General features: G+C 44.2%; 1 protein-coding gene across 1 annotated transcript; it reads left to right on the forward strand.

Moving 5' to 3' along the window:
- The first annotated feature begins 20,461 nt into the window (after positions 1-20,461).
- On the forward strand, positions 20,462-108,582 carry TBX15 (T-box transcription factor 15). The gene is made up of 8 exons (XM_054269989.1): positions 20,462-20,663; positions 72,966-73,179; positions 80,895-80,996; positions 82,770-82,941; positions 83,301-83,468; positions 86,951-87,015; positions 93,852-93,949; positions 107,798-108,582. Exons 1-8 carry the CDS (start codon positions 20,462-20,464, stop codon positions 108,580-108,582), a joined length of 1,806 nt encoding a protein of 601 aa, XP_054125964.1.
- The last annotated feature ends 35,597 nt before the right edge of the window (positions 108,583-144,179 follow it).

Here is a 144,179-nt window from a genome sequence, read left to right on the forward strand (position 1 = left end):
CTACTTTCTGACATTATCCAGAGTTTCTGGTGTAGGTGGTTTCTGACTTCATTCACCCTGTTTACCTTCATGCTTCATCCCCTAAGCCACATCTTTCTCTGAGTAAAGTAAAACCTGTATGTTGAATGTTGTGAGACTGACTTTTTATTGTGACTGGAAACAGTTTGTCAAATATATTTGAAGAGTCTCTTTGTTTACTGAATGAATAACAAAGATTTCACTAAGTGCCTCTTGAGTATTTAAGCCAAGAATCAAATATGAGTGAGTTGGGGTTTGCTCTGCCCACACTTAGTCCTTCATGGCCTGCCTGGCAGATGTTCCTGCAGCAAGAATTGGAAAAAGAAATTTTCTCCTTAGGGTTGAAGGCCAAATGTAAACTGCGTGTGGCATTGTGGCATCCATTATTTTTAGACGGTCCTTAACTTTCTCTTATATCTGGTATATCTGTTTGCACACCCCCAAAGCTGAAATTGTGTGAATATTCAGGGGGAAGAAGCCCTGGATGTGAATGACTAAACCCATTTCTGTCTCAGAGCTGCTGTCTTTGCTATGCATGAACATGGGCACACAAGGAGAAAGGGCCTTGCTGCTTGGGAGAGGATTCCTGCTGTCACCATTGAGACAACTGATGCAAACTGTGACACTCCTACCGTAAGTTTACCAACATGAACCCCCCTAGAAGGAAGCTGTGAAGTAGATTAATTTACTGTGTACACTGCGTGAGTGCTGCAGGCTCTGTAGTGTCAGTGTGACCTGTTAGGAAAGTATAATTTTGGTGTTTAATAACCATTGCCAGAATGGCCCAAGGATGTGCTGGGATTCTGAAGATCTCAAATATCGTATGGGGAAAAGCTGAAAGAGTTGAGCTTGTTCAGCCTTGAGAAGAGATGTCTGTCTCATCCATGTCTGTGACTATCTGCAGGGAGGCTGTCAGGGGGATGGAGCCAGGCATCCCGTCACACCATTCTTGGTGGTGCCCAGCATTGGGATGAGAGGCAATGGACAGAAACTGATGCATAGGAAGCTCCACCTGAACACAAGAAAGAACTTCTGTACTGTTCAGGTGCACAGGAACAGATTGCCCAGAGGTGTTGTAGAGTCCCTCTCACAGAGGTATTCGAGAACTGTCTGGACACAGTCCCTTGCCATGTGCTCTGGGATGAACCTGCTTCAGCAGGGAAACTGGAGGAGCTGACCTACTCTGATCCCTGCCAACCTGACCCATTCTGTGATTTCGTAAATTAGGATGTGTTGCTGATTTGTATGTGAGTTGTTCTGGCTACCCTGAAGATTAAATGTGCTTTTTTGGGAGACTTATATCTAATGGGCTTAATTTCTACAGAGATATTGTTAAAATAAACTTTAGAGTTCCAAAATATCTGTGTAGCTTAGCAACAAAATTGAAGTGGTGAGCTTTGCTGCTGTTTTAATCCACTTTGCTTACCAGCATCACACACTGACAGGAGTAGAAACTCCACTTTTTTTCTTCTTCAAGCCAACCAAGTTCTGACCCAAAGGGCTTCACTCTACTTTCTGCCTGCCTTTGAGGAGGTGGATTAGCTTGAGTGTAAATGTTGTCTTTATGGCTTATGAGGATTTTTCAGTAGCTGACGAGTGGTTTGTCAAGTGAAATCTCTGGGTGGCCTGAGAAGATTTAATGGATGCTGCCAGATTTTGGGGAGAATGCTTTGCCTCTCTCCAGTTTAAAAAATAAAAAAAATAAAAAAAAAAAAAAAGTTTAATGTAGTTGCAGATGAGAATTTAGTAAATAGAAAAAATTGAATATTCCCTGTTTGTTTTATTGATTGTATTGCTACAGCTTCATAGAAAACCGCAAAATGTGCGTCATAAAGGCTATTTTGGTGTATTGTTTTTAATCTGATTTGAGCCTTTGTTGTCTGCCTTGCAGTTTTCTGTTCTTTTACTTCTTTCTCTGGAAAAAGAGTTTTGCTCTTTGGTTAAGCAAAGAGAACCTAAAAACATGTTTTACTTTTTATTTCTCTTTTGCTTTTGAGCAGGTTGCTTAACTTCAAGCAGGATGCTTTGCCTCAGTTTCCTCACTATAAATGAGGCATAGGAGATTTCATTACACATATATTGGGAGGCTAAACTAATATTTACCAAGCATTTTCAGCCTTCTAATTCAAGATGCCCTTGCTTGGCACTGAGGTATTTCTTCCTGTAATGCTCTTTTGGTGATACTTATGGTGCAAGTAAACAGTGAAAAGTGCTGAAGGGCAGACAGTTCAGTATAGGCTAGTAAATAATGCATTTAGTGAAAGTATCCGAGTTGTGTGCTTTGCAGAAATCTATAAGCTGTTGATTTCTACCTTGATACTCTTTGTTGTGCTGCAAAATACTTGAAAATGTCTTAATCTTTGTTTCCTCCTTGCAGTGTGAACGTAAGGGCCTCTCCAAGTATCTAATATCTAAAGAAAGGTAATTCTACTACAGGGACGGGAGACAATAATTACTGAATTTCCTGACTGGTAAACAGTTTGGGTTTGCATTTGGGGTTTTTTTAGGGAGCTGGTCCCTCCATTCTTGGCCCTCTCACTGCTGGTGAGTATCTCGAGGATGTCACACCCCTGCCTGCTCGCCGCTCCCCACCTCGAAACTTAGCGGCCATTGGAGAGAACTGGGAAGGTGCCGCAGGAGTGAAGCGGCGGTGGGGGAGCGTTTCGGGCTCTGTGTGCGGGATGGAGCCGGAGCTTCCCCGGCGTTTCGGGCTCTGTGTGCGGGATGGAGCCGGAGCTTCCCCGGCGTTTCGGGCTCCGTGTGCGGGATGGAGCCGGAGCTTCCCCGGCGTTTCGGGCTCCGTGTGCGGGATGGAGCCGGAGCTTCCCCGGCGTTTCGGGCTCCGTGTGCGGGATGGAGCCGGAGCTTCCCCGGCGTTTCGGGCTCCGTGTGCGGGATGGAGCTGGAGCTTCCCCAGCCTTTCGGGCTCCGTGAGCGGGATGGAGCTTCCCCGGCGCGGGAGGAGCCGCGGGGTCCGTGCGGGCGGGGCCGCAGTGCGCGGCTGCGGGCGCCAGGGGGCAGCGGCGGGCCGGGGGGCGCTGCGGCCGGGGCATCCAACCCCGCTCCCCGGCCCGGTCCGGTGTCCTACGCTTCCCATCCAGCCCGGTGTCCTGCGCTTCCCATCCCAGCCCGCTGTCCTGCCTTCCCCGTCCCAGCCCGCTGTCCTGCCTTCCCCATCCTGGCCCGCTGTCCTGCGCTTCCCATCCCAGCCCGCTGTCCTGCCTTCCCCATCCCAGCCCGGTGTCCTGCGCTCCCCGGGCTCTCACAGCGCCCTGGGCTTCCCCGGCCCCGCACAGCGCGCTGCTTCTTCATGGCGCGGGGCCGGGAACTGATTTTGCCTGTGTCCCGCTGCCCTGACTGTGACGAGGGAGCGGGCTCCGATCTCCGCGGGTTCAAGGAGACTTTCAAGCTAGTCCTCCCGGGAAGGGAACCCGGTTCAACCCCGTTCAGCGGGGTGGGTGCGGGAGTATCGCCGCGACACTGCGCGGCTCTGACAGGGGCTGGGCTGTGTCTCCTCGAAAGACTCTGGGCACTCACCACATCCTCCCAAAGGTTAAAAGCGAGCAGGAGGCTCGTCAAAGGGCCTTTCTGAGCCCCTTAGCCTCTTCCCCCTCCCTCTGGAGCGGTGCTTGCTTACTGCACGGAATGCAGCCTCAGCGCTGAAGGCTATCCTGACATTGTATCCCGGAGGGCTCTCTCCTCAAACAGATTTTAGAGCAGAAGCAGGGGCAGTGCCTGCTCCGCTTTCAGGGTAGTGAAGCCCTGCGGGGAAAAGGAGGCTGACTCTGTCCGTGCGTTTGCCGGCGATAATTCCCCAGCGCTTTCCCTCAGGCAAGCCGTAAACTGGGGATTATTTCAGTGGCCGAGTGGTTTAAAAGGATACATGAGGAGACTGTGCAGGGACGATCAGATCTGCTCATCGGGGGTTATTTACTGAGCGCTCCCCGCTTCCCATAACGTGGAAAATACGAGAGCTCGCCCGAGCCATCACCTCCGTAACGTGGGGAAAGAGGGAGAAGCGTGCTATCGATGCCCGGGAAAACTTTCATGATTTTGTTTTCCAGAGTCGGCAATAGGAACGACAGGGCAAAATACACCTGATGCTGCTAACTGGAGAGAGGACAGAACGAAGGCACCGGCAGATAAAAACGTCTGCCCGCCGTCTTTTGTTGCAGTACGAATTCCCCATACACGACCTTTTCCTCTTTCTTTCCTTTGTTCGTTGCCCGCTACCTCTGCTGGGGCTGCTTCCGAAATAAAAGCGGAGGCGTGGGGTTTGGAAAGGCATGTCTGGTCGAAGCCCAGCCTTGAGCCTCTCTCAGACCTGCAGTGCGGTGTCAAAGCTCGCGTTGGCCCTGCATCGCCTCGCCTCCGCAGGCTCCAAACCCCGGCGAGGCAGGAGAGTGATGGGCGAGAGGGGCGAGTCCGGAGCCCCTCGCATGTGCTGTGCCCCGTGGGCTCCCAGCCCGTGGGTGGGCAGAGTTACACGGCTCTGTTCCATCCACGGGTTACGGGGAGGGCTCAAAGCAAGGCAGTGATTGTTACGGGCAAGGCGAGCGTGTTCTGCTGAGGCAGGGAATAAGTCTGTGAGTTCCCGAGCATCCCGTCGTGTATTATTGCTCACACTTTGGGATTAGCTAAAGGCAAAACTCCAGGTTCAAGTGGAAATGCCCCGGAGACAACGTACGTGGGGCAAGCGGGGGGAAGCAGCAGTGTCGGGCTGCAGTGCTCGCTCTTTTCAAACATCTCCGCGGGGAAAATTGCAGCAATTTCCATATAACGAAAACCAAGTTAGGAGGGGACAGATAATTGAAACAATTAGTGAGTGAGTTGGCGCATTTCGAGAAACGAAGCCTTGCGCGTCCGGCACCGCTCCGTGAAGGGTGCAGCGTCGGCTGCCGTGGATAAATCCCGCTGCTCATGTTCATTCTTGTCTCGGCAAAGCCTGGCGAATCCCGCCGATCCCCTCGCGTTTTCGTCGTGTGCTGAAGCCCGGGGCAGTGCCGGGGGCGGGTAGCTCATCACTCCTGCGTCTCGGAGCCCCCATGGTGCTCACCCCGAGCGGGAAGTCTCCGCTCCCATCTTCTCCCGAGGTCCAAGGGATCAGCCCCGCCGAGTATCTTTTCAACCTCTTTTATTCCAGGCGACTGAAGCTCACATATCACCGATTTTCCTAGTGCCTCGCAAACTCTTACCTGGCGTTATTGTATCCCAAATAAATTTTCAAAACAAGCATTTGCCTCCCAAATACGGATATAATCTTCACTGGCTTTCTTGTTAATGACTTCATTGAATCGATGCGGCAAAGCTCTTTATCTTATAGTGCGATGCAGAATGAAGCGTTGTACACATATGGTTTAGTTTTTTTCCCCCCTGATTCTTGCGAGCTGGGCAGCTTTCAGCCGGGAAAGGCACACTTACACATATTTGACTCCTTGCACATTCTAATACACTGAAACGGTACGGGATGGTTTGGGAGGTATGTTTGGGCAGAGAGATTAAACTAAGTCTAGGCAAATGCGCTGTTAAAGCCGATTCCGAATAAGTCTATCCTTAAGACAGAGCTAAAAATGCCCTGGACATTTTTATTGCTGTTGCTGAAAATAGGCTAAACACGGAGCTATCAATTGCCATGGCAAACAGATCAGGAGTAAGAGTTAAGATCACGTGTGGGGGGGGAAAAAATTATATATATAAAGGGGAAAAAATCTAGAATGAAGGTACGTGTAGAGCCTTTATAGGGGACGATGCGTGCAGAGCCGGGGGTGCTTTGAGCGTGGGTCCGGTGTGCAGCGCGGACCCTGCCGGGGTGAAGGCAGAGGGCAGGCGAGGGGGGAAATTGTCTGGCAGCCTGCCCGGAGCCACCCCCAGGTACGGCCTCCTCGGAGCCCTGGTGGAGCCGGCTGCTCCCCGCTTGGGGAGGCGTTTTTGGGAACCCCGCGGCCGACGCAAATTGGCGCCGCCGGGTCCCTGCAACCTTCCCCTCTTTCCCGGCCCCTGGAAAGCAGCGGGGCTGCCTGGGCTCCCGAAACTTATCCCAGCTTGGAGCCTGCACCCAGGGGCTCGCCTGCCTCTCGCGCCGCGTGTGTCGCTGTGTGTGTGTATGTGCGTGTGTGGGAGCGTCCTCTGTGTGTGTGTGGAAGCGCTGGGCTGCCGTGTCCGTGCCTGCTTTCTGTTTGAAGGCATCTAGAAGTGTTGTCTCTGGTGTGCACAGGACCCGCTGACAAGGCAGAGAGGGTGAGTATGAGCCCCTGGTTGTGACCCCTCTTTCTGCTGTGTCTGAGATGCCAGGCCGTCCAGTCTGGAGTGTGGTCTTTATCTTCATCTGAGAAAAAGCAGTTTAGTCTGTGTTCTCCTTATTCCTCTGGATTTGACAGGGAAGTGTAGGTGCAGTTTTGTTTCGATCAAAGCAATGCCTGCAAAAACTGATCTGTACTTCCATCCAAACTCTCAGAACTGTGCCACCCCTTCCCAGGCTGAACTCAAACTTCTTTTCTAACTAGCAAAATCTGTTCGTGTCCCTGCTTGACAGTCTGTCCAGCTATCTGTCTGTCTATCTTCCTTTAGGGTTGACCTTTCTGGGAGAGGCAGCCCAGGTGGGATTGTCAGGTATGTGTCTAGTCCTGTCCAGTTTGATTGGCGTGAGTTTGCCCTCAACTCACCCTCTCCCCCGAATTCGTTCTTTTTTGAGTAATTGGACAGGGAAAGTCTCATCACCCTTCTGAGCACCTAGGGTCCCCACACAAAACCCCAGTCACAGTACTCAAAATTTTCAGAGGGTTTCTCTGAAGAAGATATACTTGTACTGATATACACGAACACACCCGTAAAAATCTTTCGATCTGCGCCAGCGTGTAAATGAGGTGTCAACTCCGATTATGTGAAAAGAGATAACACTGATCTCCTAGGCATATTTGAAATAGGTTACCAGTTTATTGTTGGTTGGTTTGTTGTTTGGGATCTTTTTCTCCTGAAATAAACATGAACTGATTTCTGAAATCGTTTTCCCCCCTGGGGTTTCCCCCTATTCTGTGATGTATCTGCCATTGTAAACGGGAGATGAGCAATTTCTAAATCTGGGATCAGGGTTAGAGGACCAGAAGAGTTATTGCCGCCAGCCTAGTTCTGTTTGTAGACACACATGTTTTGGGATATGGCGATCCGCTGACGAAAAGGTGCTCTCCGAAAGGACGAGCCTCTCGGCGTTTAGCCGGGAAACCGTGTAGGACGGGAACTACAGCTGCGGAGATCGGGATCCCGACCCGGAAAAGTTTGTTCTGTAGCTCTTTACAGTGATTATTTCTAGGAAGACTGAAGAGGTCAAGCTCTTATTTCAGCTCCGCACGGGTTTACGGCCGCAAGCCGTAAGGGACTGTGCTGTTAAGCTCCCAGGAGCCGGTGACACACCGGATTTTCACGTTTTGTGTGGTGCCGCCGAGGTGTCTTCTCTCCAGCGAGGTTTTGGGGCTTGTGCGCCGTGACGGTCTCTCGGGGAGAGGGAAATGTTTGCTAGATTTGTTTTCCAATGCCGACGTTAGAAAGAAAAGGCGGCCTTTGAAGCGTCTCTTTTAAGCCGCGCCGTGCAGACCTGGAAACCAATTCGCCGGGGATCAGTCGTGAAACCTAAAGAGGGAACGAGGAGCCTGCAAATCTTTGCAGCCGCAAAGAGAATTAATCGCATAACACCGGCTAGACGGCGTCCGCCCGGGCCGTGAGTTTAAAATCAAAAGAGGGAGTAAAAACCCGATGCGAAAACCAGAGAAGATGCAGCTACAATAAAAACGGGTCCGTAAAGCTGCCCTGCACAGGCCGAGCCGCATGCCCGGTGTCGGGGCGGAGGGGGAAGGTGTGACCCCAAGGTGTCACATCTGTCGGCGGGGCCGTGGCCGGGGTGCCCCGGGCAGGGGAGGCGGCGGGCGAGGCCGCGGCCGCCAAGCGGAGCCGGGACTCGCTCAGCTCCACGGCGGGAGCAGCAGGCACTGCGAGGGGAGGGATCGCCTGCAAACCTGCAGCCAAAGGCCCAGAGCCCCTGCCCCGGCCGTGCTCTGCTTTTTGCCTTCTGCCGACCCAGCTCGGCCTTTTTTTCCTGGTGGACAGGGGACGCCTGGCTTCTCTCGCTTTTCTGAGCAGACGGCAAAGAGCTGAGATTTCTCTTCTGCGGCTCTCTGGGTGATTCCTCCTCCCGCTTTGCTATCTTATGCTTGTCCATTAGCTTTAAAAACTTGGCGAAGGTTTCTGTTCCCGGGGCTCCAGATACATCTCCTGACACGCAAGAGTCGCAGTCGGCTTTTTCCCTTTCGCAGGAAACCGCCCTGCCAAAGGGGGTTTCTTCTCTGCTCCAAGTTCAAAGGCATAGTCATGAAGTAGTTAAGGGGGCAAAAGGGACAAACGTGGGGGAGGCGCCGGGTCAGGGGCGCAGGGTCGAAGCCATTAGAGCCTCGGCCTCTGCGGCCTTGCCCTTTGTGGCCTCAGCATTTCGCTGCGGGCACCGTCCCCAAGCATAGGATTGAGGGGCTTGAGGGACACCGCGTGGGGAAGGAAAATGCCCTGGTGCTTCTCTTTGCAAACCCTAAAGAGCTGGCACTGAGGGCCACCGAGCCCAAAAGAGTGACCCCGGCGAAGAGCAGGGCTTGAGGAGAGCGTGGTTTACCCACCCGCTCTCCTGCCTGCTTGGGACCCGCGATCACTGGGGTACCGGGGCAGGCATATCCTACTGATACACGGAATAACAATTTCTCTGCCGCTCCCGCTACCTGCTTCTCTCCGTCCACTACATCCCCTGTCAGCCCGAGGGTGTCTGCTGGGGAAATCTTCCCTCGCCGCTGCCCTCTGCTCCTTCCCTGCGAGTTATTGGGTTACACTCGGCTGCTGCGTTATTCGGGGCATGTGCTGCGTTGTTAGAAACCTCTATAAAAGAATAAAGACTTCGTGGCTGCCCGCGCCTGAAACTCGTTTACCTACACGTTATAACACAGCCCGCAGAGGCCGTTTAGAAGTGGCGGGATTTGGGCTTGTAGAAAGACGAGTCTCCCACTATTTCTATTTGATCGAGAGAATAAAGCCGTGTAAGGTGTTTCCTGTCTACTTGAGATTTTGTGCGGCACTTTAGGCAGGTTATTTCTTTGGAAAACAGCCATGGAGCCCATTGTCTTTATCTGATGCTTGAAAGATTGGGGAGGAGAGGAAGAAGAGAAATCATTGTTTAAAAACACTTTGAAGTTGTGCAACTGTTGCTGCTCCAATTTTTTTCTCCAGTTTCCAGATGCACCAGAAATCGTTACTTTGATCTCACAAAGCAGCAATTTATATTTTTTAATTTTTTTAAAAAATTGGTTGGGTAACTCAAAGCGTAATGGCAAACATGCCGGGGATGAGGTCATCGGGCCGCGCGGGGAGGCCCGGGGGGCGGGAGCGAGCGCCGGGAGCGCAGGAATGGGGCGGCGGGGAAGGACGCGGGGCTTCCTCTGCGGACGAGCCTGGTTGCCGGAATATCTGCTCAGAGCCAGTCTTACATCCCCGCTCGTTCCCAAGGGAGAAGTGTGCCGGTGCACAAGGGGCTGGCTGAGCGTGCGGTGGGAGCCTCCCTTTAACGCGCTTGCCAGGGGCTGGCGGCGGGGCGCGATGCCGCGGAGAGAGGCGCGCACACGTCGAGTTGCAAGGCGCCCAGGAGCTATTAAAAACTGCGGCTGGAGCCGCGGCGAGGGCCAGGACACGGCTTGGCAAATGGTCCCGACCCAATTTCGTCAGAGCAGGAGGGAGATCACAGAACCATTTAATATACTGAGTTGGAAGGGACCCGCAAGGATCGTCGAGGTGCAATTCCTGGCCCTGCACACGGCAGCCCCATGAATCACACCATGTGCCTGAGAACGTTGTCCAAACGCATCCTGAACTCTGTCAGGCTTGGTGCTGTGACCATTTCTCTGGGTAGACCGTTCCAGTCAGTGCCCAGCCACCCTCTCGGTGAAGAACTTTTTCCTGATATCCAACCTAAACGTTCCCTGACACAGCTTCAGGCCGTTCCCTCGGGTCTTGTCACTGGTCACCACCGAGAAGAGATGGGTGTCTGCCTCTCCGGCGTATGAGGGCCCTCTACTTTCACTGGTGCATGGCCAACCCTCTTTGAGCGTTCCTCCAAAATTAGTCACCCCACATAAAGCCAGGAGCCTCGCGTCTGTTGCGACGCTCCCAGCTCAGGGATACGATGCATAGGCTGGAGTCACCAAAGCCCGCCCGACCCGTTGCCTGAGCCCACCGGGGCGGCTCTCTCCCGTCTGCTCCCTCCGTGCCCGGAGAAGCCTGGACTGGCATCCCTGTCCCGGGGTCACGGCCGCCGCCGCCGGGCCGCGGTGATGGCGGGGACAGCGCTAAGATCGGCCGGACGGAAGGAAGCAGCAGGATGACAGCTGCCTCCCTCGGGCCTCCCCCTCCCCGACCGAGCCACCGCCACCTGCCTAATGGCCGGGCTCCTGGGAGACACCCGGGACCCGTGCGGAGGTCACGAGTTTATTTTGCTAAGGAAAATCAAGTGGGAGGAAGGATAAAGGGGAGTGTGTTTGTGCGGTGGACCCGAGAGACGCCGACCCCATCACTCTTCCTCTGGAAACGCAGGCCCGTGTTGGATCAGCGGCGTTGACTGCTGGTATTGTCTTGCGGGGCGATCCCTGCCGCCGCTGCCTGGCTTTTCCATTCCAAAGACACCGACCCGGATCAGGCTGCTGACCCTACAGACCACGCAAAGTGTGAAGTGGCTCTCTCGGGACCCCGTCGTACCCAGTGGGGATGTTCGCAAAGCTGCTCGGGTGCCCGCGCTGGAGAGAGCTCGGCCCGGGCTCTGCTTCTGCCGTGCCCGGCGGGTTCCCCTGGGATTGCGCGGGGGCGGCGCCCTCCTCCCCCAGCGCGGTGGGAACGGCTCCGCAGCAGCCGCATCCCAGCGGGATTTCGCTGTCAGGCCGCCCGGACCCACGCGAGCCCCTGGCAGCAGAAGGCCGGCCCTGATCCCGCTGCTGCCAAGGGGCGAGACGGCTCCACCGCCGGTGGCCGGCGAGAGGGTGGGACACGTCCCGCAGGGTGGCTCCCGGCTCGGGCTGGCGTGTCACCGCCCCGCTGCCCCGCGAGCGGAGGCTCCGGTGCTGCCGCCGTGCCCGCTCCGCGGCGCGGTGAGCGCTGCTCGGTGCCTCCCCCGCTGCAGGGAGTGGTGCGGGGAGACCTGCACACGCCAGCGGGAGGCGAGATGCCCTGGGGGACAGGAGACCTGCCAGCTGGCGGCCAGGCACACGGCCGCCCCTCTGCAGCCTGCGGGCAGGGAAATAAATCTGCGGTCTCCAGGGTAGGGGGCAGCCCCGCACTGCTAGAAGTGTCCCTCCCGTGGGAAATGGGGCCGGAGTGACTGACTCGAGGGTGAGGTGGTAGGATCTGTCGCGACTGTCCAAACCCTTTATTTTTAAAAGGGAAGAAATGCGGGGGTAGGAGGAAGAAGAGACAGAAATGACATGCTGACACTGAGGAGTCGCAGGGAGACATCAGCAATCGGTGCCTATAGACCACATCAAAGCACTGCAGAGCAACAATAAAATGCCTTGAAATACTTCTTAATGCAATGTTTGCATTGGGCAAGTCCACAGATGACGCCGAATTTGCCATCACAAGAGAAAAAAAGCAGCAGATGAGGTTTAACCAACATTTCTCTGAAACCCGACTATAGAGGGAAAAGAGAGGAAGGGAGAGGGAGAGATTTTTATAATCCTGAAAGGCAAGAGGAGAAACCACATCAACGCAAAGTGAGTAAAATGCGGCAGGGCAGGATTACTAAGGCACAGGGGGATCTTAACAAATAGACCAATATACCACAAAACATCTGTAAAGAAGAAAACTTCCAGTCAGGATTGCTAGGGAGGCACATTTGACTCAGAGGCTATTGCTCGGTCCTGCTATTTTAGAGGAGGCCATACTCGTTCCCCCTGGAGCTCGCGCTCCCCTGGCGATATGGGGGCACACACAACCTGAGTTTTGTCCCGACAGCTGGAGAGTTTTTCTGGGCGGGATGGTGAAGAAGGAAAACGGGGGCGAATGTGTGTGCTGGCAAGGGGAAAGCCTTCGGGTTCCGGTCAGTCTCTGCCAAGCAAGCAGTCACACTCAGATGAGCGCTTAATTGCTATTGTGTTTTTGTTTTCCGAAGGCAGGACTCCTATTCCCCGAGCGCGGCTGCAGTGTGGCGCAGGCTGGCTTTGTCTGGTTGCTGCGCGGCCGCTCTCGTCATGCTGGCCCCGCCTGATGCAGCCCAAGGCCGGGAGCACCTATTTAGCCTCCTGCCACCCACGCACGAGAGAATGGCTGGATGCAGGCTGCTGAACGCCCCTCTGCCCTGCAGCGAGGCTCTCCCTCGCTGACTGCTCATTCCAGAGGAGAGGAAGCCCCGACCTGTGCTGAACTGTCAGATCCCGCTCTCAGTTTGCCTCGTTGCCTTCCCCCTTGGTCTGTCCCCTCTGAATTTGGCTCTCCCGCCTCACCCTCTGGTCGGCCTTGCCAGGCCAGCCCCGGCATTGTCTTTCCCTGAGCCGGAGCCCGTCGTGGCTGAGCTTCCCGGGCTGTTTTCGCACAGAACCTCCCCTTGCTGCGCCCACGCCGGGCAGCCTGGGGAAGTGCTGCCGGGGCTGCCCGCCCTAGCTCCGGCTGGCCGGGGCGCTCTGCTCTTTTCCCTGCTGCGGAGATGCGCCCGCGGTGCGGCCCTGCGGACAGCCATGGCTGCTGCCCACCGCCCGCCTCAAAACATTGTTCTGCGGGAGCCTGAGGGGCGGCATTGCGGCCCTCGGGCTCCTCCTCCGAGGGTGCCACACGCCGCTCCCTGACCCGGGAGGACACCGTGCCCGCAGCGGCGGGGCCCGAGCCCAGCGCGGGGAGAGAGGCCTTGAGGCGGGGAGAGCTCCGCACACGCTGCCGGGCTCGCTGCTGCCTGGTCCTGCCTCCCCAGGGGATGGAGAGGGAAGATAATTTCACTTATAGGATCATGATAGAACGTGACCCCGACAGGAATGCGGCCGGCACCGAGACCGGAGCGGGGGGGTATCTGCAGGTTTCTGCGGCTTTGCGGGGAATTAGCGGGATGAGCCGTGGGGAGCCGAGAAAGCTGAGCTGAGGGAAGGATAAAGGTTCAGCTGGATCAGGGGGTATCCCACGGTGTTATCGCTCGTCGCCCGCCGTTCGATTCCAAGGTTTCTGTCTTCCAGGCAGGAGAAATCCCTGCGAGGTGTGGACCACAGATAACGCTGATTAAAAAAAGGGATCACAGATACCAGGAGAAGTTCCTCCCGCCAGCCCAAAATTTCGTTCTGAGAGAGCCCAGTCCCCGCCAGCTTTCTGGTTACTAGAAACTAATAAAAACAGTATTAGAAGCTAATAAAATCTCGTTTAATAATAAATCTGGGTGAATTCCGGGCGTGGAGCAAGAGCGGGAGATGTTTGAGATGCAGAAAGAGAGCACGGGTCTGGGCCCGGTGGTTCATGGCCACTTTCGAGGGGCTCGGAGCCGTGTCTGGCGTGCCTGCCTCACACAGCACTTGGGTTTCACGTGGGTGAAAATGAGCCGTGTTTGAAGTTCCCGGGTTGTGCCACGAGCGGATCTCGTGAGGAGGCCGGGGACCGCTCTCCTGCTTCTGCAGTGGTCCCTAGGGTCGATAGCGCTGTTTTCCATAGTGGGAGGATTACATCCGGCGGCCACAAATCTTTTGAATAGTCCCATTAAAGTCTGCTTCGTTTTAGGCTCGGCCCCAAACGGGATTGTTTACAGTATAACACATCATATGTGGGGTAGGGGAGCCCAGAAACGTCTCTTGGTTCAAAGAATCGTGCCTTGAAGAGGGAAAAAAATCCCCCCATATTTATTTTTTTGACCGAACACACATTGAAATGCTGTGCGCATTCCTGCTTTCCTCCCTGGAAAAGCGAGCTTAGGATCCCGTCTCGGTAACAAGGGGCCGGTTGTCCGCCTGCAGCGCCCCGTATGAGAACTATTGTACAAGGGCAAGACCTACAGCGTTTTCTGGGAACACCATTTTTTCGACGTGTATGGGGCTTGGGAACAAGAGCAGGACAAGGGACAGCGTGGCTGCGTCCTGTCCGGACCGGGGCAGGTTAAAGCTCCCTTGGCTTCTCCCTCTCCTCCTCCCTGGGCGCAGCTCAGGCTGGGACGGCTGCAAGATACCGTAGGCCCCTTGTCTCCAGATCTCTCCACTGATGGCACTCAGTCTTGTCGGTTTGGGAGCCGAAGGTTGCATTTGGGCTGGAAAAATAATCCAACAAAAAAGGAAACAAATCCCAAAACGTCACCTCCCTCGAACCATCCCAAATTATAACAGCAGCAATTAACTGCGAAGAAGCAGCTCTTCAACGTGCCTCTGTGTAAAAGCCGCTTGCTACCAACCTTAAACTGATTTCTGTTACTTTTCCGATGGAAAAGCAGTCAGGCTCTCTGCAGAGAACAGTCACATTTCAGACTAAAATCTCCCTGCCGAGACTCGCGCGTGGGCCGCCCCACGCCTGATCCCGGCCCGGCTTTCCCGGTGCTCCTCTTGGGATGATAAGGGAGGCGATAACATCCCGGTGTGCGGTCACAGGAGCGCCGAGCCACGGCAGAGCTGAGCCCCTCGGCCTCCGGGAGATGCTTGGCCTGCGACCTTCTCGGGACCAGCTCTTGTGCCCTGACTCTGACAGTGGATCTGGTATAAGTTCTTGCCCTGGAGTTTGTGAGATACAGCCTCGCTATGTGTGTGTATGTGCATGCCGGCTTTTCCCCGCTCCCCCCGAGGTCTCCTAACCCTCTAGAATTCGGAAATTCCTTCAGGGTGGTTTATGTATTGGGGAAAAACAAAATAAAACAAAACAAAACCCAAATCAGCCAACAAACAAGCAACCCAACCCAGACCTATGAACCGCTTTGAAATCTCTCTGGGTCCCGTCTCGCCTGCTAACACCCCTCCACCAGCAAGCAGGGCAGGGGCAGGAAGAAGGAGGCCCCGAGGAAACCTCAGCGACCCGGTGCGGGTGAGGCCGGGGGGCCCAGGGGGGCAGCGGAGCCCAGGACCCCATCTGCACGTTCTGCTCGGCACCAGCACCCTGTGGGAGCGCCTTCGGCTGGCTTTGCCGCCTCTCCTCGGGGCTGTGAGTGTGTGAGTGTGCAAATAAGGCTGTCAGGAAGGTGATGTGGCGGGTGGCATGGCTGATGGGACGCCTCTGTTCCGCATGGAGCCAAGCGGTGCACAGGTTATTTTTGGGGGGGGGAGGGGAGTGGGTGTGGGGGTGGTGGCCAGCCCTGCTTTCCGGTGGTCTTGCCATCCTCTGCCCTCGGAGCTGTCTCCTGCCTCTCGCCAGCCGAGAGCTGCAGCCACGAGGATTCACCTGTCAGCAGAGACCTCAGCACAGGGCAGCGAGAAAATCTGCACAAGAGGGAGGAAAAATAAATAACTTATAGAGAAGCGGGGCGGCAGGAGCGGCCGGGATTGGGTCCGGGGGCCCGTGGGTGTGAAGCCGGGCGGGCGCGCCCCCAGGCTGTGCCCGGCGGCTGCAGCGCGCACGGAGCGTGGAGCGGAGCAGCCGCCCGTGCGTGTCTGCGGGTCCCACGCCAGCAGCGAGAGCTGAAAGCGGCAGAAACTGCTGCCGACAAGCAGGCAAAGCGGGTCTGTAGTCTGCACATGAAGAGAGAGATCATCTAGTGCCCCGCTTATCGTTCCGGGTTGTTCTCAAGTTTGGCGTGGTAAATACGAAATGCATGGCTTTTAATCCTGCCTGTGTTGCCCCAAGTCAGTAGCTGAGAAGGCATAAGGGTCTCTAGCCGGGACTTTGGTCTTTGTTTGCGAGGGGAACCTGCTCTGTGTGAATTATTCACCATAATTGCCTATTTCCAAGCAGCTCCGCGGGGAGGCTCCGAAATGCAGTCAGGTCTCGCCGGTGCCTGGAGAAAAGTGACGCCCTGAGCCAGTGGAAGTTCAGGGACAATTTTAAGTTCCCGATTCTCCTCCCCACGGGGAACGCTGGGGCCGGTATGGGGCTGAATAGGGGGAGAGGCCCGGGTACAAGGGACTTTTTGTTGCCTTAAGCCCAGCAAACGTGCCGATGCGTCTCTGCTCTGCCTGGTCTCCTTCTGCCGCCCCGAAAACAGGAGAGACAAAAATAACATACGCGCCGAAACAAACAGGGGAGAAGTCCTGGTAAAATGGAGGGAAAAGTAGTGGCTGTTTTTTATAGTCCAAGTGTATAATCGGATTTTTTTTCTGTCCTGATAGAAAGCAGATAAATTTAGGAAGGGAGAGCTAAGAGAATAATTACAGGGTGAAGGTAGTTAAATTTTATTTCGAGTCCCAAAGGCAAAACCTGACATTTTATTGCAAACATCTGGAAGGCTTAAGAGACTGGCATGGTGTTTGTTTAAACACTAATAGAGATTTTTATTCTGTAAAACACAAACAAAGCCCATTTAAAAACACTTGAGACTGTAAATATTTTGCGGTGGTTCAATTCTCAAAGCCTGAGAAAACCGGGGGAAGGGGAGGGGGAACGAATCGACAGCATAATAGGGGTATAATTATGAATTAGTTAATATACGCAACAATACCGTTTGTGCAGACCATAAAAATAAATTGCAGGCGTATTTTTTTCCCCCAGTCACAGTAACTGACCCCGCGCAGCACGGGAACATCACCTCGCTCGTGTTTCCAAGCGGCGACTTGTGCTTGCTTTAAACTTGCCTCTTTCTAGAGAGCCAGCCTCGAAATCCTCGATCCGTTCAAAAATAATCGGCGCTGCGTTAAAGCCCAGCAAATCGCTCGCTCACGTTATCAGACAGCCTGGTTTTCACGTTGTTTTCGATTGCTAACTTTTTAAAAAAGAGAAATAACAACAAATCCGCGGGCTAGATCTGGGGAAACCTTCGGAAAGGTTTTTCTTGCTGTGGAGAAGGGTCTGAAAGTGGCCCAGCCCCTGCAAACAGCACATCTGGACAGCACTCCCGCCCAGCAGCCGGCTCCCCTTATTTCTCTTTTTCCCCCCAAATATTTCCATATATAAACAAATATTTTTCAGGCTCGCTCTGCGACAACTGGAAAGCAGAAGTGAATGATTTCTTTATAAACCCCGAGGCCTGGCCCTGCGACCCTTGCTCCTGCCACTTTATTCCAGGGAGCAGTTTCCTGGATTTAATGGGAGCTACCCCTGCGAGTAAGAGTCTGGAATAAAGAGCAGGCAAAGGGGCGCATTCATCTCTGGCGGCCGGGGGTCGGAGTGGGATCTGAATCCAGATTAAGGCCAGGCCTCGGGCAGACTCGAGGTTTGCGCCGCTCGCCGCGGGGAGAGGGGACCGGACCCCGGAGCCGCTGGGCTGAGGGGAGCCCCGGGCCCCGTGCGGGCGGCGCGGCCGCGTTCTGCTCGGCCAGATCGATCTCGGTGCGAAGGCTCGGCCGAGTTCCCATCCCTTGGCTCGGGGAGAGGAGGGGGTTCTCTCTGGGCGAGCTTTCCCAGCGCAGGGGGCAGCGAAGGCTGCGAGGGGGCAGCTCTCTGTGCCCCCCGCCCCCCTCATCCCTCCCCTTTCCCCCGGCACATCCAGTGGGGCCGCAGGGCCGCTGAGGGGGCCGCGCTCTCTCCCCGCTCGCACGGCGGAGCGGCGGCGCCTTTGTGTTTGCCGTGTTCGCAGCGCCCGGCGCGGACGGGCACGGGGAGAGCGAGCAGTGCTAAACCTCCCGGGCACCGGGACAGGGCCAGGCAGGAGGGAGAGGAGCAGCCGTCGGGGCCGTGAATCCATCCATCCATCCATCCATCCATCCATCCATCCATCCATCCATCCATCCCCGCGGTGGCGGGAGCGGTGTCCGGGACCGCGGGGAGCTGCTCTCCCTTTGCTCCTGGCAAAAGGCTCTGGTCCCTGGGGTTTGACAATTAGGGTCGTATTGGTGTGGAAAGCGCTCCGTGTCTCCTGTCGGTGCTGCAGGGGCTGTGCTCGGGTGCGGAGTGCTTGGACAGCTCAGCTCGCAGACCTCGGGTGGCACAGGAGAGAGCCCCAAGGTAAGAGACCCAAAAGGGGTCGGGGCTGCTTTAAACTGTCCACCCGTAAAACCACACTTGCTGCTCTGGAAAACGTATTTCTGAGTTCTTACATCAGTTCCCGAAATTCGCTTAAATCTCCCTGCCTTTCCAGCACCATTTCTTTTCACTAAACCGCTATAAATAATCCACTGTTTTCTTGGGCTCTTTTGCTGAAATCTCCCTCCAGCTTCTTTGAAAGCCTTCCTCGGTGCCTGCATCCCAGACAAGTGTTTCCGAGGCTTTCGGAAAGAGGGAAAAGAATTGTTTTGATGGGGTTTCGGGGGGGATTTTTTTTTTTTTTTTGAGACATTCCTTCGCCTGGGAAAAGACACACAGCTGGGGGACCCGCTGGAAACACGTGTGCCCTCCTCCGAGTCCCTGCTCCCGCTGTCGCCTTCCTCCAAGCCCCTGCCTCGATCGCTCCTTTCGTGTTGCTGCTCCTGCCCGGCGCGGCTCCCCGCGGGGCCGGGAGCGGGCAGAGCAGGGTAGGGAACACACGACATCCATGCCGTGTGGCAGCGCCGCTGTGCCCGCGGAGAGCGACCTGTCAGGGAGGTGTACTGGAGGGGAGGGGAAAGGAGCCACGGGGAGGGGGATGAGGGCTGCAGGGCGGGTGATGGAGACGTACAAAACCTGCTCCTCGGCCTAGATAACAGGGTTTAGCCGGGATTTCCGAAGAAACGGCTTATTTCCCGTTTTACATCTGAAATCCGTTTCCGTGCGTGGGAACCCCGGCGGGCTGCTGTCAGTCGGCGCTTTAGGCCGGGGAGAGCGGGCTGAAGGGCTCCGCCGTACCGCGCCGACGTGGGCACCAGGGATTCACTCGGAGCAAAAGGAAGTGTCTTTTCCCCCCTACGCTCCCACACATACTCCTTTCACTTGTTTGCAGCCCCGTAGAAAAAAATTCGTCTATGAAAAACCTGTCCTAAGCAGCTCTGCACCTTCGGGGAGCAGCTAAGAAGCAACGGACAAAAATAATCCCTTCCTGAAAATTTGTGTGTCTCCTTGTCTCCGCGCTTTCCCACCGCGGCTCGGTCCAGGCTAATCCCTTCTGGTACTTAATAATTATTCATATTTTATTTTGAACTTGTGTCGAACTAATCCCCGCTGTATTTTCCGTGTACAATGTTTCACTTGATTCACCTATTTTTCCGGGGTCCCACCAGCTCATGGAAGCGCACGCTTCTGTCACCTTCTCAAAAGCCGCCCTTGCTGCTTTTCACTGCGCGCCCCCCCGCGCCACGCGTGACCGAGGGGCGTGGGAGCAGCTGCGGGCCCGCCTCAGCCGGGCGGATGTCAGGGCAGAGCGAACAAGAGAGCAGAAATAAAATGCTGAATATTACCCAGGCAAGCTGCCGGGATTTGTACCTAGCGGCTTTGTTTTCGCTGTAGCTAGAGTGACAAAAAGAAGCGGGAAAGGGAAAAAAATATTTTTATCTAGATAAAAAATCCCTTCCCAAAGACAAGGCGCTCCCCACGCTCGGGTGTGTCCGGGTGTCCCTGCCAGCCCACGCCGCCCGCTCGGCCCCGCCGCTCCACGGACACGCATCGTTTTGAAGTGAAATTTCAACCCCCTCGAGACGTTGCTTCTGCTTCTGCCAAGCACCGATTCCGCCGGCAAGGGCAAGTAATACATGGCATAAACGAAGTTTTAAAAACACCCCGTCACCCGGCGCCGCTGGGCGGTAAAGCACCTCTGGGGTGCTTTGCGTGGGGATTAGCCCGCAGCGGCGTTTGGGCAGCCTGGGCGCGGCGCAGAGAAGTGCGGGAGTTGTTACCTCTCTGTGTTTAGAGTTATGGGTTTCCTACTGGCTGCCCGTTCTTCAAACAGTTAATTCTCCCGGCCGGTGTTCCAGGACTCAGATGGCCAAAATTCCTCTCCCTCAAGCCCGAGTCTCCCTCCCCTCCCTATTGGGTCGCAGCTTTTGGGTCTCTCCCGAGCTCTCCCTCCTATTGGCCGGGGACATTTTTTTTTCCCTTTTTTTTTTTTTTTCCTGACAGGCGCACGCAGCCTGCCTAACTCTTGGAGAAAAAAAAAAAATCCCAGAAGTTTGGATCAATCAGAGAGAGACAGAAGGAAAGGGGAGAAGAAAAAAAAAAAAAAAAAAAAAAAAAAAAAAAGAAATCCAGCCTGCTGCAGCCCCTCTGAGCAAGTGCTGGGATCTGGGCTGAGCACACCCTCCTGGCTCTGCCTGCGGAGTATCTGCAGCCTCATGTAGTGCCTTCAGGAGACTGAGGGCTGGTTCTTCTGGGGGTGCAGCTGGGGAGGGGTGGGGGGGGAGACAGAGGCTAGAGGCTCTGCCTCTGCTCCCCGAGCTGTGCGCTCCCAGCCGCTGGTCGCTCCTGTGCCCAAGGGTCTGGGCTGGGGGATAAGATGAGTGAGAGGCGAAGATCGGCGGTGGCCCTCAGCTCCCGAGCTCACGCTTTCTCGGTAGAAGCCTTGATCGGGACAAATAAAAAGAGGAAACTGCGAGACTGGGAGGACAAGGGGCTGGATTTGTCCATGGAAAGCCTCAGCCCCAATGGCCAGCTGGGGGACAATGAAGACCCGACTCAGTGCCTGGACCTCAACCCTGGTTAGTGCGACTCCTTTCTCTTCGGGACCCCCCCCCCTCCTGCCCCGCTCCCTCCCAGCTTCTCGCCCTCGGTCCTGTCGGGAGCTGCCCGCCGGGCAGCGCGTCCCGGAAAACATCCGAGGTTGGGAGTGCAGGAAAAAAGAAGCGGGAATTTTGCGGAGATTTCTTTCTTTTTTTTTTTTTTTTTTTTTTTTCCGTGTTGTTGTTTTTGTGGGGTTTTTTTGTTGTTTGTTTGGTTGGTTGGTTTTTTCCTTTCAGTTTACGGGAACTTTCTCTTACTCTCTGTGTCTCTTTCCCCCCCACATAGCTCCGTGATCTCTCGCGAGGGACGGCGCGTCCCCTCTGCTTCCTTTTTAACCCTCTCTCCTTCCACTCCCTCCGTGCTTGCCCATCGCGACAGTCCTTCCCGGGTGTCTCGGGACACGCGTTTCATTTTGCCCCAATTTACCGAGCCCCAAGTTGGAGTTGCCCGGTGGGCCGGGGGCAAAGAAGTGGGGTGCAAGATGCCCCCCTCTCCTCTTTTCCGAGTCATCCCCGCGTACTCCCCGCGGAAACAATGATGCCCTAAGCCGAGGTTTCGGTATAGGAGGAGGATGTGGGCATCCGGAGTCAGCGCTGCTCCGGGGCGAGGGTCGCCGGCTCTTCGGAGCGATGGAGACCCGCTGTGCGCTCCCGCAGCCCGGGATCCTTCTCCGGGACAGGATCCGCTGTGCGCTCCCGCAGCCCGGGATCCTTCTCCGGGACAGGATCCGCTGTGTGCTCCCGCAGCCCGGGATCCTTCTCCGGGACAGGACCCGCTGGGTTCCGGCCGGCGCGGCCTCGCTCCGCTCCCGGCACGGAGCGCACAAACCGCGGCGGAATCGCGGGGGGACACGGAGGGGTCCCTTCCCTCTCCGGAGGGAAACGCTCCCGGCAGGGAAAAGCAGCTCGGCGGGTAAGGGGCACTGAGAGGAGTCCGGCCCCGCTTCCCAGCCTGGCTCCTCCCGGAGCCGCGCACGGAGCCACGCCGGGCCCGCGGCCCCAGGGCCGGCGGGACGAGGTTAGGGGACAGCGAGCACAACACTTCCCTCCTGGTGTCCGTCTTTGGACTTTAAACTCTCGTTTGTTTGTTTTTATTTAAAAGGAATCCAGTAGCTCGCAGCTCTCATTTGGCTCAAGCCAAACCCTCGGTCTCCTCCTGTCCCCCCGGCCGCTCCTCTCCGGCCTAAAGCGAGGGCTCCGCAAACGCAGCCGCGGATCCGCGGCGATCCCGGGGGTGAAATCGCGCCGGGCCTCGCTCCCCGAGCTGTCCCCGCACCCTTCTCGCCGTCCCCAATCCCCGTTCCCCAGGGCCTTAACAAGGGACGGAGGGAGCGGCCCCGCTCTCACAGTTGTAGTGTGGGGAGAAAGAGAATTTTAGGTGATTTCTCTTTGATTTTAGTGCTCAGATGGGGCAAAAAGGTCAAACGGTTTCTTTGCGCAGCCCTAAGAAAAAGGGCAGAAATATCCTCCAGTCCTGCCAAGTCCATTCCGTTGCATTTGGAGCACCTTTTAAATTTCGTTTTTATTTATTTCGCGTGACGTTCCCTGAGCTATCAATTAGCATAAGCTGCCCAAAACTAAGAGTAAAAAAACCTAAACCAATAGAACAAAAACAAAAGGAGGAGAAAAAAAGAGAAAGAATTTTAGATCGAGGTACCAAAAATATTTGCTGTAAAATATAATATTTAAAGTGTTTTTGAAGGAAGCTAAAGACCATGAAGACCTCTCCCCTCTACTCCCTCAAGGAACCGCATTTCAATTTGCTTTTAACAGCAGCAGCCTTTCTCCGTGCGGGTGCTAAGGAGAAGTAGGCAATATTTGCTGCCAGCGTCGTCTCTCTCAGCGGAGGGACGGGCATAAAGGAGAGGGGACAGCAGCGATCAACCAGTCAAAAAATAGGCTACGGCTTCAAAGGCTTCCCCGTTCAAAGGAATAATTACGTGATCGTGGACAAAAAACCGCTTTGTAATAACAGAGAGTATCTGTGCATCAGTCTTATTTTTTTCTTTTTGTCCCCCCTTTTTAAACAGTTTTTCTTTTTTTAGAACAGTTTTTCATAATTTTTTAGCCTCAACGGGTTATGTTTTAATACAGTCTCAAAGTTTAATTTGCTTATTTCTCAGCGAATTCGAATTGGAAAATTGGAAAACTCTCCATGCGCCAGATTGGAGAGCGGGAGAGAATGGCTGCTGGTGCCTGAAACCTCAGAAAGTAAACGTGATGTTTTTCATAAAGCAAAGGAAATCAAGAACAGTTTGAGAAATCATTTTTAGGAGGTTGATAGACTTTAAATAAAGTCCGCGACTGTAATTTGCACAGTCACTTCATTAAACCTAATTCCTCCGCGGTGTACTTTTGCTGCTGGGTGAAAATTGATTAGCGGCTCTATAATGACCACCAAATTCCATCTTTACAAGACCTAATTAAGAACAAACTTTACACCTAACGTATTTTAAACTTGCCAAATCTCCAGCGATATAGAAAAAAGAAATTAGAAAAGGGAATTTTTATAGCGTCCCAAAGGTTCAGCGCTCAAAGCCGCTGCCCCCGAGCGGGGACGGGCTGCTCCCTCTGCTGCGGTGCTGCTGGGACGGGGGCGCTTGCGGGGAGGCCGCAAGTCGTCCAGGGGCGCTGGGAAATTATGTCCTGATTTTCGTGGGATCACCTAAATCGGTCTAACCCCATTTATCCATCTTTTCGCCTAAATTGCCTCTATTTCAGCGCGGGAGGGTCTGAAAACTATTCAGCGTGGGGAGCTAAACGCGGCCACAAATACAGTAAGGCTTTGCTCTCCTTTTCCTAGATCTTTTGCGTGCTAAGGGCGGGTATGAGGATTTCTCTCCCGAGCGCGGGACACATCCCCTGGCAGGGGTGAGGGGGAGGCGGCGGAGCGGCCCCGCTCCAGCCCCCGAGTGGGTGCGGGTCTGCGCTGGATGTGCGCAAACCGCAGTGCCTGGCAGGCAGCGCTGCTCGTTTCCCCGTGTTGGCGGAATCCCTGGGCCCTGACGGGCCATCTTACAGCCGTGCCCAAACTCTTCGCTGACGATATTGGCGAGACCGAGCCTCCCGAGAGTCCTGCCCTCCCTCCGGGGCCGCATCCTCCCGGGAGAAGCGAGGCGGCAGCCTGGGAGGTGCTGGGTCGGGCTGTGGCGTGGGCAGAGGTGAGGAAAGCAAGCGGATAGATCCCCCAGGTTTGTAAGGAACATCACCCGAGCATCCAAGTTATTTATTTATGTCTCAGCCACGAATTTTGCCGCCAGAGTTAATGTGCTTTTTTTACGAGACTAATTTAAAAGGGGGATAAACCTGGATTTTAATCATGTGCGGGTTCAACCACGAAGTTGTGAAAAGGAATTCGGGATTACAGCGGCTCTCACCTTCTCTTTCCCACTCGGGAAAAGAGGGAGCTCCGGGCCGGGGCAGGCAGGGCTCGCCGGGGGCTCCGGGAAGCCTCTCCCGCTGCTCCGCCGCCGCCCACGGCCGAGCTCCCGCATCCTCCCCCGGCACTCGGCTCCCGCCACCGACAGGCCAAAGGAGGAGGAGGAGGAGGAGAAGGGTGGCGGGACGCCCCTTCGTCCCCTTGGCAGGTTCGGTTTCAGAGGGCAGCAAAACAATGGGCTCGGATGTCTTGTGGGTATTTATAGATTTAACCTGAGCAGCGGAAAGGTCACGGGGGCCCCAGGCGTTGCCTCCCTTGATGAATATATTGTTTACCGTCCTTTAGGGCCGTGGCATTCGTCCGCCCGTCCCTTCGCCACCCCAAGGGCGCAGGGACAGACCGAGGCAGAGCCGAGCGCGCTCCTTTCCTTGTCGAAAGTTTAAGACTTTTAAAATTTTTTTTTTTTTTTTTGAGAGCGTGGGTGGGAACATGTTTCCGTGGACGTGTTTGCCTTCACAAGAATACGGCTGCTCCTTCGGGCGGTCAGGGTCTCTTCACGGCGAGACGAGCACAGGTGCTTCAGAGGCAGAACAAAACGGTGCTGCGGCTAAACAGATAGACTTTTTCGGCTTTGGGACCGTCCTTTTCCTCGCGTGGAAACACACAAGCCATTTTGTAAACGAATTTTTTCCGCCAGTGCAGTCTTTGTAGCACACGTCCATCCCACCGGTATTTTTGGTTGCATATATTAAAAATGCACCTTCCTGTTAAAAAACTCCAAAATCACCTGAAAACAAACAAACAACCCCCAAACAACAAATTAAACAAAAGAAAGCAAGGTATTTTTGAGAGTTTAGTTATTAGCTCCTTGTGTTTATCTGAATCTACACTGGCGAGCTACTGCGAGCCTCTGCAAAGACAGAAAAAACACGGCGCACATTTTAAGACCCACAATGTGTCTATGACGTGTGCTTATCCGTAAGATTAAGATCCGGGAGTTTGACAAAGCCTTCAGTGGCTGACAAGAGTAAAACCTTCAGCTCTTTTAGCGCTGTGTGTTGCTCTCCTATGTCTCCCCGGAGGTTGCATCCATGTCCGTCCCAATCCCGCTCCGCCGCGGGGCTCCTGCTCCTCCTTGCCCACGAGCAAACCCTCTCCGACGGCGGGAGTGCAGGAGCCACACAGCCCGCCCAAGCTCCGGAGAGGTAAAGAGATTTTATGAGCAGGAGAAAATGCCATTGACCCTTCTACTTCCTTTTAAAATTTTTTTTTAATTTTTTTAAATACCCTCGCTTCTGAATGCTTATATTGATGAAGTGCGTTCCTCGAGCAGTGGCTGTTAAACCCGTGAAGAGGGAGTGACTTTGTTCGGTTTCTCACTTCAGCTTTTGTTTGAGTGCTCGGTGGATGGGGTTAAGATTCCAAGAGCGGGCAGAGCAATTTTTCTCGTTTCTTTCCCTAGGTAGAGCACATTGGCATACATCGTCCCTTGCATGTTCCTTGAGGCTCGTAGACGAGTAATGCTCTGTGGCAACGAGATGTAAGACAAGAGAGTGTCAGCTTTGCCTTGCCTTGGCACTGGGTGTTATTGATGAGAAGTCTTTCTAACGAATTTGTGTGTGGCTGGGATTGTATGAATTCATTCCACCTGTTGGATCATCAGTTTGCCTCTTTAAGATGGATAGGGAGCTCAGTTCCGTTGCTCCCTTGTGTACACGATGGAAGGAAATGCAAAAATCTGCCCCTCCTAATATCTCTGTCCCCATAATCCCTCCCCTAATATCTCTAATATCCCCATACCCCAGCAGCAGAGCTAACACTCTCATCTTCCCCAGAGGAGACAATTGCAGGAGGCAGATGGAGATGTCCAGATGAGAGCCAGGAGAGCCGAGCCCTGTGGGGGCTCGGGAAAGGGCTGTCTCAGTCAAGTTCATGCACCTCTGACCTTGGAGCCTGAGGAGACAGAGAGTGAGAAGGATTTGTTCCTGTGGTAATATGTGCCTTACGGAACTGGGGAACTCCTGCTGCTGGGTCTGTGAAACTCCTCCTGCAGGGAGGCAAATTACACTGTATTAAGAAGGCAGGTAATAGAATAATAGAGGCAAACCTTAAAGAGCCTCTTAAAGAGCAGAGCACTGGGAAAACCAGCAATTTCTTCCTTTCTTTTATATGTATTTTAAAGCTGCAGCATTTTTTATGCAGGTTTATCCCATCTGCTGGTAAGGGGAAAGTTGCTGTTTCAAAAGATGTTTCTTGTCTTCGACAAGAACTTTGGGAAAATCCAAAAAGCTTCTGTTACAAGCAAAAGTCAAGTAATTCCTTACGAACCATCAATCACTTCTCCCTCCTCCCATTTGGGACCAAGCACTTATATCAAATATCAGTCCAGCTAGCCTCTCCTCAGGCAGAAGTGTCCTGTTTTATCCGTATCTGTCTTTAAGGAAAACTGATGCTTTTCTCAGATGGAAAAGCTGAAAGATGCCTTCCAAGAGCACTGCATTCAGGAAAGAGCATTTCCATTGTTTTACAGCACAGTCGGTGCCATTTGAGTCACTTCTATTCACACAGTTCCTTTTGTAATCCGTTGGATTCCTGAACCAATCTTTGCTTGCAGTCTTAGATCTTCAAAGACCAACATTTCTTTTTTTTCAGAGTATTTTTTTTCTGCCTTCTGGTCTAGATTAATAAGGTTAAAATAGTTTAAATAATGCACTAAAACCAGTCTGAGAGTACTGAAAAAAATCCCTGAATATATTAAGACACGATCAAATGGCATTTACATTGTCCTTTTCTGTAAAATAAGTAAAATCCGTTCAGGTGTGATTTAAATCACCCCAAGTGTCCATATTGAGATCTATAGTTTACCCTGGTGATGCAAAATCAAATTCAGTGAAAGAAACTTTAATTTTCTAAACTTGACAATGTTCCAGAGATCAAAAGATTTTCCCAGAGAGGCTGAACATGCTAATGCCCGTTGATGGAGTTTCGGGATTTTGTGCTAATTCTTAGCTCTCTGATATCATCTCAAACAGTGCAATTAGTTGGCAGTAATGGGATGGGACCTTCTGTTAAAATCCTGGCAGAAAAGGCATCGTGGGTATACAGACATGTGGGTAGTGCCTGTCAGCCCGGGAGCTGTGTGGCTCCTTTGGGAAGAGCAGCCGTGGGCACCTGGGTGCAGGGAAAATGCAGGCAAGTGGGATCTTCCCAGTTCTCCAGTTCCTGATCCAGAGCAGCTCTGCATAGCAGGACGTTGAAAGATTTTGCTTCCATAGCCTTTTACTCGAACTACAGTTTCCTCAGATAGAGGGTACAGTGCGGCAATGCTGAGCCTTTTTTTCCAGAGGGAAAAACCCCCAAAGGTGCAGCTTTCTGCTGCTTATTTCCAGTATTGTTGAAAATAGGACATGACTGCAACTTTTACACCTGTGAAACATCTGCTGTCTCAAAATACAACCCCCTTGCATTTCCTGTGTTAAAAGCTGTAGTGTGCTCTGGTGAGAAGTGTTAGGGAGAGATAACATCCTGGTATGGCAAAATTAAATTGAAATATCTTTGCAAGCACATTGAGAATTTTTGAAACCGAGAAGAAACGTGTGCCAATTGAAATTCTAGTAGCAATTTGCATCCTGGGGGCATCTTTTAATTGCATATTCTTCAAGTTCAGAAAACAATGAATCAGTAAATCAATCCCACAAGTGATAAAAGCACTTGTTACAGTAATATTTGCAATAATATTTCCATATACCCTTTGCCTAATTGAGCTATTGATCTGAGAGTGTTGTGAAGATGGTGAGAGGATGGTCTGAGTCAGACCCCTGTGGCTCTCCACTGTTTGCTGAGTGTGTGCAAGTGCAGCTGTCAGAGGGGAGGGATCACCTCACGAGTGGCTTGGGGCAGCACATGCTGATTCACAGCAATGGAGGCAGTCTGAGGAGGATTTTCATTTTGGAGAAAAAAAAAGTGAAGATGGTGAGGATTCACTTAGATTTAGTTTAGTAACATCTTTTAAAAATTTTGTTTTATGGAGAATCAGGAAAACTTAGGGTTTGGCCAGTCTTTAAGTATTTATTTTTGTGTCATCAAACTACCCAATGATTTTAAGTTGTGCAACCATTTTAGAAATAGATCCCAAGCCTCCTTGTTTTGATTAATTAAAAAGTAGTTTTAAAATAGGTCACAGAATGAATTGACAAATAAAGAATAAGGCATTTTTATTTATATAATACTCAAACCAAGCATTTGGACGCTCAAAATTGCTTCCCATTTTTTCTTTTTCTAGAAGCCAAAGGTCTTTGGCAAATTCTGCAGGATTTAATGAAATTTTAATTTCTTCTAAGCTGGATTTTCTTGGTTGATTATATATATAAAATTAAAAAAGGAGTTCAGTTGCAGGATAGAACTCAGTGCCTGTCATAGTGGATGGCTTCACTTCACTGCCACTGCACCTGTTCATTCTTCTCAAGGCTTTTGCTTTTTGGGAAAGAAATCTTCCAGTATTGTTAAATGGACATTTCCAACTATGTCCACATGTGTAGCTCTTGGAAAGGAGCTTGGGAAGAAATTATTGCAGACCACCTTTGAAAGAATCAATTTAGAGTTTCTAAAGAGTACTTAACCAACTGATTAAAAGCTGACACAAATAATATTAATAATCAGCACATTTATATGAATGCAGCCACAGCAAAAATTGTTTTAAAATCAGTGGGCCAGGGCACACAGAATAGTTATGAATGACTTACAGTTCTTTGACTTCACTCAGGGGCTGGATGCACTCTTGGCTAACACTGACATTTTTCCATGACCAATGAATTAACAAACCCGAGCTTCAGCTTTTAGGAGCTTCAAGAAATAGAGAACTCCCTGATCAGAAATCTCCCCCAAAACCAAGGAGAAATTTAAGACATTGAAGTGTCTTTGCTTTTAATAAGAGTGAAGAACTGTGCATCACAGACTTCTTAAAAAACTGCTCTAGTAATAGCAATATCCATAAGTAAGATATCAGAAGTGCTGCTTTCTTATGATGCCAGCATCAGTGTGGATGCCTATGCAGAGAAAATACGAGAGCATGTTGTAACATTTAGAAATGTAGGTTGCATATGATGTGTAGGGAGGCTTTAAAAATAGGTTCTTCTTGGTTTACCCCTGAAATGCCTGTAGATCAGTTCTGTAAGGCTGAGTTTAGTGAGGAAGAAGGAAGCTTGGGACTACATGGAGATTCACAGATAGATTTTTTATTTTTGACCTAATCGCCATACTGGATTTTCCTATCCTGCTCTAAGGATCCTATTGAAAGGTCAATTATTAAATGCTCATAGGTGCTATTGTAAACACATTTAATGACTTTTACAAGAATCACTTTCTTTGTTCAAGAAATTATCCTGGTTCTGCCCTGTCAGCACCCTCTTTCAGCTTTGCACTTTGCGCAGAAAAAATGCAAATGAATTTTAATTGTGCATTAGGCAGCCTGTCTCACCAGGGTGAAAAAACAGTGGAAGCAGACCTTATACCCGCTCAGACTTAATGGAAACATTCCCACTGGCTTTTTTAAAAGCAAACTTCAGCCTTCAGGTTGTGCTGGACTCTGCTGCTGCCTTAATTTGTGCAGGAATTGGGACTGGTAATACTAAATCTTTGGTTGATGCATCCTAGTGTGAAGGCTGTGTGGAAGCACTGCTAAAGGAGGGCCTGATTCTTTGCCATGCCGAGTATCTGCACTTGAAAGAATTATATGGTGCTGATTTTCAAGGGTGCAACTTCTGTGACCTTATTTTCAGTGGTGTTAAGAATGTGTAATTGCCATGGAGATCTTAACCTCTCCCTTGATTTCTGCTCTGAGACACCCTAAACAGGCTGTGATAGCAGAAAGTAGGCTACTCCTCAGTGCAACAGCTGGGATTGAAATAATTTGGGGGGATTCCTTTTTCTTCTTCTTCTTCTTCAATACCATGTCAGTCTGTAGGAGTTTAATAGTCATTACAGTGAGTTTAATACCTGGGTGATCATTCTATGCTATAGCTGGATCATGTTTGCTCTTCAGATTAAGTGCAAATGCCTGATAGAGTGAAAACAATCAGGTTGGATCTGCTGCAGGTTTCTGGATTGTGCCTGTCTTTGCAATTTCTAAGTATTCCTGCCATTTCTAAGTACTCCTGCCACAACTAAATAACATTTAGTAGTGTAATACAAGAATTCAGTGCTCCATACAAGGCAACAAGGCTGTTATTTTTACACTGAAGAGTTATTTTTTTGCTTCATAAAGCTTAATCTTTTTATGTCAGAAGATTGCAGCAAGCTATGAAAATACAGAATTCAGTCCACGGCTGTGGGTGCTTAATGGTTTTTATTTTGCTCTGGAATTTAAAAGATAAATAGAAGATTTATTATCGTAGGATTTAGGGGTTTCCTGTGCCAAGCTCTTTGGAGCAAATAAAAAAAAAAAGTTTTCACTTACCATCAAACAAGCCTAGCAAAGTCTCTAAGTGCCTAGTGGCAAGGCAGTCACATTATTCACTCCAGGGCTTGGAGTGTTACCACATAAACTGCAACATCGCAGTGCTGCTACGCAGGTCCTGTGACGCTGAAAGCCCACGCTGCCTCATTAGAGACTCCCTGGATTATTCTGTACAGTGCAATTCTGTGTGCTCCATCACTCAGGAAATTGTGCCTGAGCTGGGGAAAGGGAGGGCAGCTGTGGAAGTGCCTAGCAGTGTGCTGTTACAGAACTGGACAATAATTAATAGCTTTCGTGAAAATATAGCCATAAAATGCAACTTCAGGACAAAAAAAAAAAAAAAAAACCACCTCAGTCTGCTTCTCAGAATGAAAGATTCAATAGTGAATTGGCTGGTTATTAAGAGCATTTGCTCAAGTTACATTAAGGTGCTGAGCATCATTCATCCAGGGCAAGGCTGGAATAATTGATGTAGAAGAAAATGAAAAGAGGTTGGATTGAGCACATACAGGGCACATAAGAAAGTAATCCAGTGTGGTCACAGACTGCCATAGAAAAGCAGTTCAGCCCCAAAGGGGGATGGAAAATGTCTGGGGCATTTTTTGTCTCTGTTCTGTTGCAGTGCCAGATGCCCTGCTCCTGGTTGTGCTCTCAGACACCTGGAGCTCTGGAGTGTCCACGGGCTTCTGTGGGTGCTGGCTTGTCCTTGGTCTGAGAAATGACAGAAAAACAGCAAATCAAGAATAATAGTGCTGGAGCTTGGCTGGATGAGGGCTGGGTGTCCTGAATCCTTCTGAGCGGCTCACTTGGCTGGGACAAGGGATGCAATGCACCAGGGGATGAAGAGAGCCACTGTTGTGTTCATGTTGTGTCCATGTTGTGTCATGGGTGTACAGTATCCTCCTGGGAATGAAATGATGCTGAAATCAGGAAGAGATGAGTTAACAGTGGCAAAGGAGTAGAAAACCAGAAAACTGATAGAAAACAGAGAGGGATCACTGTTGGGAAGGAAGAGGAGCATGAGGTGGGAAAGGGAGAAGTTCAGGGCTTCATTTCCTACCCACCAGCTGCTCTCAGCATGAGGAGAAATTAGAAACTATTTTCAGGCTTTCTCCCTGCATCTGGGTACCTTCCTGTGTTGTTTTTATTTTTTTTTCCCCAGAATAATGAATAGCATGGTTCCTATAGATGAAATACACTATTCATAATGGTTTCTGAAGACAACTTAGGACATTATATGAGTAAATGTAATAATTTGCTGTACTTCAGATATGTAAGAGAGAGGAAAGGGAAGACCTCTCAGTTAAGTAGAAGCTGTCATGAAAAAGAGCAGGATTTCTTCCCATGATCTTTGTTCCTCCATGGTTTAATGCAAAACATTAGGAATTTCAGGAAAAAATTAAAAATAATCTCCTAGAGGAAATAATTTCTCTAAGAGTCAGCTTCACAGGAGTTTTAGAATAATATTTAAAATCCTGTTTGCAACTTTTGCTACTTTATTCACGTCTTTGTCCTTTTTATAATCAATAGATGTTACACATGGGGTTCAGTCTATTTTATTGTGCAGTTGCATTGGCTGAATATTATGGATTTCCATTGAATATAAACATAATATATTTCAGCGCTTGATAGTATTGATATTTAAATTATCAACATACAGAAGTTTTTTTATGTGCCAGAGAGAATATGTTAAACATTATCGCAGTGAGTGTAGTTATTTATTCCATAGGTATACCTAGAGGCAATTTCTAATTGCTAATTAAATTACACATAGCACATTTCTGATTGTTAAGGTCATAATTAAACTAAATTTATAATAATCAAGTACTTCAGATAATTTAGTCTTCCCCCTCTATGCCAAATTTGTACTTTGTTATATTGTTTATTTGTGTGTTTTTCCTGGGGACACGGCTGGAATGAGGAGGGACCAGCTTTTCTGCACAGCAGCAGTAGTTTTTTGAAATGCCATTCTGGCTAGGACCCCCGAATTTAAATGAAGAATTATGTATAGCAGCAAAGGTTTCTTGTTGCAATTATTTGCAGTTGAATGAGAATATGTGTTTGTGAACTGACCCTCAATCATTTCATTTGTGAATATTCAAAGAATTACTGAGCATTCATGAGGATGCTTGACAGTCATGAATTAAAATATAAATAATTGTGTCTCAGACAGTGGCTATTTGCTGTACCATTTACAATTATGTTTGCTGTGTAGACAAACGGGAAGAAAAAGCTTATTATTATGGTCATCTAATGAAGTGTATAATATTTGTTCTGCATTTTTTCCCTGAAAAATAAGCATTTATTTTTCAGTCTTTTCCCCACCCATTTCTGCTTCCTTTTTTTCTTCATTCCACATTCACAGTTGTATTATTTTTGACCTGTCTGAGTCGTGACTTCCGTCCCGTGAGTCAAGGTGTGTGCCCAGCTGTGTCCCCAAAGCAGGAGGAGATTCATGGGTGGCACTTGGCTCTCTGCACGTACCTGGGCTGGCGGCTCCTGGGGACAGCCCAGGGCTGCCCTTTGCTCACATTTCACAGCACAGCAGAGCACCAGGTCCCATCCAGGGCCTCAGGACACTGCAGTGTACAAAGAGCAATATTCTGAAGGTGTTGCTGGTCAGTCACCCCCCTTTCATGAGACAACATTCACACCAGCTCTTCACACTGTGCTTGGCTGAGTTTTTTTCCTGTGTACACACTAAATGTGATCTTCATTGCATGTGCCAGAATTGCCCCTTTAGCACAGCAGGCCAAACGCTCCTAACCCTTCCCTGATATCTCTGTCATAAGGGGACTTCAACCAGGATTTGTCATTATTTTACTTGTGGTCTGAGTTTGATATAATTTAATAATAAATTCCAAAGAATGGTCAATGATATTTGAGAAGGAAATCAGATCTCAGTACAGGCAAAACCCTAAATGAAGAATGAAGAAATAATAAAAATAGAGTTTTGTGAAATAGAACAGAGGTTGTGAAGTTTTTTGGTTTATTTTTTCAGTACACAATGAATTTCAGTCGAGATAACCATTTATGAAGGGACATTTTGTGAGAAAAAACCCCAGAAATTCCTGAACTATGTTTCTTCTTTGTCTAAGGTACTGTGGAAAAGCTCCTTTACTCTTATATATCTTAACAACAAACAGAGGAATAGAAGCAATAATTTCTCCTTTGTGAGGGTAGAGGAATCTGAAGCTTGAGGCTCAGTTTGCAGAGTTTGTAGAGCAATTAAACATATCAGGATTCCCAGTTCAAATTGTTGGCTCAAAATGCATCCTGATTTAATAAGGAAAGAACAGGACTAAGTCAGTGATTGAGTTCCTTGAAAAAGGGATTTGCCAAACTGGAGATCTAACATTTTCCTTTTCTTCAATTATATTTTGACTACCCTGAGACAGATAAAAAAGGTTGGTTTTTTATGAGGACATGACTTTCAAAAGTTATTATAAAATGTTTGTATGTTTTTCTTCAGAAGAGTCTTTAGATGCTTATTTGGGGCCAAATTCAGGAAGCAACTAAGAACTCTAGCCCACCCATTTTCTGCATTTAAACAAAAGCATAACAGTGACAATGACTTTAATATTCCCCATTTTTGGTGCATGTAGTTCTCCTTCTCAGTTTTTGCTTTTGTTCTCAGATTTTTTTTAAGAACTGAAGATTTATTTTTTCAGTGAAGACATTCCTGCTACTCTTACCAACACAGAAAAAGTGACTGTTTAATATTGGAGAGAGTTTGAATCTCATTTTACTTGCTATATACTTTGTCTACATCATGTGCATGTACAAGTCTCTCCCTCTCTAGATAGATCTATAATATGTACACGTATATATTATATATAAATTAAAGTATTGTTTCATATATATAATATATATTTCATATAATATTAGTATTTTTGATATGGTTTTTGTATAAGAATGTAGTATAATCTTTTTTCTAGGGACATTAAAACACTGTATTTAAACATTTAATATATCTTAGGTATTTTAGAAATACCATTTTTCTCCATTCCCATTTTGGACTTAATTTTTTTTTATGGCAACAAGTGCTAGATTCTAGTTTTACATTTGATGGCTAAAAAGAAGAGAATTTGCAAGAGAGGTTTAATGTATTTTGTAGTGAAAACTACTTTCATTTTACAATGGAATTTTCAAACATGTTTTTGTATAGAGCAGGCAGCAAAAAAAGGCCCTTGCTTTTTAATGGGAGAAGGATTGTTTTGTGCATAGATTTGTCCAATTAAATTTGCAGCAAGTAGGTGATGTTCAGGACTTGGAGGTAGAACTGCCTGCTGTCTTGGGTGAGAATCACTCAAGAAGAGCATTCCCCCTTTTCCAGCGGATATATTTGGGGCAGCACAGGTTTCCCTTCAGGCAAAAGTGGATGTGAAATCTTCTTTTAAGGGGCAATTCAAAAAATTCGCTGTGTTAAACAGAAGTGCAAAAAACTCTCTTAATGAAAGACAGATTGCAAGCGTTTGCCTAAGATTATCACTCTGCTAAACTGAAGCAGAGCAGCCGAAATTCCTGCATCATTTACATCCCATGAGCAAGAGCAAATGCTGGAGGAAAATATTTGATAATGTGCGAGCAAACAGCTGTGAGGAAAAAAAAGCTGCACTTTCAGTCACTGAATCTCTTGGCAAATGAAAACATTAGCTCAGTCAATGCCAAACGAAGCAAGCCCTGGGCTGTGCCAGGCCATAAGTCCTTAAAGGGACACTCTCTCCTTGGATTTAAACAAAAAGAGATCAGTTCTGATGCCTTCCAGTTTCTCCTCCTTTTAAATACTCTGTCTATGCACTTAAAAGTGTATGAGACTTTAATTTCTGTTCATGGGATCGTTCCCTTTCTTGTGTTTGCAAAGGTGGTTTCTGTTAGCCTGTTTCCTCCTTGCTATCTGAGGCTCTGATCCTGCCAAAATGTATTCATGTCCTTCATTGCAGTGGGTCTCCCATCCAAATCCCTCCCAGCAGGAAAGGTGAGCTCACACTTATGTGTTTGTAGGAGCAGTGCCTAATTGTAGGGGAAATGGAAACTGCACAGAGTTTTGTCTGTGGCACAAAATAAGCAATAGAGACTATGGAGTGAAGTATATTTCTTTAATACTTCAATTATAGATGTGTTAGATGTGATGTGTAACTTTAGTAAGGGACAGTCCCTTCGGAGAAGAATGTAATATTTCACCTTATAAGTACATAGTTTTAAGCAGAAATATATATATTAAAATAGTATATATTGAAATTATTTCAGTTGTGAGGTGAGGAATCAGGTTCTTTATTTTCATCCTATATTTTCATTTCAATGTGAAACTGTCAAGTCCTTTTGTTTCTTGTCATGGAACTCCAGCGGGACTTTGATTTTATTTCCCTCATGCATGATCTTGTTTTGCACATTTAGCAGTTCTGATGCTGGAATTTTAGGTAAGTCCATTCAGAAATTGCAGCACTTATTAAGCTACCTTGTATGGTGTCAACAGAAGACAGAATGTTGAACAAAATTAAATTGTGACCCCTTATATGGCCTTATTCAGAAAAATAGTCTCACTGAAGTCCCTGGGAGCTGCAAAATACATCAGATGCAATTCAGGCATTTACTTGGACCTAAGAGCCTAAACTGCATTTGAAAATGCATGGTGGGGGGTGGGGGGGAAGTGTGCTTCAATTATTTACATGCCTTCAGAAGTATGTCAAGTTTTAAACTATAGTAATGACATGCACAAGCATAATTTAAAAATGTAGCCTAGCCATAACAGGCTACTTCACCTTGTGCTAGAGGTGGCTGAGATGGACTGCAAAGCTGCTGTCATCTTACAGAGCTTGGTAAAAAATCACTGCACAAACAGCTGTTAGACTCAACATGGAGAGTGGGAATGATAGAACATTGAGCTGTTAGGTGAGAAATTATCTTTCTTTCTTTTTTTTCTGGCTAACAACCAGTGGTAAAATTTGGGCAAAGGTGTTTTGCTGTTACTCAGTTTTTGGACTTCAGTTGCAGGAAAGTTATGTAGAAGAGAGGTGATTTTTATTTCTTGTTCTGACCTCTTGCATGCTGGTGCAGCTATTTTACTGAAAGCTGTTCACAGAGCACAGGCAAGATGGCATTATTTAGATTTTGTAAAACAAAATATGAACAAGCACATATCAGCACTTCAGGAAGATTTCATAAGCATTTTCCACCCCAAAACCCTGGTTTTGTTCTTCCCCTGGGCCCTGAACCCTTGAAGACTTCTAAAGGGGGTTTCTGTGAAAGAAACAAGCCTCTTGCTTGTTTCAAGCAAAAAAAGCAGCTGGACAAATGATTTGCATCATATTCTGATGCCACCAGAAATGTTAGTTCTTCCTGCCTCTTCCTCAATGACTCTATCTGTTGTTCACCAACATTTTCAGCTCCCATACATTTCCCTGAACATCTCACAGCATCCCAGGTGCAGGCGAATGTTTTCTCCATCTGGATCCTGTCTGAGGATGTTCTCCTGGGCTCAGCACACAGAGCAAGTAGTCAAGAGAGCCTCTTCAGTGAAGGTGCTAATTTGTTTTTGATTTTCACAAAATGTGTAGTATTGTAATTAATTTCACACTGCTATCCTTCTGTCAAAGCTGTTAGAACCTGACCAGTGAGTCAGTTTGGACCAGTGGGTGAGAACATTAAGGAGAAAAGGAAAATTTACCAACTGATGGCCTTCTGTGGGCTAAATTCCTAAGAAATACAGCTAAAATATTTGCTATGTAGACAGGCAATCTGTCTGCTTATTTTACAACCCAATGTTCAAAAGAGCTGCTTTAAGCTAGAGTTATTTTATGTGCTTATGAATAGATGGTGAAAAAATAATTTTCCACAATTTCACCCTTTTTTTGTCATTTGTATAGCTTCATTCTTCAACTTTCAGATCTGAGTGCCACTTCAGGAAACAAACCCAACTGCATAGAGTTTATACACATGCTGTAAAGAGGTGCTGATTCTCTGTAACCCTTTGTTCCCAATAAAAGTTTTTTAAACAACATTTCCTCTCCTTTCCCAAAATACATATAAGGAGGTAGCTAACAAATTTCAGTATATCACCATTAGATACAAATTACTGCCTGAAAGTGTAAATAGACCATCAAACCTCAAAACAGCTGGTTTAGAGACTGCAGATTCACATAATCCATAGGGTGGTTTGTAGTGTTTGGCACCTTGGTTTAAAGGATGTTGCACTTCATTTTTCCTGAAGGAGATTTGAGTTGCTGCACATTCAACTCATGTACTGAAACATTACTTTAATTCTGACTATGGAAAACTATCCAGAAGCATTTCATTGCTGTGCCTCAGCTACTGTCCTGTTTCTTGGGCTCTTTTAGAAGCCCTGACAACTCAGAATGAAATGTTACCCCTTATTTGGTAAATAGTAACATTTTAAAATGATAGTTAATACACAATTAACCTTTCATATTTTTTTCAGTGGTTTGACATAAATAGTTGCACTCTCTGAGCAGAGATTTGCCTGTTAGGGAACCCAGATTAAGAGCCCATTTACCACATAAGAATAATTAAAACCCATATTCAGAGTTCAGTATAGTTGGTTGGCTCTTGTGTGGAACACTGGATATGAATTTCGTCAGAATATTTATAGATACAGCATTCCTCCTTTGTATCACCATCTGCTCACCACCTCTGACTCTCTAGCTGAGCTTCAGGGTCTGTACCAATGTCAGCGGAAGCTTTAAAATCTGCCATTAAAATAGAAACAACAGCAGAGATCTGCTATTAAAATAATAGCAACAACATCCCTCTGTGGGATGCTGGGGAACACACAACTATGGACAGGCCTGATTCCGCATTCCTTTTCTGCCCTGGGAGCTCTTTTGGGGGGTAAAAATAAGAAAAGAAAGAATGCACAGGCTGAGCCTGTTTGTGCACAGATAGATGGAAATGTGGAACTACTTTCTCCCATTGTCCTTCGAGCTGAACACTGGGGAGAGGTTGGAACAATGCATGGAAATGCCATGGAGGGAATGTAAAGAGATGCTCAGCAGATGAATTCAATATAAACAGAGCTAAAACCACTGATAAAGTTAATTTATACTTTTTCCAAATGACTCTCCATGTAATTGTGACTTGGCCAGCTTCTATGCATATTACAGCTAATGGCAGCTGGATTACAATTAATAGGAGCAGTGCTTATACTGGATTGTAATGGAACCAAACTTAGGGGTCATGTATGAAACACTCTGAAAACACACACAAGTAGAGCTGTGAGCAGGAAAATGATATGTGAAAATGAAAGTAGTGAATAAATGTTAGCTTTGCAGTCTGGCAAATTTTTAGTTGATTGTAAGGGAAAACCACTGAGCAGTGTCATATGGTTTGGTCCATTAGTTGTTCTTTTATTTCAAAGAGCCTAAGTGGCCATGGTATGGTTGAGACATATCCCTGGAGACATATTCATTCTAATGAATTCACATCATGTTCATCAGCACAACTTCTCCGCACATCTTCATGTGTTACACTAGTAGAACTTCAGACACAATGTAATTCCTGACAAGAAAATATCATGTAGTGGCTAGAATGAAAGAAAAAGGTGATCACAGTGAGCAGTAGTATCTCTTGAGGGGCTTTACTTTTCATATTTTGATGGTGCTTTAATGAAAAAAGTAATCAGAGATGCAACAAACTGAGCTTTTTCTAAGAGAGAGAAATGAAGGGCTTTAAAAATTACCTTTTTCACAGAAGAATAATTTAGGACTAATGAAGTGCCTTTGGATGATTTCTTATCCAGAAAAAAGGATGTGAGTACCCTTTGCAATGGATGTTAACAGTGTAAAATCAGTGGGCTGTTTTAGGTGCTTGGAGTGCGACAGGACAAGGTGCATTTCTGGTGCAACAAAACCTGTGAAGTCTCATTCTTCACTAAACAAAATTACTGTAGTTAGTTTAAATATAGAAAGAGATTTGCTGATTTTGATGCAATAACCTGCTGAAGAGCTAGGCAGAAAAAATCATTCTGTGTTTTGAGGTGCAATCACAGGGAAGTGCATCGCTCACTGGAGGAAGCATGAGGAACACAGTCTGGAGGACTGAGACTGTTATTAAGTGTCAGCGGCATGTAATGAAGTGAATGAGCTGAATATATTAGTGAAAATGGATAACTTATCAGCAACATTGCTAAAATTAAAGCGTTCAATCTCTAAAATACTCAAGGTCCTGGTCAGCTATTGCAAGGCACACAATAGACTTGCAGTTTCATGGTGCGGGAAAAATACACACAGAATCAATTAACAAAGACTAACACAAAATGGCAGCACAATAAACAATCAATTAATGTTTCAACAATGCTGAAGTATAGTGGGAATACAATCTTTGTACACAAATTGAATTCCTCTTATACTGCGTAGGATTTTTTGTCTTGCTTCCCTTGTGCATTCAGAGTTGGTTAAGCGGAACATCAGATGAAGGTGTGAACTGCCTGTGTCTGCTGTCAGGGGGAAATGCTGCTGCATTTTGTTTTAATCTAAACTGTGTGAGTCTGCCAGCAAGACTGTGTGGAAATGAACAGGAGACCAAAACAGGAGGGCAAAAGAAGAGATCTCCATGAGATAAGGGAACCCAATTTATTATTTTTAATGACAGGCATATGGAAGAGACGAGTATACCACAGTAGTAACAAGAAACAGCCTACCATTTAATAAAGGGAGAAGATAGCATTTATTTTTATGGCAGGTCAAGAGCCCAATCCACAAAACAGATGAAGCTTTGCTTTCATGAGCTCAGCAGGCCAAACCCATTCCATGCAAGCCATGACTGCAGTTGGACTGGCCTTTGAAGTTAGTTGTATCTGCCTTTGCAGTATCAGGCACATGAAGCCCTGGAACATTACAGGAAAAAACCTTTAAAAATTACTGTAAAGGGGAAGTAGCATAAAGGAGGGGGGAAAAAGTCAAAATCCACATTCTTGTGGGTATAAATGAGTTCCAGTGGCCTGAGTGAATTTTCCCTTGTTGATACTATGTGAGGCTGACCCAGCAAGACAGAAGCATGAGTACAGTAGCCAATTGGGCAGAACACCAGTGAGATAAGCATTGTCTGTGTAATCTGAGATAAATTCCTTTTACTTTTTTCAATAAAGGTAAGAATTGCACAGTGCAAACCATAGAGAGGTCAGAGTGGTCTGCACCTTTGCTGTGTGCCAGTGACTGCCTGTCAGTAATCTACAAGCGCTTGAGGCACGGGCTCAGGGCTTGAATTTGATCTCACACATCTATAGCTTTTTGCTTCCTTGGCCTGTCAAGACACTGAAGGATTTCTCCTGGTCACTCTGGACTTTGCAGAGAAGCAAACTGGGATGAAAAGCATAGAGAAAAGTCTGTATAGAGATACCTTTTCTGCCAGGGATGTATCTGCCTGAGCAGGAAGAAATAACATTTTATCTGGGTACATCAACCCTGCTCCTTCTTGCTTATTTCTGGCTGCTTTCAGCTACTTTCTGTTCAGTTGATTTTTCATTATCTCTTCTCCAAGTACCCAGCTTCTCCCTTTTGTTTCAGAATCTGTTTCTTTACTTTTCTCTAGAAAACTCACCATGCTCATTCTCTTAGACTATCTTGTCTACAGGAACATTACTCTGATAATTCTCCCCAGATGTTGTTTGGCACATGATTGTGAGGCCAGGCCCTTCCTAAGCTATTTACCTTCCATTAAATAAATAAAAAAACCCAAACCGAAATGAAAAACGATTTTCCGTTTAGACAACTGAAAAGCCCCAGTCCAAACAAAGCTGGAACACACAGAAAGTACAAAACAAGATATTCAAGATTCACAAGAGCATTAACATGATACATTTCACTCAATGGAAGTATTCTAGTGAGTAAAAAATTTAAAGAAAAGTAGCATGTGAATAGTGTATGTGCAATATGTAAAGAATCAATATTACTGATAAAAAATATCATGAATAGGAATTTGGGCTTGGTCCCTGTTGAATTATCTCTCTTGTTCCCTATGCTGAGGTATCTATTTCTCTTTAAAATTACATGTGTTTTAGAAACTATTCCATTTTTCCTTGAGTTCATCCACATCACTTGCTCCAAAGTGCAAAAAGGTGAGATGAGAGCTTGTATATGATTACTGCTGATTGCTATTGCTGATAGAAGAGAGGACTTCTTGATTTGTTAGTACAAATTTTTAGTGTTTGATATCCACCTACAACAGGGTTAATCTAAATGGATGACAGCTGTCATAATGCAAGGAGAAATATTAATTGGATTGAGTGAAGAATTCTTTATTTTTAACCCAAATGGTAAAGAGAGAAAGATGAAGGGAAAAGAGTATTTTCCTACATACTCAGGGAAGGACAAGTAAAGAAGTGGCTTTAATTTTAATTTTTTTTCCTTTCTTAATCCCTTTCTTATGCAGTACTCATCTCAGAAATTTTCTCCCACCATTCTCATTCTGTATTAGTCTACAAATATGGCTTTGTCCTCAAGTATAAAGCATCCTTCAGCTGAGTTTCTTATTTCAGCTGAGCTCTGTAACAATGTGCTACCCTTTCAGCCCTGTAAGATTTCCCATTGTGGGAGGCCTTAATAGTATGGAACGGTTTGTTTTTGGCTCTGTCTATTGCCAGATGAAATTAATGACAACAGCTTTTCAAGTCTTTAAAGTGCTGTCTGGTACACACACAAGTATGTGGTGAAATGGGAAAAGAATGTGAGAGAGCATGTTCTTTTTCACAATTTCTTTTTAGCCCATCTGAGAAATCTCTGTTGTTACTTAATTTCTTAAAGTTGCTGAGGACTTGAGACATGCAGGTATTTAATTGAATCTTTAATCCACTGTAGTTTCTGGGCTTTTTTTTTTTTTAATTTGAAAACACAGAATCTAACACCTTCCTTTTCTCTTATCTAACAATTTTCAGTGTGGAAGCTGAGCAGTATGAGGCATCCCATGCCCAGTGCTTCCCAGAGAGTTATTGCATGTCCTGTCTCTGATCTGCCCCTCACTTGCTCAATTTTGAGAATTCTCCCTAATTTCTCATGGCCAAAATGAACAGCTGTCAGCTGTCAGCAGGGCCTCATCAACTGTCTTCCCCTTGAAGACATTCAATCCAGCAATCCACAAACAGATGAGCTGTAGGACCTTTACAGGGCATAAGTGCCAGTCCTTGACATTTCTTCAAAATCATATTGTTTCTGCCACGACTATAAAGTCCTGTTGCTTAATTATTTCTGCATCCAGAGATAAGAAGCTCAACACACACAATTTGCAAGCTTTGAAATTTCCTGGGTTTTAATATTTTAGTTAATTTATCTCTCAAACAGAAAATGCTGTTTTATTGAGCATGATCTTGATAAATAAGTCTAAGGACACTGTATTTGGTCATAAACCCATCTGTTCCTGCTGCCTTATTTACATTCAGACTTTCTATGATAGTACTCACTTCCTCCTTTGAAGTGTGTTATTCAAGAATTCTCAGTGTATATATAAATATGTATATGTGCATGTATTTATTTTTATTTTTATTTTTATTTTGTGGTTCTGTGGGAAAGAAGCCCCTAAAGGAGTTTAAAAGTTGTTGGCTTTTGGAGAGTTGAGCAATATATAAAACCTTTTGGTCTCAAATCACCCAACATCTCTTCTCAGCATGTTACCATATGTCCTTCGCTGTCTCTTTTGAAGAAACTGCCATATTATCTGCTTTCAAAAGCCTGCCCACCAGCTTTCCCTTACATAATACTTTGGTTTCTGCATTTTTGAGTTGGTTCTGTTTAACAGACTTGCAGGAAATCCAGCTCTCCAATCCCTGTGAGTTTATGCATATTTTAACAAAACCTTCAAGTAACTTTCTGTTTATCTCAGACTGAAAGGGATTCACCAGGACTTTTCTTCACTGATTCTTGATTTTTTAAGATGGAAGTCTTTACCAGTACCTTTGCCATTTACCCTCACCTTTCAAGCACCCTGCAGAGGTTTCTTATCCTGGTGAGTTTACTGGACTTTTTTTTTAGAAAACTCTGGTAGGACACACATCCTGAATTTGCATCACGTGATTGACAACAGTAAGAGCATCCCCCAAGTTAAGACCTTACCACCTCTTGAACATTACCAGCATCTAACAAGATGACTACCTTTAAAATACCTACTGACCTGCAAATCCTGATCACTTTCCTCTATCAAGGGCTGGATTCATGAACTGACTACAATTTTCTCTTCTGTCCTAAACTTTATGGAAAATTCTTAAAAAAAGGGGAAGTGATATGAAAGAAGATTGTTCCTGTGTGGAACAGTACAGAGTATGTACTCTTTCAAGTTACCATTTTAGAAGTCTTTGATCAGAATATATCTGCCATCTTCAAAAACCAAGCTTTTAGGATGAAAAGGAGGTATTTGACTAATAAAACTGCCACCCCTTCTCCTGGTAGCCTGACAAGCAGTATGGTGTATATTCTCAAATTGCAGCTCAAGAAGCTTTCATTGTTGGTTTGCAAAAGAGCTTCTTGTAATTGCAAGATGTGTTATGAATTTAAAAAAATAATTAATTGCTTATAAAACTCATTGACCTAAGCTGGTCAATCATTTAACAGTTAAAGACATAATTTGAATTGGTTCTCCTGTTCTGTTGACTTTCCAGCTGTTGCTTTTCCAACAGCAAAACTTGCAAGATTTTATTTTAGTCCTTTTAGCTGATACTTTCATAAACAGTTCAGTGCTGCCTGTTGCAATAGCCAGTATCCCTTTTTATTAATAGAGGAGATGACAAAACTTCAGATAACTTTTCAGGCTTCATGATACCCTCACTTTACTATCTTGCTATGTGCTCTGTACTATACCACTACTCTAACATTCATTAACTTTCGCCATTCTGAATTTCTCCTGTCTTAAATAACTCACTGCCAGCCTTCTGGGCCTCCAAGGACTGCTGTGTCCTGTGTCCTTTGGAGCACAAATGCAACTTCAAGTGACCAGAAATTGCCTTAATAGAAGGTGCTGATCATTAAAGTGGGAGCATTTGCATCAGAGAGATGCTGGGAGAGCAGGGAAGGGAGGACATCATTATCTTAAAAACTCTGCTGGCCTGGCCAGGGGGGTTAATTACTATCATCCCTGAGAGCCTACACAAAAAGCAGCTGTTTGCCTGCCAATCTGTGTGAGTAACTCAAATCAAAAGAGGGATAAGGTTTAAAGCACTGCCCAGACCCGAGCGGCGAGGTTCAAGATGGTTCTGTTCAAGACGGTGCCGTGCATGTTGTGCACCCACTGCCAAGACAATGGTGTCCACCAGGAGTTTTATTTCTTACATATGGAGGGGGCCTCACCAGCCAGGGTAACTTGGCAGCACAGAAGTCTTTGGGTGTCCCCAAAGCTTTTGCTCTCTTTGAAAGTCAAGGCAAGGAAGGCACCCTGCCTTGCTGGAGAGATTTCTGCTGCCCAGACGGGGGAAGTGCTGCTTGTTATTAAGCCTCTGGAAACTGGGAGCAGTTGTGAAAGCATGTTTGAAAGCAGGATATGCTCTACAATGATATCCAGGGCTCATAAGAGATTTTAAAGGGCTTTAAAGAGGAAATCAGACCTGATCAAGAGGGCTTGAAGATGGTAATTTAACAGGGGAACTCTGTATAGTCTGAGGGTGTTGCTTTCCTGTGTATTGATTTTTCTGTGATTCTGAATTGAAAAAATGCATTGGGATATTAAAACCAGAACTTCTGGAGTAAGTTTGGTTGAAATCATGAAGTGGGAGAATGTGGCAAATTTGCCCCCACAAAGCGCAGTATAAGCTTTTCCTTAAAAAGTCACATCAAAGCCATAAACATTGCAAGATGTAAGGCATGCCAAATGTGCAAACAGAAATACCTCTCCCTGTTCTTTCCTTTTGAGCCTACAGAGGAGTGTGCAGGATAGGCCAGAACAGTTAACAATCCAGGATGCAAAAGGAACGAGCAAAGAAACTGAATTCAGAACCTAATGCAAACATGAGATTACTCTCACAGGCTTTGCTGCAGATTTACTGTCACATCCATCTATTGGAGAGCTGTTTAGTGTGGAAGTGGGTGCAGATGGTACTGCTGATAATACCTCTCCTGTCAACAGAGATCCTCTGAATTCCTGCCACTGGCAGGGAAAGTGAAAGGGAATGATGGAATTCGGCATTATGGAATTTGGCCCATCTGCCCCATCTTCACTGGAGAAAAAGGAAGTAGCTTTATGCTTTACCTTTTTTTCTTTTTTTTTTTTTTTTTGTTTTTTATTTTTTTTCAACTTTACTTCTGATTCAAATTTTCAAATCGCTTCTGCTTTTGAAGCTCAGAACAGCTGAGTAGGGCAACTAACTGCTCTCTTCTGTGATCTCTGCATCCTCTTTGCAGTGAAGCTTAGCGAGTGCTTTTGGCTTTCTAGCTTTGATAACATTTTTTTCCCAATAGTGACTTTTTTTAAATGAACACAAATATTTGTACTTTAACACTGCAGATCAACTTTTCCACTAGCAGTAGGGATGTGCTGTAAACCACAAGAGGCATAGACTGAATATCCTTCTGCTGGATAGCCATCCTAGGCCATCCTAGTGGCCTTAATAGGATTTACTTCATGTTACACTGATTAGCTATAGTGTTTTACAGTTTTCTACCAATGAATAACATTAGCAGCTTGTATTCTGTTTTACAATGTAAAGGGTATTCACTGTTTTTGTATTTGCTGACATATGATAGGGAAAAGACATATACTGAGCTTCTATTTATTTATTTAAATATTAAGAGGGTCACACAGAAAAGTGGTGGTGAAACTCCCTTGAAGTCATCATCAGAATCATCATTATCCAAAGACAAAGCTTTTTCCTTTTGAATGCTTTAGTACAAAAGCCTTGAAGTTGAATCAACACAAGGACTAAAAGAGTTATTTCTTAGTGAGATCACCTGAGATGCCTGTAGATTTATATATCCTGGTGGGGTAAGGAATAGTCTTTGGCATAACAACATTTTTGCTTACATTGATGAAAATCCATGGAGACCTGTTAACCTTCTAATTGTGATAAGGAGCAGCAGTTTAGATATATGGAGTTTAAGGACCAGAGACTCTTAGATTGCCTCATTACCTTTCCATCTACCAAAGATTGCAATATCTTATTCAGTCAACTTATTATTTGGCTAAAGAATATCTTCTAGAAAAGCGCATAGGCTTCTCCTGAAAGATTCAGAAGCAGAACTCAGCACCACCAGCAGCAGGAGATATCCTGCTGCTAGGAACATGTGTCTTCTTTCCCTCAGAAAGGAGCTTCAGCTTCCTGTATTGGTTCTTGTCAAGCCTTCCTCCAGGAAATGAAAGAATTGTCTTATATTTCATGTTTTTACTGTAAGCATATTCCTGCATTGTAATAAACTCACCCTATCTTCCTTTATGAATATGAAGCAGGCAGTGCTCCTTGCATCACCCTTTGAAACACATTTTTCTCAAAATCAGAAGTAATTTTGCTCTATCCCATTGAACTTTTAACCATCCTTTAAAAATATATGCACAGGACTATACATAGCAGTCCAGTAGTAGTATGTCTTCCTTAAAAGCTTTGAAAACGTAGATTTAAACTACCTCAAGTCCCACTCAGTACTCCCCAGTTTAAACAGTTACATGCTTTTTCCAGAGCAATACACTGGAAGTTCCCATGGTGTTCTTCTCACTGTGACACCTTATCCCTTTTTAGGCACACTGCTGTTCAAAACACAAGCCTCAGTTTGTTGGTTTGGGTCCCAGTCTTTGTTCCTAAATACACAACTTTGCATTTGCCTGCTTTAGTATGTCCTGTTTAACAAGATTTATGTTCCATTGAAATATATGGTATGGCTTTATTTATATCTTTATTCTTGGGCTTTTTTATGAATGGGATCCCTTCCCGACTTCTGCATTTTTCTTGCCCAGAAGAAATACCAAGGCTTGTCAGCAGAGCTCCTCTGTTCATCCCATCCACTTAGCACTGACACTGCTCTAGCCTTTCAGTGTTCCCCTGCATTTCCAGCAAACATTCAAGACCATCACAGCAGGTCAGAGATCTCTTCAGCCAAGTCTCTCAGAATTGTTATGCACAAGTGGCCTTGGCCTGCCAAGTTGAATGTGCTTACTCCTAGGGGGCTGATCTGAATTTATGTAGCTTCCTCCTCTGTTACTAATAAATAAAAAAGTTCTTCAGCTTTCTTACATGTTGCTGTCTTACTTCTGAGACTTAGACATGAGTAATTGTTATTCTGTATTTATATTAATGTATCTGAACGCATTGATCTTAATAATTCAGCATTCTTAGTTTTATAGGCTACAAGCAAATATTTATTGCTGGTTTCTGATGAAGAGTGTTATGCCTGTAAATCCCTGATACTTTTAGCACTTACTAATGTAGACTTTCTTGCTGGTTTTGGCTTGACTCATTCAGATAATTTAAAACTAGGTCAAAATTGTATCCTTTGCCTGTTGCTTCCTGCTTATTTTGTGTTCCTATGGACCCTTACTCCAAAATTGGGTTGAGACACTGAAATGGATTGTTTCGAAATACAAATACCCGCGGATTATTAATCAGCGTTCAGGTCAGGCTTGAGAACACAATTTGACCCTTAAACTGTTGACCACAAAAAGTGCTAATCTTCTGCCCCCACCAAGCAAACTATTTTTATGAAAGCGATTATGTGGATGGAAGCACTCCCACCTGCTCTCAGGAAGCCTTGGTGCGTGCTGATAGTTTGCTGTAACATTAGAATTGCAGCTGCTTCGGGCCGGGGTGTTCTCGGCCCCGCTGTCATTCATGCAGACACAGGGCTTGCACTCTGTGCTCCTGTGACCTGGCTTGGTGGCTACCAGGCCACTGCGGTTGTGTTTCAGGGTGCTGCCTCCATCTTCAGTCTCTGGAGGAGATCCTGATGTTTGCTCAGTTCACAGAACAAAACATCATTTCCATATGTTTGAATTCTTCCTCAGCCTGCTCTTTCCACCGACAACTGGGAATCAAGGTACTGCTACAATTGCATACACTTAAACTTTTGTGGGAGGGGATAACTTTTCTTTAGGTCAGTGTGAAAAGAAAATAACAGGGGAAAGAAAGAAATAGGGCGAACATTCACAACCACCTGAGGGATGCATGTTAATTTCTGCTCAATACCCCTCAAAAAAAAAAGAAAAATTGGTCATCCTAAATAATTTTTGACAAACAAGGCTCCAGAGGCTGGGAGACTGAAAAATTACAACTACTCAGTGTAGAGAGAAAACATAAATACCAACAAATGAATAGGAGACTGAAGGTGAATTTTTGTTTGTAGCAACACAAATCCAGGGAGACAAATTTAAGTGCAAAATGCATGGTGCATGTAGCAGAGATCATGAGTGAAGAGAGGATTTGCAGGTATGTCTGCTGTAAAACGATCAAAACTTGCATAAAACACAGAATAGAGTTATGGTTCAAAATGTTGGCATGTGACTGTGTGAAATATCACAAATTGTGCAAATAGTATCATATCAAATATCATATATCCCATCATATAAATAAATAGGTAGCACCATTATTTCTAATCCTAAAACAGAAATCTCCTTCTTTTCCTGCAGGCCTGTAGGTTAGAATAAGAACTGGACATTTTGCAGAGAGAAATTTCCATTCCACTCAGATTTGGTACAAATTAACACCAACTCATGTTCATTTAAGTTTTCTCTAGGCTTGTCCCATGAACTCACTGCTTTGGTGGGCAGAATCCAGCCCCACAATTCCTTTACTGTGGCATGGGAAGGTACTTGGGAAGATGCAGCAGCATTTCCCTTTTTCTAGGAGAAAGCAAGAACTGGAGAAGGAGAAAATGTGTGGCACCAGAGCTGCTCTTGCATTCTTTGGTTTGAGCTGGATATGTGTCAGGGCATATGGATATACATACATTTGCATCTGCACAGAACAGTGAAATATAGGGAAACAAGTGGATTTTCTGAGCTTTTCTCCTGAAAAAGCATTATCTAATTTACATGAAAATCCTGGGTATCTATTTTTTAGAAATTAAGTAAATGAAATCAGGTCAGCATCATCTCAATTCTCAGTAGGGATTTCCTCTTGAGTACCTTTTAGCATTTTAGAAAATCCACTTTAAATTACCAGCTTTGTTGGTTTAGTATAGTTTTCCTGAATATCTTTGTGTAGATAGCGCCTTGAAGAATTCCTGTAAAGGTAGCAATTTTAAAGCAGCATGGATATTTTTTCATCTTTGTTAAGATTGTCTTGAAAAGTAAGATTGTTCAGGGTGAAGTGAAATAATTTACCCTTTACCTAGCTTGAAGAGGTCATGGTAAGGTTTAGTGCTGGCTTGCTTAGTATCATTGCTTAAATAATTCTTTCTAATAGAATCTTTCAAAAGCCAAAGAAAAAGTTCAAACACAGACAACACCCAGGCAAGCTTCTGGTGATAAAGAGGGGCTAATACAAGCAAGATGGGAATCTACTCAGTCTGCATGGAGCTGGAGGGAGAAAGTTAAATGAGACATTCTGCAGAGTGCACTTGGCAATTAACTGTCCTGATAAAGGAGGCCTGAAAACCACTGTACAGAAGTTTTCACAATGAAAAAAATGGTCATCAGGGAAAGAAAAATGATGTAATCATAAAAATAGTGGAAACTTGGGGGGTGGGGAGATTGAAGAGCAAAACTGCTTCTGCATAAAGGAAATATCAGGAAGGCATAGTTCAGGTCACAGTGACTTTGTAGAAATGAATTACTGAGCAAACCCAAAGCTGAACTGGAAACATTTTCTGTACTAACTATAGCAGTGGATTCTGATGGCTCTAAATTGGAAGTCAGTTCTAGCTAATATGTTGCTAATTTTTTCCTCATCTGTTAAAATGTTTTTCATTTTCTGGTGTGCTGAAAATATCTCTGAATAGGACCTTACAAATATATGAACTTCTACCACAAACTGTGCAGGCGGTGGTACAAAGAATGTTGGAGAAAATTGCTTTTGGCCTGCGGGACATAGAAGACAATGAGAAGTTTCTTTAAAAAAACCCAAACCAATCTAGTTTGCATTTTGTTGTAGAGCAGACCATAGGACCTGGTTATGGGAATCATCCCACACAGAAACCCAGCCAGCATCTCATGTTAACAGATTTGCATTGTGCAGCGAAAGATGAGCCCACATTTTCTGAGGCTTTGGTGGGGGACAAGAAGTGTTAAGTGAATGGACTATCACATACTGCTCTACAAAGGGAGGGCAGCTTCACTCCTTCAGCCTTCCAAGACAAAGTAAAACACTGGAATCCTTCTGTCCTCTAGAAGAGGCAAAAAATCAAAGGAGAGCCTGCCTACTGCATTAGAGCTAGGGAAAACACTGTGGCGCTGGAAAAAATAGGAAACTAGGAATTAGTAGCGAGGTTATGCAGTATGTTGCCCACATAGATTTTCAGAACACAACACGTTTTGCCAGTGTTCACAGAAGAGCTATAAGTGGCATTTAATGGGAGGAAAAGCTATCTGGAATAACTACTGTATAGTGACTAAATATGCAGCTAAACCCAGACTTCAGTTCCTGGTCTGAGCAGCCAGGTCAAGCAGTAGGGCTGGGAGGAGTGGAGGGAAGAAAACCCTGGGAACCACTTTGAACCTTCTCCACACATCCCCACAGTCTCTTTTGCTCCACACAGCATCTGAGCAGGCCCTGTGAGCAGCAATGTCACTGTTAAGGTGCCTCCTTGCCACCTCCATCTGCATTTCCACAGGGCCCCACGCAGTTCTGGGTCTTCTCCCTTTGGCTCCTTTGCATTGAGCAAGGCCAGTGACAATACTGGGTGGGGATCTTTGGCCACCAGTAAAGAAATGTGACATTTACAGTTCACCAAGTCCCTTTGCAATCAAATTTCTCTTTCTGAAAATCTCTCATAGCATTGCTCCTTTTCTCTCATTTTCCACTCTGATTTGCTCTTTCTATTTGGTAAATACCTCAAGCAGTGTTTTGTCAGCCTGGCTAACAGTTGTTTTCTCTGTCTTCTACATGTCCAAGGACTTAATCCAATACTTTGTGTCTTTTTCTGTTTTTCATCCAGGTGTTCTCCAGTGTTTTATAAAAGGTGAACTGCCCACCTTGTATGCCCTAGCCCTCATAGTCGTGAAGCTTCTCTTTAGATGTTGAAAATCTAAAAATGAGGGAAAAAAAAACCCTCTTCAAAACCAACTTCCTCAATGAATAAATCAAGGGATACATTTTTCAAATCTGCCTGTGGTATTTTTGGAGGAAAACCTGAAATGCTCTGCATGTATATTTGCTTTGCATGGTATTTTTTAGAATTCTGAGTGTTTTCCCTAAAAAATGCAATCCCAAGTGCTGTACAGGCAGAACATTGGTTAGATATGAAATCCTATTTTATGTCTGACTGCCTTTGGATGCAGTCAGATGAACTGCAATTACAAATAATTGTATGGCCAGCCCACTCTGCTGTGCACAGAATCCAGACCACAGTGTTTGCCTCCGAAATTCTCTCACTTCACTTAAAAAAAAAAAAAAAAAAAAAGAAAAAAAAAAGAAAAAAGAAAAATAAAATAAAAGGTGAAGGTACTCTTATGAATTGAACTGCTTGCTGTAAGCTGCACCGTGTTTCTGTTCTGTCCTGGAGTCCTTAAGTGCAGCTTCTAATGACACTGCTCCAGCTGCAGGAATCTGCTCAATGAAAGAGGAGGAGGAGAAGGAGAATGGCTGCTGGCCATTTTTGTTTTCTAACGTGCATGGGTTGAAGAAAGAAGAATCCCTCATGGGATTTGATTTAGATGGCTTTGGCAGCTGTAAATTACTCACAGCATGCTGCAGAGTTTGTGCTACGAGATATTTTCAGTTCCGTTGAAATCTCATGCTAAAAAAAACCAGCCTCACAAAACTCGAACAAAAATAAGGCAGCAGGACAGAATATTGCTGCAGATGACTTTCAGCTGGCTCATGCCTGCCTGCTCCATAGGAGGAGTTTTAAGGAGCTGTATTCAGCACTCAGGGAATCTTGAAAAAACAACCCTGAATGACACTGAAATGTTGTTTTTCACCCTTAATGGCAAAGAAAGGGCTTTTTTAAGACTTTGGATTACATTAGGTTATACTTACTCTCTGTCTTAAGATAATGTTGCACAGGTTTTTAGAGGAATTGAATTAGTACTTTCTAAAACATTGTTTTCTTCTGTGGTTGTGTCCTGACATTTAAGAGTGAATCTTGGTCAGAGAGCAAAACTGCTACTTATAAAATCCACCTCCACAAATAAACAAACAAATAAACAAAAACCTGTGCTAAAATTGAAAATCTCTTGTAATCTTTGGAGCACTGTGTGCAAATACTTCTTTTTTATGGAGGGCTGCTCTTAGGGGGAAGTGAGGTTACTTTCCATTAAGAAAGGTATTACTGAAATGGAAAGAATAATGTCTTTTTCAGTGGAAGGGAACATCTTGGAACTACTCAGCTTAGGTTTCACATCCCAGGCCAGTTTGCAAGGTTAGACTTCTCCCAGAAACATTTGAGAAATTGAATGGATTGGACCTAGAGATGATGGAAGAGTGGGCAACACAAGGTGTCCTTGCTGACCCTTCAGTTTTTCGGAGCAGTTGTGCTTTGTCTGGACATCTCACACTGTAACAGGTGTGGGGTTGTACCCCAACATATGTGGGGTTGTACTGTACAGCCTTCCCACACCACACAGGGCCTGCAGCAGTGCAGGGCACCTGCAGAACTGAGCTGTGGAAAGGGAACAAGAGCTGCTCACCTTTCCTCCCATCATCTGGATTATTCCACCATCTGTTCTTCCAGATGCCTGGTATCTACGTTATTTTTCTATTCCCTGCAACACTGCACATAGTAGAGGGGAAAATATTTCAGTAAGTGGGAATATGCAAGACATTTCAGAAAATGATATATGGACATTTTAATATTGACATTTTTGCAAATGTCAGTTTTTGGAAATGTGTAAAAAGGATTCTAATCAAAATGAAACAGAGAATTAGACATAGTTTCAGATACGAAACGATATTAATAACTGTTGGATACACTTCTATTTTCACAAAATAGCATAGTCTAAAGAAAAACTGTTTCATTAGCAGGTTTTGACGAGTTTCATAGTTTCATTTTTCCATCATTTTCTCAGGTAGAGTAGAATAACAAAGAGTCAAAAAAATGCTGGTATCTTGTGTTACTTAATTAGTGCTTATGAATGTCCAGGCCCCTTGCTATCCTCCTCTTGGTGGGTCCTTAGGTGCAGATACAAATACAGACATACCCACACACGCAATCCTGAGGCTAAGGCCAGTCTGCTTTGGGTTTTCCTTAATAACCAGAGCTTTGTCCATGTGCTCTCATGTCCACCTTCCTCTCTGTGCCCTCCCAGGCAGATGGAGGGGCACTGAGGAGGAATGCTGCTGGCCCTTGCAGAGTTCTTCCCCAGGCTGAGCAAAAAGCCAAAGAAGAAATTGCATATCAGGTAATCATGCCACGATTTCCCCCTGGGGCCAGAGCAGGACTTCTGAGGTTACTTTGGGGTTATGGTGGCTGTGCAGGGTGAGCAGGGTCATTGTGGTCCTCAGGTCCATGGCTCAGCACTGTGCTGCAGGTGCATGGATACATTAAAATCCTTTTAGGCATCCTGGATCTTTCAGTCACAATCTGTGTTTTACAAAGGCTCCTAAATATCTCTGCTGCTGAGAGCCCCCATATGGTGCAAGAAGAAGGCATTTTTGAAGGGGTCATGGTTGCCTTGTATCCTGGTAAAACACCATGATTATAAGCTTCTCCTCAAGAAACTGATGTTACAGGACCATGGGACCCAGCCAAGCCTTCTGCTGGCAGCCACTCAACCTCCTTTGATCAAGAGGCATTGGTGGATGAGGAAATGGGAAAAACAACACGGATATAAGCACAGTAAATTCTGTTGTTAATACTCATTTTATGCAAGGCATCTGGACCTGCCCTCTCTCTGCTACCAGGGGAATTTTGAAGGTTGTGCAAAATGTTTTCTCCTGTTCCTCTGCTGGATTAACAGCTGCAAAAACTGGACCAGCTCAGCAGTTTTAATCCCTGGGTTCCTGTGTGTACTTTCTGATTTCAGAGGCCTCTGTTGGTAGAGAAGAGAGAATTCATACCACATTCTGGGGCCAAATGATATAATAGTGGCTATGTTGTCTTGCACGTGATCTTTGCATGTTTTCCCAATCGATCCATAATTGCTTCTATCTGAGCTCCCACAGGGTGCTGTGAAAGTCCTGACTTTGGCTGTCTGTAAGTCCATTACAAGGTCCTCGGCAAGAGCACTCTAATTGGAGATGGAGGTGCAGGAGTGTTCTCTTTAGTATATTACACTGCAGAGCTTGTTCTCCTTCGTTTTGCTGCCTGAGCTATATCTGTCCAGAAAAAGAGCTCAACAGAGAACAATTAGAAATCTCTAGTGTTGATGGAAATGAGGAAAAATGCCATTGAAGTAGATAATGTAACTGTTGTGATTGAGGTCAGAGCTGGGCTTCATTTGTACTGAATTAAAAGCACACAGAGAAATACAGTAATGGGTTAAGATTCAGTATTAGAGGAGTGTCACAGATTTCCTCTGTAATCCAGTATAAGTGGCCTTGTGCCCATCTGCACGTGGTTGTCTTTTTCATGCAATGTGGGCACCTCACAGAGGAATAAAAGTTATACCTGGGGAGCGCTGGTGAGGTGTTCGAACTCTTTCATATGTCAGAATAATTTCTGAATTTCAGCTTGACTTGCATTTTCCATAATCTCTTTCCTCCTTATGCTTTTCTTGCAAGTTTTTATGCCTTTCTAATGTCCTTTTAATGTCTTTATGTTTATTTTGCTTTATTACTTGCACTATGCTTTTTAAATCTGTGCTCCATATTTACTGCATTTTCATCTCCTATTCTGTTCTCCCACTGATTTCTTTAGCTTTTTCCCATTCTCCTTCTCCTGTGCTTTCTCCCCCTTCTCACTACTGTAATCTACAGAGTTTCTACCTGTTTCCTCTGAAGACATTTGAACTCAGGATGGTCTGAAGAGTTTCATGGGTGGATATGGGTCAACAGAACTTTTAGGGAAACTTACAGTCTAAGCCTTAATTTTAGTAAATAAAAAGTATTCCCGGTGACTGGAGAGGTGGCTCCTGAGTGTTTGCATTAGCTACCAAGCCACATAGGAAATTCTTGAGAATGTTTTCGGTGATTTAATTTCTCGGTTACTAAGTCTGCAGACACTGAATTATTTTGAGTATGCGTGGGCAGATTTTATTTTTGGTTTATTTTTCCACTATTCCTTTATTTCATTAAGTCTTTGGCCTACTGTTTTTATTTTCTTTTCCTCTTTTATAAATTGTTTCTCTCCCCATAATCTCACCACATCATCTCTTTCCATCTCTGTGTCCTTCCAGGTCCTTTTCATCTTGCTTCTTGTATTCTTTTTCTCTTCGCATTCTTCTTGCCCTTATTGTCTCTAACAGATTTTATGCGCTTCTGCTGACAGCAGAGAGAACTACGCCTCTAAAGGAACAGGTTTTTGTGATATTAAAAATTAAAACTTGGAGTGTTTGGCTTAGGAGGTCAGAAGATTACCTTTCCTGGGCCAGTAACAGAATTGAACCCAAAATTCACCTGTGTTTCTCATGTAACGTCCTCTGCTGGAAGCCCTGATTTTGGGAGCAGAGAAAGGAAACTCCCTGAGGTGCCTTTTCTTTGCTAAGCACCCAGGTAGAGTGCAGCCTTCGAGAGCAACAGTGACTGCCACTTGCCATTGCCCATGGCAAGGAAAAATGGAAGGCTGTGAAGGGACACAGGCTGGGAGAAAGGATTTGCTGAGCAGCTCCTCTTGTCTGCAGCTGCCAGTCCCCAGACACTGTTGGTGAGCCCAGCTTCTGGTGAGGGTTTTGTGTTTGAGCAGGAGGGCAGCCTGCCCAGTGGTGCCTGCTAATACATTGCTGGGGCTTTGAGACAGCAACCACGGATTAATCATGGCCTCTAGGAGGGAAGGGCTCAGGTTTGAGCAATTGTCACGAGTGTGATCCAGCTTGGTCCTCCCCAGGATGCTTTTAGCACAGCTGAGCACAGGCACAGGGAAATATTCCTGGCAGGAGGCTGAGGACATTGTATGTGAGTAGATCTGTGTGTCTTTGCTCTTGCACATGTGTAACCCTTATGTAAACCCCCATCAAAAACAACCTCAGTCTAAAATAAGTAAGAAATTGCTTGAGCTCATTGAAGAAGCTGGAATATAATAGTTTTCTGTCAGAAATGCTGCATAAAATGGCTTTAAATTGTATGTGTAAAACAAAGCATTTATTGGGACATTGGAATCTGTACTAAACCAGCCTGTGCTACCATAGAGGTTTTTGCTTTCTGATTTGTGCTGTCAAGGCAATCATGCTGCCTTATAAAGTTTAAAAGCTCTGCGTTCTTAGGCAGACTGTGCTGGCCTGTGTGAATGATTTGTATGAACTGTAATACACTTTTTACTCTAAAGCTGTACATTTCTGGCAGATTCTTTTGAGTGCTTTTCAAACGTTTGAAATAAAAAGCTGAGGAGCAAATAAATGGGAGGAAATCACATGCAGTAAATCACCAGGAGCACATAGACAGTTTCAGGACTGTGAAAGAAACAAGTGTGAAATATCAATGATTCTGTAAGAGATACAATAAAATCAGACAAAACAGTCAGGTCAGGTGCTAAGCAGCATGAAGGCTGCTTTGCTCTGCTCCAGCAGCTCAGTATAGCAGTTAAGCAAAGATTTTATAGCTGGAAGTAGAGACACTCCAGCTCCTCAAGCTGGGTGCTGTGCCCCTCTGACTCTGAGGATGGAAGAGCAGCACACAGTCCTTACTTACACTGACAGTCAGAGCTCACACTGGGTCAGTGTGAGGGGTGGGACAGAGGCAGTTCTCACTGCATGTGGAGTTTTGCAGTCAGAGCTCCTGTTTAGTTCTCTGCCAGCTCCCAAGCTGCTCTGCCCGGTCCTGCTTACAGCAAGAGTGGGGGAACCCCAAGTTTATCCTCGCAAATGTTCACAAATGTAACTGTTTAATGAAATTGTTTAATTATCTTCTTGTCTAATAGCCAGTAGTACTGTGTGTGACACGCTTTAAGGGGAAAAATTATTGTGCAGAAGTAATTGTGGCCAGAGAAGAGAGGAGTGAGAATATGTGAGAGAAATCATTGTGCAGACACCAGGGTTGGTGAAGAATGGGAAGAGGTGTTACAGGAGCCAGAGCTGAGATTCAGAGGTACACAGGGGAGCAGAGACCCACTTATAGTGCATGGAGAACCCCATGTCAGGGCAAGTGGAAACCTGGAAGAAGGCTGTGACCCTGTAGGAAGTCCTGGCACGACCCATGGAGAGTGAAACCTATGGTGGAGCAGGTTTGCTGGCAGGACTTGTGACCCTGCAGGGGACCCATGCAGGAGCAGTCTGTTCCTGAAAGCCTCTGGAAAGGGACCCATGCTGCAGCAGCTCCTGAAGAACTGCAGCCTGTGGGAAGGACTCATGTTGGAGAAGTTTGTGGGGAACTGTCTTCCATGTGAGGGAGCCCATGTTAGAGCAGGGAAAGGGCTCCATCCCCGAGGAGAAGATAGAAACAACATGTGATGAAGTGACCATAACTCCCATTCCCATCTCCCTGTGCCTCTGTATGGCAGAGAACTCTTGCTGTTGAATGAGGGATTATGTGCAGGGTAGCAGGACACCAGCAATGATGCAGCAAAACCAGCTGGTTGCAGGAGGCATGCACTGGTGCATGTACCCTGTGCTGCATGCAGGGGAGATCTGTGGCCTTTCCTGGGATGAGGGAAGCTCTTTGTCACAGCCTTTGCAGGAGGAGGGGGTTGCTGTGGCTCCGGTTTCAGTGCAGGGGACAGCACGTGCCTCCGGTTGTGCTGTGGCATGGGGCACTCTCTGCCACCTGTCCCTCCAGAGAGGAGGGACAAGCACGACCTCTTGCTGCTTGGAACACGAGGGACCCGAGAAGAACAAGGTCTAGGGGAGTGTGGTGAAGGCAGTGGGATACTTAGGTTATCTCAGCAACATCCAGCCCAGGACACTTGCCCTGTGCTCTGAGGGCTTCTCTGTACAAGAAGTTCTTACTGAATATTTTTTGATTGTCCATCGGTGTAAGGAATTCTTTATTCAAGAAAAATCACAGAGTTGTGCTTGCTGAGTAACCCTATAAGCTGACATGGAGATGCCTTCCTGGATTTAGAAATGCCACAGTTATTACATAAAGCATGTCCCATGGATGTGACCTTCCCAGTTCCTCCCACTCAGTACACAGAGGAATTGGTTATTCTCTAGCTGTGTCTTCCTTTCAAGAAAGGCACACTTTTTAGAGTAAAATTCACAAGTTAGCTGTTTTTCTGTGAAATATTCAATATAATGAGCTTGTGAGGGTCTTGCCCTGGTTGCAGAGAAAGACACGGAGAGGCAAGGGAATGTAATAGATGCAATGTCAGATTTGCTTTGCTGCCTTCTGGGGAAAACCCATTGCTCCTATTTTCAAGTGAGGCCAACAAATTTCATTAGTTTACCTTTCTGTAAATATCCTAACTTCTTTTAGCAGCAGAAAGGTAACTGTGGCTGCAAAAGTGGCATTTTGCAAAGATATCTTGAAATTCAGCCAGGGAAATAGCCATTCAATTTCAGCCAGCCACTTCTATTTTCTTTCACTTTATTTGGTTTTCTTTTCCTTTTTTTAAAATCTCTATTCCTCAGTGGAACTTGCCTGCAACTGCTCTGTGCAAATGTGTGAAAGCATTTTAGTACTAGCCTCTTTACCCCTAAAGGACATAAAATTTATGTAAAAAACAGATTCTCAGGAGCCAAAAACAGAATGCCAGGCAGGATTCTGGGTGCTTTATGCAACAAAGAGTGTTTTGTTGAAGCAACCCCACATCTCCCTATTGCATTAGTGTTTTCCTCCATCACGAAATGGATGTGGGCAAGAAAGCTGCTGAGATGGGTTAAGAGGTCCCTCCCTAGCTGATGCACACAGGAGGAAATGAGGTGACCAGCTCGAGCAGATCAGCCCTGCAGCCAGCAGTACAAAGCCAGACTGACATGAGCTGTGCAATGGGAGGGAAGGGATGGTGTGGCATCCAGGACATTAGCCTGGCTCACTGCCATTCCTTCTGCTGGGTTTTTTGTGAGAAGGTGTAATGCCCCCTGGACTGTCCTTTCTTTACAGCTTTTGCTGCCAGGAAGACAATTCCACCCAATAAACTGTCCTAATCCCCAGCCTCTTCCTTCTCCTTCCTTACCCTGTACATTTGTTGTACTTCTTTTCTTCTGTTTTAGCCTTGTCCTTTCCCTCCCTCTCTGTCTTCCATGCTGCATCTCTCTGCAGAGCAGCCCAGCTGCATCTCAGACCCTGCTGGGCTCCGGGCTGCAAGGGGTGGGTCAGAGATTCACTTTGAAGCATCTCTGTGGGGCTTCTGGACTGTACTGGGAGAGGAAATTGCTGCCTCCTCACGCAGCCACATGGTCAAACTCAGCAGCACCAGACACAAGCCCAGGCTGCTTTTCACATCAAATTTTACCACACAAGAAGAAGGTGACAGAAGTATGATTGAAGAGAAGGTGGGGAGAGGGGAAGGAAAGTATGCTCTTCTGAGACTATCTTTTTCTTCTCCTCTTTTTCCCCACGAGAACTGGTGGATCCCTTACTAGCTCAGAGCTTCTCTCCAACCACTTCATGCTGCAGTATGGGAAGGGCTGAAAGGAAGTTTTGAGCCACAGATGGTAGCATTTCAGCAATAAGGAGGGCACGGGAGGATGCACAAGAGCATGAGAGATAATAAATTAAGTGATGAAATAATATGTTTAGAAGCCAAATAAGGAATGTGCTATCTCTTTGCTTGCACAATTACGCCCCGCTCCCAATGAAAACCCAATGACAAACTAAACTCTGCTTTTCCTCTGTGTTCTTCTTGAAGTCAGCAGTAAATAAGATAAATCTGCAGCAGCATCTGGGAAGGGTGTGAAGAATCATCTTTATGTCAGAAAAGTCACACATTTTTCCATTAAGACCTTTTGTGGGGAATATGCTAAATGGCAACAAATACTGATAGGACTGACAGGCACTGAATTCTTGGTCTGATGGTGTCTATGGAGGTCTTTCAATCTCTGGCCTTTAGTTTGAGTGAATTTGACTTTCCATTCTGTGCATTTTCTGAAGTAGCACACGTTTCATTTTCTCTGAGCCAAGTTGTTTGTGATGGAAACCCCTAAGTGAGAGAGGAATGTCTCAGTGTGGAAGCTCCAAAGCTGGATGGCAGAGTGAGGTTGAACAGGGCTTTTTGGGAGACATCTGGAGACTGCAAATTCGATGTGCTCTCTGTTGATGTTATTTTAAACTCATATAATGAAGGCTAAAGTAGAAGTTAATGGTGATGTAAATTCTCATTTTCTACTTCAAAAATATGTGGAATATTTGCATTTTTAGTTGTAGTGGAGATTGAAAATGTTGAGAATTTTGTAGATTTCCTTTTCACATGAAAATGTTAATCCTTGTTTTCTAAATGTAGTAATTCATTAGTATCTTTGTTTTCTTCTTCTCATCTGCAGTAAGATACAGCAAGCCATTTTTTTCTGCTGCCAAAAGACCAACTTTTTAGAGAAAAGATGGTTGGAAAGAACCCTCAGCAAGCTCAAAATATGCATATAATTTTCCAAGTGTAGTACATGCATTTAAAGGTTTTTAAAAGAATGGGTTATGAAATAGTTTAGTTCTGCATGGTTGAAAATGTGTGGATATTCATACACAGAAAATTACTGGCCCTGTTTTTGACATCCCTAAAGGGTGCTATCTGAGGTCACAGAAACCAGCTGCTTTCTGAGGACACCACTGCTGCCTTGACATCACTGGTGGGGGAATCAGGCAAACCTGAGACTTTCGTGACTTCAGTGCTTCCAGACCATGCACTTCCCAAAGGACATCACAGTGGGGCATCCTATTGTTTCTAGAGTGCTGAATTGAGAGTCAGGCAGGCATGAACATTCTGAATTAAAGTATTTTTCATAAAATACCAAACTATCAGAAGGTTTTGCCAACATTCTCCTTGAATATATCTTTTATATTAGATGTGGATGAGAGAAACAAAGGCAAACAGACTGGAAATTTCCAACATTCAGAAATGCTGAATTATGCAATCATCAGTTTTAGTCTTAAGCAGTGGGATGTTTTTAATTTAATAGCTATCTGGAGATGATTCTCCACTTCCTTTTATCAGTTTTATTCTGGCACAGCTTCTAACCAGAAAGTGGAAAAGTGAGCCTCACAGTAGGTAAGGCACGTAGGCACAGGTATGACTAAGAAATAGAAAAGTGTATATGTAAAGTTATTGTGTGCAACTCCTGTGAAGTGTTTATGTCAGAGCCATTCATGCCCTGTTTTCAGAAGGGCTAAATAAGTGCTTTTAGAGTAAGTGCAGGTGATTGGTTGTGTTTTCCTGTGTGTGCCTGTAAATGCCACATTAAAAGCTCATACTTCTTCCAGCAAAGTGAAAAAGTTAGACACCTCTTCAGTTGTACAGATGAAGTGTTTGTGAGTTCTGTAAAGATGAATGAAGCCCATGGAGTTTTTGCAGTGAGCTTGTGATCACCAGATGTGGGAGTATGTGTGTGAACGCACGCTGGTGCATCTGTTGTTTGGATGATAGGATATACACGTGTGGGACAACTGTGCAGTGGAGGTGTTGTGGCACTTGGGACCAGGGCTTCAGCAGGCGTAAATCAGGGTGGCTCAGTGGAAGGAACAAAGTCCAGCAGCGAGCGCTTCCTGGAAGCAGCGTGTGTGATGGCATGTGGGGACTTGGACGTGTGGGATTGCGGTCGGCAGAGTGTGTTGGGATGTAACCGGGGGAGCCTCAGCTGAAGACAGTTGCTAAAAGGAAAGAGAAAAAGCCAAGCCACAAATGCACATCTAAGGAGCATGAATGTTAAGGGAAAAGGAGAGAATGCATTCACAGAGGCTGAACCCTCAGGCTAAGTCACCAGTTTTGTGCTGCTTTTCCTCTGTGGAAGTACATGGGAGCTGTGGGATTTTAGAAGTATTCTGAAGGGAAATTCAATTTAGGCCTTGGCGTGTGTATGTGATATTTCAGATTTCAAATTAAATTGTGTTTATATGACAGAGTTGCTTTTCATAGCACAGGCTTGATTGAAGTTCCTAATGCATCTTTTCCAGGTCCATGCACCATACTGTTGTAATACAGCCTCATAACCTATTCAGTCACTTGTGGTTCTGTCCCCCATGAACTCATACCAAATCCATCCCCCATGTTGTCACTTTTAAAAATATTTTTTTTTATTCCTAGCTTGGTCTTGAAATGCTAGAAGCTAATAAAACCAGAACTGTGCTCAGGTTCTTCTGGGGAATCTTTTCTCTCAAGCCTACCTGCACGGCTCCATCATCAGAAAATTGTCTGATTTGGATGAAGACAGTTGTATGTGAAGGAAATAAAAGGAAGAATATGTTTATCATTTGTGAAAATTCTCCAGAATCATTGCTTAGGAAAGCATCTGGTCACTCTGCAGAGATGATAAAAACAGCAAACAGAGCATTAGATTGCAAAACTTCCCAATGGAAAGTATCATTGGAAATACTGTAATTTCTGCTGTGTGAGCCATGGGCAGATCACTGATTTAAACCCCAAATACATTTTTAGGCACTCAATTCCATGCATGTATTTATGTGTCTTTGTGTTTGTGTGTGCACTCATGTATGTAATAAAAATAGGACAGATTGAGCAAGTGAGCAATTGCAGTGTTTAGAGTCAAGGAGAAGCTTTGTTATGAATGAAATCTGAAAGGATTTGGATTACAGTCAAGAAGTTTAGATAGAGGGCAATCTAAATTGTACAAGGGCAGATAGTCTTCCAAAGTCTGGCTCAGAAAAGAGATGTGGGAGGTCTGACAGACAGCTTGGCTAATGTAGCATGTAGATGAAAAAAATGCACTTTAATGATTTGTTGAACTATTACAAACCCAAACAACAGTTCAACAGGACTAGCCTCATAATTACTGTTTTCCCAAAAGAAAATTGTGGATTGTGAATGAAATGAACAACTCAAACTTGAAACTTCAGCCTAATGGAGCTGCATTTTTCTTGTGAAACCATTCCCATAGAAATTTCCTAATGATTTCCTTTTGAAACAGTCTCATTTAGAAAGGAAATACATAGAGTGGCATATATCTTGTTACAGCACTGAAGAAAATGGACAGCCATACTATAAAGGCAAATAAAAAGTACTCCTTCTCTTCTTGTGTGCACAGTTACATGGTGGGACTCACTGCTGTGTGAAAGCAGTGCCAAGAGTTCAAAAGGACTAATGGAAATATAGGATCCTTTTTGTTGTTAAGATACCATCTAACTCCCTGATACTACTGTCATGATAAAAGCATGGAAACATATATAATGTCTCTTTTCCTGTGGCTCGTAGGCCACCAAGTATCAGCTTGCAAATATTTAAAATGTTAAACTTCTTCTGTTTGAGCTGTGTTTATGCCTACAAAAAACTTTAGTATCATCTGGACTTCAGAGTCATTTTAATTTCCCAGCGATTTCACATTGGTCTCCTGGAGAATGGACACCTCTGCAGCCTTAATCTTGTGTCATGTTTTCCTTTTTTTATGAAGGATTTTTCTTTTCCTCTCTGGCAGAGAGTAGTCCTAGCCGCAGAATCCAGAAACAGACTGTCCCAGAGTTGGTGCCCCTTTCCACAGGGAAGGGCCTGCCACAGAGCTGGGATCTAGTTTCAAACTCCTGCACAATTTGTGGTTATTTAGAGCCAACATTTTGGTTTGAGTTGCTCTCTAAATATTTGTTGTATGGTTTTATTTATAAGAATAACGACTCTGTGTTTACAGGCTACAGCATATAATGTATCTAATGCCCGGTCTCTTTTTTTTTTTTTAGCTTGCTCTAACTTTCAAGTGCATTTCCACTCTTTAATTTTACACAAACTCTTGGACATTGGCCAGACAAATTCTTTGTAGTCTGTACAGTTCAGGATCTTGGCCAGATTAAAGTTGTCATCAATTTCACCTCCCTCTTCTTTTAATAACATCCCACTTTTCTCTCCTGTACCTCTCATGTTTTTAAAGGTAGCCATTCTCTGCATTCTTCTGTACCTTCTTCAATATTATACTCTTTTATTTTTTCTTCTGATTTAACTGAATCTTACTTTTCTGGAAGCTCATTTTAAATTCCTGTATAATTTTAAATATGGTCTTTATAATTATTCACTACTCAGCAGTGTTTTTGTGAGGCTTTACTGGTGATTCCTTGTCCTAAGCCAAATTTGAGTGACAGCTGCAGAGAGTCTCCTCAGGGAATTTTAGGAATCTCTTGGTTTCTTCTATGCTGGAATTTCAAATTTCTTTTTCCTCAAAGCTAGTCTGACATACTGAAGGCCCAAGCCATTCTTGCTTTCCAGAAGACAATAATACAATATCAAACCCTGAGTCCAACTATTGCTACTTCAGATGATTTTGTTCTCCTGAAATATGATTGCTGGGAAAAAATATGCTTATAAAATTCTTCTAAACAAACAAGTTACCACCATCCACAGATGGGAGAGTTTATAGAACAGGTTTCTGGTTGACACCTATTTGATGAGATATTTTTAGTTGTGATAGATATTCTAAAGCATGGATTGATGACTCGCAGGCAGTTTTACTCAAAGAATACAATGGGATTTGGTATGAAGTCTACAAAGAAAGCCTACACGGTGGTACTACTCAGAACAATCTTGGTCACCTAGCTTATGCCTCTGTAATGAGAATTTGTACTTGCCAAGGATGAGTTCAGAGCCCAGCAGTCAGCATCTCCACCTTCAGCTGGTGCATTTCAAAACTGGAGCTGATGTCTTGGATGTCTGGTCCTAAACTGAATGTTGGCATAGTACAAGTTCTGTTTTTCTCAGCATTCTTCGAAAAATCACAATAGATTGTGAGATAAAAACCCACTTTAAAGTTTAACTGTGGCTTATATTCTTTCTTCTCACTGGAGCAAAAGTTAACTATTAAGGGCAAGCCCCCAGGGCTGAGTATACTAGTAAACTCCAGCTGCTTTGTACTTCTTTGCCAATACTGAGAAGTCATAAACCCAATTTAACTTTCTGGTTAAAGCAGGCTTACAGCTGTTTTGCATTGCTGGAGTGGAGCAGAGCAGCTGGAATATACCCCTGAATCAGGGTGATTTTTTCTTTGCTGAGTTTTGTGTGTCTTTTTTCAGTCTTACACAGAATAAGACAAGGCAGAGGCAGTCACCTCTTGGCAGTGCACTTTCAAATTGATGCAAGACTTGCATTTAGAGCCAAAGCCACTGTGGGTTTTTTGGTGTCTTTCTGTTTGCTTTTATATTCTCCTACTAGCTGTGTTTGCCATGGGGATATAGATGTGTGATAACTGTACTGGCCTTAAACCCAGTTTGGGTAAGTGCAGCATTTTTTGAGTGGGCTTTGCATGTTTTGTCAGCTCAAGTCATCTTAATAAAACACCTTATAGCACTATATATCAGGAGGATGAAGAAGGTTTTGAGGTTTGAGTGCCAGAGGAATTCTACACTTCAGAACCAGCCTGTCTCTATTGGTGCCACTTGTGACAGTCAGGTCATTCCGCTTGTCCATGCCACATTTCTCCATCTCTACATCTTCCAGTTTTGTCTTTTTGAGTCTTGCTGATATGAATGCCATTTTGTGGTTTCATGGTCTTAGGCTAGAAATGAATTGCTTGAATGCTTCTTTTGGTTGCCTGAGACTGCAATGCATCACGAGTATAGATGAAGCTCTTGGTTTGGACAGGTTTGTGCTGTCTCCAGATCAGCAAATCCTGATGCTTGCAGTCACGAATGCAATAATAATAAGTATTACTGAGGGATACATGAGATAAAATTTAGAAGATATCTTTGACCAAAAAAATAATTCTATGGCTCTATTATCAGTAATAAACAGGTTATAAATTCTAGCTGTATGTAGTCAACAATGGGCTAATGTTGGGAGAAGGGATGATTAATGTAGTATGGCCTGTGAGTGAATGGAAAAGTTCAGGGGGATAAGATAATCTTTAAGAACACCTGCAGAACTATCTTTGTGTTATTTGTTGTGTGCAGTGTGTCCATATGGTTACAATCACCAAGTGTTTAGAAACTTTTGCCTACAGCAAGAGCAATTGCCGGATCAGCTGTGCAAAATACACCGTGCTAATTTGAACAGCTCTCTTCAACTCCAGACTGCTTCACCTCTGCTGCTCCTGCTGCCTTTGCCACAGCCAGACCTCTTGTGTGTTTTTGACATTACTGAGGTCTTTGGTTTAGCTTCTCCCCAAGTGTTTATTATCAGGGAAAACAGTTGTGTACCTGAAGTTGTTGCACCAGCAGCCACCACCCCACGGCCAGATAAGTTTCCACTCTTACAAACTGTTTGGAATTACTGAGTTTCTGTTCTTTCACTTTTATGGGGCTGTGACATTTTGTTTCTAAATTCCAGTAATGTCACACTGCTTTATGCATGGTTCTTAGGCTGCTGATCTTATGGGGTGGCAGTAGCCAGTTTGAAAATCATAAATCTAAAAAGAACCATGAGATCTGTCTGCAACCAGCAGCAAAGGCAAGGTGTCCACTCTGCTAATTTCAGCTGAGTTCATAGGAAAAAAAAACAAACCCCAAAAGAAGTTCCCCAGGTTTTCTTTGTCAATACATGTTCCAGATTTTGTACTTTGTAATCTGCAGGTCCTAATGACCAGCAAATCAACTGCAGGGGAGAGGGAAAGACCACCTGTTGCACTAAATATTCACAAACCCTGCAAATAAAAATAAACAGTAAAAGACCAAACCCCTAACAGCTTGTAACAGCTGCCACATTCCACCCAAGAGAAATCTTTATGCTAATGGAATCTGACAGGATCTACATTAGATATCTACACATACGGAGGAAAAAAACCTAAAAAAAATAAGAAGGAAAATCATGAGAGAAAGAGAATAAATCTGTTGGGTTCCTCTGAGTAGGTGAGGTTTTATGTATGCAAGTCTTTTGTCATTGTTCCCATTCCTGTAGTTTACATTTTTGATAGTTTAAAGTAAAACATTTGTTGAGTGCATGACCTGCATGATATGGCCAAGGACTAAACTGAGCTCTATTTTTTATTGGTTAAGTAAGGGGAGCAGTATCCCTGCTGTGCTCCAGCTGCAGCAAAAAATTCTGCTGAAGATTCTTCTATGAAGATGTGTAGAAAACTGTCTTTTAATATCTCACATACCAGTTTGTGTCTCTTACCAAATTGATGAAAACCCTGAAAATTTACATGAGGAATACTGGCCAGCTGAGTCATAGAAACAGGTCAGGCAGGAGCACCTTGCTGATTTGTGTGGGACAGCTCTGATCCCAGGACACTGGTGCTGGAAACTGGTTGGGGTTATTCTCTATCATCTTGGGGCACTCAATGCTGACCTCAGAGTCACCATGCTTGTCAGAATGATGTTTTCCTTCCTCTCTACCAACAAGAAGCCTAGGGATTTGTGGATCAGAAAAAAAATATAAGTTGAGGATTTCCAGGGTGATACAGAGATAGTAGAAGTGTGAAAGTGATTAAGAAAGAAAAAAATCTGAACTACTTTAATTTTGTTCTATAAGCTCAGAAATGGCCTGGAAGCTTTGAAAGTGACCCTCTGGTCTGGTTAGACTCAAAGGTTGCTCAAAGTGCTGAGAAATTTCTTGTCCTCCAATTCAGCTGAACTGCAGTCAGCAGCTGGATGCACGGTCAGCGTGGCAAGAAGGGATGGTTGGAGGCCATCCAACGGGGCAGTAGAAAAGGGAACTCTTTTTGCACAGTGACAGCGAAAGAGAGTTATGGCCTTCAGGCCTTAGAGACTTTTTTTTGCACATTGAATCCAGGGGTCTTTTCCATGAAATTTATGGTATTTTCCCATTAGATAGTTTAGACCTCCTTGAAATGCAGTTATTGCAATAACCTGTCTGGCTTTGACAGATCAGTGCAGGTCCCATGGTCAAAAACACTTGGTCAGTCTGTTTGTCCAGCAAGTTCCTGTAACAAGGGAGAGTTTTTTAGTATTTCCTCTGTATTATCTGTAAGGAAAAACCTATTAGTCTGTAAGAGTTAAGCATTGGCATTTCCCTGCGGTCACCATGCCTGTCTCCACAAAGACCAAAATGTTTGTGTTTTCTTCTGGCTACACATCACTCCACAGAACAGCACAAATAATTGGTGGAAACATCAGGAAAAAAGAACCTAAAGAATGAGCAAGAGTGGAAGTGAATAGTTTTAGAAAAGATTTGAAAGAATGGGGAAATGAAGGAGGCAGATTGATACTAACTGCAGTCAGCAGTAGCTTTGGAGATGTCCACCTCCGTAGCTATGGTGCAGCAGGAAGGGCCCTGCTTCAATCAGGCAGGTGAGAGGAATGACCTCGTGAAGAAAAACAAATATGATCAGAAAGTGCAAGTTTATGGGTTCCTGTAAAAGCAATAAGACACCTTTTGACCTGACACAGTCCCAACTGAAAGTCCAGTGAAATACTGTAACTTTAGAAACCTCAGTTGCATCTACTCCCACTTTTGTTAGTGGCCAGTGATGGATGAACTGGTTGTGAAGCATTATTTCTCAAGAACTGTTACCTAGCAAGAGAAAATAATAAAATTAGTTTAATTGTGGCTTGTTTAACTTATGCCTAAGGTGGCACAAATTAAAGATTTGTGAGGGTTGAAAGAGACCTTTAAAATCATCTACAACAGTCAAACTCCAGAATCCCCCCTGAACCATATCCCTGAGTGCCACAACCAGACACAGTAGGATTGCACCTAACATAGTGCAGGAGAGTCAGCATTCCTGGGGCAGCATTCTGAGAAGGTCTCCCTGCCCTGAAAGGAAGCTAGGTCATGGGGAATCTGCATTTTCCTCTGCTGGAACCTTGAGTTCAGAATGTGGGCTTTTGTATAAGGCACCTCTTAAAGGAGAGACAAATACTCTTATCTTGTCACTTTGGAGCTAGAAGAAACCACAAGTATCTTATCTTCCTCAGAAATCCTTCTGTTTGTCCTTCAGTAATACACAATATGTAGTACCAGCCCCAGGCTGCATCTCTGGGTGCTCACAGTTTTGTAAATCATGTTGGGCTTCAGGAGATATTGCCTGCTTTCCCTCTCCTCACACCGATGTAAAGTAGAAGTAATTTCTCTGAGTTTAGCAAAGTTGCACCTCACTGAAGCTGGTGCATGAAGAAATCAAGTGTCACTAGGGTTGAATTTCAGATGCACTTAACCTCCCCTGAATCCCTGGATCTGGACTAAGTGTCTCCAACTGGGTGACAGCATTCAGGAGAGCTTAGCTCAGGAAGGGCTGAAGAAAACTCAAAACAGGTCTCAGTGCCTATTGAGTCTGAACTAAGAGCAACAACACTAGTAACTCTCAATTTTCCAAATTGGAAGAAGGAGAGGTAGTCACTGTTCTGTACACTAACTTGGGGGAAATAATAGTTCATAACTCAGGGCACAAAGTAGTATCCCTGGGGGAAAAAAGTTCTATTCTCCTTTGTGTGGTACCACATATTTGGGTAGATACTGACTTAACAGTAAATAGTGAACTCCTTTTACAATTTTTGATTTTTGCCAGCTTGGAAAATTATGGCTCTCCTTCGACTTCCATGATTAAAGGCCTCTCTAGAAATCTGTAAAGTCGCTTGGGGTAGTATCAGTATAAATCAGTGAGACGGAGCTAAACCCCTGATAATTAATTTTTTGCAGCAGGCTATTCCATTTAATTCCCAGGGATTCCCAAAGCTCCAGACACATGTCCAGTTTGAAAGGCTGTCCAGGAAGTGGGGACAGCACCCAGCCAAGTGCCATCTGTTGGCCATTTACCATACTGCCTCAGAGGACAGTTTCTGAGTGCCTGAACCAAGCCCGGATGATGTGGTCTAAGCCCATCTCTTCAGATTCAGACCCACAGTTTAGTACCTCATTTCTCCTCAGAGAAGGACGGCTCTGCTTTTCCCTAGATCTAGTCCCTTCAGACTCCCAGTATAGTTTATCTTTAAGTTGGACATGAAGAAGAATTTCTTTACAGAAAATGTGGTTAGACATTGGAATGGGCTGCCCAGGGAAGTGATGGAGTCACTGTCCCTGTGAAAGGAAAGACTGGATGCAGCACTTAGTGCCATAGTCTGGTTGACATGGTGGTGTTCAGTCATAGATTGGATTTGATGATCTCAGAGGTCTTTCCCAGTGTAACTGATTCAGTATTCTGTGGTCTCAGAGAAGGTGTAAGACTTCTGGTTAATGTTTTAGGACATGAGCAGGTATACAAACAAATATTACTGCGATTTGTAAAGTATCCTCTCATTTTGTTGAAGGAAAAAATTGATTAACCATTCCTAGGGAGACCTAAGCATAGTGACCCCTTCTCATGATTACTTCTCCAACAATTTGAGGTTGAATAATTTCAGCTAGAGGAAGAAGATAAGATTTGCTCCAGTGTCACTGGGGTAGTGAAGCAGGGAGCAAATGTCTCAGCCCCTCTGTACTGTAAGGTTGATCATCTGTCCTGTGGCCACAGAAACCCAAGAGATTATCCCATATTGTCTGGAATCACCTTGTGTGTAGGATATTAGTTTTGGATGTAGGACTGGTCTCCATGTAACAATCCTCTATGCATAAGTTTGCACTTCTTTAGAGGGATAGACCTATTATTGCTTCAGCCTAACTTGGAAGTCCATGGGAGACATAAAGAACTCCCTTTTCAAAATGGATTGGGAGCAATAAGTACTGAACCTTTCTCTCCTGCAGAACTTCTACATTGTCCTGGCAGATTGCCTAAATAACTGACAAAACTTACTGAAAACGGCCCTCAAACAAAATGTCCACTGTCCAGTGACATCACCTAGGGCTCTCATAAAAGAGAAATGCTCGGGGCTGATGACCCTTGGGGCTGGAAGTTTCTCATAAACTATCAGTCAAACAGTTTATGCCCATACCACAGCAAAATGGATTTTCCAGAAATGTTTCCATGTGGCAGGAGGTGAGGATGGTGGTTCTGTGGGTGGTATTTTCACTGCCTCCTTCCTCTTAACCATAGCCGCCTCTTGACCTGCACTGATGTATAGGCTGCTCCAGGAGACATCTCTCAGAAACATTGTAAACTTCAGAGTCAGCCTCCAATACCTCAGGGTTGTTAAAGAGTTTCTGGCATTTTCTTGGTATGGAAGGAATTTTACATGCCATGATTTAATCACATTTTTAGCACAGATTGTTACTTTTTGTCTCCTTAGGTTTCCTTTGCAGACAGAGATAACTCTTTCTTCATGTGCATAGAACACATGTAAATAGCTGTCTTGTTCATTCACTGGGATGCTTTTACTGATTTAAGCAAGAAGGACACTCTAAAACATTGCTTCTCTTTGTTCTGTGAAACTCACAGAACTCTTCCTGAGCCATTTGATGGAGTGTTTAATGTAATTTTATTATTTTCCTAAATATCATCTATACATAATAGTAGCGCAAATCTATTAAAAATGAGGCTGGAAACATAAGCACATTACTTTGCAGAATGTATTGTGAATTATTTTGATGCAATTTGGGTGTGCAACACTGCTGTTTGCAAAATTTCACCTTAGGCCTCTGTATGAAAATGAGGACTAAATATATACAGCATATCTACCTAATAAATACATTAAATATTTTTGCAAAGAAATGGCCACCTGACTCAACATGCCAGCCTGGGCTTTTAAACTAGTTGAACCTCACTTTTTTGTTTGTTTGTTTATTTTTTGGGAAAATCTTCTTCTTCTCCCCCATATGGGTGGCACATGGGATCTTTTCTGCAGTTTGCTTCAGTTGTTTCCTTGGTAGCATATTCCATATGTTTACTATCACCTTTTTTTGTCCTTTAGTAGCCTAGAGCATTTTTCTCACCAGATGATTCATGGGTATCTTTCCAGGAAATATCATTGGTCAAAAAAATTTTATAGGAGCAAATAAAACGCATTTCCAAAATAGTGCTGCCAAATAGAAAAACGTTCATTGTTTTTGATGACGAAGATATTAAAGGGAATAAAAACCTGTGTTGTTTAAAAATAACCAACTCTTTAATAGTACTGCAGGAGAATATTAAATTAAATGCAATGTAGTTTTCCAGTAAGCCTACCTTATCTTAGCTTGAAAGGATAGGTTGAATTACATTTTTTTTTCATTTCTGTTTCTCATCTATATTTTACACTCCCACCATTGCTTGCTACTATTTATATTTTATGTTAAGGATCTTTTTTTTCAGATGTTTCTAAAATTTTGCAAAAGCAGCCAGATATCATGTTGGAAACTCAAAGCCTCATATCAGGATATAAATCACAAAACCCCATACATATGCATGCCATATAAAAGGCCACTGTACTATTCTTTAGCACCCCCGTGTTGATTTTCCTTCTCTTACCCCTCACAGCAGGTAGAACTGAAGGGTCTTACCTGGCTTCTTTACTTTGCAGACTCAGAACAGAGCACTGGGTCAGACACAGAGGTGCTGGCAGAAAGGACGTCCTGCTCATTTGGCTCCCACTCTGACCTTACATCTGGTGGCTCAGGCCCTCAGCCTCCTCCACCTTCATCCATGGAAGAGATCCAGGTAGAGTTGCAGTGTGCAGACCTCTGGAAAAGATTTCATGACATTGGGACAGAGATGATCATCACAAAAGCAGGCAGGTAAGACATCTCTGGATTTCTGTCTAGTTAAAAAAGGAATCATAACCAAACAAACCAATTTTTATTTAATTGGTTTTTAAGAAAGAAAGTTTTTTATTCCTTCTTATAATCCAAAGGGATAAACATGTATAAAAATTTAAATGGCTGTCTGAGTTTCTCAGCTGTGTTTCCTATTAGCTTTCTTAAGACAAGTGAAGTTGTTTCATATGACTGTTTGAATAAGTGGCTCCAAAGGAGAAGTGGCAGCTGCAGGAAACCATTGAAGATAGTTGTTCCTTTGAGCAAATAAATCAGGAAACAATCATTGTACTGTTGACTGTACTGAATTTAAGATGAGCTATAAATTTGGGGGTGAGCCATTTGAGTCTCCTTTCAAGTTTCCATAGCGCTTCATGAGCTTATTAATTTAATCTCAAATATAGTGAAATTCAAACTCACCTTTGCACCAAGTGAATGTCTTCCTGCCGATCTAAATAGATGCAGTGTTAAAGACTTCCTGTATAAAAATTGTGCAACCCTAATACTTTCCTTTGCTATTGCAGTGATACCATGACAGCTGAGGTTAGAAAGAGCCACTAATTAGCTAGATTTTTAAAAAAGGAAAACCTCACCATGACAGGTTAGCCAAGGCAAAGATCTTCACTGCTGACCCCCATTTAAAAATGGCTAGGAGTCTGTTTGCCAAAACACAACCTAGAGGTAGTTGTACATTTCTAGGTGTCCCAAACTAGGATTTTTAGGCACGTTTGCATGAGCAGGCCGTTTCCTACCTTCACCTAATGAGGTTTAAATTCCGATTGATGTGGAGAAGGCGAACATCAGCACCACGGACAGAGCCCGCCACGGCGAGCAAACGCCGGGAGCGACCCGGGAGCTGTCCCGCCTGTGCCGCAGACATGCAGCAGGGAAATTTTACCCAAGTTTTGGGGAAAATACACCGTGCTCTATTGTTTACAGCGTTGTTTCATATCTGTGCTCTCAAATTTTTCCAGAACAGCTCGACTTGTTGTTTTACATTCTTGTGAAGTGAGTGCTATTGCTCTCTAGTCCCAGAAAGTCCAGATAATCCAAGGAAAATTACACTGGACAAATAACACAGATCATCCCTGAAAAATATTATCAGAGCCAGATTAGCTCCCAGTTTTAGATTTCAGTGGCAAAGGAAGCATTTTTCACCAGTACAGAGTAGGCTGCTGGTTTTGACCTGCCTCAAACAGAAAAGGCAAAGCAACAGGAATGATATCACCTGCTATTGTGCAACACCTCCTCTCTGGAGATGTTAAAGCAGACACAGAGACAATCATTATTATCCTCTTTTCATCGGTGGTGACATTGAGACCTAGACAGATTAAGGGATCTGTCCAGCATCATTAAATACGGCACTGGAAGAGCCATCTTCCTTCTTTCTGGATTAATTGTCCTGGTGCCTGGACCATGCTGTTTTCAGAAACTTAAAATAAAACATTATTGCCTGTTAGATTAACTATAATGAATTCTCTGATGATACATGGAGTAGATAGACCTAAAAGCAGCATAAATATGTCTTTGCCCACCAGTTTGAATGAAAATGGCTGAAATTTAATGGTATGAAGAGTGTCTTGGCAACTCACACATTTCTGAACAAAGTAGCTGATTTTTCTGACATCTTACAAGCTCCATTGTGGATAATTTTCTCACCTACAGAAGATCATGTATCACAATAGAGTCATAATTTCCCATGCAAATCATATATTCATTTTAATCCTAAATAATATCCTTTCTACTTGAAAGGAGATGCTTGTGATTACTTGAGTCCTGCTAGCCAACTGTCACATCACTGCCCACAGTAAATCTATGTAAATACAAAATAGATGTGGTTTTTCTACTCGATGATGTTCTTCTCCAGAAGTGATGTTAACAATATTGGAGTTCTGCTGTTTTTTCTTTTTCTGTTGACTACATTTGTAGGTTAATCATTGCAAACCACAATGAAGAGCTGGTCAGTTTCTTTAGGTAATACACCTGTTTATTGGGGATAGTCTTTACTGGTGTGATAGAATTTTCAAATTAAATGGTTAAACAGTTCAACAGGTTAAAGAGTTTTCTCTCAGAGACGATGTGTTTGTGATGGGTGAGAGCTGGATCTAGCAGTCCTGTTTCTCCATATGGGATGCATGATACATGGCGTGTCCCAGAGATTAGATTTTATTATTTCTGGCTTAAATAGCAGAACTGGTGTTATTTCCTGAAGATTTCCTACTACTTATTCGAATTGTTAGAGACACACAGAGTAATTTGCATCTGCTTCCTCCCCCACAGAAGATTTTACTCCTGTTGCTTTCTCTTTGGAAACCCTGAGTCCCATAAGGCCTTCTTGTTTTGAAAGCCATTATAATTACAGACTCAGTTGCCTATAACTACAGCTGCTCCTTAATTTTCTATGACTTGTAAAGCACTGCCTGGTTCCTGCCTGTCCCCACAAGGTCTCTCTGCTCTTGCTGTGTAATGCTAATTTCTAACCTACGTTCTCATTTCAAACATAGTTATGGGGCTATATCCTGCCCTGCATTTTTTGACTTTCAGACTCCTACTCTCACTCACTTCCAATTCTGCTTTGCTGTTTTTCTTGATGCTGTATTTATAGATGTCTTTTTTTTTTGTCTGTTTCCATAAACCTACTCCAGTCCTCTTATAACTCTTCCTTTTTCCTTTCCATCAAAGCATTTTTTTTTAGATTTTAATCAGATGCTTATAAAAAGACACCTTTGTTCCTTATGTAAAAGATGCAAATGGCTGTCAGCTGCAGTCATTCAAATATGCAGTTACCTTTATCTCCTTTTTGTTTGAAAGCCAACCTTGGACTCTGTACAAAATAAAATAAGTTCATCTCAAGCCTCAGGTCACACTGATTTGAACAACTAGTCCTAAAATAATTTTTAACTATTTTTCTCTACTCTCCTTTACTAACAGTGATCATGGTGGTAGCATCAGAGGAGGAATTTGAAACCTTTCCCACATCCCTGCAGTCCCTCTTTAATGTCCGTGGTCACCTGAGCTGTAGGGGTAACTGTTTGGTAACTGATGCATAGGAGTGCTGCCCAAAGTGGGGGGAAATTCCTGGGGGAATACCTGCAGGGAGTGCTTGGAGTCCTCCTCTGGAAGGGAACAGCTGCCTACTGTTTATTGAGGTGCTTTTATGAATGCTACCATGCATTCCAGCACATCTCAGAGTTACTGTTCTGGGAACACAGGTTCTACCTGTCACAGAGCTGGGACCTCACCTCAGCAATGGGGGGGGAATGAGCTCATCTGCCATATCACAGTTATTATAACTGTGCTCAGGAATGCTCAAACCAAAATGCTGATGGCCAGGATTGGTAGTAAGACTGGAAAAAGCCATCGTGAGTGAAAGAGGTGACCTTGTCCTCTCCTGACTTCTCTGTGCCTCCTGACAGGTTAAGTGGTACTTTGCCTGCAGTCTCTTTGCTTTCCTGAAATAATGAGTCTGAGCTCTTCATAGAATGTACTCAGGGCTGTTCGCATTACCAGGTGCTATTTTTCCTTTACAGTGGAAAGAAAGGTGGGTGCCAAAGAGCTCCTCAGTTAGAGAGAGCAGAAGAGATTTTGTAATCAAGCTCTGTTGATGTTGAAAGGGGCCATGGAGAGGACTTCTCATAGCAACCCATCAAACTGATTTTAGAGTTCCTGGCTCTGTGGGCCAGATAACCTTGGTACGGCTTCAAGAAGAACGTCTCCTTTGGGAGCTACTGAGAAGATCTTCTGGTCTCCTTCTCCTTCATAAACAATAAATCGATTTGCTACCAAGCCCTGCCCTCAGCTTTTCCTCTCAAAATACAATCTCTACATAATCCCGTGCTGCAGAGGGAAACAGAAGGGCATTCCTCCACTGCCTTGCCTTGCCTTGCCTTGCTTTCCTTTCCTTTCCTTTCCTTTCCTTTCCTTTCCTTTCCTTTCCTTTCCTTTCCTTTCCTTTCCTTTCCTTTCCTTCATTCCTTACACATTTGTTTCTCTAAAGAAATCTACATTTGGCTTCAATCTTAAATGCAAGGAAATATGAGATATGAAATAACAAGGATAACTTCAGGTTTCCCTGTAAACTCACATACATTGTAAACACTGTGCGTACTTAATCTGCAGACCTAAATCAGATTATTTTGCAGAGTTTCTCAAGTGGATTATTTGTATGCCTGGGAAGTGACTATTCTGTCTATTTCTTTTGCTGCATTTGAAGAGCACATCCCTTCACTTTAGGGTTTGCATTTAATAGATGTCACCCTTATACAAATCTACTCTTATCTAAGTTCCTAACTTAAGGGTAAGAAACTGAAACTTTATTCTATTGGGAAAAAACCCCAGTTTGGGGATATATCTGTGATCCTCCTCCTATGATCATTTTTTACAAAGTAAAATTAAACTGTATTTTAAAAGAAAATTTCGAATACCACCACCAAAAAATATACTGCTAGCTGCCACAACCCAACTTTTTTTTTTTTTATTTTATTGAAAGTTCCCAAACATGGTTCTTGATATGAGTACACTCCTGTGCTGGCAAATACTTTTTAACTAAGTTCTAGAGGTATTTTTCTATCATCAGTTTTCTTCACGTTTGATGTTCATAAACTCCAATCTCATTATGGAGAAAACCAGAAATTGAGTACACTGAGGCACATTGTTGTTACTAAAATGTTTTTTGAAACACTTCTAAGTGGTCCTAAATCAGTGCTAATAAATTATTTCATATCATGTCATATTTCCCCTACAAGGGTACCATGTATAAGTACACAATCTTAAGTGTTGGAGGACTGTTTTCCTGCTGAGTGGTAAAGCTAACATATAAATAACTTGATTATCCCAAACTGCTGCTGATATAGAACCTCCTCCTAAAATATATCAGATGTCATCACATGTTCCCTATGAAAAAAGGCAGCCCTCATGTCTGTAGCTGACTGAAGCTGATAGCTTTCTAGATGAAAGATTCTTGACTGTTTATTAATCCAGCCATATCGAAATGGCCTGAATTCCTTCCAAACCTTTGAGCCTCTTGTTTTTATAAGGCTGGTGCCTCTGGGCAACCAAGAGCCAGGCAAGAGGAAATGCAGAGAACAGGGACTTTACCAGGATTATACACGAGCACATCCCTAAGCCTCCACTGTTAGCCTCTGCCTTTTCCATTTCCCTCTTTCCACACAGCACTGCTGCTGTAGACCTGCTGTGACAGTTCCAGGTCACATCTTTATAGCAAAGAAACCTAAGTTGCTTTTATACCCACAGAAAAAGAAAAACAGCAGTAATTTACAAAACTTGAAAAATACACTTAAACCTTAGAGAAAGTATTGGGATCAGCCGAGCTCTCTCCGATAATTTTAGAGATTAGCCTCTAAGCCTGCTGAATGGTCTGTGGTAAGCTTTTACAAGGCATTTCATAAGCAAACAACCCCACAGGCTATACTGCAACTTTACACGGGGCTGCAGATTTGGAGAGAACTTTTTGGGACACATAGCTCATTCAAAACACAATGTGCAGATTCAGACCCAAAGAGACTCTGATTTAATCCTGGGTTTCTCATCAACCCTCTGAAACATGACCTACCTCTTTAGCTGCTCCCAAGCCACCTCTCTCTAATTAAAGAGGGCTGGACTGTAAAATGCCACATCCTGTACCCATTTGGCTTGGCAGATTTAATGAGCCATTGTGGCAGAAACAAGGTAATGCCCTCAAGCCACTCAAGACTAATCCATTATTCCTTCCCCACCTCCCCCCCAGTCATTCTACTAGCAAACTCACACCATCAGTTGCACAAATTGCTCTCTCCTTGAAGGGTTTCTGCAGACGATTTTTCTGACAGTTTTACGTCTCCCATAACTCGGGTTAGCTGTGCTGTGGCAGCTGTGGGGCAGTGCTCCCCCACCCCCCATGATAAATGCCCTTTTCCTAAGCAGATGCAGTTACTAATAGGTCAGCTCTTATCTTCTCAGGGTGGCCTTAAATGAAAGAGCTGTGGGTAAGGCAAAGGCTGAGCATCCTCCTCCTTCCCACACTCTTCTGCATGGGGCTCTATGAGGCTTGCCTGGGAAAGAATGAAATAGATGATCCTCATGATCACATCCGTGTCATGCAAAGATTGAGAGACATGCCTGGAGATGTCACAAGCTTTCCTGTTTTCTTCCTCCTCCAGGCTGTATTCACTAGCAATACTTTGAGAAACAGAAATGTTGGAAGGAGAACTAAATCTTCTTCGACATTTCACTGTTTCTCATTAAATAGAAGAGGAAGTGCCATGATGGTTTGTAGGGATGACTTTTAGAAACATTTCTTGTACACTTTCCTACTATTTTGGCATTGTGATCTTAAATTGCCCTTTAATATCCTCCCTCCATCCACATACTTCCATCCCTCAAGGATATATCTACTTATCAGAGAAGCAGAATATGATTTTGCATAATCATGCAGTACTTTTGGGGTTTCTCCTACCAAAGCTCTGTATTTTCTAGGCAGAAGCAATTTAATTGAGTAACACCATCCTGTAGGACTTCAGCTTAAGGTTTTCTCAGATAAAGGCTGAAAAGCCACTTAGGTAGAGCTCAGGTATGGGTTAACAGTCAGTGAAACAATGCAGGATTTCTTTCAGTGCTCTGCTCTGATTTCAGGGTTGCTCAATTCCTCCTGCACCTCATTCAGTTCGGCTCCTCAGATTTTATGAAGGTGTAAAAATACCACATGAGTTAGAAATATAATATGGCATAAGTAATTTCCTCAGCATGCTCTTTGAGGGAGGTGTTGAATAGAAATTGGTCTACTGGCCACCATAAAATTTTTAAGAAGGAGAAATTATGCCATAGCCACACTAACACTAACATGCTTTAAGGTTAAAATTGTTGTGATCTGTTCTCTTCTGAAATAATTGCCTAGCTACAAACACTTCCACAACAGTGACTGTGTTTAGCAGAGCTCAACTTGTGCTCAGACAAGAAGAAAAAGGCTGGGAATTGTTTCTTGTTGGTTTAGAGTTCCATACCTTGTCTATCAGGAGAAAATGCTTAAGATAGATCTGGATCATATGGCATAGAAAAGACAACATCTATTAAAAATATTGCACTACCAGGAGCTCAAGGAAGCCATGACATAATGCCAGTGTTTCTGCTGAATGTGAAGTACTTTCCTAAAGAATAGATTAACTTGAGGGATGTTTTTCTTAAATAACTGCAAACATGAGAGCCACAGGATCTTTCAGGATGATGCATTTGCTTCAAATGTTACCTCAATACTGTTAAACTCTTTACTGAAATGTGACATTCTCAAAAAAAGAGAATTAAAGTGATCCTGCATTTAATGGAATATGAGAGAAGAATTACAGGTGGATGGCCAGTGGGAAAAACACAAGGTACACTGCCCATCCTAGGAATGCCTTAGAGAAGATGATTAGTGTGAAGCGTAGCAGAATTGTCTGCTAGAAACTGGGAACAGAGTGCTTGATTGTGAGTATTTTATCATTACTTAACGGTTGTTATCCTGTTACCTCTTTTTCTAAGTGGGAAAAACCTGAAGATTCAAAGCACTGCCAGCACAGTCTTTTCTACCCACAGCAAGCCCAGAGGAGTCATGCCAAGGACTGGGCTGTGTAAGGAAGCACACTTCTGGTGCCAGAGAGCACAAGGAGCCTCTTCAGCTTCCTTATTCACCATTTTCTTCCTTATTTCTACTCTTATTTTCCTAGGAGAATGTTTCCAGCCATGAGGGTGAAAATTACAGGCTTGGATCCCCACCAGCAGTATTATATTGCCATGGACATTGTCCCTGTGGATAACAAGAGATACAGGTAAGCTTTTCAGGGGCAGAGGAAGGAATCTTGTACCAGCTTTGCTGTCAATGACAGCCTAGGACAGACGCCTGCATTAAACACCATTGCAAACATGGGCTGGAGGAGACCCTACTGATTTAGACCAACATAGCTGATTTGACCAGCATCTTTAGACACAAACTCAGAGTTTTAATACATTCTCTTGCACTTTTGGAGTGAAATCTTTCTCTTTTCAAGTAGCAGATTTAATTGAGGAGACCTCTGCCATGCATTTCCTGATTGACACAATTAGCAATGACTGTCTCAGGGAACTGCAGTTATCAATGGGGATTATCTCCAGGGGCTGAGTTATCTCCAGCCCCTAAATCTACTTCCTCAAAAAAGGAATGGGCAAGGAGCAGCTTGGAACTAAGCCAGGCCCTTCAGGTCTGGCCTGAACTGGATTGGGTGATTTCTGTTTCAAAAGTGCTCACTTTTGTGTCCAGCACAGCAGCCCCAGTGAATACTGGTCCCTGATCTACAGTTTGGAGTCTCTGAGAAACTTCCCACTGCTGAGCTAAAGACAGGAAGAGGAGATTTCTCTCATATTAATGGGCTTCTGATCTTAAAAAATACTCTGGAAAACTCATGATCCTCTGCATCCCAGAAAACTCTCCAGACTGATGTGATTTATGTATTCTTATTAAAAGGCCCCTGAGAGCAAGTCTTTTCTCCAAACAGTCTTGACTGAACCACATTTCAAGGATTCAGAATTGAACCTCCGCTTCAAATGCTAAATACTACATTTTTCTTCCCAAATTGTACAGAGTTCTTTCTCAGGAAAAATGCTTTTCCTGGGAAGCAGAAAGACAGTGTTTGATGCTCAGCTGGATGGTTTTTTTTTCCTCTTTCTAAGAGTGTTCTAGCAACACTGACATTGAAAATACATTTATTTTCTTGCCCTGCTTGACTTGTGCAGCCACATAGAGCAAATTAACAGGAAAGGAAAAGACCCTTCATTTTTTTTTCTTCCCCCCCCCCAATTTCTTGTGACAATACAGGAAATTAGTAATTGTTTGTAGGTAAAGAGACTGGGGCATCTTAGTAGAGACCCAATGAAGGGCAGCACAGGGCAAAGCTCAGAGGTGTCATTAGAACTGTTTGTGAAATGCCTTTGAGAAATGCCTTTGAGGGAAAGAGCTGCAGATCAGGAGAAAAAAGTGTCTAGACAAAGCTGTGGTAGAGAAATTTATGGCATATATAGGATGGCTAGAACAGGAACACAAAATTTTTTTTTCTAATCTCAATGTATGTAATGCTATATGGAATTCCCTTTTTTGCAACATTTCAAACCAGAAATTCTGTTTTATCAATTGTTTTACTGGTATCTATTGGATATTGTCCATTCTGGGTGAAGCCACACGTATCTTCCAAAGTCTGGTATGAGATACAATGAAGATTTCCAGAAATTGCAGGGTATTTATTAATAATTTTCAGAGAGGACTTTGTTTACCATATTTTCCAGCCTCTTACTCTGGCTCAGAGAGGGTTAAGGAGTTGAGAAGGCACATGTGGCAGAGTTTTACAGGGAAAATAACTGCAAGGTGGTTTTAATAAGGAATCAAGTCTGAACAAGTGGCTCAGGGGTAATCTGGCTTTCATTTAGAAGGTAGGAGGTTGCAATAAAGCACATTCTCCCCTGACTGCAAATGAGAGCTTGGGGTGCATGAGGGTGGCAGGGAGGGGGGAGCCCTGGACGTGTTCCTGCAGTGAGTGAAAACCTCCCTTAGCCACCCACCCTTCCTCTTTCAGGTATGTGTACCACAGCTCCAAGTGGATGGTGGCTGGCAATGCTGACTCCCCAGTGCCCCCCAGGGTTTACATCCACCCTGACTCCCTGGCTTCTGGAGACACCTGGATGAGGCAGGTGGTCAGTTTTGACAAGCTCAAGCTGACCAACAACGAGCTTGATGATCAAGGCCATGTAAGTTAGAAGTTAATCCTGGTGCCTGCTGTCCTAGCCTTGCTCCTCTCAGACTTGAAAGGGTGCTGCTGCTGCTTTGATGCTCCTGTGTCCTGTTGGGCACACGTGTCTGTGGTTGCTTCCAGATTTATGGAGGGTTTTTTTTGCTATTTCAGTGCTTTTCTTCAAAATGTTGCCTGACCCTATAAAGCACTTTTCTCTTTGCTCACAGCACAGACTTTGTCTCATACATGCTTGTAAGAAAAGGATAATTTTCTCCATATTAACTCTTACTCCATCCCTGCTCTCTTGTACATCTGGATGTTGTGTAAAATATTTTGGGGGAAAGAAAAGTCCTTTTCTTTTTGTTTTCTTTTCAGATAATCTTACATTCAATGCATAAGTATCAGCCTCGTGTTCATGTCATCCGCAAGGATTTCAGCAGTGATCTCTCTCCGACAAAGCCAGTTCCTTCAGGAGATGGGGTGAAAACCTTCAACTTCCCTGAGACTGTTTTCACCACAGTGACAGCCTACCAAAACCAACAGGTAAATCCTTCATGCTCCTTTTATGTTGTGCCTTCACAAAAATAATCAGAGTGCTCTTTGTGACTGAGACGCTAACTTCTCTGAGAAGCATAGAAAAGTTACACTTTACAAAAACAAAAAAAAAAAGAAAAGAAAATGCTTGCTTGCTCTGGGGTATTGTGTAGACATGAAGTATCTAGCTAGGAAACTCCCTTGAAGATAAGATGGCTGTAGCTTTTATTGTAAAATAAGCAACTAAGAGCAACTGTAAAGAGATGTGTTGTGTTCAAATTTCCTTGCTACCTCATGGTACAAAACTAGAGTATCCTATCCTCACTATAATTTTAAGGCAGTACAGCTATAACTCCAGATCAGTTCTCTCAAAGACAAAGCAGTTGGGTTTTTTATAGCAGTGAAGGAAAAAGTTTTGAAAAGGCCCAATCTCATCAGTTTGTTGACAAAATAAGCCTTTGAATGCATGTATTGCATATAAACTGAAATTCTCATGCATGCATGTCTTGTGCGATAGGGGTCAGGTAAGGGGTCAAGTTATGCGCCCGAAATTTAGGAAAGTAAACTTCCACTTCTGCAAGGAGATGGTCATTAGGATCTCCTGGGAGCCTGCCCTTAGGAACAGGGCATGGAGCAGAGTAGAGGGGGCAGATCTCTAAGGGAGTCTTCAATACAGGCCAACAACCAGGAGCCAGAAATCAGACAAGGAAGTCAAGAGAGCAGCATGGCTGAGTAGGGACCTGCTGGGAAAACCAGATGGAAAGAAGCAAATGCACAGGCAGTGGAAATCAAGACAGGTACCCTGTATAGGGACTGGGTGAGGAAAGTCATGGCAAAGCTGGAACTAGACCTGGTAAGGGATGCAAAGCATAACAAGAAGGGATTCTACAGTTAAGTTAACCAGGAAAGGAAGGTTAAAGAAGGTGTACCTCCCCCTGATAACCAATGCTGGAAAACTGGTAACAACTGATGGGAAGTCTGAGGTACTTAACACCTTTTTTTGCCTTAGTCTTCAAATGAGTGAGTCCTCTCTTCTCGTACATCTTGAGAGGATGGACAGCAGGATGGAGACTGGGTAAGCAAAATGCTTCCCACTGTAAGTAAGGATCAGAAAAGAAGGCTTTGGAGTGACATAATTGCAGTCTTCCAGTACCAGAAGGGAGCCTACAAGAAAGATGGAGAGACTTTTTACAAGGGCATGTAGTGACAGGTTAAGAAAATGGTTTCAAAGTGGAAGAAAGTAGGTTAAGTTTAGATATTACAAAGTAATTATTTACGGTAATGATGGTGAGGCACTGGCATAGGTTGCCCAGAGAAGCTGTGGATGCCCCATTCCTGGAAGTGTTCAAGGCCAGGTTGGATGGGACCTTGAGCAACCTGGTCTAGAGGAAGGTGTCCCTGCCCATGGCACATGGGTTTGAACAAGATGATCTTTATGGTCCCTTCCAACCCAAAGCATTCTGTAATTTTATGATAATTTGTGTTTGAGTTGGATCTTGCATAGTTCTCAGTGATGAGACTTAGTATTGACTTTAGATACCATAAGGAAAAGATGTCACCACAGCAGGACACTTTCTCTAGGGACCTTGACTTTGTTAGTGATCTACACTTTTCTTAAACTAGACTTCAGTCTTCTGGGACTGAAGGACAGACCCCTATTAAATCAGCTTAAGGCAGATTGCAATATTTGACCAATTTGTAACAACTGTGAATTCTAACAATTTAGTGAAATGCTACAGAGTTTTTTATTTTGCAATGCATAAGAGAGCACAGGTGCAGACAGTGCTCCCATGACTGCTTCTTTTTCTTCCCATGACTCCCAGCTTTTTTTTTCCAATCTGGTCCCCTTGAGTTGACTTAAATCAGGATCCAAAAAGGATCAAAAACATTGCAACACACTGGTGGGTTTGCTATCATTGCAGTATGGGAAACTTCCTGCCCCCCTTGTCCAAATGCCGATACTCCATAAATCTTGACTGTAGATTAGACAAAGAAGGAGGATAGGGAAAGGAGAAGAAATTACAGGAATTATGCCTGTCATTCTTCCTTAATGACTGGAATTATAAGACATAATTACACAGGGAGGGAGATGCTAAAGGAGGGATCCCTGTCAGGGATTGGCACCATAAGCTGCCTCACCATAAGGAAACGCTGACATTTCTGTCTCTCTGAATTCCAAATGTTTGGGAATTTTGTTCAAAATGATCTGGGGGACACAATCACATTTTTATAATACCAGTAAGGAGATTCTGGTGGGCTGGAGAAACATTTTCATTAAAACCAAATCTAAATCCCCTGAATCGGCCTGCATGCCCTCCAGTGGCTGCAGAGTGTTGCCTTACTGGGGGAAGCGTCTCTGGAAACAATTGTAAAATGTTAGCAAATCCACCACAGGGATTCCCTCTGCTGTAATTCCATCCTCCACAGAACATATCTGTCTCTGTACACACAAGTCCCAGGACAGCTGCAAAGTCAGGCTAGCGGAAATTAAGTTCACAAATTAAGCTTCTGCAAAAATAGGAGCTGCATTCCAGATCTGAGGTTAATATCCAGAGTAAGGGCTTGGTTCTGACAGAAGCAAAACACCTGCAAATCCCCTTCAGATCAGACTGCATTAAACTAGTCCCTTTTGAGCAGTTTCAGCAAAACCACCTCAAATTTGGTAGGATCTGGAGATCTCACTCTTCTTTCATTCCAAACATAGAATCTCTAGGACAAGCTGAGGTTGGCAGAGGGAAGTTCTTGTGCTACACTGGGTTGTGGAATAGCCAACAGGGAGTATAATACCACAGGCTGCAAGGTCAAACTCCCAGTGTTATAGCCTGTATTTACCAACATGGAATTCATGCTTAAAAATAAAGCACGAAGGAAGATTCCCCCAAAGCACTCAGTCTGGCTTCTACCTCCTTTGTTTAGAGGAGGGAAACAAAAAAAATTGAAAAATTTACGGACCAGAAAATTCTTGAGGGCTGCCTTGATGCTGACCAGAGCAACAGCGATTTGTATGTGTCCCTGGGTGGCCACCTGACATCTTTGGGGGCTCTTGCCTGTGCTTTTCTCTTCAGCATTGTTTGAAGGTCCATCAGTTGCCTCCAGCTGCTGGATATCTGGAGTGTTGAGGCTGAGATAACTCAGATAGCAGCCAAACTTGAGCAGTGTGCCTGCTTCCTAAAGCACGTGGCCACTGATAAATAACAACTCCTGGGGCTTTGCAGCTGGTGTACTTCTACTCCAGGAACAGTTTCTCAGCCCCAGCACTGTGCCAGGTTTCCTAATGGTGCCATGATTTCTGTCTCTGGTGACATGTTTTGATAAGCAGATTATCTGTTCATGGATAATGGAAGGGCACATTTGACAGAGGTCTGGGGAAATAAGTGTGAAAGATCATTGTAGAGGTGGCTTGGGCAAGAATGGAAATAATCCAAGTTTTTCATTTGTTGAAAGAAAAAAAAATTGAAGATATCAATTAATTCTCTTTTTCTTCCTTTTAGATCACCAGATTAAAAATTGATAGAAACCCCTTTGCCAAAGGTTTCAGAGATTCTGGGAGAAACAGGTAACAGAATCTTGTTTGTGTTTCCTCACTGATCTCTTCCTTTCTTTCCCTGATGGGTGCACAGGGCATATGTCTATGGTTGAGAAAGGCAATTTTAAAATTTTTTAATTAAAACAGAGAACAGAGATAGAAAAATGGTGCATAGCAGATTGTAAAACAGACAAATACGTCACAGCCTAACACTGTGCAAAATAATTATTCTTTATTATATGTAGAGTTGGCTGAAGGACACTTTTAGATTTTAATTTTCACAGGAAATGCCAAAACTTGGAGAGCAAATTCTTGCTTTATGTTAGAAGAAAAAATTAGTTTCTCATAGGTGTGCAGGATAAAAGTGCAAAAATGTTCTAGTTTCAAATAATTTCAGTTTTTATTCAGCAGTGTCCAATGGTTTCACTTTGACTGTGTTGCTTAATTTTGTCTTTCCCATAATGATTTTTATGGGAAGATTCGGTAGAATGCCTTAAATATTATTTAGAAGAAATTATATTTTAACAGCACAGTAGTTAAAATGGAGCTTTAATCAATCTCCCCATTGTATTACTAAAAGACATTACAGAGTTATCAAAAAAGGTAACTAATCAAAAAAATAAAAAAAAGTTTCAACTTTTTCTGCCATTCATGAATCCTGCAGCAAAATGTGCAGCAGATCTAAATATCTCAGATCTAAATGGTGTAGGTATCCTTTACATCAGTGTAACAAAGGCTTTAAACCTTAATTATACAATTAGACATATATGACTACATTACAAGAAGCCTAAAGCAAAGCTCTGAGTTTGCAGCCCAGGGTAAAAGCTGTGTGCACAGCCCTCATTTGCTGTCCCCATGGGTGCTGTAACTCAGTTTTACTTGCATGCTCCTGTTGTGTGTGTTTACCAGGACTGCTGTCTCCTTCATAAGGAGTTTGGTGAGGTCAGTGCTCATGAATGGGCAACTGCCCTGTGTTTTCCACCACTCACTTCAATGCTACACTCTCCATCATCCCAAAGAATGGACCTGACCTCAGCTCCTCTGCTCTCATTTTACTGAATTTATGCATGAAGATGTCGCCACTCTCATTTAATCCTTGCTGTGATCACCAGTTCTCCTTGAGGCATATGTGGCTTTTATTCTGCTCCCCTCTCCCGTGTGGGGAAAGCAAAGTGTGTCCTGGGTGTGGGATCTTCCCGGTGTGCACAGATCCAGCTGCACTGGGGGCTGGGTTTGGGAGAGGGATTGATGCCGTTCCAGGTACATGGTGGGCTGTATTAATGTGGAAGGCATTAATAAGGTCCTAGCTCAGTGAATTTGGACAGTTTCCTGAAAAGGTTGGGAATTGCTGATCTCTGTAGCTCATTGATTTAAGAAAGGGCAGGAAATTGCTACACGGCTGCAGCTGTGGGGAGGGCTCAGTAAGGCTCTCTGCTGATGTAAAGAGGAATTAAAATCTTTAAGGTATTACACATCAAAGGGAGCAGCCTGAGGCTTTAGGAAGAAAAAAACAGGCGAAGGTATTTGCAAGCATATATAGCAGTCAGGCGCCTGCCTCACAAGCAGGGGTCTGGCTGCAGTTGCACTGCTGTTGTCAGCTAGGGGAGGACACAAATGCTCAGCTGCCTCCTTCCCAGAGCACACATACACAGATAATCCCATAGGAGGGAGGAAAGCATTGAAGTCCAAGCTGTGTGTGGAAAGGACTTTCCAAATGGGACTTTCCTTTACTGTGCTGGATGGCTTTTCCCTCCCTTGTGAATCTGTAATCTCATTAGGATCACTGGTCAAAAACCAATTGTGATACTCTGCAACTTCCCACGTCCTTCCCACAGCTTCAGTCAACTGCAGTGCCTCAGACTGTGGCTGGAGAGGGTCCTGCTGAAAATTAAAATTTCTCCTTTGCAGAAGAAATAGGGTAATTTGAAGAAGGGCTATTTGCGAATCAGGCAAGTGAGTAGTACATGTTCAAGAGGTTTTATGTATAAGTACTTAAAAGAAAAAATAAAGGTGTGGCAGCAGCAAGAGACAGAGACAGAATTCTGAGGCAGCTCCAGGACATCCTATTCCAGAGACATTGGATACTGAGTCAGAGCCATGGTTAGAGTTTGCCAGGAAATGATGGAGGAAAGAACTCCCAGGGAAAAAGCAGTGCATGGTGGAAGATAAGGAACTCTTAAGCCACTTCTTTCCTAGGATATTTCCTTTCTACTTTATGTTGAGGCTCTTCCATTAAATGGAGATGGATATTTTTCCTCCACTTATTTATTGTTATTGTTTCATTGCTGTCTCCTGCTGCAGAAATTGTGGAGGTGACTGTCGTTTTTAAAACTAGCTTCCATTTTGGATCTTTCACTTCATCTGCTTACAGCCTGCCCCTTTATTTCCTGTGATCTCCCTTCATCAGTGCAAGAGGCGGCTAAAACCCTGCTGCTCTGGGGATGCCCCATCATAGTGTGACTGACTGTATCCATATGGGGAAGCAGACTTTTCCCAGATCCTTTCTTGGATCTCTGTCACTTATTTTCATGAGTGTCTCTCTCCAGTCCTTACTGCCTCAGCCTTTGAGCTGGGAGAAGGAGCACTGAGGTGTTTCAGAGGGAAGGATGGAAACAGCTCAGCAGCTTGCTGATGTTAAGCAGCCTTTGAGCACTCAAACCATGTTAAGCAATGGGGTTCAGGAATCTAACCATGAGTCTTGTTGGATGGCAGAGATAGCCTGTGTTTGAAGGTTAATCCTAGTTCATGTTTATTAGAGATTCCCTCTATCTGATTTTTTTGCTTTCTTTGCCTTTTGCAAAAGCATATAAAGTCTCTGTAGAAATGCAACAAGAGAAGTTCCTGATGTTGGAAGAGAAGTTTCCTGGTGGTGAAAGGATACCCACATAATGTATGAATAAGGCAGGTTATTACTTGGTTGCTTTCCTGAACTTCAAGAGATTGAGTAACCGGTTTTTAACATATGGAGCTCAGCTAGCCAAATGTTTGGGTAGTGAGGGTGCAGGTTTAATGCCACAGAGATTATTTTTAGAGACTGGGTAAAGTTCATCTGACAGTGGGATGCTTGCAGCAGCTCCTTATCCAGGAGGAAGCCAGAAGGGAAAACAGTCAGGACACTCAACAGGGTGATGGAAGAAAAAGACCCTAGGCTGAAGGAAAAGCCAGCACTTTCCATTCAGATGTGGGCAGCTGAGGTGAATAAAGTTGTTTGTTTGGAAATACTCTTTGAGCTTTGCCTAGGATAAGAGAGCCAGGAGGACACTTGGAGCCAATAGTTTGGCTTCCCCAGCAAACAATGAAATGATGGCCTGAATCCTGTGTGCAGTGGGAATGGCAAGATCAGCCATATGGGATAGATTATGGAGGTGCACAGATAGCTCGTTTCATTTTTCAGACAATGGAACTGTTTCATTTATTGCCTATTATTAAAACTTTATAGCACTAAAAATAAAAGAATGAATGAAAAAGAGAGAGCAAATTTTGGATACCTTTTAAAGCACTGACCTTATTAAAAAAATGCTGGCAGTGAGACCTCTTCTGATACTTTTTTTTTTTACTTCCTTCATAAAGATGGTGTGAGAGGGAAGGGTTTATGGTCTGATAGATATTTTGAAGTTAATTTTTCAGTGCAGGTCCTTGGAAGAGAAAGTAGATGCCACATGGATAATGTTCAGCACACTTGGTATCAGCAACCCTCAGCAAAGGCCCTCCAAATTTCCTGACATTTCAGAAACACTGAAAACAATTATTTTTTGTCAACATTTATTATTGTCCCAAAATGTCTCTTCATTGGCCAGGTGGGGATCCTTTTCCTTGTTAGGGGGTGGAACACACACACAGAATGGCACTCCAGTACTTCTGCTGACTGTGGGAGCACACCAATGGCATGAACTGCTACAGGAGAGGCAGTTATTAGAGTTGACGGGGATTAAACTTCATGATTCCCATCTCATCCGCTCAACATTTTCCTTCAAAAATAGGAATTCATTGCAGACAGAAGAAAGGCTGGGGCTAGGGCTGTAAAATCAGTACACAAAGGTGGTGTGCCTTCTCACCAAGAGCTGGTTTTAGCATGAATTAATGTTTTTTTCCTCTGCAATACTCCATTCATAGTGTGGTAGGTGCCTAGGTGGTTAGCACATGAAGCTGCTCTCATGGCTCTTGTCTGATACCTGAAAGGATGTGAAAATTCAGTAAGGATGTCTTCTGCTTAGAAGCTGTTTTAAAAACACCCACAACATTTTTTTTCTGCATGAAGAAAAAGAGCCCCAAAACCCAGAAACCAAAGATAAAAAAAAAAAGAAACCCACAAACTAATGGGAAAAAAGGTTGGTCTAGTATATAGAGGCTTGAATTTGTGCGTAGGAGAAGTGGACATAAGTTTGATCTCTGTTACCCACATGCTCAGAGAGGATATTTTTATACACATGTTTAACATATGCAAACTTGTGGGGAGTAAAGGACTCACATTTGGGGCAGGAAGAGTCAGCTGTGGAGTTTGACATTCATTCTTCAGGTACCTGTGACACCACGCTGCCCTCAGCTTTGCAGGGCAAGGCCACACTGCTGCTGCCAGCAGTCACGGTGTGGAAGGGGAAGGGTGGCAGGAGCTGTGTTCACAGCAAGGGGGATGTTGTAGAACTGCTCCCCTGGAGCAGGAGGAGGTAGGTCCCTGTTGGTGTTGGCATCTTTGCTTCCTCTGACATGCAGGGCAGGAATAGAGCAGCTTTACAAGCTGCTCTGACACTCTCAGTGCTGCCATTTACCCCCTATCAGCTCACAGACCCAGTCAAGTCCAACCCTTGAAAGCAATATATTATTCCCAATTTACTGTTTTATTTCTTCTTTTTATTAAGTCTTGGCTATTCTCTTTTTTTTCCTTTTCTTTTAGAAGCAGAAATTATATGGTGCCTTTGAGAATTGTATTGATATAGGGGAAAGTGTTAGATGGAGAGCTAGAAACCTTGAATCGCGAGTCAATTGATGAGCTGATAATGATGTAGGGAGAGGCAAGGGTAATAGATTTAATCTACTTTTAGTGCCTCCATGAGCCACCTCCTACTAGGGACAGGATTTCACTGAAGTGAGATGTGAGACCAGAGCTGGAGCGCAGTGCTGGTGCAAAGTGGGGTTGTGTACCTGGGGACCTAAGGACTGAGCCAGCCAGTGTGTCACTGCTCTCAGTAAGTTGGCCTCCCTGCTTCCCCACGCGATCCTGTGGCAGACACAGAGCAGCTGGAGTAGCACAGCTGGAACTTTCAGTCTGCATTTCTGATACATTACGTGGTTCTAATCATCAAGGCAGGTCCTTTCAACAGCAGGTCTGGCTGCATTGCAACTTGCTCAGGGCATTTTATGCCCCCTGGATCTACAGTACCAGAAAGTCTTCCCTCAGTGTTTGGGCTGGGGATCATTTCTTGCGGCTGCAAAAAAGGTACTGTTCTCTTCCTGGCTGTGTGTGTTGAGTAGCAGATGGAGTCTGAACATGTGTGACTTTCACACACAGGGAGCAGAGGAAATCCTGGGGGTGGTAGTGGTAGTCAAAGGGCAGCTCCTGCACACAGAGCACAGCTTAGCTGATGGGCTCAAATTCTGCCCTGCCTTGTTGCATCTGAGCTCCATGAGCTGGCAGAGGCCACTGTATTAACCAAATAGTTTTGTTGTAATGTGCTCAGCGCTAGTGTGAGACTGCTATGCAGAGATGTCTTCTGTTTCTACTTCTAACAGCTTAGCAGCTAATAAACACCATGCAACAACCTCTCTTCTAAACCTCCTCTTAAAATACAGAGTTTGGTTTGCCAACTCCAGTGTATTTAAAGCATCCAGGCTTCCGGGGAGACTTTGGAAAGTTAACTGAGTGAGTGGAGGCATGTGCAGAAAGACATTTTCAGAAGGAAAAGGCAGCTCCAGTGTCAGCGCAACATCTGATGGGCGGCTCTGGGGATGTTGTGCCTTTTGCATTGAAAGGGGATATGTTCTCGCATTTGATGAAGAATCTCTCCTGGTATTCAGTCAGTGCAAGGGCTGTAACCTACTGTGGGGAAACAGGCTGGGGAAGGTGAGGAATGGGGAACAGAGCGGTGTACAGCTTCCACTGAGGAGAGCTTTTCCTGGGAAGAAACTCCAGTGGGTTTTATAACACACCTCTGTCCTCACTGAGCCTGTGGCACTAAGAGACTACCATCAGAGCTAGGAGTTTGTGGTGACAACAAGAAAAAATCTGAGACCCCAGCCTTTCAAGAAGAAAAATTCTCAATCGGTTTTTGGCTTTTTCTCTTTGATAAGTGTTTTTGGTGAGTTAGGGACCCAAAGCAGCTATATCACTGGCCTTTTAGAAAGAGCATCTTACACATTTCTGGTTGAAGTTCAAAACCAAGAAGATTCCCTTTTTGATGGCTTCTCATAGCACTTGGAACAGTGTCCAGAACTGTGAAGTGGCAGGGAAAGGCAATTCGCAAAATCTCTCTGATTAAATAGTCTGAATCCCAGGCCTTCTTTATTTGCACGACAGCTTACATCCAAAATTGTGGAGGGCCACTCAATGATAAATTGAGTACGCCTTAAGGAGCTGACAGTTGTGTGTCCTCTGGAAAGCAGACAGAAGGCTTGAGATTCTTGCTAGAAAGGAAAAAGGCATTTAGAGACCGTTAGGAACTTTTGAAATCCTGGGCTGGGGAAATTTCATTTTACTCTCGTGGCCAGCACCTGTGCGGGAAGACTCACTTGAGGAATTCACAGATGCCAAGGTGACATTTCAGTGGCCGCTGGCAGCTTGCCAAGCAAGGTCAGAGCCTTCTTTCCTCAGCGCCTGTATCCCCAGCTGGTTGACGTTCTTATTCACTCCTTCTTTTCTTTCCTTTGCACAGGACGGGGCTGGAGGCCATCATGGAGACCTACGCCTTTTGGAGGCCCCCCGTGCGCACTCTCACCTTTGAAGATTTCACTACCATGCAGAAGCAGCAAGGTGAGTGAACAAAGAGATGGCAAGAAAGATTGTTCTTTCTCCTGTAGAAAGAGTAGGAGAAGAGGGCATAAAAGCAGCAATGCACACACTTTGCTGTGTGTCCAGCGAGTGGAATGGGGATGTCACACATTGTTGAGCTCTCGGCTGAAGTGAGAGGACACAGAGCAGAAAGAGGGATGGAAACAGTGGACAGGCCATGTCTTATGAGGTGCAATGGAATCGCTTGGGTTCCCTGGTCTCCCTAGAGCTAGAGTCCTAAGAGCTAGAAGGAGGAGCAGGAAGGATTGTAGGGTTGGGCAAACCAGCCCAAGTATACAGCATGAGTTAAATGTGAAGAGAGCATAGAAAGATTGAGGAAATGCTCAGCTGTGTCAGACAATGTTCTCCATTTACAGTTTACATTTGCCATTTGTATGCAAACACAAGGGGAAGTAGTGGAGTGGGGGTGGGATTTGCCCTCTGGAAGTTTTAGGAGACCAAGAGTATGTCTCCCTTTGGGGTCATGCTAGCCTGATTTCAAAACACAGTGGCCTTGCTGGAGACACTTTCTGCTAGTAAGAATCTGGGAGGAATTATTGGATAGACCAAGTGTTCATGCTGTGTCTTTTCATAGCTTCTGCCCTTTACATATCTCATTAGTTAAGTAGGGCTTTCATCTCTAGTTTCAGGCTTTGTTGCTATTTTGCTTTCTGCAGAGGTAGGTCTTTCCCATTCACTTTAGTGCAGCTATTTCTAGTTAAAAACAGTGATCACTGAGAAAGAGTTATCAAGGCAGCAGCCTGATACTTTTTTTTTATTACAATGTACATTCAAGAAAAGAGACAATTCAAAATGGTGTTCAAATGTGACACCAGCAAAGGTAAGCAATCAACACCAAATGCCTTTCCTGTGTAGCAGATCTCCTGCTCTCACATTCAAGCTTGACATCACCCCCAAAACTTCCCTCCAGACCTTGAATCCACCTAGGGATGGATGGTGTGTTCTCCTCAAGATGCAGGGAAGCAGCGGTGGCTGCTGGGGTTGCCCATCACCGAGGCAGAATCAGAAGAGTGTTCAGCTGAGGAATCTCTTCTTGCTTGTTGATTGTCCCCCATGGATTGCCAGTTCTACATGCAACACCCCAGGGCCCACATCACCTGCTAAATAATTTTTCTGATGGCACAGCACAGAAGTAGGACAGAGCACACTCCAGCCAGCTCTGTTAGACTCCCCGTGCATGGTCCTCACCTGACCACCCAACTCCTCTTGAATAGCACACCATGGGGCAGGAGGGACTTTGCACAAGCTCAGGGGCTTGTGTCGAGGAGCACTTGTGGTGGGGCACGTGGTCAGAGATGAGTTAGAGCAAGGGTTTAGAAATGTTTTCATCGCCCACCTAAATAGAAACATAACAGCCTCTCCTCCTGGTCACAGTCACTGAAGCAGCCTCTCTCCAATGTCTCACCCCCTATCCAGGATGGCCAGCCTCCCTCCCCTCAGTTATCAGATAACATCCTAGTGCCAGGTCCAGCTACTGCTTACGTGGTAAGGTAATATTAGGAAAGGAAACTATTTAATGTATTTTTAGCTTGTTATAATATAGTTTGGCAGCTGAAAAGCCAGAAAGCAAGCCAGTACCCTGTAACCAGCAGGCCCTGTGCACCACCACCGCTGCACCAGAGACAATAAAGCCTAGGGCAACCCTTAACTGAAGCTGTGTTCACAGGTTGACCTCAAAACCAAATAACTCATTACAAAAGGGTTTTTGAGCTCTGCATTTAGCCATATGAATTAATAAATCAGAAATATTCCAACCCTCACAGTGCTCATCTCTCTGGTAACTGCTGTAATGAGCTGACCCCTGGTCTCAAAAATAGGTGCAAAGCTAAGGTACAAACATGCTCTATTTTAATTTCTGGCTGCTGGGACAGCCCCCTAAGGCAAGGACAAACATGCTGGTATGGAGTCCTTGGAATTGCTGACAGAAAGAGCAAAAAATGCTGAGGTGGCTTTAAGCCACATGTGATTCCCCCCTCCAAATGTAAGACAACCAGGATATATCATGCTCACACCTCTTCGTCTCCTTGTTTTCAATCACACGAGCTGGGTGACAGGTGAGTAAATCACTGCTGTTTAGGAGCTGACATCAGCATAAGCCATTGAACCTCTGATCCTCTGAGACTTTACATTGACGTGACTTGCCCCAGAGTTTCCTCCTCTCCCTCATCTGGAGCTTCAGTGCTCTGAACTGCGTGGTGTCATCTCATACCCTTATACATTTATGAATTAGAAACTTTAAGTTTTTTTTTTTAATAAACTGATATTTTAATTCCAAATCCTGCTGGTTTCATCAAAGCTGGGTGGATATCTGACATTTCTGAATAAACATTTGAGGAAATGCAAGCTTTCCTTTTATCCCCTGAAATGTTTGTTGGGAAATTGCATGGGGGCTATGGGAGTAGATGTGTGCACTGCAGCTAAAGAGCAGTGAGTTCTCACTGCACAGAGACAAGATGAGGGCAGCAAGAGTGGCCACATGCCTAGACTGATGAGAAGCAAGCCATGGTTATCCAGCCTGTGAGGAGAGAGAGAATAGATAAAAGTACTAAAATAAGATGCTGTCTGTGGTGATAGGAAAAAATACAGTAGGTTCTAGTTACATGAAGTTTAAGGATGTGCTGTAACAGTTTCCCTGTAGGAACTGTGGAATTCAGTTTTGATTTTCCAGAGACGGATCCATCCTACTGTAATAGGAAAAATTACACTCTCTGGGGCAAAAATTTGGGGCATCAGCCGCATAAATATGGTGTCTTCCTTGCTTTCAAGCTAAATTCTTCTGTGCTACCTGAATTTTCCAAGATAGTTTTGCCTAACAAATCAACTGAATTATTTGGCCAGGTTAGAGATTTGACTGATAAAAATAACTGTATAAATGTGATGTTTTTTTGGAGAGCATTTCATTTACTGCCACATGTGCCAGTTTCAAAAAGCTAGTGTGTATTCTGAAATGAGGAGCTAACTGATCTCCAAGCTGACAACTACAAACATGCCCTCCTGTAAGGACAAACCCAGTATTGCTCTGCAGAGTCTGGTTCCAGCACTAAATTATCCAGAGCTAAATGAATTAGTGCAGTTCCTAAGAGGTACAAATCCCAAAAATGCTGCAAAATGGTCAGTAGTGATGGGAACAGAGGTAGCAAGGGGAATAGAGATTGCTTGGTAAGTTGCAAGCATGCAAACATGCGTCATTCAAAAGACTTCAAGTTTTCTGCTCTGTTTATCCCTTTTTGTGGGGTGTTAAAAAGCTAAGGACAAATTTCCCCTCATCCACCGTCTTCATACATTTAATTGTTTCACAGGTTTTTATCTCCCCCTTCTGTGCCTCTCAAAGTGAATAGAACCAATTGTTTAACTTATCTTTTAGTGGGAACTTTCCCAGATTCATAATAGTTTCTTTAAATACAAGTCTGCACAGAGTATTCCAGACACATCTATGTGATACAATTATCTAAAGATATTACAATTTTTTCCACATTATCCTTTCTTCCATTTGACCTACATCCTAGTGCTTTGCTCATTTGTTTGGCCCAAGCTTTATGCGGAGCAAGGGATGCACCAAAATCGATACTTGGTGTGCTGGATGCAGCTGTTTCATGCAGGGATTGAATAACTTTCTGATCTGCACAATGATGGGTTTCAGCTGCCAGGCAAACTGGAGGGTTTGATGTCGCCCCCAGTTGCAGATGCCTGGTGCAGCTGAATCCCGTGGTCCATGAGCTGTAGTTGCACGTGTTGCACTGAAGGGCAGCACATCAGCAAGTCCTGGCAGGTCTGTGACCCGAGTGGTCACCATGTTGTCCTACCAAGGGAAAGAACATGCTGCTAGTCTTAGTGAAATCCCCTGGCTTGAGAACAAAACCTCTCTTTTGGAGTGCGTAATCCCAAAGTATCCGCAGCTTCGCAAGAGTGAGCACCATGCTGGACACAATCACAGCAGAGCTGCAGCCAGCTTTGAAGGAAAGAAGTCTCCCCTGAGAAAAACCTTTGCACGAAATGTTCCAGAAATGGCAATCCAGGAGTAGCTGACCTTCTGGGGAATGGTATCACCCACACTGCAGTCTACTTACTGCTGGTGAGAAAGGGGGCTTGGTGTTATTAAATGCACATGGCAGTGAGGCGTGCAGAAAGCCAAGAATCTATTAAAGCCTTTAATTGGAATATATTTTCAAAATTTAGATTGAACCTCATCCAGATTCTCATTATTAAAAATTTGTGGCTCAGTTTCTTGATTTTAAAAGGGAACATAAAAAAGAAAAAAAAAAAGAGGGAGAGAAAAAAGAAAATCAGAGTTCCAGTAACTCTGCATTATGTCACTAAGAGTAAAAAGAGCTGTTGCTGGCTCACTTGTGATATCCAGTTTCCCACAGGATATTGTGATGAGCAGATCACTATCAGTGACTCTAAGTTTTGTGAGGACATAGAGACTAAAAAGGCAATATTAGAAGAGTGATGAGTATGTAATCCTTCCTACAAAAGCCAATGACTTATCAAGAAATGAAATCAAAGGTACCCTGGCAGCTGGTAGGAAGAAATACCTCCTAAGCAGAACTTCAGGACCAATGTGACAGTCATATGATGTGATCTATCACTTGGCTTGCAGCAGATAAAAATTCACTTTGTTATTTAATTATTGTTTTGATGCATGAATAACAAATGCAAAAGAGTCAAACGTCTTAAACATGACTGGGCAGCTCTCAGGGCAGCTTTCTTTCCAAATGGGCTCTTCTTGAATAAGTGCTTTTGCCAGGGATCCAACAAAGGGTAGATGCAGTAGATTCAACCCCTTCTACATCAGCTTGAGCATCTGCATTGATCTTGGACTGGAGGTAGAGAGTAGAGAGCACACCTCCTAGAGAGTCTGCAAAATTGGCATTGATGGCTCTTGAGATCAGCGTTGGGAATCATCTACAAGGGTGTTGTAGGGAAAAAGGGCTGTGTTCCCTGCTGGTGAGACAGCTGGTGCTACCTCTAAAGCAGCATGCATGTACAAACTGATTGAGTACAGGTCCCACTGTCCCCTTCTGAGAGGGGAATATCTTAACCCTGCAGTCTTGTGTCAACAAGGATACTCACAAAAGGCTCCCTCTCCTTGGTGTGGAAGAGATTCAAAGGTCTCATTTAGTGCTGGAAAGGAGCAATGTTTTCTTGTAGTAACGATGTTTCCAGACAGACCCTAAGTCTGCACGGGCTATCAGCAGATGTGAGACAGATACCCCGAGCTGAGACATTGCTGCTTTTCCAGCTTCTCTGTAAACATTGCCCTTTCTGGGCAGGCATCACCTCTCTCTTGCCAAAGTTTGTCTGTACTGCCTGTAACTTATTCAGTATAATACTCTTCCCCCATAGGGGTGGTGCTCAGAGAGCTGCCCTGATTGCACCCATAGGAAAACAAAATCTTGAATACACAAATGTGTACTGGTGTCAAGACTGAGCTCTCCAGAACTTCATCTGAAGGCATCACAGGGGCCTGGAGAAAGAAAGAAGTGTTTAACTGTTAAGATCCTTTTGGCTTTATCTGAGATCCTAGATCCCAAAAATAGCATCTCCCAAAAGAGTGGAGCTCTTATGCCAAGGGAGGTTGAACCACCTACAAATTCATCTGATTGGCCCCTTGCCTCCCAAAGGCAGCCTTCAGTTGTCAGCAACGCCACCAGGATAATCTGGATTCTGCTTCCCTTTCAAAATCAATTGTAAACAGTCTAGGCTATTGGCAGAGGTCACATAGCTGGGTGTGGACTCAATTATCTGCTTGATTCTTTTGACCTTGAAGAGGAGATTGGAAACAGAGCATTTGTTGCCAGAGTTATTGGGATCAAGCACTGGTTTCTGCTACATACTTCCAATGGCTCGTAGATTGCCTCATTCAAACAAAGCACCAGGGGAAACACTGTTCCAGTTTCTTCTAGGTTGAGCTGCAGACAGTTTTCCTTTCGAAGGGACGTTTTTGGTGCTTCACTGGAAGCACCAAAAAATGCCCTCCCAGATGTGACACAGGAAGCTGGAAGTCAAAGTCTGTGCCACTTCCCGAGGACCTGAAAGGAGCCTGAAGTGCTCTGTTACTCCAGAAGGGTGTTTGCCCTGAGTTCCAGTGGCTGAAGCCTAGCTCTCTGTTATCTGGTGAATGGTGATCAGATTTTACATGAATGACTAGAGGTGGGCAATGATACTTTGAAGGTTTGAATGGTTTCCTAAGAGTAGCACATAATTTTCTTATTAATAAAATTTACATGTTCCGTGAACTTGACACAGTACTTCAATGTTTATCCTCACCTGTCTTGGTGCTCTGGATATGGATGGGAATGAAAATCACATCTCCTGAATCATACTCTTTGTCCACATTAGAAAAGAACATTGGTTTTTACCATTAGATCTTGATATTTTTTTCTTGGAGGATGACTGAGGCAAGTTAGAAATAAAACTTTCTGACTGCTCAGACTGCCTAGAAGAAATTTCTATGATGTAAGGGGAAGTAAAGTATTATTCTGAATTGTTCTAGATCTACCATTAATTCCAATGATTCTTGTAATTTGAGGAAACTTATTTAAAAAGTCCTTCTTTATAATTTGCTAACCTTAACCAAAATTTCCTTTCATTCCTCACTTTTGTGCCATACAGTACATACTTTCCCCCTTAAATCTATTGCTGTAATTATCTTCTTTTTTTTATGTGCTCTGTGAGCTGTATCCCAAAGAACTACAAAGTACTCTTTATGTTTCCTCTACAACCCAGCAACTTGGCATGCAATAGGAATTGAGTCTCATTTGGGCCTTTTAAAGATTTTACCAGCGGATTCATAATTTGATAATTGGCCAAGGGCTCTAGAGAGAAAAAAGGCAGCTACACTCTGTGAAGACAGAAATGGCTCCCATTCCCATGAAAGTGGGAAGTTTTCATTCCTAAAAATAGAGAAGGAGTGAAGAGAGAGTCCAGCATGTCACAGACCAGGTGGCTCTGCTCTTTCTTGGTGAGAAGACAAGGAACAGGCATCAAAGCCATTTAGTTTTCCAAGGTGGTGAAGAGGGAACTCAGAGGGGTAATAGTGGTGATGAAGAATCTTTCAGTCCTTCTGGAGGTTTTAGGTTTGAATTTTGGAGAGCTAGGATTGGGAGCAGAGACCTTGGGCTGCCAGTTGTACTTGCAAGGAAAAAGTTGCCATGGTAGGTAAGAGCAGGAGTGACACCTGATATTGTGGCATTTAGATGTCTGAAGGCACCAAGCAGGACTGAGGCATGTGCTGCTTGAAGCAGAAATGGATCCAGGTTTGTGCTACGCCTGGCTCCAAAAGGACATGAGATCAGATAGTTACAGTGGCACACTCTGGCCTCATAATCTAACTGTCAGACTGCCTGGCAATCTGCACAAACCCTCCCTCCTAACCTCATTACTCCCTCAGATTCCCATCCTTGGGCAATTAAAAAAAAATCATTTTTATTCTGCTACCAAAGGTGAAATGGCTTGGAGGGTGGAGAGTAAATTTCATATGCCACACTTAGCGTGCCTGTGTGTGGAAGCACACAGAATGATAGTAGGATTTACCTTTTTGTGCAAATTTGTTTTCCTGCATACATGCCATTACATTTATTTACTGTTGTGTCTGAGGATAGGACACAGCAAAACACTGGTAAGAGTTGCTCTTGCCTGTTCTTTAGAAAGACCCTGTATATATGTATCCAAGACTGTAGAGTCCTCACAAAAACCAGACCTTTTAGAAACGACTTGGAGTACATCTGCATGGGCAGGCTCCTCTGCGCTCCTTGCTGGCCAGACACATGCCAGCTCCTGGCCAGCTCCATTTGAAAGGCTGGAGAGTTGCATTAGCATGGCTCTGTGCCCAAGTGAACATAAACTACCTCTCAGGAGGGCTTATTTGCCCAAGTTAAGTGCCAGGAGGAGAGTTGTGAGCCAGGTGAATGACTAGTGGCCACATTCCCCTTTTTCTGCACCCTCAGGTGCTTGGACACATGCCTATCATATGATGAAGGTGCCAACATCTTGGGCAAGTGTCAGAAGAGGGTCTGTGGCTCCTCCAGGTGAGGTTGTGGAGCTATCAATCCAAGCATCAGGTCCTGTTCACATATGGAGGTGGAAGGAGATGGCCTGGCTGAGGCTGTGGGCTGGACAGTGTCCTGTGGGCTCTGCACAGCCTGCAGGCTGTGGGCTGACCATGCTGACCCCATAGTTCATGTCTGGCCACAAGTTAAACCAGCTTGTAGGCGGGAGTGGGCTAAGCTCTTGCAGTCAAAGAATAACTTTGTGCTGCCTGACCCATCAAAACATAAAATCTTAATGTAAACCACCTTGTGCTCCCATCCTTGTCAGAAAGTAAAGCAGAAGCTCTGAGGACATGCAGCCACATCTGTTTGCAATGTGACAGTGAATACCAGCTCACCCCTGTGTGAGACCAGCCATGCTGAGAGCTGCAGGCTGTGACCAAGTTGCCCAAGCCTCTCTAAAGCTCCTGTCTGTCTGGTGAGACTCTGCCATTGCACAGAGTATGGCATTCCTGTTCAGGTATATTGTGCTGATGGCAGCTCTGCACTGAGCAAGGACTTCAGGGACCAAGAGGTTTTATGGAGGCACTGCAGGTGATGGTAGCATCCAATGCCTGGAAAGATTAGCAAGGAAAATATGCTGCAGTGGAGGCCAAAGTTTGATTTATGTGTACCTTTCAGATAAAGGAGGTTGGGATAAGTTGAGGGTCGAGTGAATAATATGGTGTCATTTGTAAGAGAGATCCCAGAAAATTTTCCAGCACAATTGCCTCAGACTCCCTTGGCTCTGATGCTCTCCCCACTATCTTGCTGTTGCCAGAAAGCTCCTTTGGCAAATGCTGGCTGCTGGCAGATGCATTTTCCATCTACACTGCAGTGGTAGAAGTTCTCTACGTGACCTGCCTTCTGTGGAAGAGGTCCCTGTAGCATTTCAGGTGCCCTGGCATGCTGAATGTTTCCAGAATATTCCAACCCCTCATTTTAAGGCACATCATACCTTACGGACTGTGTATGCTTGGGCTGCAGTTTGCCCTGAAATTGTCCTTAACACAAGCTCAGTCTAGTAAAAGCAAAGGTTTATTTGGGACATACAGGAAGACAGCACCATAACTGTGGCGTAGATGGACACATGTGACAGGAAGGAAATGCCAGTCAGAAGTTATTTGAGATGATATTTTAATGGCACCTCTTGTTGATACCCAAAGGAAAAGCTGTAATTTCTTCCCTAAGCCTTGTGGGCCTGTACCTGACACTGGTGCAGACAGCATTTATATTTGGTGTCATAAGAGTGACAAGAAGAGGAAGGTTTGCCTTTACATCCCATCCTTTCCACATGGTCTCTCTGTCTTCCACCATGATTTCATTCTTCTTTTCCCCTATTTCTTGGTCCCAGTTTGCAAATTTTGACTTCTCTTGCACTTGATCATTCTCCAGTTCCCCTCATTGAAAATGCTTCTCTCCTTTTGATAAGGTCAATTTAGTTATCACGTGTATGCCCAGAGAATCAGCTCCTTTCAGGATGACAGCATTGCTTGGCTAAACCCTGGATAGAATAGCAGGGTACTGTGAGGACAGACACTTTCCCCTGCTGTGTGGGGCAGGGTTCACATACAAAGGAGGGGCCTTTGAAATTCTGAGCCTTCTATGTTATACAAATGTGGCTCAGTAACGGCACAGATGTGGAACCAATGCCTGCAGAGCCAAAAAATTATCTTCTAGGGGCTGCTCAAAATAGTAATTAATCACTCTGGAGTCATGGTAAGCGTGGAGGTGAGAGATACTGTGACATTGCCGGTAAATACTTTTGGTGTTGGCAATTATTTCCAGGGGAAATGGTGGGTAGAGAAAAGGAACAGAGGGCAACTATCGAGGGATTCGTTTTATTCTTGCTTAAATGTGGTTTCAGTTGACTTAAACCAGACCTAACACAGTTTTGTGTATCAGTTTAACTAGATTGGTTTCTATCCATGCCTTCCATTGAAATGACACACACATCTGTTTTTCCAAGACTGTGGTATGGTGTGGATATATTTACTGGGCTTGCTGCCATCTCTAGGGGTATTTGGCTGACTTTGTAACATCTACAGACCAAGTTATAACTTCACAAAAGTCCAGGTTGTGTATGGCCCACACTTGGGGCTGCCAGCAAAGGTGGCCAAGAAATGTCCTTCAGAGCAGAGTGGAGCTGGTCCCAAGAGAATGAGCTGAGAGAGGCCTTGCTTTGTATTATTTCCTGTTCCACTTACAGGTGTAAAGATTACTCTGCAAATTATGAGGAACTTCTTGATTCTGGATTATGCTCTGTTGCAGCCGAAGTGTGGCATGTCCTGTGCTTGTGGTTGGCACTAGTAACAAAGCATTCTTGAAAGAGACTTGTCAGGTTTGGTACTTGCTCACATTGATGGATCTCTTACCTCCTCATCATTTTGAAGTTACAGAGAAAAAAAGTCTTTTTTACCCTATTGCCTAATGCTGTGTTGTCGCTTCAGGGTTTTCCTATTGGCCTCCAAATAGGGATTATTCAAAGCAGAATCACTCAATCCCTCTTTGGAGTTGATGTCCAAATGTGCAATGTGGAGGTGACCGAAATGTGCAATTCTCAGTTTTGGAACCATTAAGCAACGCTTGAAACTTCTTACAAGCAAAACTTACTCTGTGTAGCCAAAACCTCAGTTATGGGTACAACTGGATTGTAGCTTCTCAGCAGATGAATAAAGTCTAATGACACCCAATTTAAATGCAAATTAGACAAGCAGATCTCTCTGTACCCTCCTCTCACATCTTAAGGATCCTTATTCCAACAAGCAGGATGAAGGATTCACTTCCATATTCTTTCTAGATTGTCTTCTGAGTATCTTTGACAGCCATGTAAGTCACAGGCTGTAATATATCCTCTAGAGAAAGTGAGAGAGTGATATATCCATATCTGTGAACATGTTAAAAACCCCAGGCTTCAAATATTAATACTAGAATTAATAGAAAAAATGAAGAAAGCATAAAGCTTTAAAGTTTCAAAACAAGGTTGGCAAAGTTAAGAACTTGCTTGTTAGAAAATTCTTGTAAGCAAACAGATTTGGAAAATTCAGGAATAGGTAGGAATTCACAGTCTGAACCTGTGCTTTGTAACTCTGGTTGTTCAGTTTAGTAAGGGAACTCACAGTTGGCTGTTTACAGTGGTAATTAATGACATCTCTCCCTGGTAACTGGTGTGTGCACTTTTCTCCTACTGAGTTGATAACGTTTAGCTCTGGGACAAAGGAAGACTGAAATTAAGACATTGCATTTAATAATTTATTCTATATATTTTATTTCAAACATCATTAAATACTCATACATATATACATATGCATTTTCACTTATTCTCCAGACACTATCAGCAAGGGAGTCACTTTCTGCAGTTTGTTCATGAAATAAATGGTGTAAAGAGTCAAAAGCAGGATTACTGTGGGCTAAATATATCTGACTTTGTGCTGTATTTGTTTTGTGATTGTTTGATCTCTATATTTTGGTCTTGGATAACTAGAAGATGGTACATGAATTCACTGTCTGCCTGTTCTCCCTGTTAGAGGTTGTGCTACTTACTGCAGGGCTAACAAAAAACTCAGTAGTCTGAGTTGTCTGGAGTTGTGTTCAATCTCACCTTTTTCAGCAATTTCAACTAAAACAGGCTGGAGTGGAACTACTTGTGTAAAAGCCAACCTTCCCTTCTGCTGATCCTACTGCAGTATTGACAACCTGTAAAAGAGAGACAGAGACAAAGGCTGAAGGAGGTGCCATCTTTACTTACCACAGCCAAAATAGCCCAAGGTTGTCTGACAGAGACCTTAAATGAACCAGGAAAGTGTAGCCTTTAAAATAAATTTTAAATTAGAAACTTACACAACAAGCCTTTGAACTCTGGAGCTAAAATGCGTAAGCAAGTTTGAGCATTTCTGTATTGTCAAGAAGTGAAAGCAGAGTCCATGGTGGCATCTGAAAATTCAGTTTCTCTCATTTACTTTAATGGAGACTTGATGCAATGCTTCTCTTTTATGCTTTGGAATGAATGACAAAAGGAGTCAGTGGCTCAGCAATAACTGGTAAGCATTCCTCCCCATGGCTGGTAATGGGAATGACTGCTCTGACTTGGCAACACAGAAATTTGCCTTTTTGTTAGAGTTGCCTGGATCAACAGCCATCACTCCACGCTGTGCTTACCCAATGCTGTTTTTCTTCTTGTTTCTGAATCTGGGTTAAAAAAAATTAAAATTAAAAAAATCACAAATATTATTACTGTCTCAAGGTTTTCACTCCCCATTCTATTTCACCCTAGATGTGTCAGAAAGAGTCAGATATAATCTCACTTTCATTTTCACTATCATATACTGACACAGAACACATCTTTCTAGTGCATCTCTTAACACCTAGCATCACCTATTCTCTTTTCATCAAGCAACACTGCATTAAATTCTTCCTTTTTTTTTTTTTTTTTTTTTCCCTTCAGCAGCAGACCTAGATTGGTCTCAAAGTTCTGCTGGATTTTTTCCATGTAAGATGATACAAGAAAAAGTTGTCCCTTATTTTTGATCCTCAGTGTGCAATCTCTGCCTTGGTGAAATTTCACCTGCCCATTCAAACACTGTCTTTTCAATTCCCTTTGCCTCTCATCTGTAATTTTCTACCTTGTTGGAAATGCTGCTTTCCAGTTCCTCTGCGTCTGTTTATTCCCTGGTCAAATTTTTTCACCATCACTTTGGTCATTTTACAAGAGTCTCCAGTGTTAGTTGCCCTAATGCAGAAAGGGAATCTTGTACAAAGAGAATAATCAAATGAAAAGAAGAGTTTTCACATCAGAAAACTGAATTCTTTTAACTGATTTTCCTGGTTGTTCAAGGAAGCTTCCTCCAATTCAGAATGTTGCCTATAAATAAGCACTTAAGTTCAAAATTGTGCCATTGTCTTTTTCATAACACTTACTTTCAGTTTCCTACCATTCTTGGTAGTATTACACAGTATTATTTTCCCAGCTCAGAACATGTGAGCATCTCTGCTGTGCAGAATGGTCAATTCCATCATTCATAGCATAAATATTGTATAATGCGCTGATACTACTGACATGCATATATATCAATATTTTGTTAAAATCAGTGGTGCAACATATGGAATCCCTTTTAAATTTTACGCACATGATTGAAAATCCTGACACGTCCCCTTTCTGCACTCTGTGGAGCAGGATATAGCTTGAAACTGTGTCCCTTCATTTTAGTGTTACTTCTGGCTTGAATCAGTGCTGCTGCACCGTGAGCCAGCTGACAAAAATGCTGAATAGTGCAAAGTCCAACACGCTCTCAGCCACTTCCCACCACAAGCCCCCGAGCAGATGATAAAGCGTGTTTGCAGTGGGACCAAACAACTCATGACTGGGGATCTTCCTGCAGACCAGGAGAGAGAAGAAATTACCAAATTGCCTTTTTTTTTTCTTTCCCCCTTAATATAACTAGATAAACATGCCTGGCAGATCTCTTGACTGATGGAACTATCTTTCCTCGCAGCTTTCCCAGTGCCTTGGGTTACTCTGTGGCAGGCTTGCTTCCCTCTCCCATTTTAAAAGGGAATAAAATGTCTGTTGAAATACAAAGTCGGAACAAAAAAGCAGAAAGAAAGACTGAGGGATGCTATTAATAAAGCAAGGGCCCTTGCCAAGAAAGGCTGAGTTTTCCAGTGGCCATTTTACCACCCTTGCTTCTTTATTGAACTAAGCTGTTTTTCAATGAGGCCGTCTCATTTTGCAGGTGTGGTTCTGGGTGCTGAACATCCTCCCATGTGTTTTGTTTTGCAGGAGGCAGCACAGGAACGTCCCCGACCACCTCCAGCACGGGGACCCCCTCACCATCCGCTTCTTCTCACCTTCTCTCTCCATCCTGCTCTCCTCCAGCCTTCCATCTGGCCCCCAACACTTTCAATGTTGGCTGCCGGGAGAGTCAGCTTTGCAACCTCAACCTGTCTGATTATCCTCCCTGCGCCAGAAGCAACATGGCAGCGCTGCAGAGCTACCCAGGGCTGAGCGACGGGGGCTACAACCGGCTGCAGAGCAGCAGCGCTTCTGCCTCGCAGCCCTCCGAAACCTTCATGCCTCAGAGGACTCCCTCCTTGATCTCAGGAATGCCGGCTCCTTCCTCCCTGCCCAGCAACAGCAAGATGGAGGCGTACAGCGGCCAGCTGGGATCTTTCCCCAGCTCCCAGTTTCAGTATGTTATGCAAGCAGGCAACCCTGCCTCCACCTCCTCCTCCTCACACATGTTTGGTGGCGGCCACATGCAGCAGAGCTCCTACAATGCCTTCTCCCTGCACAATCCCTACAACCTCTATGGATACAATTTCCCTGCTTCCCCCAGGCTGGCGGCAAGCCCAGAGAAACTCACCACCTCCCAAAGCACTTTACTCTGCTCTTCCCCCTCCGGTGGGGCCTTTGGAGAGAGGCAATACCTTTCCACAGGGATGGATCACGGGATGCACATGATCAGCCCTCCCTCCAGCAACCAGCAGACAGCAGCGGCCTGTGACAACAGGCAGTACGGAGCGGTGCAGGGCTCCTCCTCACAGATGTCTGTGCACATGGTCTAACAAGCCTTGCCTTTCCTCGGCATCGAAGGACCTTCATCCTTCCCAGGGGTGAACCCATCCCAGTACTCTTTTGCCTTCGAACTTATAGTGGAACTAGTATTGTAACGATAAACAAGAACATAAGCCATCTAGGTGTGTGCCCCAAAACCTTCTGGAGAGCCTTGACTGACAGCCATCGCCGCTTGTTGTAGCCCAGGGCCTCCAGACCGGCACGGAGCATCTGCTTTTCCTGGACATTGCAGAGAAGAGGGCATGACTTTAACGAGGAGCTGGAGAGAAGCAGCTGAATTTACTGTTTTATGCATTAACTTTAGGCAGTGTGAGCTTTCAGCGTGGAGGGATCCATTCCCTGTGCTGTCTCCTCCAAGTGTTGAAGAAGGGCAGTCTCCCAGGGCTTCATCCTCTGAAGCTGCACTGCCCAAAGGTCTAAACTAAAGACCTCCCTTTTCCCAGACAATTCCTCACTGCCAGAGTGGCTCAGCCCATTTCTGGAACCAGTGAGGCCTGTGGGTCTTCCTTCCACTGTAGCACAGGAATGGCGTGGAGGAGCTGCAGCTTCTTCTGAAGAGGTTTCTCATTCTCACCATGGCTCTGCCCAACCGGCTGTTTCTTTATGGAGGTTGAGTTCAGAAGCACCCAGCCTGCAGATGGAGGTGGGAGAGAGAGGAGAGAAAAGTTTTAGCTCACAAGTGAGCCTCAGACAGAAGCGGGGATGGAACTTTGGGAAGGTGAATGGGGGGAGGGGGCTCAGCTCCTGTTGGCTTGACTGGAAGTAACGCAGCGAAACGGAATGGATGACAGCCTTTGTGGGGAATGAGTGTCTCCCACAGCACTCATCCCACTGGGAAGAAACTGTCCAGACTGAGCTCATGGGGAAGAGTGATGAGAAAAGAGAGCTCTGCAGGAGTGCAGCTGATCTTGCATGCGAGAGTTGCCGTAGAAAACCATTAGCATTTCAGAAACAGTGAGGTTGAGTATTTGCCAACCTTCCACCTGCCACATGGTCTCTGTTTAACCAAATAGATCATTGCCTTTTAACATCTTTATTTTCTGTTTTTTTCCTTGGTTTTTTTTTCCCTTTTTTTCTCTTCAAATCCTTTAAAAATAGGAAAACAATTGTAGCTTGGTGCAAGCTATGCATTTAAGTTGTGTGAAAATGCAAATACCAAGTAACAGAATACAGATATTATTGAGAGTTGTTGTGAGGTGTTGTAGATAAATGTATTTATATGCCTAGTGGGGTATTCAATATTATGAATATAAAAGAGGGCAATAAAAATGATATGTAAAATATGTATGAAGAAAAAGCTGTATAAAGATTTGCCCTATGCACGGAACTCTGTTTCTAAGTGCCAAGCACAGAAAGCGCTAAATAAATCTTTGCAATTGTTCCTTCTGTGTTCTTCTCTGTCTGTGAGGCTTCCTCAGTGGTTTTCTCGAGACAGACATTTAAAAAATACTGCCACCTGTGTTTGCACAACAGAAGGGGTGAAGATATGGTGCCAGATTGTGAAGTCCAGGCAATATTGCAATAAAAATAAAAATTCTGTCTTCTCAAGAAATTTTAAAAATTGAGTTCTTGGAGTTTGTAAGTTGTCCTCTTCATAGGAAGTGTCTCTTAAAAACAGTTTGAGTTGTTACCTTGATTATTGAAGAAGCTCTTCAGAACAATTTTTTATAGTCAGTATAGTCAATGATACTTAAAAATGGCAATATAGTTTATTTATAATATAAAAATAATTTTAAAATGCAATTTGGGGGTATGTGTCAGTTTTTTATTTGCACTATAATTCTAATATGAGATTGAGACATTAACACTGAAAGCTGTGGGAGGCTGAAGCCCCTTTAAACCTGGCTGTAAGTTATGGCTGCAGAGTTTACAGCTTTCCTTGTGTCAATAAACTTCTTTTCCTCTGAATTGAAAAAGCACCAGAAAGGTAGAAAGACCTTTAAAGATCAATTCTGCAAGCATTTCTTTATTTTTGTTTTTACAAGGGAAGTAAAATATACCAATGCCATTCCCAGCTCTGTGCTAGTCTGTCTGACTGTATTCTGACTTTTACTGTGTCTTGCCTTGGATGCTGCTGAAAAGGGTAGGGGGGATTATGGGTGGGGACAATCTGTCCTTCACCTTGTTGGCTTTTGTTTACTCCTAATAATGAATTATTGGTTTAATCTTGACCAGAGAGTTTTAGAGCCTTTCTAAAATCCTTTCAGAATCTTTTAGAAATGCTCTTCAACCTGTGCTTTGATGTTTGCTTTTGGGTTAAATTTCTTTTTATGGCAGCAATTTCTACAGGTTAATAGTATGTTGCGTGAACCAGTATTTCTTTCTGCTGGCTCTTTACATTAGATTGCTCTTTCTTATTTAATCAATTTAAGTCTTTGTGAGTCAGTCTGTATTTTAGAATATTTTAGAAGAAGAGAGTCAACAAAATCAAAATCATTGTCTGCATCAAAATACATGTGTCTAATTTGGATTAAGCAAAAACAAAAACAAAAACAAAAACAGAATAAAAAATGAACACTGGAAACAATAACTCAAAAAAGCAAAATACATATGCAGGTCTCAACTTCAATATTAGTGTGAAGAACTGGCATCTAAATTTCCACACAGTTTCATAGGAATCCATGGGTAAGAGCTTTGTAATAGTCACCCAGACTCTTCAGCAGTGTCATCCTTCGTGTTACTAGTACTTTTTCCCCTGATCCAACCATGTTCTTCAGGAAATCTTACTGGATTTGTACAAATTGAAATTCCTTTTGGTATGAAGCATATTGACCCCAGGGTGAGCATTCATGGACCTTATTTATAGACATATTTATTTAACTTTAATGAGGCACATAAATAAAATGAGAGAGCTTAGGTAGCTAGATAGTATATATTCCTTAGTGTTTTGTTGCTGCAGGGTCAGAATAGTCAGCATCAAAACTGAAAAAAATAGGAAAAAAATATGAGAGGCTTCCCTGTTCCAAGATGTGAAGTTGTACGTACACAAATAGTACTTGGTGTGAAAGTTGCACTGACAGTTTATGAGGATTAAAAACAAGGTAATAGTGAAATGGACAAAAAATATTGCACTTTTTCCTTGGCAGTCACTGTGCAAAGTGAAACCAGAGCAGTGTTTGGGAGGCAGTATCAGAAATAATGGGACAAATTTGTTAAAATTATTTATTTAGTGCTTGTTTAGGTGCACAAGGGTAACACTCCCCTGAGCAAATAACCTGCTTAAGGCCTTGACACCACCCCAGAAAGATGATGTGAGAGTCGTATTTGAGGTGGACCCAGGTGTGACAGGTGTCTCCTGTACAGCAGCGGCTCCTCTCTCCCTGTCACCCACGTATGGCCACAAGGCCCTGAGCCGTTTCCCACTTCTTGCTGGGGCTTCCCAGGGAGAGGTGATAGCAGGGGAGAATGGGAGAGGTGCACTGGGACCAGTGTGAGATCACCCAGGTCCAGCTGGGCTGGTGGGCAGCCCGGGTTGCAGAACACCCAGCAGCCACCCCCAGCAGGCTCCCCTTCCTTGGGCGACTGCCCTGACCACAGGGCTTGGGAGCCCTCCTGGCATGGTCCCCTCTGATCCAGGAGCCCTTTGATGGCTCATTTGGACAGCATGTGTGTGGGGGTGGCAGAGGCAGCAGTGCTGTGGTTCCTGTCCCCTTCCTTCCTTCCCTACTTTACCACGAACATTTGAATGCTTTGGCCAGCTTTAAGCAGCTTTGGGATGGAAGTTCTCACATGTTTCTTTAGAAGAGACAGTGCAGGAGGGCAGGAACCTTATTAATTTTCCCAGAGCAGGGAAGGCCACCATGTATCATCTCATTCAGAGAAGCCATACAAGGAACAGGTGTCCTGCATGCAAGCCTCCAACCACAAGTTTCCTCTGGTATATGGATGTTATTAAACACCAGAGGATCCAGCCAGAGCTGCAGAAGCCAGGGGGTCTCAACTCCACCTCTCCTGAGCTGGCCCATTGGGCCTTAGCCCATGCAGGCCTCTGGTTTCCAGTCCAGGAGAAAAGAAGGCTCTGTATCTCCCAGTTTGATGCTGCAAATTTAAAAGGTCAAATATCATGTACCTCTCTACCTCTCTGAAGAAGCATCCCTTTGTAAAAGCTGAATCCAAATCACAGAAGGAGTAATAGAAATGATAGGACAGCCCTTATCTTACAACACAGGCTCTTCCAAGTGCAAACCTGACAACTTGTAACAGAAATGAAAAGAATGGCACAAAAATAATCAGGGTGGGTTTGCAAGCTCTGCAGAATTTATTTAGCTTCATTCCTTAGCACACTGACAGGCACAGGACATAAATATTACCACAGTCAGTGCAGCTCAGCAATGCCAGGACACTGCAAACCAGTGCAACATAGTGTTCCCAGAGGAAATGTAAGCACTATGTGCTAAAGCAAAATGTTCAGGGCACAAACATAAATGTAAATTAAGTTGTTCAGGCTGTGACATTCTCTGAAGAATGTGAGAGGCTGAAAGCATTGCATTCTGTGTGTGTGTGTGAGGGGTAAGGGCAGGTTGGGTCTTGCCCTGGAGAGGGGATGCCCTGCCCTGCCCACCTTATTCCTAGAGCCTGAATTCCAGCCTGGCAGTGGCTGGTAATCCCTGGCACACCAGAGGCAATGCATTAATCTCTGGAGTCCCTAGTCCAGCTCTAAAAATGACCAGAAGTTCCACATGAAGGAAGGGCCCAGGAAAGCCAAAGGATTTGAAAACCTAGGACATGCAGCAAGGACGTGTCTTGCCCCTACATCCTCTTGTAACTTCTATCAGCTGAACACTGCAGGACCAGGAGTGGTGGCCATATTTGTCCTTTTCTATGTCTTTTCTGTCTTTCTTTCTTCTTCTAATTCCCTCTTAGGGGAATTTTGAGTAACTTAAAATTGAATGGGCTTAGAGCTTGCTGAATTGAATTGGCCAAGTTAATGCTTTGGGAAGTGTTTTCTGTTTTTGGGGGCCTTACAAGACACTTCAGCAAAAATTGCAGAAGTTGATCTGCTACAGCGCCTCATTTATTGCATACTAATTGAAGCTTTACTGAGGAGGGTGAGGGCTGACAGATAGCATCTGCCATTAAAAAGTCTTCAGATTATTTTTCCCCCCAACTTGAATAGCTGCGTTGACCTAGAGCACCCATCCCATGTGAGATCAGCACAAGCAGATCAGTTTTGCTGGATGCTGCTTGTTGGGCATCACTCTAAATGAAACAACAACATGAAAATGCATCCAAGGGCTGGGCAGAGGAATGCCTGAGCATGCCCATTGCATGCCACAGATGTAGTAGAAATGCAGCTATAAAAGCAATGACAGGACTTCATGAGGAGGGTGCTGGCATGGCCAAGGGACAGTTTGCTATAAATAAGCCAGTTCCTGTCCTGGGAACATCTGACTCCTTCAGTATTTTTTCTTCTACAGAGAGACAGACTGGAGGAGCAAACTTTTTGGCCAAGTCTGTAGCCCAGCATTTTGAATCCACAGATGAGATAATTTCTGAGAGCTTCTCTGTGGGTCAGCTGGGAGGGGCTTCTGTAGCCTCATGCTGACCCACAAAACTTCTGCTGAAAAAGTGGCTCACTCAGTTTTCTCACTGCTTCTTATAGTTTGTGTGTAATTGCTATCTAGGAAACTGCATAGAATATAACTAAAATACATGTAACTCCTTCCAAGGGTTACTTCTCCATATCAGTCACAGTTGCTTATCACCTCAGAGGTGTGACTTGGCCACAAATTACAGGAGCAGTGTACAGCTCTTCAAATATCAGCTCCTTTCTGCTATAAAGCTCTCCAACAGTTCTAGCCTGTCTGAACAGAGGAAGAGGCTGGAAAAGAGCAGTTCCCATGGACACTGCACACGGTTGGGTTCTGACAGCACGTTGGCGAGCGTGGCTTCTGTGCTGGACAGTGGTCAGCACCAGCTGATTTTGGGAGGAGTGATAAACCTCCACAGTGGGGAGAGTGGTGCAATAGCCCATCTCTGGAGCACTGGGCTCACTTCTTTTCTGACTCAGTGTGGAACTCATTGCGTGCTGTGGGGGAGAAGGATTAGGAGCATGTAATTTTACACTGGTTGATGTTCCTACAGATGCTGTTCTTATTCCAGTAATGTTCTGAATTTGTTGAGCATTTTGGAAGCTCTGACATTGGATAGAGTGACTTCTGTGGATTAACCTCAGATGCTTCCGGGAGCTGTGCTAGGCTCTGTTTAGCTGGGTCTGCCCTTAAGCATCCAGCACTGTGCACAGCTCAGGGCACTGCCAGCAGAGACCATTGCCCTTCTTAGGATGATGGAGAGGGTGCTGCTGCTTCTGCCAAGAAGCTGGTTCAGCTGTTAATAAACCTGGAGCTGTACTCAGTTATTGTCAGTGAAGGAGCCTGTGGCTGGGACTTCTCCCTCCAGACTACACTGATGGCAGCCCTGGGGACATTCTGCAGCACCCACAGTCTTCCCAGTGTTTCCACTGTAAGAATCAGGGGTGCCCAGTGACTTGCAGGGCGGTTGACATGGTCTTGGGTTCTTTTCCTACCTGAGCTGGTTTATAACATTTCCCTTAATGTGGAGTCAGGTAATTGCAGGTGAATACAGCTGCATTAGGTTGGTGTAACCAACCCAGGAACAGGCACAAAGGAAAACTGCAGCCGCTGGGCTATATTAAAGAGGTGATGTGGTTTAGTGATTGCAGACATGATGTAATCACCTGCATCTGTCTCTCTCAGTAAAGCTGGAACAAGTTGCAGTACAATGAACCCTGCATAAAATGGATTTATCCTGCCAGCCATCCAAGCCAGGGCCAGCACTGTTCTCTCTGGTTTATATTATGTTGCCATGCAAAAATCTGTATACAGAAATACAAAGATTCGTTAGAAGGCAGCATGAATGCAGAGGGGTGTGGAAAAGCACTTAGAGGAACAAGAGAGCAAGGGTGCAAAGAGTGGCCTGTAATTTCTGATAGCCAGGGACATGATCAATGGCAGTGAAACTGGTAAGCTCTGAGGAAAGTGTTGCTTTCACCCAAATCACAGCACAGATGGCTCACCAGCAGAAACCCTGCAAGCAGCAATGGGAGAGTGGCACTGAGACTGCAGGGCACTGCTGTGGCATTTCTCTCACTGTAACCCCAACAAGAAGTCTAGATTTGCTAGCAAGCTACCCAAATTGGGGAAGGAGAAGACAAGTGCAGCAATGTCACCCAAGATTTACAGTGGATAATTAAGAAAAATTCAAAGGTTAAAGTTCAATACCTCTGACTCCTGAAATATATACAAGATCTGTCCAAATGCCAATACATTATCACCAGTGAAAAGAAAGCCAGAAGATGAAGATGTTTCAATGGCAATCACTTCAGAATACTTGGAGACATAAATTTTGGAGCTTGTGGGTTCCATATGTGAGTTGGCAGTGCCATTAAAAAAAAAAAAAAGAAATAAAAATCGCTTCCACTTTTGTACAGTATTGTACTTTTTTACATGAGTTCCTACAGCTGTAGTATTATCCATAAAATACTCCAACTCCTAACTCTTTGTAAACATTACAAAGTGAAGTTTTGTAGGAGACTGAAGGAAACCGACACAAAAATTTGGTGAACTGAGGAAAAGAAAGAACCCCAAAGATTATGTAAAAGAAGCTTGGTCTTACATGAAGAAACCTGTATTTAAAAAAGAGAAAGATAAAGTTTATGCATCCAAACCAAGAGATAATTGGCTATGGTCACAGAGCAAAAGGAACAGCATAGTCTGAAAAGATATTCTGTGAGTAGCTCAGTTACTTTTAGATAATGAATAATAAGGCGCTTTCCTTCTTGGATGGATCCAAGGAGCTTGAGATGTTCTAGCTTCTGACCACACAGATAAAAGTCATATCAACAGAAAAACGAACCTTTGAAAGGAAACACATTCACTTCTTCAATGTGAAATGTGTTGTATTATATTTGTTTTTTATGCTGTACACACAATTTCAGGCACTGTTTATCACAACAAATCATTAGACACAATTGAAAGCACAACAAACTGGTTACATTTCCTATACACCAACATAAATGGTTTTAGGCAAAGCCTAATTGTTCTTTCTTTATTTAGGGTGATAAAACCACCATGAAATGTTCGGAGTCATCTACTGAGATGATGTCTGCCCCTGTGACTTGGAAAGATTTTTCCATCACTGCCATGATCTGGGAAGGAAACAATCTGATCCAAAGAACTTGTGGAGATAAAAATCTGTTTTGTAATCGTTCTTGATTTCTCATGCTTCCTTTCTGTCAAAAAATATGAAGACCCTGACTCCTGTTGCAGGTCTACTCATGCAAAAATCCAAACTGGGGAACTAAATAATTCTGGAACCTGTGTTTCCCACCCCAAATGACATGGTGGGGAGGTCCTGTAATGCCATAAGACAAATGTAGGGCTGGAAATATCTGCCTAACGTGACCATAGATCAAGCTGTCAAGTCAGGCCTATAAATAGCACAAAAAAGAGGCAGAGAGATGGAGCAAGGCTTAGCTGTCATATGGCCTTAGTTCTCTGGCTTCTCCTTTCTAATATCCAGGCCATATTCACCCTATGAGTGCCACGGTACTTGATGGGAAGGGATCCTTTGATGTCCATCTCTTTCAGGTCTGAGCTGGTAGACTATTCCGTGTTCATTGTATTGGCACCACTGAGATATTGGTAAGAAATGCAGTCACAGCCTCATGCAAATCCATGTGACCCACGTTCAGGGCAGCCCGTGACACTCTGTTTCAGCAGTGATTTACTTTTCATACTATGCAAGGTGTGAAGAGAAGACAGAACAATAGAAGGGAAAGGAAATGCAAGGGGAATATTAAATAGAATGGCTTTTCAAGTTGAATTTAGCTGTGTGGAACAGAGTTGCAGCTGTAAACCTTGGGGAAGTCTATGGGGTCAGTCAGTCCTGGGTGGGCTGTGGACCTGGGTGGACTGGATACCCAGTGCTAGTGCCCAACACTTCTACAGCAGGAGTGACAGCACCCATGGGTTGCCCTTACAAGGCAAGCAGGCATACTCAATTTCAATTGAGCTTGAATACAAGCCTAAAAAATTCTCTGTGTTCGTCCATCCATAATATCTATGTTATTTTCTCCCTTCATCTGTTGCCACAATTGTGCCACTGGGGGGTTCCTTAAACTCAGTTCTGCTCTACTTTTACCCATGTTTCCCAGAATGCTGGCAGCTGCAATATAATGAGATTATTTATGATTTTTAAATATCATCTTCTGATGTATCTCCCAGGCCAGCAAAGCAGCAACATAGCAAATCCCACTGAACCAGAGCTGCCTGTAGCAATCCCAAAGTGTCCAGCCATCCATTTCCATTTCCTGGTTTCACTGGTTTCTTACTGCACTTTTTCAGATTTCCTTATGAACCTTTTTTAAAAATTATTTCACAGCAATAATGGAAAGAAAAATGTTGCTGGCTGCCAGTGTTCAATCCCATAGTCATGGCAGACAGAGCCTTTTCCCCAGGAATCTTACGTTAGTGTACAGAGTAAAATGGAATCTCTGTCCTCAACAATGTCCTGAGACATGGACAAGGTGTCCTTGACCCAGCTGCTCCTGAGAGAGAGTCTGCAGTGACATGAGTGGACGTGCTCCCAAAGGTGTCAGGTCTCAGCAGCTGGAATGTCTTCTATTCCTGCATTTCCTTGACCCACCTGGGGCTTTGCCTTTTCACACATAGACATACTTTAGAGTGAACACATTTCTAATGCAGCAAGTAGAAACTCATCTCCTTCAGTGTAAGAATAAGTTGTTTGCTTTTCAGCAAATTTGTTGGGCATTTATGCATAAATGCAGATTTGCATATAACTACAAAAGAAGATCTTAAATTTTGTATTAAATTCCATTTTATGTTGATAAGTTTTTAAACACCTTTTTTTTTGCTCTGTATAGTCAGGGGGAAAACCCTGTAACCTCCTTTTTGTGACAGTGCTTCAAATTATCTTCAGCTTTCCATGGCCAAAGCAGTTAGAGAATAACTGAAATCCCTGTAGCTCACCTGCTGGTCAAAGCATTGTATCCCCATTTTTCAGTGAGTAAACTGAAAAAAGGACTTGCCCTTGGCCATGTGTGCCAATCTCTGCTGCATTATTGCAAAACTGTTATCACTGGCAGAAGCATTGACAAAGTCCCCATCTTTGCCAACTTGGCACTGAATAAATGTAATGTAGCTCAATTTATACTTTAATATTAAAGTCAGATGGAGGGAAGAGCATGCTGTGTGATGGCTGACACCACAAGCACAGGTGTCAAGTCTGAGCTGTATTTTTCCCATCAGTGTTGCAACACAAGCCAGACACGCAGGCTTGGTGGGACCAAGCTCAGTATTTTATCACCGACCCATGGCAAGGGGGTGGTGGAAGAATTTCCAGCTGAGGCTGCAATGCACAGGCAGGAAAACTTCATCATTGTGTGCTGCTGCAGAGCAGTCCTGCTGCTGGCCAGCAGAAATCTCCTGGATGCAGCTCCTGGCTCCTTACTGTGGAGACTGTGGAGCTGAGAAGTGCACCCTGGAAACACAACACTTGTGCTGGTGGTGCTCTGCAGTTTGGTTTGATTCTCCCTCTGTGTGTGGGTAAACACAGCCCTGTGCCAGCAGCCCCGTGTAGGTGCACAGGAAAAAGAGGCAGTTGCTCAAACAATATGGAATGGAGGGCTGGGGAAAGGCACGTTGAAAATGTAAAGGACATTTATGTTAAAGGAAGGTGTGAGAACTGCAGGAAGAGCCAAATTACAAAAAAAAAAGTGAGTACTTCAAGCAGCCAAATTAAACAAGACACAATGGGGGCCAACTTTGCCTCCCAGGCATTTCACAAGCCCACACCCCAGAGTTCAGGGGGTGCTGGGGGGAGAACCATGTGTCCCTCTAGGTCTTATTTAACTTGGCCATGTGTAAGGAACTTTAACTCTTTTGTGACTTGCTGATTTCTACAGCACTTCATTATTACCCTTTTTTTCTTCTTTATTTCTGGGTACTTTTTATTGGATAAGTTTTAGATCCTTCAGAAAACAAATAGTTTCTTTTCGTTTAAAAAAATAATCATTGGAGTCAAAGCATAAAGTCATTTCAGCCATAGTATCTTGGAAGAAAATAGATACAGTATTTTGGAAAGAATTTGAAATGAAAACACAAAGCCTGATGGGATTTAAATGTAGAAAACCAAAAATTGAGTCTTGCCTCCTCTTTTCCCTTCCCCTATCCATGAGGTCACCATTTCTCATCTAACAGACTGTGGCATCTTGCCGGGATCCTGAGGCAGCCACCAGAAAAAATATTCTTGCTCCTGTAAGTACAACACAGGATCAAACTAGCCAAGTGAAAATAATCAGAATGCCTTATTTGAAGCTACAAAGAGAGAAACCTCATAGAACTAACAAGGACAAGACATCCAGAAAAGTCAGGGAAAAAACTCTATTATCCCTCAAAAATTGGTTGCCTAAGAGTTTGAGATTAGGTGAAAATGTGTGAAATAGTGGATGTGCGCTGAACTTCAGCATTGCTCAATTGTAAAGGAACTGTGAGTGTCCATGTGTGCAGGGGGCACACAAAGAATGAGTGTGCATATCCCTGAGACGTGGCAGACCTCAGTCCAACAAGATGAACTTCAATCCTGCTTGGAAGCACTTCCCTGTGGCAGCCTGGCTCTCCGAAGAGCACAGGTTGGTGCTGCTGTCACGTCAGCTCTGCTGCTTCTGGGGCAAGTGACTTTTCTCATGGCATCACTCATTCTGTCTGTGCTCAGACCTGAGGAGGTGCTCCTTCACTCAGCCCTGGCACGGCATGAGCAGGAGCCGAGTTTTGCATCCCTGTAACTCTCAGCCCACATGAAGAAGAAGTGATCACTCTCTGACACTCTACTGGCCTCATTCAGGTACAGGTATTTACCTTTTTTAATAAACTGTGATGCCTTTGGGGGTAAACCAAGAGCACAAGGGGTGCAGGGACTGTGAATGTTCTTCTCAGATTTCTCTACAGCAAGACCCTGCAAACTCAAAGGACCTCCTGGCAGTATTGATGGCTCCTACTTGCTCTTCCACAGCTCAGAACTGTAGAATATCTCAACTTGGAAGGACCCACAGAGATCATCAATTCCAACACCCTGCTCCTCTCAGGAATACATGAAAGTAACAATATTACTGAGAGCATCATCCAGATGCTCTTTCTAGAGGCTTGGCACTGTGATCACTTCCCTGGGGAGCCTCTTCTAGTGACTGAGCACCAGTGAAGAACACTTTCCTGACATGCAACCTGAATTTCACCCAATGCAGCTGTATTCCATTCCAATAAAAGTAGAGTGGTGAACCAATATGTCAACAGTCATGGCTCACATTAAAACTTCTCCGTGAAAGCAGCAATCTGCTGGTCCCTGGTGCTTATTTCAGATTCCAAAAACTGCCCAACTACACCTATCATAGAATCATAGAGTGGTTTGAGTTGGAAGGGACCTTTAAAAGTCATCTAGTCTTACCCTCTGTAATAGGCAGGGACATCTTCAACTAGACCAGGGTGCTCAGAAACCTGTCAGACTGACTGTGAATATTTCCAGGTATAGGGCATCCACCAATAGGGCATCCACCACTTCTCTGGGCAACCTCTCCTAGTGTTTCACCATCCTTACTTTAAAAAACCCAAACAACAGGTCTGCCATATATCTAGTTCATATCTACCCTCGTTTAGTTTAAAACCATTGCCCCTTTTCATATTGCAACAGACCCTACTAAAATGTTTGTCCCCGCCTTTCCTGTGGGCCTCCTTTAGGTGCTGGAAGGCTGCTATAGGGTCTCCAAAGAGCCTTCTCTTCTCTAGGATCAACAGCTCTAACTCTCTCAATCTTTCCTCCCAGGAGAGTTGTTCCATGCCTCTGAAACACAACTCAGCTTCTGGGACAACAGAGGCAAAGTGAATGCTTTAACTCTTACCAAAGTCAGGCACAGTTATTTTTAGTGTTATTTTCAGTATTTTCTGAGTTATTTTGTTGTTACTTAAATCCAATGTGGACTTGAGTTGAAGATTCAGTTCAAAAATGTGTCCTCATGACAATTCTCCAATACAAGAAAGAAGGAGAACTTGCTACAAAGAAAATATTTCGCCCATTAGAGAGACAGATTTGTTGAATTTTGGATCTGAATTGTCCACAAGGAAAACTGGCAGCATGAAGGGCATGAAGTCAGTTTGGCTAGATGGGATAGTCCTCTGGAATAGGGGAAATGTGCTCATCAAGAGCATTCCTACTATTCTACCCATACTATTAGGGATGCCTAATGCCAAGGGAGCAGCCAACCTCAAAGCACGTGAGATGCCCAAGGGCATGAGGCAGCCAAGGGCAGGGAGAGACACAGCCCCTGCCTGGACACTGCAGAGCTCTGTCTGAGCACCACGCTCACTTTGCTGCTCAGAACAGGACAAGCTCCAGCTGTGCCTGGCAAGACTTCCAGCCTACCCCAGAGTTAATCATATCATTCAGAATAATGTTGGGGGAAACTCCTGTGAATTTTTCCTGTCCAGTCTGAAAGCCTCCACCAACCATGTCCTTCTCAGCTCCCTGGGAGCAAACAGTGTTCACTCCTGTGCAATGCCATGCAGCACCTTGGCTTGAAGCTGTCCCTGTACACCCCCTGGACTACACACTGGGACTTCACACAGGTCTGCAACTCTCCAGTGTCCCTGAAAGCCAAATTATTTATTCTTTTCTCATCCTCTGTTGCTCCTCTGGTCCTGGATCAGGTGGAGCTCCTCAGGCTTGCAGTGATAGTTATTCTCCTTACACCACTTGTGGGAATGCAGGGATGAGCACAGAGTGCCTGGCTCTGACACTGACAGATCTCATACTGCTCCCAGGGAGTTGCTCAAATGCTACAAAGATGAACCATATGGGCAGCCCCAGCACTTGAGGCCATTAATAGGAATTTTTAAGCAACTGTGATTGATGAGGCAGCTCTTACAAGTCTGAGATCAATGAAAATGCAACTTGATCTTTTGAACCCAACTCCTTAATTTTTTTGTTCCTTTTTCTGCAGAGAATCCCATAAAACCATTTCTGTGCAGACAAAAGCTGTCTGGGACACTTCATGTGGATTTGTCATGCATTTTCCTTTTTCTTCCCCCTCCACCCTTTTTGCAGTTTCATATGCAGTTTGTTTTTGAGTCTTTCTCCAAGATTTGTACAGCTTGAGATTCACTTTTTCTATAATTGTAAAGGGACATTGTCGTGAGGGTGGTTTGTGAGACTCATTATTTTTTCTTTTCTTTTCAGTTTAGATAATTTACTCATTATTATCTGAACACCAGGGAGAAAATACTGGGAAGGATAAAGAAAAGCAAAAGCCATTGAGGAGAGAGGAAAGGCTGAGGAAAGGCTGAGCAACCTTCAGGAGAAAGCAGGGAGCCCAAGCAAAGAACAAGAAAGAGGACCATGTCTAATGTGTCCTGAATTATCCAATATCGACGTTTTTCCCTCAGGATCTGCTGAGGGAATCAACAATACTAAAACAGCTCCATCTTCCAACATATGCTACAGACTCTTGACCAACAGAGATTTGTCCCCAGTAACTTTGGATTGAGACAGTCCTCGGCCAAGATGTCAATGACATGGGTGAGTTTGATGGAGCTTAGAGAAGCATGATGCAAGAAGAGAATGGTCCAGAACGAGGATGTGAATGGCAAAGAGCTGCAGAGGAGATGAGGGGTGCACATCATTGAGGAAAATTGTGAGAAAGATTGAGGGAAGAGCCTTGGAGGGGTTGGGGCTGCTTCCCTGCTCTTGGTCACCACTATCAAGGAGCAAGCCCACCACCAACTCAGAAAAAGAGTCACACAGGGCATTGATGGGATTGGGAGCACCCAGTTCTTCATCAGCTTTCAAAAGCACGAGAAAAATTGAAGATGTTCCCAGAGCCCAGCAACACAGCTTGGCTTTGGTGACAGCTGGTCACCAAAATAACCTGTGAACTTATACTATGTGACCAAAATTCCCATACACTCTGTCTCTCTTTTGCTAGGGAAAGAGTCAAAACTTTCCTCCGACAACACCTGGGATTCCTCCTTCCATTATCAGGTTTCCAAGACTAATCCCTGTAGGGTATGACCCTTGGCAGGCAGAGGGATGGGTGGTTGCAGCTGCAGGTTAGGAATGGAATGACAGGTCCAGCCACTCCTCTGGAGCTGGCACCCACTTCCAGGGAGAAGGATGAGCAACTGCTAAGCAATGGGAAGCGCTTGTGCCCTCTCCAGATCTCAAACAGCCCAAAGTGTTCAAGCACTTTGATACATCCTAGCAGTGGGCACAGACCCATCTGCAGCTGTAAGCCACCCAGAGATTTATATCTTCAAATGAGCCCTTTGATGGTGTCGCAACGTGGGTGACTCCCAGGGCCTCTCCATGGTATTCCAGAGCACCCTTAGCTCTGGCTTCCACTCCATATTTGACAGTGGGGTATCCCCAGAGATGCACTCACACTAGATGAGTTCCTCCATTAAAATCTTAATATTTGCAAAATTCAGTGCTCCCTCAACAGAAACATTACACTAATTTATCTGATGCTAGTGACTCAGACATGCTTCAAGCTCAGGAGTGTGCCAGTAGCAATGCTGCAAACCTGAGTGGTTTGGGCTTCACAGTCTTTTCTTTGTAACTTATCCCCGTGATTAACATTTTCCTTAGAAGCAGTCAGTGGAGCAGTGAGGAACACCAGCCTGGCAGCATTAGAAACTGGAGCTGGGTCCCCAGAGAGCAGATGTAGGCTGACACAGACAGGGCCAGCTTCTCACACGCACACGGGGCTCTGGCCACACAGCTTGGTGTCACATCCAGCTCGGAGTGACAGCATTGAGGACTGAACGGCCAGCTCAGTTGCCACTTCTTTCTCAGATGCTGCCTGTGATTACTGGGGGTGCCAAAAGCCACAAGAAGGCAGCCAGATGCCCTCCCTGCATGCTGGCAGGGTTGTCTCTTAGGGGCACCTAGAGAAGCCCCCACAGCTCTAGGTCAGCTGCAGCACAGGGCTGAGCTTTACCAGGAGACCCAAAACAGCCACCACTGACCTGTCTTATCTCCCCTTGCAGACAGCTCCTCAGCTGGGCACTGCTTGAACCCAGGTGTTTCCTTCACTAGAACACCAGCAGGGTCTTACACATTCTCTGTGACTGCTCATATTTACCTTTTCTCCATCACCAACATCAGGGAATGCCTAAATGTTTGCAGGGAATTTCCTTTCAGTCTTGCTCTCCCTGAACCCCTGTTTATTTCTTTCATTTCTATCTTTTATCCCACTTTTAAAGCTTCCTTGAAAATGACACTGACTCTTCTACTTATAGCCACTGCTCTGGAGCTCAATCAGCCTTGTTGATCCCCAGCTGCAAGTGACAACACTTCTCACTCTTTTATGTATCAGCTTAACAGCCTGATAACAACTGGGCAGGAGGGGATATTCCTGGCACTCTGAGCACACTGTGCAAGGCTTGTGGTGTGGCACCAGCTCTACTTTGCTGTCTCTTGCTCCTGAGCTGTTGCCTGCTGACTGCTTGAAAATTACTTACAAGGTTCATATGGTCCAAATTAGGTGTATGGCGGAACACTCGAGATGCTGTAGGTTACTTAAAGGATTTTAGGCAGAATTTTAATATTTCATTGTATGCCTGCAAACTCCTGAGATTTCTTAGGAAATAAAATGCAAGTTTTGCAAACTAAATAAATGTTTCATCAGCTGAGGATCTTAACCCTACTTCCAAGCTCATTTAAATACCTTTTGTAGCACACTGGGGTTCATACAGATATAAAGCAAATGTTTTTTACAAAAACATTGTTCAGTTCTCAAGGGCATTTCTCCATTTTCATATGCTAGTTTAAGACTAGAATTGTTCTTCAGCCAGTGTCCATTTTCATTAGGTGTTCCTTTAAAACACATGCTAAGCATCTACAGAACATTGCCATTAGCTTGGGTTGCAGAGGATGTTATGTGTCTGAAAATATTCATTTGGAGCTCTGCCTGGCGGAGTTGTCTCTATTCCCAGGAGTTCTTTTCCAAACCATCTGAAGAGCTTCTCTCCAGCCACTGTCCCTCCTCTTAGCCTGCCCACATCTGCAGTGCTGGCCCTGCCCTCCTGCTCCACCAGCTCTTCTCCTCATCAATAAAGCAATGCTCAAGCATGTTCCAGAGCATGTTTGGTGATGTGAGTTGCTGAAGGACAGGCAAATGCTGCTCCTGGTGTGCAAATTGTTACTGCACTCTATGACACTTTTTCTTAGACCTGCTCCTAAGTATGTGGGTGAGACTCAAAAAGCTTAGGACTAAAGATTTGGCTTCTCTATACTCCATTACCCTGGATCCCTGACCTGTGTACCATTTTGGGGGGCTGTATTTTTTGTCTTGGAAGTCATCCTTGCAACTCAGAGTTTCCTGTGTAAAAGAATTTATTATTCTCTAGGTCTTCATTCTTTGAGTCCCCAGCACTCCCAAAGGGAATCCCTTTTCAAAATGCCTTTAACACTTGGACTGTCCTTTTTAAATTTTAGTGAAGGCTGGAGGGTTTGCCAGTGGTTTTGCTTTCCCAGCATGAGCCAAATGTGCCTGCCAGATTTGTCAAGAGGGGATGTAAGATTTTCCAATTTCTAAATAGGCCAATGAAGCATTAAAATATCAAAATGTAAAATAAATGTGTTTTATGAAAGGATTCTCTGTTGTCAAGGAAGGAGGGCTGGCTAACACCTGAGGGTGCCAGGAACTTCTCTGCTCTGTGACCTGAGGCCTGCGGGAAATGACCTTTACCAGCCTGGAGGCACAGGAATGAGGTGGTGCCAAACTTCCCCTCCACGTGCTGTGGGCAGCTTAATGGAAAAACCTGTAAATATTGCAGAATGTCACTAATTGTTGTTGGTATCACTGTGACTTCAGGTAGAGGCATGTGCTGTGCAATTTATCCTCTGTAACTTGCTTTTCCCAACAGTCAACCACTGTCTAACAAGGAAAGAAAAGTCAGAGGTTTCGTGCTTACAGGAAGTATATGGTGTTGATGGATTTGCATAGTATTTAGAAGAGCTAGAGTTACACGGCAGTGACGCAGTTCTACAGCACTTGCTAATTCCCTCTTCTCCCTAAATACTTCCTCCTGCCTCCCACCTTTGGCTCTTTGGGCCTACCCACCCTGTTATTTCTCTCTCTCTGGGCTGTGTCTGGAGCTATAGAACAGCTGCACCAGGTGTGGTTATCCAGACTCTCTGGACAGGAACTCCAGAAATTTGCCTCTTGATGTGTCTTGCCATCTTCCTTTCCGTATCAACCCTTTGCTCTCCATTCTTGTGTCTATTCCAGCAAACCAGGTCTTAAAATCCCACTTGATTGCCCAGCAAAGCAGTGCACAGTGTTCCCAGGAGAGTTTGTGCAATGGTGATCTCTACATCAGACAGGACTTAATGTTTGTCATATTTCCATCCAGAGTTCAGGTTTCACACAGATATTGCGCCATCCTTACACAGATTCTTACTCTGCAAAGTCCCTGACAGAAGCAGTGCAGCTGTTGTACCATCTTCACCTCTGATTCTGGTGAAATGGCAAAAGCCTCCCATGAACCATCCAACAGTTTTGCAAGGGTGACCCTGGAAAGCTCCCTGGAAATGCTCTTTCCTCTTTCCACCTTGAGAGCTGGTTTTAATTGCTCTCCTTTTGTGGCAAATGGGGGTAGAGGTGGTGACATCCAGCCCTTCTTGGCAGCTCCCTTTTCACAAGGAAGCATGCATTCAATTAGAGGATTTTAATTAAAATACTTTTCTGTAGCATCCTGTTTCCAGGCCCTGCTGTAAATTTAACTTGACGTTCTCTCATTTAACAGGTGGGTGAGATTATTGTGAGAGCTGCCAGATGGAAGAAAGCAGAAACAGGGCCGGCTGTTGAGATAGAAGAATGAAGAGAGGAAGAGAGAGAGAGCAAAATAAAGGAGTGGAACAGATATCTGCTGCATATCTGTCAATATTTACTGTGCAACATGCGATCCTTTTCTGTGATGGTTCTTTGCTGCCATATGCGCGTGACTTCTTAAATGCCTTTTGAAGGATAAAAGCAGCAAACCCGGGATCAACACAGTTGCATTTGATTTCCTTTCCTTTTGGATCAGAGCAGTTCAGGGATAACCAATGAATGGCAGTTGATGCAATATTCAAAATACCCTCAGAGCTATCCCCCAAATAGGAAAAAAATCCCAAACAACCCCACCCTTTGACCTGGCAGCTGAGGAGCAGAGTGAGAGCTTGTGAGGCTGCAGTGGCAGCCTGGGAGTGGGCAGTTTGGTCCCTTCTGCCACAGCAGCTGTGTCACCACCAGCTTCCAGATGCAACAGGTTAAAGGATATGGGAGACTAAGAGGTTGTTTTCAAGAGGTTAAAGCTCTGCAGTTAGCAGGAGCAAAGGTGAGGAACGTGGAAACCTGCCACAGTTGGGAATCTCAGAGGCAGAAAGGATGGGGACAATGGGTGGCCAGGAAGAAAAATGAAAGGAATCAAAGGAAGAGAAAAAAGGTGTAAAGAGAGTTTGGGAAGGGGACACCTTAGGGAATGGGAAGGGAAGAACCACTCAGCGTTTCTGAGGATAGGGAGAAGACTGAGAAAGCCACAAAAGTAATGAGGAAACAATGGGGGTGAGAAGGAATGGGCATGAAGAGGAACAAGGACCCTCCCGCTCTCATTTTCCCCCTTGAAAGCAACAAAACTTACAGAACCTAAAGACCCAACTTCAGGCTAAGGTGGCTGGGTAACAGCACTGATGTCCTTCCACTGGGCTGTGTTGGGCTGTAGGGCTCCAACCCACCCAGCACACAGCACGTGCTGCCAGGGGTGAGGCCTTGGTGACAATGCAGGGTGCAGGCTGCCGGTGCAGGCCCGAGCTGTGGTGCCAGCAAGGAGGGTGTTACTAACCCTCAGGAGAGGGTTAATAACCTGCACACTGCTGCCAGAAGTCAGAGCCCTACTGCAGCTACTCTCATGCTTGCACTCGTTGCCTGAAACAGCTGTTTGCAAAGGAGGCTTTTGCAGTAGAAGGCTTAGCAGATAAAGTACTGCTGGGGAAAGTGCCTGGTAAGCTCTGTCTTTCCCCTTTCCATTTGGTATGGATTGGTTTGGGCTCCAGCTTCAGAGGCCTGGAGCTTTCAAAGCTCTTGACTTTTTCTTTAGTTTTGCTGTTCTAACTCCAGAGGCCTGCTGAGTAAATCCGCTGTCTGAATGATTTTCTTGCAGGTCAATAAACTCAAAATTGTTCAAGTAAGCACTGCATGTCCTCATGATTTCCTCACAAAGAATGGGATTTCAGACACAGCTATGGTCAGGCTTTGCCTCCATTTAGCAAACTGAAATATTTCAATACACACCAAAACTGAAACATATGGTTTTGATTCTACAAATGGGAAAAATCCTGTACAAAACAAGCTCCCATTAAAAAAAGAGAGAGACAGAGACAGAGAAAGAAATCCCCACAGTTTGAGAGGAAGATTCTTTACCAACAATTGTAGACATAAGTACAAGATGAAACTTACATCAGAAAGTTATCACATAAAATCAAGTGCTTTGGCCAGCAAACATACTTTTATCAGTCACTTCATAATCATTCTCTAATGAGAGAGGTTAATTTTTTCCAACAGGATTTTCTCTTTATATGCTGCAATTAAATATTGGTATTTAATTGCATCAATATCCTTCAATTCCTTACCAGCCATGTCTCCTATGTGTCATTGTATAATTTTTCCTGGGATTGATGCTAGGTTAATGTGCCTGTGTTTGCTGGAGCAATCCCATTTTTTCCCTTGAACACAGGAGCCACAATGAGCTTTTTTCCCCAGTTATCTGGAACTGTCTCACCCTTCCAAGACCCATGAAATAGCAAGAGGAATAGCTCAAACCCCTCTTCAGCAAGTATTTTTAAAGGTCTTTGGTAAAATTTATCTAGTCTGTGGACCTTAAAATGTTTACTTTTAGTAATTGTTCAGTACCTTCTCAAGTTATTTTCACAGATTGACAGGGAAGAAGGGCCCTCACACTGTCTGCTGAGACCTCCCATGTATCACTGACTGTGGTACACATGTTGTCTACATCATTTCACATTCAGTTCCAAGGCCAAAGCCTGAACAAAGCCAAGAACAGGGCATGGCAGAATCTTCTGCCTGCATCCCAACAGGAGCAGGGAAGGTTCCCTGAACAGCCCTGCAAACAAAGTCTGCCTTGTACTGCAGAAGGGGAAACCACATCCAAGACTGTGCCAGCCTGAGCTTGGGGAAGCCCCATTTGCACCCTGAGCAAGCCAGGGACTGTGACCCTGAACACAGGGTATCACCCCCAGGCACCTGCAGCAGAAGTGCTTTGGAGCACAGACCAGCTCCCACTCAAAGAGCTGCCTTTTATTTCCTCTGGTTTCTCAGCCCTCGGGAAAAAAGCAAAGCAAGAAAACAAACCTTACTTTTCACTGCAAAAGCCTGAAAGCACACTAGAACATGTCTGGCCAGCAGAACACCAAGGAGAAACACCCTTCTGATACCTGCAGGAGGGAACAAGGCAAAATCCAGATGAACTGAATTTGCTTTCAGTCTTTGCTTGTTCAGTTATACAGAACTGAGGGCATTTGCAGCCTACTGAGGGCAAAGGGAGGTAAGTCTTTTACTGAGAAGTTCAATGCAAGTGACTTCCTCTGAGCCCTTGATTGACAAACTGTGGTCTCTCATCCTGGAAACTAAATGGGCATTTGGAAGTTTCAAAATTTCTCCATAGCTCTATTTTTTCCTAACACTCCTGAGCAAATGAATCCTCCAAAACTTTCAAATTTTCCCAGATTCACAGGATTTTTAAAAAGAGTATGACTGAGGAAGTTCAAAAATCTTTGCTTTTTTAATTAAGGTAGCTTCTGTCTCACGCCTTCCTTTGATACAGACTGCAAACTTTTTACTCCATCCATAATATCATGCTGTATTTTGTCTTTATAGAAGGATTACAATGTGCACTGAACACTTTTGACTTAACAGTTTTGCTGTTAAAGAGGCCCCTATTCAAGCAAGGCTTTGTGGAGGGAGTATTAGGTATTTTATCATTCAGTTGTTGTTGTTGTCGTTGTCATTGGTATTATTGTTATTACTGTTATTATTATGACTGTATTGATTAACATTGACCTTTAGGTTATTTATTAACTCTTAGTAAATGAGATATAAGTGTATAAATATATTTATTTAAATATAATAAATTTATTAACTCTTAATAAATGTTCAGAGTTGGTACTGAACTATCTCATCCAGGATGCAGGACCCTGCATGTAAAGAAATTAGCACATATTATTTTTAGAAACTCTTAGAAGTTTTGTCACTAGTAACATGAGAAGTCCAGCAAATACTCTCCACGTTCTCCTAGGCCAGATGGCTGTCATTCCCCATCCTTAGTGAAACCAGCTGACCTTTATCCCACACGCATTCAAATTTTGTGATTCTGGAACAGTCACTCTCGAGCACATTACATCCCCTCTGCTGCCTGGAGACACAGCCTCTCTGCTGCCATCCCCGCTGGACAAGGGGGCTGTGGATTTCACTGACTGCTTGGTTATCGTGAACAGGTGAGATAGGGAAACTTTGATCCAGACACACAGAGGCATCCCAGAGCTTGGAACCCATCCATGGACCCCATCCATCTCAAATGGTTTGAGAAAGGTGCCTCAATGCAGAGTGTACGATCACCTCAGGTCAACCACAGTCACCATGGCCTGACTTGATGCTCACCCATCTCCTTTGGAGACAGAGATCTCTCTGTGGACAAAGCTCAAAGGGACACAACTGGGAAGATTTCTTGTAGCTTTGTATGTACAAATGTGAGCTGAAGTTGTTTTTTGAAGCTTATGTGAATACAGGTTATATTTCTGATGTTGTTGCTGTAGTGACATTGCCTGTAGGATTAGTTACTCCAGAATCTGCCAAGTTTTAAACATTTGGACTCTGTTTTATGCTACAGAGCGCTGCTCAGACCTCTCCATCTCCCATAGTCTTGCTTTTTTCTGAGAGAGAAAAAAAAGGGATAAAGTGATTTAAGAAGAGTTAATACCCCCGAACAGATGCACCAGCAAGAGATGTGACAAAATGTCAAGTGGAATGTGCCTGAGGGCTTGGAATTTGGCCATGGAAGCAGCAGATGAGTCCCCAGGATGGCATGTCCCCCAGAGGCCTGGCATGCTTTGGTGACAGCTGTGATTTTTATGACCCAGCTTCGATGACAGTTTGGGAGGGGTCAGCTCTGCTCTTTTCTGACAAGAATTTGGTTTGTCATCAGATTCTAAAATCCCTCTGATTTATGGTATCAGCCACTGCTAGCATTTTACTGAGATGCAGGTCCTCTCCCCACTCCCTGCAGACTGAGAGGTTAAGGTGCAAACCCTGAAGTTCAAATTAAATTAATCCTGAAGAAAAAGGAAGTGGTAAGTGATGAAGTGACAGGGGACACTGAAGAGCGAGCTCCAAAAATCTCATATTAAGAGCGCTTCATCTGAGAGCAGACTGCTCTTCCACCTCCATCCAAGCACCAGCTCTTCCATTCACATCCACAGCCCACAGCCTGCCAGAAACCTTGGTGCCACATTGCCCCGTGTTTGCCAGTGACAAAGCAACTTCCCAGAAAGGTGATCTGCTTGGATCAAAAGCGATTAGGTGCCAAATGCCTCCAGCCACACAGGGGAAGGGCCATGTCAGCACAGCCTCCTCAGCTTCTCATCTCCCACTCAGTGTGACCCTGGTGTGCATTTCCATGGTCACTTAGCACCCAGCAGGGGACCCAGGTGGCAATTGCAGTCAGTCATTAAGGACACAGGTAGTTTCTGCTTTCCTCCTGGATTTTCTGAACACTAAATTCTTTTATTTTTCTTTTTCCCCAGGTCTGATAAGACATAGTAGCACAAACAGCTCTCCTGCAGGCCAAGAGCCCAACTCTTACCTCCACCACTTAATTTACATCTTAAAGGAAAGGTTATCGAAAAAGGATGACAAGGCAGATCCATTCTGTGACTCTCTCAGCTCCCTCCTGAAGAGAGGTTGCTTCCTCCAAACATTCTCATTCTTTGCTTATCTTACAGGTACAGCTGTGTTGCCAGCCAGAGGCATTGAATTTTTCCTGCTGGAAAACCCAGTTCCATTGAGGCCTCCTAGCAGCTGGAAGATCCAAAGGGATGGGATTATCTTCTTCAGAGGAAGCTGAAGGAGACCATTTAAATACCTGAAACAAGAGGAAAGGACTGGCTGTGAAGCAGCCTCCCCACAAGGGTGAGAAACACTGGCCTCAGGCTAATGCAGTTGTGATCACAGAATTAATATAAAGTCCTATAATGGGCACAAGGAGTGACGGGTGCATCCCCACATAAAGGAATGAGGGTCTGCTCCAGCAATTCTCATGAATTGTGCTATAAATGTGTCTGCACAGTCCTGGGACAGAGGATGGAAATTTCAGGGATCACTTTTGGTGAAGATGACTGCAGAACATTCTAAAAAACCAAGTACCCTGTGGCCAAAACACGTGTGCTCCATGGGATCAAGAGACAGAAATTCTCAGCACGGAATTTGAGACTCTTCTAGCAAAATATATGTATTTTCTATTTGAATGCACCACCATTCTTGCTTGGAACCATCCTGCTCTTGAGTCCTGCACATTTTCCTCCCTCTTTCCTCCTTACATTCTGCCACATGGCATTATTAGCAGGCCGGTTAGACATTCCTTCCATTCCCAGTTCTTTGCATATTTTTGAAAGCAGAGTCCTACTAACTCTCCAGTGGTCCACTGGTTATTACGAAAGATGTCATTTTCTACTGTAAATTTTTAATAAAGTGAGTAAAAGCTAAAGAAATTAAAATTATGTATTTAACTCCATCAAGCACAACTCAAAGGAATGCCAGACTCAAATTTCTCATACAAAGTTATCTGACCACAGGTTTTATGGGGTAGATCCTTTCATTTCTACACAACTGATTGAAGGGATTTTACATTAGCATTCCCACAAAATTTGCTGGAGATGTTTGGCAAGTTTCTATTTGCCCAGGCAGAGGAGAAAATAGAAATATTCCCAAAAGTAAGAGAAACAATTCAAATCAATTAAGTATTTTTTTTCACCAAAATGAAAGTGCCTGGGAGAATCATAGCAGAGCAACGGCAAGAGGAAATTCAACTCAGATCCTTGCCCACAAAGGATGCAGAGGTGACACAGAGGTTCCCAAGGGATCTGCCACAACTCCTGAGGCCTTGCAAAAAGAGATGAACTGGCTCTTGCTGTGGAAACATTCCTGTTCAGTCTTGTTTTTTTTTATAAAACAACTACAGTTTTGATCTGTGGAAAAACATTCATCTCAGTAAGAAATGTCGGGCAAAAGTCAGTCAGGATGTCTTGATACTTATGGTGCAGTGGCAAACTGTATTTTGTCACCCATTCAATGGCATGAAAAATATTTTCAAATCTCAGACTTTTCTGGTGAGTGGGTGCTACAGCTCCCAACTGTGTTTATTGAAAGACAGTTTTTTCTCTGTTTGCCATCACAGGGTTCTAGCACTCCTGTTACAGCACTTTGCACAACCAGCTCTGTGTGAGAGATGGATATGAATGGCAGAGCAAATCTATTCCAGAGGGACGGTTCTGTTTCCTTTATGGCTATTTTGGTTTATGTTCCAGTTGTTATCCTAATATGCAACTGCCTAATCAGATAGCAAATGCTCCCTGGAGACCTCAGAATGTTGCATGCAGTTTGGGGACAGCACTGAGACAGGATAGGCCAGTGCCACATGACATAGAAGAGTATATTTTTTATTAATAGTATTTTTAATTTATTAAAATAATTTATTTATAGTATTTTCCCCCTGATTTTCAAGCAGCTGTGTTCAGTAGGGACAATTCTCCTGTTTCCTCAGTTAGAAGGACAGCATCGCTGAAGCACAGGCTTTGGGACAGGAGTGGTCCAAAAATTGCAGGGAAAATAAATGACCAAGACCAAGCAATTGTAATTTCTAACACAATCAGAAATACTGTTCTGAGGCTCCAAAAGACTCCCAAGCTCTACAGCCATTTGAATAAGGAACCAGAGTTTCAGTGCCATCTTAGACTCCACAGCACTTCACAGATTTTTTTTTTCTATGCCTGAGAAATGTTTTCCAGATTTCCTCTGTTTCTGGTTCTTGCCAGTGATACAAATACCACAAGAACAGTCTATCTCAAAAGTGTTCTGGCAAACAATTCAGGTGCTGGCAAAGACTCCAATGTGCACTGGCCACATTAGGTTTTTATAATGTGTCAGCTAGTCCCTGATAGCTACCATGTGGTGATAACGATTATTCAGTCCAAGCCCTAAACGAGATGGAGAAAGAGCATGTGTGAAGTGGGAATCCATCTCTGCAACCATGCTCTCATTTCTACACTTGATATATTTCCTGGGAAACGAGTCAATCCAGAGTCCTGGGCTGTTACCACTGAGAAAGGACCTGCTCTTCCCAGCCTTGTATTTATGGGTTCATCAGCACTATTTGTCGCCACAATGTCTTCACCTTTTTATTTTTCCCAGCTTAGTGATGCAGAGGTTGTGGACAGCCTAATGCAACTCACATCTATCTGAAAAGCAGGTAATGGTCCCAGTGACTGCTGGAGAAAATTGATTGTGTCGGAGCAAATGAGCCACTGCTGGGATGATGAACATCCCTGAAGTTAAGGTTTGCACGCAACTGCCGATATTTTGGCATTGCACATCAGGCATAATTTAATACTGGGAACCCAGAAGTGTCTGACTGGGCTTCAGAGAGAGCCCAACCACTCTGTTCAGCATGTCAAATTAACTACCCAGTAGTGAGCTACCCTGGCTAAATGATCACCCGTTGGCCAGGTGCCACACCACAAAGCTCCCCATACAACCGTCTCAAAAAATGGAAACTTGTTATTCTGGAGCTGCCCTGTGAATACCCGTTCTGTCAAGGCTGGAGGGAAATATTTGGGGCAGGCAGGCTGAGAAAACAGAGAGGTGTTAGGTGTCAGTATTGATTTAAATGGGTTGCAGCTTTGCACGGGAGCAGGGGAGCTCAGCAGCTAGAGGATGGGAGGTAGTCAGGGTGGGGGGCTCAGGGGCAGAAGAAAATGGGCTAGATATAAGATTCAGATGCTTGAGAGGGTCCTTTGGAGCCAAAGACAGACTGTTCCCACTCCACTTCCTAATCTTCACAAGCACTCAGAGGTAGCAACTGCCTGCTGGTGAACCAGTAGAGGTTCTTGGGGACTTTGCAAGTAGAACTGCCAGCAGACCTGGTGAGTGTGAGTGACAAATTCAGCCTCGGCAAATGTTACTGACCCTTGTTTGAATCAGTGTGGAAGTTAACAGTGTTTGGGAGGCCTTTCTGAGCAGTTCTTGAAGTGCTGGGCACTTCTGTGTGCTTCTCCTGCGCCCTAAAAGCTCTGCATTATGCAGACCAGGAGAACTCCTGAGGCACATCACATCTCCCTTGTTCTAAAGAAATCAGGCTTGGGTAGGGGTGGTGAATACCAGCTGTCATCTGGACGTGCAATCAGATCATAAGCAGAGCATGCCCAGGAGCTGGAACCTGGAAAATTCTAAATCGGTGTCCCTCGATAAATATGTGACCATGACCTAGAATATGACAACTTGAAAGTTTCAGCCCAAGCCTCTGCTTAAACAGAGATATCTGCAAGAACAAATCAGATTGCTCAGGGTTTGCTGTAGCCGTGCTGTGTAACCCCTTCTCCTTTCCTGGGAGAAATATCTTTCCTGCTCTAAGTTAATTGCCACTCTTGCCCTCTCTTCCAGAAGTCATGTATTTAACTAAACCTGCAAGTACCAGTGGCCGAACACTACAAGGGACACCAAGATGCCCTACTAGGAACAACAACAACAGCAAAAGCTACCCAGGTCCACAAAGACATCTAGAGATATTGTTATGCCCATAAGCCCAAGTGGCAACACACACAGTCATGAACAAAAGTCTGCAGGAGTGAGACTGAACATGAGGAGCTCCTCTGTCCCTCATAGTGTGTGATGTGACAAACTGTGCAGTCAGAGAGTACAGATCTTCTCAGAAACAGGTGCATGTGCCTGCCTTTTGGTTCAGGTGGACATACTCTACATGACTGTTTTCTTGGTCATCAGAGGGTACCAGTTCTTCCCATTTATTTTCTACTCCAATTTGTAACACCCACAGAATATTGCCTCCAATCTATGATACCTTAACAGATTTGAGACAAGCAACAGGTACTCTAGACAAATGTTTGTCATTAATGCCTTTCACTCTTCTTCTGAAATGCTTTCAAAATTGTTTCCACATTTGGCTGTTACCTGCAATAAATTGTTTCCTTTCTACCTTGCAGTAAACCATTTTCTTCCTAGTTTTACACTAGTTTTCCTCTCTGTTCCACAGCCTGTTACTTTAAGTTCTAAGCATTTTCAGGCAGCTTTCTGACTTACCCCATCTCACAGTAAAACACTCTTTACCATACTTTTGTCCTCGTTTTGATATCCAATAGCATTACATACAAGAAATTTTCTAAACTCCATTTTATATCAAGGTAGTGTAAATCTAGTTATACACTGTGCTACATAAAATACTTTGTGCTATGTATCACTGCTACATGATTACATCATTCATTTGTTTATAATAATAAAGATAATTTATATTATCTTTTATAATAGATAATGAGATATATAAATAGATAAATAAATTTAAGATTATTTATATTATCTTATATTGATAATAATTTATTAATTTGTTTATAATAATAAAGATAAGTTTATAATAATTTATTTTAGCTTTCCAAATATGAAGATGCTCAACTCTGTGACAATAGCTTTTCTGGCCACAACCTATTGTGTAACAATCTGATCTGTCACCCCATGAATGGTTGGGCTGTTTTTGTGGTTTTTGTTACACCACTCTGTTAGCAGCCCTGGTGAGCTTAGTTCTTCCCTTTTCAAACATGTCACTCTGCAGTAAAAGTGCCATAACTTATCAGATCTTCTGCTTTAGAGACACCCATCATTGTGGGCTTGATGTGACATCTCTGATAGTTTGCTCAAAGATCTTTTCTGAACTTCCATATAGCACACGTGTATCAGATCTGGCAATATTTTAATCTGGCAGGCTGCTCAGAAAAGATGCCCACATATGTTTTGCTATCATCCCAGGCTTCCAGAGAATGTGAATGGGCAACAGACTTGATAAGGCCACAGTATTAAGCAGACATTGCACTGGTATGTATCATGAAATGGATTTAAATCCCACCAGAAGTTTAGAGGTCTCAGAATTTCTATGCATTGCTCTTTCAGCAACTAGAAGTCTACTTTAATAGACAATTCCAAAGTGTTTGGACAGTTACATATGTTTTTAGCTACTGTTTATATGGCAAGACTGCTTTCCAGTAAAAGCTTTGTTGTTTGCTATAAAATTGAAGGCATAGCTGACTATTTGATGAGGTGTTGTGTGCACTGTGTCTGTTTTGGAAAATCAAGAACTTCATCCTAAGGGAAGGCCTGAAGAATTTAGGCAACTGTATTAACATCTGCAGCTATGCCACAAAAATGCTCTGAAAGGGAAGAAGGTTGTAGGGTTTAATATGGAAAGACAAAAAAATTGTTACTTTGATCACATTTGAGTTTTGAAAGTTTTGGATAACATTACCATATGACAATATAACTAAAGAATTAAAGCAGAAGCAGCAAGAATTCTGCTTGTTTGCAAATGGGCATTCAGACCATAAAATGATGCTTCGCTATTGCATGTTAAAATTTTTGCTTTTCTAGTTGCTTCTGGAAGCACGTGACAATTTTCATACCTGACCAAATGGGAATGACACATACCCTGGTGTCCTCTCTGTGGACAAGCCTGTGAAATGAAATAATGGGAAAAGCTCCTTCCTAGTTTCTACCAGTGGAAAAGGAGTTCACACTATTTCTTTTTAAAACATTATTTTCCACCATAGCTTCACAGAATCACAGAATATGCTCATTTGGAAGGGACCCAAAAGGGTCCTCTAGTCCAGCTCCCGGCCCTGCATCAAGTCATCCCCAAGAATCACACTATGTGCTTGGGAGTATTGTCCTTCAGCATGCTCACTTTTGAATTTTATTTAACTATCCACACAGTCTCAGATGTTTTTGTGACCATTACAGATTCATTAAGAGCTATATGGCAAAAAAATCTCCTTAGGCTAATCTTCAAATCTGAAGCTGATATTCAAATTCAGGGATGCCCTTTGCTCCTGTTATCATTTCACCTACTCCATCTCTCCTTTCTAAACTGAACAGATTTGGTTTCTTCACTCATCTGGAAGTCTGTCTTTCTTACAACCATTTTTTGTCATCTGACACAAACCCTTTGCCAGAAGTTAACCAGAGTTGTTTTTTACCTGGATAGTTCTGCCAATGTGGTCACAGAGCAGTCTAGCAGAGCACAGATCAAAGCATCCCACCCAATTTGGACTTACCAGGAAATTCTCATATGGTTCATTTGACAGAATGAAATGCAAACATTACAAGACATTTCAAAAATAGCTTATGAATTTTCACATGCCCATGTGAGCCACGTGCAGGTATGGGGTATAAATTACTTTGAAATCAAAAGCCAAAGTTCCATAAAATTCAAATACAGTAAGCTTGTGCGCAAACAAGCAGCATAGTCTGTGAGTTTGTGAACTTTCTACTGCATTAAGGGCTTGGCTGTATCTCTGCCTGCAAAATCAAATTATAGAAATGGAAGAGAGTAAATCTCTGCCCAGCAACTCTGTGCTTGCAGAACAGCAGGTGCAAGTTTCAAGGGCAGGTCAAGGTCACTTTCAAAATGCAGCCCTTCATGTAAGACTATCAGCCAAAGATAATATTTTTCTTCCTATGAGTTCGTAACAACACAGACTCCCATCAGAAATGGAATCACCTTGCCTTTGCCAACACAGAAACCTTCTGTTTCATGAATCTGGTGCCTACTGGGACACAAATCCAATGCCAGGTCCAAAGGTGCTCAACAACTTTGCTTTACATGAGGAGACAGCTTCACACACAAGAAAACAATTGCTCAGATGTCTTCCTCAGAGTCCACCTGCCTGTTTCTTTCTGGCCTTTTAGTGGCTATCACCAGGATGAGAAACATGGCTTATGGCTGACGCAATCAATTTTCACCTCTCTACTCCACAGCTTTCTAGAGGACATAACATATATCTCTATATCTATCTATCTATCTATCTATCTATCTATCTATCTATCTATCTACATATTTCATACAGGTCCAACAAAGATCTTTCCCATGCTGATGCTCTGTGAAGCACAAATTAAGTCTTCCCAGTCTTTCAACCTGACCATTATCCCTGCTCAAATCATGTTGGCCTTTCCTTCCTCCTGAATTTGCAGGCTTTCCCCCTAAAAACATGAGCTGCATCTACAGGCCACTTTTCTCCTAAAGAAGGTAGAATTTGTCTGGCAATGTTATCACACTGCCTGTGCTCTCTCAGAGAAGGCTTTCTCACAGCTTCCTCTCCAGCTCACCTGAGCAGAGTCTCTGCCTGCCAGGAGGCTCTCAGCAGGCAAATTGAACAGCTGATTTCGGGGACATGAGATTTCTGTGTGACCTTGTACAACACAGGAACTTTCCCAGCTTAGCAGTTTCCCCAGAGGTGTAATTCCAAAACACTCCCTGAAATAGTCCCACTACAGCTGCTCTGAGAGCACTTCCCAGCCCCCACCATGGATATTCTTCTTGGGATTCACACTGGCACTACCCCAAACTGTGTCATCATGTACACATTTCTTTGGTTGCTGTATATATATTAGGATATACTCATGTATGTTCAACTGTTTTCAGCCTAACAAGTTACCCAGTTTTCTTTGCATCCATCAGAAGTTTCATCCTTATTTACTATGCCATAAATCTTGTGCAATTAGCTACCTGAACAAGAAAGGCTGTTTACCCTTACTTTGAGACTATCAGTGAAAATACTCAGCAGTGATAGACTAAACCCAGACCTCTGTGGGACCACATTAGAAGCACACACCCCTTTACTGAAGATTCCCCACTGGTAAATACAGTTTTCAGACACTTCATACACTTCTGATTTCTTTAATATGCGGAATAGTGTTTTGGCAGGTTACTAGTTTTTAACCAGAATTCAAAATATTTCAAAGTCACATTTGGAAGGAATTGAAACCTACCCTTACAGAATTAGCTTTGTCAGCCAGGAACACAATCTTTTCAATGAAGAAAGTGAATTTATTTTAGTAGAATTCCTTTTCCATGCAACCTCACTAACACTCATTGAATTCCTGTACTTTAACTGTTTTTTGATTGTGTCCCGCTGCTATTTTTTCCCAGCATCAATATCATCCTAACTGACCTATAACTTCCCCCGTTATGCCATTTATCTCTTTAAAATGTCAGCACACTAGCTTCTTAATATTTCATTGGAACCCTTCCAATACTTCAAAACTTGAGAAATTAAATCCAGTATTCAGAAAGCTCCCTGACTCGCTTCAAAAAAACCTTGACTGCAAAGTAGTCAGATAATTTAATTTTAAGATATTTAAACTTTCCCAGTTACTGTTTGAGTAAGCTACCATTGGACTGTGCCCAATATACCAGTACTCTACACCAATGCAATAGATTTTTTTTGGGCTACTTTCCAAGTTTTGTTCTCTAGGAACTGCACAGGCTCTTGGCTTCCTTTCAGAGGAAGATATTGTTTTTAGTTTTTGGATGTCTTTTCATCATGGTGCTTGGTATGGTTTTTGTGACCACTGTGACCAAGATTCTTCTCATGATGGTTGGTTTTGTGCACAAATCACAGCTACCAGCCCAAACATTCTCCAAGAAAATTCTGCATCCTGAGATGCACAACGCTTTAGCAGCACATCAGGGTGTGACCTATGTCTCATCTTTCACTAACCAAAGGTAATTTTGTTTTAATTTCAGTGCTTTATTTTTATTTATGTTTTGCTTACAGTCAGGTGACATCATGCGGGCTTTTGGCATTAGCAAGCACAAATACTGAGTAAGCCAATCTGCACTGGATGTCTGAGATCCACCAGAACAATTTGGCTAACTGAAATTTTTCTTATTTTGCATAAAATCCATATGGATATGTGTATCTTCTCTATGCACTACTGCATGTGGGTGTGCATCTACATAAACTATATATGACATCAATATATAATTCCTGTATTATCACAACCAACTCAATTTTCTCATTTTCCTTCACTTTTTTCCTTTCTTTTTTCCAGTACTAAGACACTCTTCATAAGCCTAGGATACCAATTCTGTAAACCAATCAATCTAAAATGAATGATAATTGCCTTCCTTCAATTCCAACCACCTATTTTAACCAGCAAGGTGGTGCTCACCAGGCACAGCACTTCCTCATGTGCTCCAGCCCCTCCTGTGCTCTCCAGGCCTTTTCCTTTTTTTCCTGCCGTGGTCAGCGCTGTGTAACAGGACTCTGCTGAAGCCATGCAGCACTCCCTGTGCTCCCCAGCAGCATTAACTACATGCCCTGCTGGCTCAGTTAATCCCTGTCTTTCTCAGGAATGGAGGTCACCTCCTGGGGGAGGACTGAGGGGGATTCCTCCTCCTCCTCCTCTGGGGAGATGCCAAACAGAGCAACACATGGAGCCAGTTGGTGCAAGTTCATGAGCAAACTGCAGCAGATAAAAAGGATTTCTCTAGAAGATGTCCTTCTTTTGACATATCCAAGTCTATACGACACAAAATGACTATTAAAATGCAAAATCCAGACCTATTTCATTACGTGACCACTACAGGCTGGTAACAAGCTGAGAAGGGGAAGGGAGTTTTCCCTTACTAATTTCTGATTCCAGAACTGGTGATCTTCCCTATTTGTTTTGGAATTGTGTGGTACAAAGTGGAAAGAACTGGTGTCCCCTAAGTCTAGGAATACACACCTGACTTACTGGGTCTCTGGGCTAGCAAGCTCTGTGATCCTCTTCTTCAGTGGCTGTGTTTTGGGGATATCTACAGGGCAGTTTTCCAACATTCTTCACTGACGTACTTTGGGCATCAATGCAAATGTAAGAACAGTCTTTTAAGTAAAAACAGACACAGACCAGGAAAGGCTTGGAGATGGAAGGCAAAGGATTGGGTGGGACAGTCAGTGCAGCATGGACATCTGAGGTGCTCTGGATACATCACCAGAGAAAGTGGGAATGGCACCAAATAAGCGTCAACTGACTTGAATCCCCTGTTCTCACGACCTTGAGGAGGCAAAGAGAACGGGGAGACAGCTGGTGTTTTATGTGGAGGTCACAAGCAGCAAGTGTATAGGACTCTGTCTCTGGGCCAGCAGAAGGCAGCACCCAGAGCTCACACTAATTTTGATACAGCAAACCTCATCACTTCTGCTGGTAAAATAAGTCTCCTACAAGGTCTTCTAAACATAGGCCTGCTGCCTCACAGCAGTCCTCAGGGAGACCTTAAAGGGTCATAAGCCCTGACACAATTCTCAGTTACATGCAGCTAACTTATCCAACTAGGATAGTTCCCTCAAGGACAGAGAGAACCAGACACTAGACCAAGGTATTCTCAGACTGGGATGTCAACACTTTGCTCTGGAAAGGGCAGTCAGGTGCTGCGCATAATCCTACACCTGGTGTTGTCTGAAGCTGGATCTCCACATTTCAGTGACACAACCATGACATGTTTCATGACAGCCTAATGAATAACGAAACCCATGTGAGTGGAAAGTCCCTTAATCCTAAACCCAGACAAAATCACTGTTCTGGTTTTTCACTGTGATTTAATACAGCCTCTGCAAACACTGTCCATACCTCTCACATCCCAAGTGATGATCACTCTTGACTTTTCTCTCGTGGAGTGCCAGCCTTGGCAGAAGCCATACTGAAAATCTTACTTTAAATCTGCCTTATCATTTCTAATAAAATAAAAGGTCTTAGCTATGGTGTCCTGTCTGAAGGCCAACATATGTAATTCCATACTGTATTCCTGGAATTTCATGCAAAGTTGACTAGAGTCAAAATCCTTTGTGCTGTGTCCAGGCTTTATGCCACACGCTCCTGACACTCAGCTCGTAACAAACTGTGTGATCCATCATCACCTGAGCACCCATCCCACAACAATCTCTGCCTTCTTTCAGCATCATTCCAAGATAGGTCACATTTCTATTCCTGAATATATTCAGTCCAGAGCTGTAATGTAAATATTTTCCAAGCTTTATGTCCTGTGTTGTGTGCTGATGTAATTAAAGACCTTACCAGAATGCAACTAGCAGGCATAGACTCACCAAAGCAATTGTGACTCTGAAAGTCCCAATATTTTGAAATTAAAGTCTTAACTGTGATGGTTTATAATTATTTTTTAGTGTTAGAAACATCCTTCAATATTTATCTGTTTTTGTGCTCTGATTCCTCTGATCTGCCATTTCTCGTGGCCATGGGGAGATGTGGAAGTTTTGAGCTTTTTTTAAAATTCAACAGATTCCCCTCATACTCCCAACCCAAATAATTTAATACTACCTAGATGGCAGGTCACTGATGTTTGCTACATCAAAAATTACAGTGCATGCTCCTGTGTTACAGAGAGCAAAAAGTGCT

Source organism: Melozone crissalis, unplaced genomic scaffold (genome assembly GCF_028551555.1).
Source record: "Melozone crissalis strain CALT ecotype California unplaced genomic scaffold, PUWL_Pcris_2 ptg000008l_1, whole genome shotgun sequence".
Classification (NCBI taxonomy): domain Eukaryota; kingdom Metazoa; phylum Chordata; class Aves; order Passeriformes; family Passerellidae; genus Melozone; species Melozone crissalis.

Excerpts from the sequence above, each read along its gene's own strand:
- TBX15 (XM_054269989.1), top strand. The coding sequence starts at position 20,462 with ATGAGTGAGAGGCGAAGATCGGCGGTGGCCCTCAGCTCCCGAGCTCAC. Across the intron at positions 73,180-80,894 it reads ATCATCACAAAAGCAGGCAG|GAGAATGTTTCCAGCCATGA; the intron begins GTAAGACATCTC and ends TTATTTTCCTAG. Across the intron at positions 82,942-83,300 it reads AGCTTGATGATCAAGGCCAT|ATAATCTTACATTCAATGCA; the intron begins GTAAGTTAGAAG and ends TTTTCTTTTCAG.